This window comes from Sminthopsis crassicaudata, chromosome 3, assembly GCF_048593235.1.
Source record: "Sminthopsis crassicaudata isolate SCR6 chromosome 3, ASM4859323v1, whole genome shotgun sequence".
Taxonomy (NCBI): Eukaryota; Metazoa; Chordata; class Mammalia; order Dasyuromorphia; family Dasyuridae; genus Sminthopsis; species Sminthopsis crassicaudata.
Genome location: NC_133619.1, coordinates 411,117,068 through 411,261,246, shown reverse-complemented (window position 1 = coordinate 411,261,246; position 144,179 = coordinate 411,117,068). Strand labels below are relative to the sequence as shown.

The window sequence follows — 144,179 nt, the reverse complement described above, 5'->3', positions numbered from 1 at the left end:
CTGCTTCACTACTACTTCCAGTTGTTTGTAGAGGAAGCTTGGTAACACCACACTGCCCTAAAAGCATACTGCAGTTGGTATTTTTTCTTTGTTTGCTTGTTTGTCTGTTTATTTTGGTAAAAATGAGTAAAAAGTTAAAGCAGAATCTAACTATAGATAGCTTCTATACAGATAGAGAGCAGATTTCAAACCCTGAGAAGACTAAAAAGAGATTGTCTCTAGATGAAAATGCAAAGGGAGAAATAATCCCAATCACACAAGTCTTGCATAGAAGAAATTAAAAAGGCTCTTACAAGAGAGCTAGAAGAAAAACTGGGAAAAGAAAGGGAAGCTTTTTTTTTAAATTTTATTTATAATTTTTTCTTGACATTATATATGCATGAGTAATTTTTTTACAACATTATCCCTTGTATACATTTTTCCAAATTATCCCCTCCCTCCCTTTACTCCCTCCCCTTGATGACAAGCAATCCCATATATTTTACATGTTTTACAATATAACATAGATACAATGTATGTGTGTAAATACCATTTTCTTGTTGCACATTAAGTATTAAATTCTGAAGGTATAAGTAACCAGGGTAGATAGAGAGTAGTTCTAAAAGTTTACATTCACTTCGAAGTGTTCCTTCTCTGGGTGTAGCTGTTTCTGTCCATCATTGATCAACTGGAAGTGAGTTGGATGTTCTTAATGTTGAAGATATCCACTTCCATCAGAATACATCTTCATACAACATTGAAGTGTACAGTGGTCTTTTGGGTCTATTCATTTCACTTAGCATCAGTTGATGTAAGTCTCTCCAAGCCTCTCTGTATTCCTCCTGCTGGTCATTCCTTAGAGATCAATAATATTCCATAACCTTCATATACCATAATTTACCCAAACATTCTCAAATTGATAGACATCCATTCATCTTGCAGTTTCTGGCCACTACAAAAAGAACCGCCGCAAACATTTTGTCACATACAGGTTCCTTTCCCCTCCTCAGTATTTCTTTGGAATATAAGCCCAATAGCAGCAATGCTGGATCAAAGGGTATGCACAGTTTGATAACTTTTTGGGCATAGTTCCAAATTGCTCTTCAGAATGGTTGGATTCTTTTACAACTCCACCAATAATGTATTAGTGTCCCAGTTTTTCCACAGCCCCTCCCACATTCATGATTATTTGTTCCTGTCATCTTAGCCAATCTGACAGGTGTGTAGTGGTTTCTCAGAGTTGTCGTAATTTGCCTTTCTCTGATCGGTAGTGATTTGGATCACTCTTTCATATGAGTGGATATAATTTCAATATCATCATCTGAGAACTGTCTGTTCATATCCTTTGACTAATTATCAATTGGAGAATAGTTTGGTTTCTTATAAATTAATGTCAGTTCTCTATGTATTTTGGAAATGAGACCTTTATTGGAATCTTTAACTGTAAAAATATTTTCCCAATTTGTTACTTCCCTTCTAATCTTGTTTGCATTAGTATTGTTTGTACAGAAACTTTTTAGTTTGATGTAATCAAAATCTTCTACTTTGTGATCAATAATGATCTCTAGTTCTCTGGTCATAAATTCCTTCTTCCTCCACAGGTCTGAGAGGTAGACTATTCTCTGTTCTTCTAATCTATTTATGATCTCATTCTTTAAGCCTAAATCATGGACCCATTTTGATCTTATCTTGGTATATGGTGCTAAGTGTGGATCCATATCTAATTTCTGTCATACTCATTCCCAGTTTTCCCAATAGTTTTTTTCCAAATAATGAATTTTTATCCCTATTGTTGGTATCTTTTGGTTTGTCAAAGATTAGATTGCTATAAATGTACCCTTTTTGTCCTTTGTATCTAATCTGTTTCACTGATCGACTGGCCTATTTCTTAGCCAATACCAAATGGTTTTGGTGACTGCTGCTGTATAATATAGCTTTAGATCAGGTACACCTAGACCACCTTCATCTGACTTTTTTTTTCATTAGTTCCCTTGCAATTCTTGACCTTTATTCTTCCATAAGAATTTTGATGTTATTTTTTCTAGGTCATTAAAATAGTTTCTTGGGAGTCTGATTGGTACAGCATTAAATAAATAGATTAGTTTGGGGAGTATTGTCATCTTTATTATATTCACTCGGCCTATCCAAGAGCACTGAATGTCTTTCCAATTATTTAAATCTGACTTTATTTTTGTGTCAAGTGTTTCGTATTCTTTCTCATATAATTCCTGACTATTCTTTGGTAAATGGATTCCCAAATATTTTATACTCTCAACAATTGTTTGGAATGGAATTTCTCTTTGTATCTCTTGCTGTTGCATTTTGTTGGTGGTATATAAAGATGCTGAGGATTTATGTGGATTTATTTTGTATCCTGCCACTTTGCTGAAATTTTGAATTATTTCTAGTAGCTTTTTAGCAGAGTCTTTGGGGTTCTCTAAGTATACCATCATGTCATCTGAAAGAGTGATAATTTGATTTCCTCATTTCCTACTCTAATTCCTTGAATCTCTTTTTCGGCTCTTATTGACAAGGCTAGCGTTTCTAGTACTATATTGAATAGTAATGGTGATAGTGGGCAACCTTGTTTCACTCCTGATCTTACTTGGAAACGTTCCAGTTTATCTCCATTAATTATTATGCTTACTGATGGTCATAAATATATTCTCCTGATTATTCTAAGGAATAGTCCATTTATTACTATACTCTCAAGAGTTTTTAGTAGGAATGGATGTTGGATTTTGTCAAATGCTTTTTCTGCATCTATTGAGATGATCATATGGTTTTTATTAATTTGATGATTAATATGGTCAATTATACTAATAGTTTTCCTAATATTTTAAGCCAGCCCTGCATTCCTGGTATAAATCCTACTTGATCATAGTGTATTATCCTGGGGATGATTTTCTGAAGTATTTTTGCTAATATCTTATTTAAGTTTTTAGCATCAATATTCATTAAGGAAATTAGTCTATAATTTTCTTTCTCAGTTTTTGATCGACCTGGTTTAGGGATCAGTACCATGTTTGTGTCATAAAAGGAGTTTGGTAGGACTCCTTCATCCCCTATTTTTTTCAAATAGTTTATATCACTTTGGGGTTAATTGTTCTTTAAATGTTTGGTAGAATTCACATGTAAATCCATCTGGTCCTAGGGATTTTTTCCTGGGGAGTTTAATAATAGCTTGTTCTATTTCTTTTTCTGAAATGGGACTATTTAAGCAATTTATCTCCTCCTCTGTTAATCTAGGAAGCCTATATTTTTGGAGATAATCATCCATTTCACTTAAGTTATCAAATTTATTGTCATAAAGTTGGGCAAAATAACTCCTCATTATTTCTCTAATTTCCTCTTCATTGGTGGAGAGATCCCCCTTTTCATTTGCATGACTAACAATTTGACTTTCCTCTTTCCTTTTTCTGATCAAATTTACCAAAGGTTTATCTATTTTATTGTTTTTTTCATAAAACCAATTCTTGGTTTTATTTATTAATTCAATAGTTTTTTTACTTTCAATATTATTGATTTCTCCTTTTAATTTTTGTATTTCAAGTTACATTATTGGTTGGGGGTTTTTAATTTGGTCTTTTCTAGCTTTTTAAGTTGCAGGCCCAATTCATTAATCTTCTCTTTCTCTATTTTCTTCAAATAAGCCTCTAAAGATATAAAATTTCCCTTTATTACTGCTTTAGCTGCATTTCAAAGATTTTGGTATGATGTCTCATCATTGTCATTATCTTGGGTGAAATTCTTAATTGTTTCTTTAATTTGCGCTTTCACCCAGTCATTCTTTAAGATGACATTATTAAGTTTCAAACTACTTTTTTGTCTATTTACCCCTAAGTTCTTCTTATAGAATGTAGCTTTTATTGCTTTGTGATCTGAGAAGAAGGCATTTATTATTTCTGCCTTCCTACATTTAATTTTGAGATCTTTATGTCCTAATATATGGTCAATTTTTGTATAGGATCCATGAACTGCTGAGAAGAAAGTATATTCGTTTCTATTGCCATTCAATTTTCTCTAAAGGTCTATCATACCTAGTTTTTCTAATGTTCTATTGACTTTTTAAATTTCTTTCTTATTTGTTTTGTGGTTTGACTTGTCTAAATCTGAGAGTGCAAGGTTGAGATCTCCCACTATTATAGTTTTACTGTCTATTTCTTCTTGCAACTCTCTTAACTTTTCCTTTAGAAAGTTAGATGCTATATCACTTGGTGCATATATGTTTAGTATTGATATAGCTTCATTGTTTATGCTACCTTTTAGCAGGATATAGTTTCTTCCTTATCTCTTTTAATTATATCAACTTCTGCTTTTGCTTGATCTGAGATAACGATGGCTACCCCTGCTTTTTTGGCTTTACCTGAAGCATAATAGATATAGCTCCAACCTTTTACCTTTTCTCTGTTTGTATCTACCTGCTTTAAGTGTGTTTCCTGTAAACAACATATTGTAGGGTTATGACTTTTGATCCAGTCTGCTATCCGTCTCCATTTGATGGGAGATTTCAACCCATTCACATTTACAGTTAAAATGACTAATTTTGTATTTCCTGCCATCATTTTATCCGAAGATCTACCTGAAAGCCTTCCCCATTATTTAATTTAAAGACCCCCATTTGTGACTCGTCGCCCTCCCTTTTTTAGTATCCCTCCTCCCTCCCTCCACGTCCCTTCCCTTATTCCCCTTTTCCTTTTCCCTTTTCCTCTCCCTCCTTTTCATTTGGTGAGAGACAATTCTCTGAAAAACAAATATGTCAATTATTTACTCTTTGAGCCTATTCTGATAAGAGTAAGATTCACACAATGTTTCTCCCCCTCTCTAAATTCCCTCAGATATGGTATATTTTCTATGCCTCTTCCTGGGATGTAGTTTCCCTCTTTTTTTATCACTCCTTCCCCTTTTTCTGATACTATCCCCTTCCCTTTTCTACTTCCCCCTTTTTTTATATTATTAAAATCAAATTATACATGTGGACTTTCTATGTATCCACAACAGAGATACAGTTCTCAAGAGTTCTGTTTACCTTTTTCTGTTTCTTTTCAGTCTTGTGGATGTAAATCAAATTTTTTTGTTTAAGTCTGGTTGTTTTCTTAGAAACAAATGGAATTCCTCTGTTTCATTGAATGACCATCTTCTTCCGTGGAAGAAAATGCTTAACTTAGCTGGATAGTTTATTCTTGGTTGCAATATTTAATCTTTTGCCATTTGGATTATGAGGTTCCAGGCCCTTTGATCTTTCAATGTGGAGGCAGCCAGATCTTGAGTGACCCTTATTGTGGCACCTTGGTATTTAATTTTTTTTTTTTCTAGCTGCTTACAAGATTTTCTCCTTTGTGTGTACTTCTGCAGTTTAGCCACAATATTCCGTGGTGTTCCTTCTTTGGGGTCTTTTTCAGAAGGAGTTCAATGAATTCTTTCGAATGCCTATTTTCCCTTTTGTTTCTATTATCTCTGGACATTTCTCTTTAATGATTTCCTATAAAATAGGATCTAGGCTCTATTTTTGGTCATAGTTTTTGGAAAGTCCAATGATCCTCAGATTATCTCTCCTAGATCTATTTTCCAGGTTTATAGATTTTACCAGTAAGTATTTGATGTTATTTTCCAGCTTTTCATTTTTTTTTTTTTTGTTTGTTTGTTTGTTTTGTTTTGTTTGACCGATTCCTGGGTTCTCAATGAATCATTCATTTCTATTTGTTCCATCCTGATTTTTAAGGAGTTATTTTCTTCATTCACAGTTGCTAGTTCTTTTTGTATATGCCCAATTGAGTTTTAAATGAATTATTTTGCTCTATTGAATTTTTTCCATTTCCCTATTTTTTAAGAGAATTATGTATTTTTTCCAATTCAGAAATCCTATTTTTTTGAATTTTTTTTCTTTTCCAATTCAGAAATCCTACTTTCCTTTGATTTTTTAACCTTTTTTAATTCACAAATTTTGTTTCCCTGAATCTCCTGTGAATTCTTTATTTTTTCCAACTCAAATTTCAGAACATTTTTATTCTCTATCATAGCTTCTCTTTCCTTTCCCCATTTTTCTTCAAACTCTCTTAATTTTTTTTTTCAAATTTTTTTTATATTTTATTTTATCACTTTTTTTGACAGTATATATGCATTGGCAATTTTTTACAACATTATCCGTTGCACTTACTTCTGTTCAGCTTTTTTCCCTTTCGCCCCCAACCCCCTCCCCCAGAAGGCAGGCAGTCTTATACATGTTAAATATATTATTATATATTCTAGATACAATATATGTGTGTAGAACCGAATTTCTTGTTGCACAGGAAGAATTGGATTCAGAAGGTAAAAATAACAGTTTACACTCATTTCCCAGTGTTCCTTTTCTGGATGTAGCTGATTCTGTCCATCATTGATCAATTGGAATTGGATTAGCTCTTCTCTTTGTTGAAGATATCCACTTCCATCAGAATACATCCTCATACAGTATCATTGTTGACGTGTATAATGATCTTCTGGTTCTGCTCGTTTCACTTAGCAGCAGTTGATGTCCAAGCCTCTCTGTATTTCTCCTGTTGGTCATTTCTTACAGAACAATAATATTCCATAACATTCATATATCATAATTTACCCAACCATTCTCCAATTGATGGACATCCATTCATCTTCCAGCTTCTAGCCACTATGAAAAGGGCTGCCACAAACATTTTGGCACATACAGGTCCCTTTCCCTTCTTCAGTACTTCCTTGGGATATAAGCCCAGTAATAGTATGGCTGGGTCAAAGGGTATGCACATTTTGATAACTTTTTGGGCATAATTCCAGATTGCTGTCCAGAATGGTTGGATTCTTTCACAACTCCACCAACAATGCATCAGTGTCCCAGTTTTCCCACAGCCCCTCCAACATTCATCGTTATTTGTTCCTGTCATCTTTATTTGCTAATATATTATTTAAGATTTTAGAATCAATATTCATTAAGGAAATTGGTCTATAGTGTTCTTTCTCAGTTTTCGATCTAACTGATTTAGATATCAGTACCATGTCGGTGTCATAGAAGGAATTTGGTAGGACTATCAATCCCTATTTTTTCAAATAGTTTACATAGCATTGGAGTTAGTTGTTCTTCAAATGTTTGGTAGAATTCACATGTAAATCCATCTGGTCCTGGGGACTTTTTCTTAGGAAGTTGGTTAATAGCTTGGTCTATTTCTTTTTCTGAGATGGGACTATTTAGACTACTTACTTCATCCTCTGTTAATCTGGGCAAGCTATATTTTTGAAGGTATTCTTCCATTTCATTTAAGTTATCGAATTTATCGGCATAACGTTGAGCAAAGTAGCTCCTAACTATTGTTCTAATTTCCTCTTCATTAGTGGTGAGTTCACCCTTTTCATTTTCAAGACTAACAATTTGCTTTTTCTTTTTCCTTTTTTTAATGAGGTTTACTAAGGATTTGTCTAATTTGTTGGTTTTTTCATAGAACCAGCTCTTAGTTTTATTAATTAATTCAATAGTTTTTTTACTTTCAATTCTATTAATCTCACCTTTTATTTTTTGAATTTCAATTTTTGTGTTTGTCTGGGGGTTTTTAATTTGTTCCTTTTCTAGCAATTTGAGTTGTAAGCCCAATTCGTTGGCCCTCTCTTTCTCTATTTTAAGCAAGTAGGCCTGTAGAGATATAAAATTTCCCCTTATTACTGCTTTGGCTGTATCCCACACATTTTGGTATGATGTCTCATTATTGTCATTTTCTTGGGTGAAGTTATTAATTATGTCTTTGATTTGCTGTTTTACCCAATCATTCTTTAGTATAAGATTATTTAGTTTCCAATTATTTTTTTGGTCTATTTTCCCCTGGCTTTTTATTAAATGTAATTTTGATTGCATTATGGTCTAAAAAGGATGCATTTACTATTTCTGCCTTACTGCATTTGAATTTGAGCTTTTTATGCCCTAGTATATGATCAATTTTTGTATCGGTTCCATAACTGCTCAAAAGAAAGTATACTCGTTTCTGTCTCCATTTAGCTTTCGCCAAATATCTATCATATCAAACTTTTCTAGTATTCTATTTACCTCTTTGACTTCTTTCTTATTTATTTTGTGGTTTGATTTATCTAATTCTGAGAGTACAAGGTTGAGATCTCCCACTATTATAGCTTTGCTATCTATTTCCTCTTGCAGCTTTCTTAATTTCTCTTTTAAGAATTTAGATGCTGCACCACTTAGTGCATATATGTTTAATATTGATACTGCTTCATTATTGATGCTGCCCTTTAGCAGGATATAATGCCCTTCCTTATCTCTTTTAATTAGATCAATTTTTGTTTTTGCTTGATCTGAGATGAGGATGGCTACTCCTGCTTTTTTGGTTTTGCCTGAAGCATAATAGATTCTGCTCCACCCTTTTACTTTTAGTTTGAATGTCTCACCCTGTTTCAGGTGTGTTTCCTGTAAACAACATATAGTAGGATTCTGACTTTTAATCCAGTCTGCTAACTGCTTCCTCTTTATGAGGCAGTTTGCCCCATTCACATTTATGGTTAGAAGGACTAATTCTATATTGCTTGCCGTCCTATTAACCCCTGCTTATGCTTTTCCCCTTTCCTTCCCTCTTACTCCCCTTCCAGTATTAAACTTTTGAACACCACTTGCTTTTCACAGCCCTCCTTTTTTAGGATCCCTCAACCACCTTAAAGTTCTTCCCCTTATTTTACTTCTTTTCCTCACAATTTCTGTATTCCCTTCCCCTTAGCTTACTCCTTCCCTTTCACTTTTCAATGAAGTGGAAGAAGTTTCGCCATAAATCGAATATGTCTATTGATACACACTACGTTCATCTCCCTCCTTTCTTTGTCTCAGATATAATAGGTTACCTTTGCCTCTTCATGAGATGTAGTACCACCACTTTATACTTTTTTATGATATAATTTCCTTTCCACCTCTAATTTCTAGGACAAATTATACATATGTTCTTTACATATTTTTAAAGCCTTTTTGCAGAAATGGCAGAGATTGTACCCCTCCCCCTTAGGTTTGAGCTGTGTGAGCTGCCTATCTCTCTCTGGTTTGCCTGCCCTCAGTTTGCGCCCAGTCTGATTGACCCTCCCCCCGAGCAAACACAGACCTTTTCTGGCGAATTACAAGGATGTCTTCTCTTGGTGATTATTTGTGGATTTCTTTCTGGGTCAAGCATTAAGTCTGAGGCTTGTCATGAAAGTTCTGAGAGAAAATGCGGAGCTCAAGCAGCTGTCTGCCTCCACACCACCATCTTGCTAGAAGTCCCCTCACTTAATTTTTTAATAGTCTCTTCTAGGAGAGAATTATGTAATGGGGGCTGGTATCATTCCCCTTTAGGCTGTTATCTGCTGACTCTCTGCTATTAACTTCCTCAGGGTTGGATACCCGCTCTTTCTTTGTGTAGAAAGAATCAATAGTTCTTCTTGGCTTTTTACTCATGATTAAAAATCTTTTGGGGTCTGTCCCTGGGGTAAGAAGTTTATTTATTTATTTATTTACCAGCTTCCTCCCAGACTGGATTGATGCAGCGGCTCCTGCGCCTGAGCTAAGAGAGAGCTCTGGGAGAGAGTTCCTCTCCCCCTCCCTGGAAGTTCCTTAGAGGTGATTAGTAAGGCTGAGCTTTGAGGGCGCTGTGTATCCTAGCGACTTCCCTGAGGATTAAGAATGAACAGTAAAGGCGAAACAAAGCCCAGCCTATGCGTCCCGTGGGGCATGGATGTTAGCAGCTGATGTGAAAAGCCCCTGTGCTCAAAACGAAAGTCTCTGCCCAGAAACCGCCATCCCCATTTCAAAGGTTCTGCTTCTCTGGGACTTCTGTGGCTGAGTTCCACAGCCTCCTGCCAAGCCTGGTACTGTTTGAATTCAATGTTGTCTTGGGCCGTGTCCCAGCTTTTCAAGCTCTTAACTACCCCCAGGTGAAGCCCCAGGCAGCAGAAGTTGGCCACCCCACCCTACTGAGATCTGTTGAGTCACTTCCGGATTGAGTGGTTCTAGGATCTGATTTTATATCTTAAAGTGACTTGATTTCTCTTCTGATCTGCTGTTTTATAAACAGAGAAGAGCTAACATCCTGTGCTAGATTCCTCTATCTCAGTGGCTTCTCTGATCCCAGAGCTCTCCCCAGCCTGATAGGCGCAGCATGCTAGCACCTCACCCTGTCTGTGCTGGCCTTTTTTTTTTTTTTTTCCCTCCCCTGGGAACCGACCTTTTCTGTTGAAACTCCAGATTCTCTTCAGCTGGTAAGTCATGCTTCCAGACCTTGTGGTTTCTATCAGTCCAGCGTTATTTTTGAGGCTGATTTATCTAATTGGTAATGAGGGAAGAAGGGAGCTCACAAAATCACATGTATCTGCTCTGCAATCTTGGCTCCACCCTCAGGAAAGGGAAGCTTTGCAAGAGGGTCTGGATAATCATACTGATTAAAATATAGAGTATATAAAGAAATAAACTTCCTAAGAACAGAATTAGTGAACTGGAAAAATAAAATATCTCTCTAAAAATAAATTAGCAAAATGGAAAAAAAAATCCCGTAGAACAAAAAAAAAAAAAAAAAAAAAAAAAAACAACTCAGTTGAAAGATGGACAAGTACAAAAAAGAAATAAAAAAAAGTAAATTAAGAAAATACATTAGCAAACAGAACTGAAAAAAATGAAATGAATGACTCGAGGAGAGACCAAGAATCAAGCAAAATCAAAAAAAAAAAAAAAAAAAAAGAAAAAAAATGTTAAATAACTACTTTGGTAAACAATGGACATGGCAAATAGATCTAGGAGAGATAATCTGAGGATTATTTACTTTGTGAAAATCACAGTGAAAGAAAGAGCCTAGACACTATTTTTTTCTGGAAATCATCAAAGAAAAATTCCCAGATGTTATAGAAACAGAAGTAATATAGACATTGAAAGAATTCACCAATCACCTACTGAAAGAGATCCCAAAATCAAAACCCCAAGAAATATTGTGGGTAGATTCCAGAACTATGAGACAAAGGAAAAAATACTACAAGCAACTAGGAAAAAATTCAAATACAGAGAATCCATAATAAAAATTACTCAGTATCTAGCAACATCCACATTAAAGGATTGAAGGCCCTAGAATATGATATTCCAAATGACTAAGAAACCAGCCAAGAATAACTTACCCAGGCAAAATGAAACATTTTTTCTCCCAGGGAAGAAGATGAATATTTAAAGACATAGGTGAATTTCATCTATTTCCTTCTTTATTTTTTTTCCATTTTTAAATTTTTTTAAAAAAAATTTTATGCATAGGTAATTTTCCAGCATTGACAATTTTTGCAAAACTTTTTGTTTCAACTTTTCCCCTCCTTCCCTCTACCCCTTACCCAAGACCGCAGGTTGACCAATACATGTTAAATAATTTAAAGTATAAGTTAAATACAATATATGTATACATGTCCAAACAGTTATTTTGCTGTACACAAAGAATCGAACTTTGAAACAGTGTACAATTAGCCTGTGAAGGAAATCAAAATGTAGGCAGTTAAAAACATAGGGATTGGGAATTCTATGTAGTTTCATAGTCAACTCTCAGAGTTCTTTTGCTAGATATAGCAGTTCATTACTACTCTATTGGAGGTGATTTGTTTCATCTCATTGTTGAAGAGGGCCTCGTCCATCAGAACTGATCATCATATAGTATTGTTGTGGAAGTATATAATGATATCCTGGTCCTGCTCATTTCACTCAGCATTAGTTCATGTAAATATCTCCAGCTTTTCTGAAGTTATCCTGTTCGTCATTTCTTACAGAATAGTACTATTCCATAATATTCATATACCACAATTTATTCAGCCATTCTCCAATTGATGGGCATCCACTCAGTTTCCAGTTTCTAGTTACTACAAAGAGGGCTGACACAAACATTCTTGCATATACAGGTCCCTTTCCCTTCTTTAAAATATTTTTGGGATATAAGCCTGGTAGTAAAGCTGCTGGATCAAAGTGTATGCACAGTTTGATAACTCTTTTAACATAATTCCAAATTGCTCTCCAGAATGGTTGGATGTATTCACAATTCCACCAACAATGTATCAGTGTCCCAATTTTCCCACATGCCCTCCAACATTCTGCAATATTTTTCCCTTTCATTCTAGCCAAATTGACACGTATGTAGTGGTATCTCAGAGTTGTCTTAAAATGCATTTCTCTGATTAATAATGACTTGGAGCATCTTTTCATATGGCTAGAAATAATTACAGTTTCTTCATCTGAGAATTGTCTGTTCATATCCTTTTACCATTTATCAATTGGAGAATGGCTTGATTTCTTATAGAGCCAATTCTCTATATATTTTGTAAATGAGGCCTTTATCAGAACCTTTGACTGTATAAATGTAAAGAAGGGAAAGGGACCCGTAGCCAAAATGTTTGTGGCAGCCCTTTTTGTAGTGGCTAGAAAGTGAAAATTGAATGGATGTCCATCAATTGGAGAATGCCTGAATAAGTTGTGCTATATGAATGTTATGGAATATTATTTTTCTGTAAGCAATAGCCAACATGAAGAATAGAGAGAGGCTTGGAGAGACTTACATGAACCGATGCTAAGTGAAATGAGCAGAACCAGGGAAACATAATGCACTTTAACTACAGGAATATATGAGGGTTAATTCTGATGCAAGTGGTTATCTTTCACAATAAGAAAATCAAATTCAGTTCCAATTGATCAGTGATGAACAGAACCAGCTACACTCAGAGAAAGAATAATGGGAAATGAATGTGGACTGCTTGCATTTTTGTTTTTCTTCCCAGGTTATTTTTACCGTTCAAAGTCCGATTTTTTTTGTGCATCAAGAGAACTGTATAAATATGTATGTGACTGCCTGCCCTATAGGGGAGGTGGTGGAGTGAATGAAGGGAAAAGTTGGAACAGAAGTGATTTCAAGGGTCAATGTTAAAAAATTACCCATGCATATATTCTATCAATTAAAAAGCTATAATAAAAAAAAATGAAATAGTCACTCAAAATAGAAAAATGTTATATTCTGTGAAAATAGTTGTCATTGAAAAGAAATGACAAGAATTCCTAAGAAGAATTATCAAGATTCAGACATCCAATGGATTGCCATATCCATTCAAACTGGATGGTTTTAATTCTTTTTATTTAGCATTTACATATTTAAAGATAATAATTTCTTTGAAATATAAGAAATTATGTAGCTTTAAAAATCAGAGATGTGATAAAATTTTATTAAGTACATTCAATTTTGAGCACAGAAAACATATACAGCAACATTAAATGCTTCTATACCAAAGTGCATTATAGATATTTAGAATATATCAACATCGCACTATTCCAGAAAGGCCATATGACAGCTGTATTTGACATTTGATTTAAATCTTAAGTAGAAATCCAGTATTACCTGTCTGAGCTTATAAGTTGATAACTTTGTTTTTCATTTCATTTTTGACTATTTTAAACAGTTAAAAGCTTTTTAGCAATCACAAATCATTTTAATCTTAGTAAAGCTGTCAAAAGAGAAGAGATCTACCAACCAAAAATATTTATTTAGTGTTAAAAAAAAAAAAGATAAAAATAATTGTTAGGCAGTTGAATAGAAGTATTTGTATCTGTATTCATGATTATTCTCAAAATCTATTTGTACATTGTCCCCTTTACCACTTTAAAAACTAATGTTCAGAGCATAAATAATTGTCTATGTATTCAAGAAGAAAGATATTTTTGATTGTGTTCAGTGATAACTTTTGAAGATATCTGAAACAGAGAAGTTTGCCAGAGATGTGAAGAAAATCATAAGGTTTATTATTACTAACAGTAACAACTGAGAAAATAAATTATATCTGAAATATCCCATTTAGTTATAGATAATAAAATTACACACTTATATGCAAAACCACATTCATATTCAGAAAATATTATCAACTATGAATGTGTATTTTACATTCATTTTGCATAGTAAAGTGGAAATGCATACATTCCTGCAGTATTGGAACTGAAAAAAATACTATCCCCCCCCAAAAAAAAATATATAAACCTTTCCTTATCTACTTAAACTGTATCATTTTATACAGGCTGAGAAAGAATATGAAAAAGAAAAAAACAAGAACCCACAATCACTTGATAGTAGTGATCAGGTTAAAGACCTAGAATAAGCAATTTTGTTTTGTTTCCCCCCCCACATTCACATTCAAATCTCCTGACCATATTATACTTAAAATACTATCTCACACCACTATATATTTCAGAAAATTTTAGATCTTCTGATAGTTATCATAATTGTTATAGTTGGATGGGTGGTTGTTCATTTTGTTTCGTTTCCTTGTTTGTTCCTTCTTTACTTTGACTTTAAGTAGTTTTGTATTCATCTAATATGCATGACGCAGAAAAGACCTTAAAATCATTTGCCCCAGTCTCTTTATTTTACAGGTGAAAACGTTAAGATTTAGAGAAGTCAAGTGATTTGTCCAAGATTACTTGTCTTACAAGTGCAATAATTAGAACAGAATTTAGTTTTCTTAACTATGAGCTCATAGTTCTTACTTATATATTTGTGTGTGCACAAGCAGTGTGCATGTATAAATTTATATTAAGGTACAGGTGTCTCAGATTAATGGAAAGGGGAAAACACTAAATAATGAGTTTTGTTTATTTGTATGATATTCAAGCCCTGAAAAGATCAATTTAATTTTCTTATCTTAGCAAATATAGCTTAACTTGAATAAACTATAGTTCATTTAATGTTTCTATAAATTATTTTATTTGTTAGTTAAAATCTTTTTTATGCTATTGAATGTATAAATTTCTTGAGGAAAAAACATCAGAATTAATAATTACAACTAAAGAGCTATATGGATAATTAAATCAGTAGGTTCAATCATATAAACATGATTTAAGTGTGATTTTATTGAGAAATGGACTTTCAAATAAAAAAGGGGTGAAGAATGCTTCCAGGTTTACTCTACAAGGGATAAAATTAATTTTGAGATAATTAGCAATCAATTCTCATGATATCTAAAAGAATAGCAAATACTTGTTTAAAGAAATCATTAGCCTTATTATTACCAAAGTAGATTTCTGAGAATATATTTATAACCACAGATATGTGTGTATATATATATATATATATATATATATGTATATATATATATATATATATATAGAGAGAGAGAGAGAGAGATAGAGATAGAGATAGATAGATAGATAGATAGAGATATAGATATAGAAATATACAGATATATACATATCTATAAATGTATATATGCCAATATTTCCAACTTCAAAACATAAAAACCTTATATATGCATATATTGTGTGCAGTATAAATCTTAAATCTTCTTGATGAAAGAATGATAAAGGGCCAAACATATTTTACCAAATTAAACACAAGAATTTATCTTTATACTCATATAATCAACTGGAAGATACAATTAATATAAGATTTACTTGTAATTATTGTTTAATTACTGTGAAATTTCATTTGCCTTAGTAGAGCAAAAATCTCTCTTTAATGGTGATCCCTGAGCAAGATATTATTATATATTTATATTTACCAAAGTCTTGCAAAGTCCTTAAAAGATATAGTTACAACAACAAAGATTTTGTTCAATGGACTTGGATTTTTAATATCAATTCAAACATGTAACAGATAGATTTACAATGAAAGTATAGAGAATATTCATTCAGAATCCAAATTTAAGAAAATATCCCTTCAGAGTAAAGTGAAGTTTTGCTTGATTGTATATATTTCTATATAACAGTATACAATTTGGTAAATGTGAATCCTAAATACTTAAAAGTCTACATATGAAAGGCCATTATCTAGATTATGATAGGCATTTCTACACACTGTTTATGGAAGTGGTTCATTTATGGATTGATGAGAAATAGTCACTATCAGTAGAAAACTAATTGAACTACAATTTAATTGAAGTAAAAAAAAAACAAAATTGTAAAAGGAGGCACTATCCTTCCTAACCCAGGATTAGAAATGTTTACACCATTACTTCTAATTTAAAAAAAAAGAAAAAAAAATAAATAAACTAAGATTAGTATGACAAAAGAAAAGAGCAAGGTTTATCTTCAGAGGAGGACATTGAAATAAAAAAAAAAGTCTACTTTACTCAAAAGACTAGCATTGAATAGTTAGCTGCCCAGAAAGAATTTATGGAAGAACTCAAACAAGGCTGTTGTTAAAATCAAGTGACAGAAATTGAAGAAAAAACTTTTTAAAAAGAGAACCATCAAAGAAAAATAAGATTATGGGGGAAATGTAATCAACTAACAAGAGAGATACAATTTCTTAAAGAATATTTTTTTTGAAAAGTAGAATTGGGCAAAGGGAAGCCATTGAAGTTATAAGAGACCAAGAAATAACAAAATAAAATATAAAGAAAAAATAGGATAAAATGTGAAATATCTTATTAGAAAAGCAAGATCTGGAGAATAGATAAAGAAGAGAAAATAAATGGACAACCTGAAAGCTGTGACCAAATAAGAAACCCCAAATCAAACAAATAAACCTTTGACACAATAATGCAAGAAATAATCCAAGAGAATTCTCTTAGAGTGATAAGGGAAAAAATAGAAATAGAAGTTGAAATAGAACACCATCTTAAAGTGTTGCTTTTTAAAAACACATAGGAATATTATTTTTAAATTTCAAAGAAAACAGTTCAAAGATTTTTTTTCAAAAAACAAGAAAATATGTTCAAATATATGTGCCTTTGTGCTGGAGCCCCTGCCCCACACCCCAAATACCAAGAACTGATAAGCAATACAGTGAAGCATGAGAACATCCTGCCTTGAAGGTCATTAAGCCCAGGTGTTAGCAATAAAGCATTCTTTCTTAGCCTGAGAGCATCCTGCCATAAAATATCACAAGGTCACACATATCTAACACCAGATGTTCCTTAATCATCAAACGTTCCCCTAGTCACATAGTCACAGAACTGTTTTTTCAAACCTATACTCTGGAAACATATATAAGCCTTGTACTTTCCTTCAATAAATGAGCTATTCTGCTTTGCACAGAGTTGTCTCCGCCTCTTGCTTTCTTCACCCATTCCCAGGTTGTCGCCTTACTAGCTTTGCTTACAGGTTGGCACGCGGCTTCAGACCCCCCTAGTTCGAGACCCGCAGGTCGGGTCACCTTTGGGAAATTTAAAAGTGTTTTTAATGATGCTCAGAGGTCCTCTCCAGACAAAAGACCATATTTTTTCATGTAAATATTATTTCATCTTTGTTGTTTTTCTCTAAAAATTAAAAAAATATATTATTTGAAGACTGTATATGAGGTCATCATAGTGAGTTTAAATATGCTATATCATATTGTTAACATAGTCTTGAAATAGCATAAACAATATCTTAAAATACAAATGACCACACAAAAAAGAAAGGTTTTATGTAATGATAGCAAAGGTTAACCAATGGTAAGCCTCATCAATGCTGCCAAATTAAAAAAGAAATATTTGCCTGCTGCTTCATATCGATTTATGTAATAACTAAACATTGTTTTTTTTTTATTTTTTAAAGATTTAAAAATATAAACAATCTAAAGTTTAATCAAGAGTTTTGCAGAATGCAATATTGTAAGATATAGAGGAACACCCTCTATCACTTTCCATGGACCTTCTGTGAAGGATTTCTGAGATATGGACTAGAATTACAAAGGATGAAGGGGTATATATGGGTTTCAGTTTATACAACAGGAGTCACTTCACTGATCACAGCTCAAATATATTAATGTTTATTTAACTTGCAGGTCTGTACCTTTAAGAGAACCTATGGGCTATCTAGTCTAAATTTGTGTCTTTTTACATATGAAGAAACTGAGATACAAAGAAAATAATAGGATTGATTAAAATTACTGATAAGGTGGCATATGAAAAAAATATTTGAACTCAAATCTTCTAATTCCTAAGTCAGAATTTATTTGGGGTACACTATGTCCCAGGGAGAATATTTATACCAATTCATTTCAACTATTTAACAAGTCCTCATTGTGAAAGCATTACATTAGATATTGGGGAGATAACAAGTTACATCATGTTCCTTTTTCTATGGAGTTTACAATCTAATAAAACACATACTATAAAGCAAAATTAATTTAAAATTACTTATTTTAAAGAGATGATAAGTTTTTTGAGAAAATAATATTAAAATGAGAATTATGAAGTTTCATGAGTAATGAATGAAGGTAACTTATGAGTAAACTTTAAAAGATGAGTAGGTGGTTCACTAAAGAAAAAGTAGGATGTAGGAGAACATTTTAGGAACAGATAATGGTGTTTTAAAAAGTTGAACATGCCCAAAGATTCTATTTCAAACAATATGGTGGTGCCCAAGTTGACTGGACCAAAGTGTATTTGTTTTGTTTTGTTTTGTTTTTTGTTTTTTTGTATACTTTTCATTTTTTATTTTCCTTTTTTAAATTACCTTTTTAAAATTAATTTTATAATTATAATTTTTGACAGTACATATGCATGAGTAATTATTTCTTTTTTTTACAACATTATCCCTTGTATTCATTTTTCAAAATTTTCCCCTCTGTCACTCTACTCCCTCCCCTAGATGATAGACAATTCCATACATATTAAATGTGTTACAGTATAACCTAGATACAATATATGTGTGTAAAACCAATTTTCTTGTTGCACGTTAAGTATTCGATTCCGAAGGTATAAGTAACCTGGGTAAATAGACAGTAGTGCAAACAGTTTACATTCAATTCCCAGTGTTCCTTCTCTGGGTGTAGCTGTTTCTGTCCATCATTGATCAACTGGAAGTGAATTAGATCTTCTTTATGTTGAAGATATCCACCTCAATCAGAATATATCTTCATTTAGTATCGTTGTTGAAGTGTATAGTGATCTCCTGGTTCTGCTCATTTCACTCAGCATCAGTTCATGTAAGTCTCTCTAAACATCTCTTTATTCATCCTGCTGGTCATTTCTTACAGAGCAATAATATTCCATAACATTCATATACCATAATTTATGGACATCCATTCATTTTCCAGTTTCTAGTCACTACAAAAAGAGCTACCACAAATATATTGGCACATACAGGACCAAAGAATATTTGAAGGAGAATAATAAGTACTAAAATTGAAAAAGAAAAGAATGCTTTTGAATGTGAAACAGAAGAGTTTTAATTTTACTCAATAGGCAAAACAAGAATTACTTAATTTTTTTTAAAGAAGGGAATGGATTTTTTTTTAAATAACAGCAGAATGAACAATGTATTGGAGACTAAAAGAAGAGATAAGATCTGTTAACTATTGTTGGAAAAGTTTTGGGATCTCTATTAGGGTAGTAGCAGTTTAGGAGAGAATCAAAATATGACAACAATCACCAAGATCTGATCATTTCAATATGATGCAAAAGTGAGGAAATATGTTTGTTTTCAGAAATGAAGGCTTAAGTAAAGGTGGGATGATGAAAGAATCTCAATTTTTGGACATGTTTAAATTGAAACAATGTGACTCATCTTTTCTTGAGGCAGATGGAAATCTGGGTGTGCAGAGAAAAGAAAAAAATTCATGTTGGAGTGTGAAGACCGAGTTAGCACCCTGGATACCTTAGAATCAGTCAGAGTCAGGATAAGCAAAAGTCCTTGATCTTTATTCTTGGTCTTTTGGGGTAGCAGTCAGGGTAATGGACACAGGAATCTCCACACCTCCTTTATCTTCACTGCCCCAAAACAACTCTCCCTTGTCTTACTCCACCCTTTAATCCCCTCTTACAATTCTCTGTATGCACCAAGAGATCAAGCCAGCACAGAATAGTGGGCCAGGCCATTCTCCAAACATATGCTAATACATTATTGTCCAATTGGTAATTAGCCTTAAGTGTTCTGTTATCCTAGGGCATCTGCTCAAAGTTTCAGCCCTTTACACTGGAAATGAGATAGTGCAACTTCTTCAAAAAATGTAGCAATAATCTTAAGTGCCCCCCCCCAGCCTTGGAAATGATGGAGTTTGAAATGATATAATTCTTCCATGAAGAGAAAGGGACCTGTATGTGCCAAAATGTTTGTGGCAGCCCTTTTTGTAGTGGCTAGAAACTGGAAAATGAATAGATGCCCATCAATTGGAGAATGGTTGGGTAAATTATGGTATATGAATGTTATGGAATATTATTGTTCTGTAAGAAATGACCAACAGGATGATTTCAGAGAGGCTTGGAGAGACTTACATCAACTGATGCTGAGTGAAATGAGCAGAACTAGGAGATCATTATACACTTCAACAGCAATGCTATATGAGGATGTATTTTGATGGAAGTGGATATCTTCAACATAGATAAGAGCTAATCCAATTCCAATTGACCAATGATGGACAGAATCATCTACAACCAGAGATGGAATACTGGGAAATGAGTGTAAACTGTTAGCATATTTTTGTTTTTCTCCCCAGGTTATTTTTACCTTCCAAATCCAATTCTTCCTTTGCAACAAGAACAACAACACAATTCGGTTCTGCCCATATATATTGAACCTAGGATATACTGTAACATTTAATATGTATGGGGATGCCTGCCATCTAAGGGAGGGGGTGGAGGCAAGGAGGGGAAAAATTTGGAACAGAAGGGAGTACAAGGGATAATGTTGTAAAAAATTACCTATGCATATGTACTGTCAAAAAGTTATAATTATAAAATTAATAAAAAAAAAGGGAAAAAAAAGATATAATTCTTCTATTAGGCTATCCCACTCCAGTATACTTTGCATGACCAGCATACTATGGTTAAAATGATGATTATTGTCAGTTAACAGACTGTTGTCAGAGTTTCTGAGAGTAATGAGTAAGAATAATGAGATGCTTAAAATTGCTGCAAATGTCAAAAAAAACTTGGGTGTCCACCACTTAATCTAGTAATGTTTGAAGCCTAAAACATACCTCAAAAAAATCCTCCTCAAGCTCCGCCCAAAGAATTAGGAGTATTTCAACTGTACACAGTCAAAACCAGCTCACTTCTTAATTCTACCTCTAAGCCACAAAATTAGCATACAATTATATGAAGCATCTAGTTTTTTTGTTGTTGTTGTTGTTGTTGTTGTTGTTTGTTTGTTGTTTAACTCTTTCCTTTAAATGTATGTTCTTGCCTCTGGTTCTTTGCTTCCTTTTTTTGGAACTCAGCCAGTTTTAATTGAATATATAATTATAATATGCTATGTGCCTTGACTTGGAGACTGCAAATTCTTTTGAGACACCTCAGGAAGTTTTTATAACCTTAAATATTGGGGGTTGTCTTGAATTCCAACAAAAGGATCCAATCCAGAATGATTAATTATATGTTGGAGGTAGATAATTTATAAAGAGCAAAGATTAAGAAGAAAAGAATGCTCAGAATTATTCTACCAAAGAGTTTAAGAATATAATGTCTAACTAAAAAGAGTTGAGAAAAAGTTTTCAGAAAGTCAGCCTTTCAATCATTATCCTTTAAGAAATAGGACTATGCTAATTTACAAAAAAAAAATTAAAAACATTCACTTCCTTCATGTAACTTAAAATATTACTGAAGGAAATAATACATAAATAACAGAGTATATATATATATATATATATATATATATATATATATATATATATATATATATACTCTGTTATTTATGTATTATTATGTATTATATATATATATATATATATATATATATATATATATATATATATATATACAGGGGATAAGAAAGGTGATTTTTAATTTGAATACATCAGCAGCTAATGAAAAAAAGCTATTCTGATGTCTTGGAGATAAGAAAACATGCAAAAAGATGGTGTTGTTAAGACTGTCCAAAAATTCAGAGAAGTTAAAAAATGATAGAATGTAGTAATAGGGAGCAGAGCCAAGATGGTGGAGAAGATACACGCAAATTTGTAAGCTCCCTCCTTCCCTCATTACCAATTAGATAAATCAGCCTCAAAAATAACGCTGGACTGATAGAAACCACAAGGATTGGAAGCACAAATTACCAGCTGAAGAGAATCTGGAGTTTCAACAGAAAGGGTCAGTTCCAAGGGAAGGAAGAAAGAAGACCAGGGCAGACGGTTAGTTGCTAGCACACTGTGCTGATCAGGCTGGGGAGAACTCTGGGATCAGAGAAACCACTGAGATAGAGGAATCTGACACAGGCTGTTAGCTCTTCTCTGCTTATAAAACAGTAGTCCAGAAGAGAAATCAAGCCACTTTAAAATATAAAGCCAGATCCTAGAACCACCTCAATCCAGAAGTGACCTAACAGATCTCGGCTTGGCTGTGAAGCTGCCTTCTGATGTCCAGGGCTTTACCTTTAGTTAAGAGCCTGAATAGCAGGGACACAGCCTGAGGCAACATGTAATCCACATAATGCCAGGCTTAGCCTGAGGCTATGGAACTCTAGTAGCCCCAGAATTCCCAGAGAAGAATAACCTTTGAAATAAGGACTGTGGTTTCCGGGCAGACACTTCTACTTTGGGCTTTTCACTTCAGTTGCTGATATCCATGCCACACGGGACTCATTGGCTGGGCTTTGTGTCACTTTTACTGTTCAGTCTTAAACCTCAGGTCAGTCGCTAAGACAAACAGAGGGGTCCTTCACTGGGCAACCCTCACAATGCAGATATACTAATCACCTCTGATGCACTTTCAGGGAGGGGGAGGGAAACTCTCTCCAAGAGCTCTCTCTTAGCTCAGGCACAGGGGCCACTGAATCCATTAAGTCTGGGAGGAAGCTGGTAAAGAAATAAATAAATAAACATCTTGCCCCAAGGACAGACCCCAACAGATTTTTACCAATGAGTAAAAAGCTGAAGAGAATGATTGATTCCTTCTACATAGAGAAAGAGTGGGTATCCAACCCAAAGGAAGCTAACAGCAGAGAGTATCCAGATAACAGCCTAAAGGGAAATGATACCTGCCTCCAATCACATAACTCTCTCCAGAAGAGACTATTAAAAAGTTAAGAGAGTTTGAAGAAAAATGGGGAAAGGAAAGAGAAACTATGATAGAGAGTAACAACATTCTGAAATTTGAGTTGGAAAAAATAAAGAATTCAGAGGAGATGCAGGGAAACAAAATTTGTGAATTAGAAAAGGTTACAAAATCACAGGAAAGTAGGATTTCTGAATTGGAAAAGATAAAAAATTCTCAAGAAAGTAGGATTTCTGGGAAAAAGAAAATAACTCTTTAAAAAATTAGGGAAATGGAAAAAAATTCAATAGAGCAAAATAATTAATCTGAGAACTCAATTGGGCATATACAAAAAATAACTAAAAATATGAATGAAGAAAATTACTTATTCAAAATCAAGACGGAACAAATAGAAATGAATGATCAGTCAAACCAAACAAAACAAAACAAAACAAATAAAAGTTATACAATAATGTCAAATACTTATTGGGAAAATCTATAGACCTGAAAAATAGATCTAGGAGAGATAATCTGAGGATCATTGGTCTTCCCAAAAACTGTGATCAAAAAAAGAGCCTAGGTTCTATTTTACATGAAATCATCAAAGAGAACTGTCCAGAGATGAGAGAAACAGAAGAGAAAATAGGCATTGAAAGAATTCATCGAACACCTTCTGAAAAAGACCCTAAAAAAAAAACTCTACAGAACATTGTGGCCAAGCTGCAGAACAACCAAAGAAAGTAAAAAAAATATTGCAAGCAGCTAGAGAAAAACAATTCAAATATCAAGGTGCCAGAATAAGGGTCACTCAAGATCTGTCTGCCTCCACATTAAAAGATCAAAAGGCCTGGAACCTGATATTCTGATAGGCAAAAGATCAAGGATTGCAAACAAGAATAAATTACCCAGCTAAGTTTAGCATTTTCTTCCATGGAAGAAGATGGTCATTTAATGAAACAGAGGAATTCCATTTGTTTCTAAGAAAAAAACCAGACTTAAACAAAAATTTAATCTACATCCACAAGACTGAAGAGAAACAGAAAAAGGTAAAAAGAACTCTTCAGAACTGTATGTCTGTTGTGGATATATAGAAAGTCCGCATGGATAATTTGATTTTACTGATATAAAAAGGGGGAGTAGTAAAGGGAAGGGGGTAGTATTAGAAAAAGGGGAAGGAGTGATAAAAAGAGGGAAAATACATCCCAGGAAGAGTTATAGAAAAATATACCATATCTGAGGGAATTTAGAGAGGGGGAGAAACATTGTTTGAATCTTACTCTCATCAGAGTAGGCTCAAAAGAGTAAATAATTGACTTATTTGTTTTTCAGAGAATTTTCTCTCACCTCATTAAATGGGGGGAGAGGAAAAGGGAAAAGGTAAAGGGGAATAAGGTAAGGATACAAGAGAAGGGAAAGGGAGTTAAAAGGAGGGGAGAGGGATACTAAAAAAGGAGGTCTGTGCATCACAAATGGGGTCTATAAATTAAATATTGGGGAAGGAGTTCGGGAGGGTCAAGGGAAAAAAGCGTAATCTGGGTATAATATGATGGGAGTAAATAAAGAATTAGTAATTTTAACTGTACAATAAACAATAAAGCTATATCAATAATAAACAAAAATGCACCAAGTGGTATAGCATCTAACTTTCTAAAGGAAAACTTAAGAAAGTTGAAAGAAGAAATAGACAGTAAAACTATAATAGTGTGAGATCTCAACCTTGCACACTCAGATTTAGACATATCTAACCACAAAACAAATAAGAAAGAAATTAAAGTGGTAAATAGAACATTAGAAAAACTAGGTATGATACACCTTTGGAGAAAACTGAACATACTTTCTTCTCAACAGTTCATGGAACCTATAAAAAATTGACCATATATTAGGACATAAAAATCTCAAAATTAAATGCAGGAAGGCAAAAATAATAAGTTCCTTCTTCTCAGATCACACTGCAATAAAAGCTACATTCAATAAGAAGTTAGGGGTAAATAGACCAAAAAGTAATTGGAAACTGAATAATATCATCTTAAAGAATGACTGGGTGAAACAACAAATTATAGAAACAATTAATAATTTTACCCAAGATAATGACAATGATGAGACATCATACCAAAATCTGTGGGATGCAGCTAAAGCGGTAATAAGGGGAAATTTTACATCTTTAGAGGCTTATTTCAACAAAATAGAGAAAGAGAAGATTAATGAATAGGGCCTGCAACTTAAAAAGCTAGAAAAAGACCAAATTATATACCCCCAACCAAAAATTAAACTTGAAATACAAAAATTAAAAGGAGTAATAAATAATATTGAAAGTAAAAAAAAAAAAAAAAAAAAAAAAACTATTGAAGTAATAAATAAAACCAAGAATTGGTTTTATGAAAAAGCCAATAAAATAGATAAACCTTTGGTAAATCTGATCAGAAAAAGGAAAGAGGAAAATCAAATTGTTAGTCTTACAAATGAAAAGGAGGATCTTTCTTTTTTTTTTTATCTTTTTTTTTTTTAATTTTTTATTTTATTTTATAATTATAACATTTTTTGACAGTACATATGCATGGGTAATTTTTTACAACATTATCCCTTGCACTTACTTCTATTCAGATTTTTTCCCTTCCTCCCCCAACCCCCTCCCCCAGATGGCAAGCAGTCTTATAAATGTTAAATATATTACAGTATAATTTAGATACAATATATGTGTGTAGAACCGAATTTTTTGTTGCACAGGAAGAATTGGATTCAGAAGGTAAAAATAACAGTTTACATTCATTTCCCAGTGTTCCTTTTCTGGATGTAGCTGGTTCTGTCCATCATTAATCAATTGGAATTGAATTAGCTCTTCTCTATGTTGAAGAAATCCACTTCCATCAGCATACATCCTCGTACAGTATCATTGTTGAAGTGTATAATGATCTTCTGGTTCTGCTCGTTTCACTCAGCATCAGTTGATGTAAGTCTCTCCAAGCCTCTCTGTATTTCTCCTGTTGGTCATTTCTTATAGAACAATAATATTCCATAACATTCATATACCATAGTTTTCCCAACCATTCTCCAATTGATGGACATCCATTCATCTTCCAGCTTCTAGCCACTATGAAAAGGGCTGCCACAAACATTTTGGCACATACAGGACCCTTTCCCTTCTCTAGTAGTTCCTTGGGGTATAAGCCCAGTAGTAGTATGGCTGGTTCAAAGGGTATGCACATTTTGATAACTTTTTGGGCATAATTCCAGATTGCTCTCCAGAATGGTTGGATTCTTTCACAACTCCACCAACAATGCATCAGTGTCCCAGTTTTCCCACAGCCCCTCCAACATTCATCGTTATTTGTTCCTGTCATCTTAGCCAATCTGACAGGTGTGTAATGATACCTCAGACTTGTCTTAATTTGCATTTCTCTGATCAATAGTGATTTGGAACACTCTTTCATATGAGTGGAAATAGTTTTAATTTCATCATCTGAAAATTGTCTGTTCATATCCTTTGACCATTTATCAATTGGAGAATGGCTTGATTTCTTATAAATTAAAGTCAATTCTCTGTATATTTTGGAGATGAGGCCTTTATCAGAACCTTTAAGTGTAAAAATTTTTTCCCAATTTGTTACTTCCCTTCTAATCTTGTTTGCATTAGTTTTGTTTGTGCAGAAACTTTTTAATTTGGTGTAATCAAAATGTTCTATTTTGTGATCAATAATGGTCTCTAGTTCTCCCTTGGACACAAACTCCTTCCTCCTCCACAAGTCTGAGAGGTAAACCATCCCATGTTCCTCCAATTTATTTATGATTTCGTTCTCTATGCCTAAATCTTGGACCCATTTTGATCTAATCTTAGTATGTGGTGTTAAATGTGGGTCCATGCCTAGTTTCTGCCATACTAATTTCCAGTTTTCCCAGCAGTTTTTGTCAAATAATGAATTCTTATCCCAAAATTTGGGATCTTTGGGTTTGTCAAAGATTAGATTGCTATTTTTATTCACTATCTTGCCCTGTGAACCTAACCTATGCCACTGATCAACTAGTCTATTTCTTAGCCAATACCAAATGGTTTTGGTGATTGTTGCTTTATAATATAGCTTTAAATCAGGTACACTTAGACCACCTTCCTCTGACTTTTTTTTCATTAGTTCCCTTGCAATTCTCGACCTTTTTTTCTTCCATATGAATTTTGTTGTTATTTTTTCTAGGTCATTAAAATAGTTTCTTGGGAGTCTGATTGGTATAGCACTAAATAAATAGATTAGTTTGGGGAGTATTGTCATCTTTATTATATTCGCTCAGCCTATCCAAGAACACTGAATGTCTTTCCAATTATTTAAATCTGACTTTATTTTTGTGGCAAGTGTTTTGTAATTTTGCTCATATAATTCCTGACTCTCCTTTGGTAGATATATTCCCAAATATTTGATACTATCGACTGTTATATTGAATGGAATTTCTCTTTGTATCTCTTGCTGTTGGATTGTGTTGGTAATGTATAAAAATCCTGAGGATTTATGTGGATTTATTTTGTATCCTGCGACTTTGCTAAAATTCTGAATTATTTCTAATAGCTTTTTAGCAGAGTCTTTGGGGTGCTCTAAGTATACCATCATGTCATCTGCGAAAAGTGATAATTTGATTTCTTCATTTCCTACTCTAATTCCTTGGATCTCTTTCTCGGCTCTTATTGCCAAGGCTAGAGGTTCTAGTACTATATTGAATAGTAATGGTGATAGTGGGCAACCTTGTTTCACTCCTGATCTTACAGGGAAAGGTTCTAGTTTATCACCATTACATATGATGTTTACTGAAGGTTTTAAATATATGCTCCTTATTATTTTAAGGAATAGTCCATTTATTCCTATACTCTCAAGCGTTTTTAGTAGGAATGGATGTTGGATTTTATCAAATGCCTTTTCTGCATCTATTGAGATGATCATATGGTTTTTATTAATTTGATTATTAATATGGTCAATTATACTAATAGTTTTCCTAATATTAAACCAGCCCTGCATTCCTGGTATAAATCCCACTTGGTCATAGTGTATTATCCTGGGCATGATTTTCTGAAATCTATTTGCTAATATCTTATTTAAGATTTTAGCATCAATATTCATTAAGGAAATTGGTCTATAGTTTTCTTTCTCAGTTTTCGATCTACCTGGTTTAGGTATCAGTACCATGTCTGTGTCATAGAAGGGATTTGGTAGGACTCCTTCAATCCCTATTTTTTCAAATAGTTTACATAGCATTGGAGTTAGTTGTTCTTTAAATGTTTGGTAGAATTCACCTGTAAATCCATCTGGTCCTGGGGACTTTTTCTTAGGAAGTTGGTTAATAGCTTGGTCTATTTCTTTTTCTGAGATGGGACTATTTAGACCACTTACTTCTTCCTCTGTTAATCTGGGCAAGCTATATTTTTGAAGGTATTCTTCCATTTCATTTAAGTTATCGAATTTATCGGCATAAAGTTAAGCAAAGTAGCTCCTAACTATTGTTCTAATTTCCTCTTCATTAGTGGTGAGTTCACCCTTTTCATTTTCAAGACTATCAATTTGCTTTTTCTCTTTCCTTTTTTTAATCAGGTTTACTAAGGGTTTGTCTATTTTGTTGGTTTTTTCATAAAACCAACTCTTAGTTTTATTAATTAATTCAATAGTTTTTTTACTTTCAATTTTATTAATCTCACCTTTTATTTTTTGAATTTCAAGTTTTGTGTTTGTCTGGGGGTTTTTACTTTGTTCCTTTTCTAGCAATTTTAGTGGTAACCCCAATTCATTCGCCCTCTCTTTCTCTATTTTATGCAAGTAGGCCTGTAGAGATATAAAACTTCCCCTAATTACTGCTTTGGCTGTATCCCACACATTTTGGTATGATGTCTCATTATTGTCATTTTCTTGGGTGAAGTTATTAATTATGTCTATGATTTGCTGTTTTACCCAATCATTCTTTAGTATAAGATTATTTAGTTTCCAATTATTTTTTGGTCTATTTTCCCCTGGCTTTTTATTAAATGTTATTTTGATTGCATTATGGTCTGAAAAGGATGCATTTACTATTTCTGCCTTACTGCATTTGATTTTGAGGTTTTTATGCCCTAGTGTATGATCAATTTTTGTATAGGTTCCATGAACTGCTGAGAAGAAAGTATATTCCTTTCTGTCTCCATTTAGCTTTCGCCAAAGATCTATCATATCAAACTTTTCTAGTATTCTATTTAACTCTTTGACTTCTTTCTTATTTATTTTGTGGTTGGATTTATCTAATTCTGATAGTGCAAGGTTGAGATCTCCCGCTATTATAGTTTTGCTATCTATTTCCTCTTGCAGCTGTCTTAATTTCTCTTTTAAGAATTTAGATGCTGCACCACTTGGTGCATACATGTTTAATATTGATACTGCTTCACTATTGATGCTTCCCTTTAGCAGGATATAATGCCCTTCCTTATCTCTTTTAATTAGATCAATTTTTGTTTTTGCTTGATCTGAGATGAGGATGGCTACTCCTGCTTTTTTGGTTTTGCCTGAAGCATAATAGATTCTGCTCCACCCTTTTACTTTTAGTTTGAATGTCTCATCCTGTTTCAGGTGTGTTTCCTGTAAACAACATATAGTAGGATTCTGACTTTTAATCCAGTCTGCTAACTGCTTCCTCTTTATGAGGCAGTTTGCCCCATTCACATTTATGGTTAGAAGGACTAATTCTATATTGCTTGCCATCCTATTAACCCCTGCTTATGCTTTTCCCCTTTCCTTCCCTTTTACCCTCCTATCCAGTATTCTACTGGTAAACACCACTTGCTTTTCACAGCCCTCCCTTTTTAGGATCCCTCCCCCACCTTAAAGATCCTCCCCTTTTTTTACCCCTTTTCCTCGAAATTACTGTATTCCCTACCCCTTAGCTTACTCCTTCCCTTTCACTTTTCAATGAAGTGGAAGAAGTTTCACCATAAATCGAATATGTCTATTGATACACGCTATGTTCATCTCCCTCCTTTCTTTCTCTCAGATATAATAGGTTACCTTTGCCTCTTCATGAGATGTAGTACCACCACTTTATACTTTTTTATGATATAATCTCCTTTCCACCTCTAGTTTCTAAGACAAATTGTACATATGTTCTTTACATATTTTTTTGACAGAAGTATAGTTCTCAAGATTTCTTTTTACCTTTTTTAGAAGTCTCTTGAGTTCTGTATTTGAAGATCAAACCTTTTATGTAGGTCTGGTTTTTTCATCAAAAATAGATGGAATTCATTTATTTCGTTAAATGTCCATCTTCTTCCCTGGAAAACGATGCTCATTCTTGCTGGGTAAGTTATTCTTGGCTGCATACCAAGTTCCTTAGCCTTTCGGAATATCATGTTCTAGGCCCTGCGTTCTTTTAATGTGGACGCTGCTAGATCCTGTGTTATCCTTATTGTGGATCCTCTATATCTGAATTGTTTTTTTCTAGCAGCTTCCAATATCTTTTCCTTTGTCTGATGGTTCTTGAACTTGGCCACTATATTTCTTGGCGTTTTGATTTTAGGGTCCCTTTCAGTAGGTGATCGATGAATTTTTTCAATGTCTATTTTACCCTCTGTTTCCAAAACGTCTGGGCAGTTCTCTTTGATAATTTCCTCGAAAATGGTGTCCAAGCTCTTTTTTTCCTCCCATTTTTCAGGGAGTCCGATTATTCTCAAATTGTCTCTCCTGGATCTGTTTTCCAGGTCTGTTGTCTTTCTGGTAAGGTACTTGACAGTCTTTTCAATTGTTTCATTTCTCTGGTTTTGCTTGACTCCCTCTTGGTTTCTCCTTGAGTCATTCATTTCTACTTGTTCCAGTCTAATTTTCAATGATGTATTTTCTTCACTCACTTTTTTTATATCTCTTTGTAATTGTCCAATTGAGTTTTTATCTTCTATGGAATTTTTTTCCATTTTATCCATTTTATTTTTTAGAGAGCTGATTTCTTTTTCCAGCTCTCTAATCCTGTTTTCCTTGGAGTTGTTTACCTTTTCCAGCTCACTAATCCTGTTTTCCTTGGAGTTGTTTACCTTTTCCAGCTCACTAATCTTGTTTCTCAATGATTTGATTTATATATCCACTCTGTCTTTGAATGCATGGGATGACTTCTCCAGGCTCTCTTGCCAAGCTTCCCTTTCCTTTTCCCATTTCTCTTCCAGCTCTCTTGTGAGAGCCTTTTTGATTTCCTCTATGAGGTTCTTCTGTATTGAGGAGCAGCTTATATCCCTCCCAGGGGATACATCTGGGGACAGTCTGTTTCTATTCTCCTCAGCATTTGAAGTCTGCTCCCTCTCCACACAGAAGCTGTCAATGGTTAGAGCCCTTTTGAATTTTTTGTTCATTTTGTCAGAGTAGGAATCAAAGAAAACAAACTGACAAGAGAAACAATTGGTCTGTTTTGCGGGAATAGGGCTGGATGGTATTAATGGGTTTCCTCTACAGACGGGGGGTAGGGCAGCAGAGAGCCACTAACAGAACAGCAATGACTGTACTGAGTCTGTGCTCTGAGGCTCTGAGAACGCACCAAGTCAGTCCAGGTGGGGGTTGGGGGTGGCCGGGCTCTGAGAGACACTGGCTTTCTGGGGTTTTAATCTTCACCTCCGGTGTTTACACCCTCTCCACCGCTCCTGGCTTGCTGCCAAGATGGAGCATCCACACTGGGGCAAAAGCCCTTTCACAGAAACGGCAGAGATCACACCCCTCCCCCTCTGGTCTGAGCTGTGTGAGCTGCCTGTCTTGCTCTGGCTGTCTGCCCTCAGTCTGCACCCAGTCTGATTGACCCTCCCCCGAGCAAACACAGACCTTTTCTGGCGACTTTCAAGGATGTCTTCTCTTGGTGATAATTTGTGGATTTCTTTCTGGGTCAAGCATTAAGTCAGAGGCTTGTCATGAAGTAAGTTCTGAGAGAAAACGAGGAGCTCAAGCAGCTGTCTGCCTCCCCGCCGCCATCTTCAACAAATAGTCAAGGAGGATCTTTCCACCAATGAAGAGGAAATTAGAGAAATAATAAGGAGTTACTTTGCCCAATTTTATGCCAATAACTTTGATAACTTAAGTGAAATGTATGACTTCCTCCAAAAATATAGGCTTCCTAGATTAACAGAAGAGGAGATAAATTTTTTAAATAGTCCTGTTTCAGAAAAAGAAATAGAACAAGGTATTAATCAACTCCCCAGGAAAAAAACTCCAAGACCAGGTGGATTTACATGTGAATTCTACCAAACATTTAAAGAACAATTAGCCCCAATGCTATATAAACTATTTGAAAAAATAGGGGATGAAGGAGTCCCGACAAACTCCTTTTATTACACAGACATGGAACTGATACCAAAACCAGGTAGATTGAAAACTGAGAAAGAAAACTAAAGACCAATTTCCTTAATGAATGTTGATGCTAAAATCTTAAATAAGATATTAGCAAAAAGACTTTAGAAAATCATCCCCAGAATAATACACTATGATCAAGTAGGATTTATACCAGGAATTTAGGGCTGGTTTAATATTAGGAAAACTATTACAATAATTACCCATATTAATAATCAAATAAATAAACAACATATGATCATCTCAATAGATGCAGAAAAAGCTTTTGACAAAATCCAACATCCATTCTTACTAAAAATACTTGAGAATATAGGAATAAATGGACTATTCCTTCGAATAGTCAGGAACATATATTTAGAACCATCAGTAAGCATTATATGCAATGGAGATAAACTGGAACCTTTCACAGTAAGAGCAGGAGTGAAACAAGGTTGCCGATTATCACCATTACTATTCAATATTGTATTAGAAATGTTAGCCTCGGCAATAAGAGTCGAGAAAGAGATTATAGAATAAGAGTAGGTAATGAGGAAATCAAACTGTCACTCTTTGCAGATGATATGATGGTATACTTAGAAAACCCCAGAGATTTTAATAAAAAAGTTTTTAGAAATAATTCACAACTTTAGCAAAGTTGCTGGATACAAAATAAATCCACATAAATCTTCAGCATTTTTACATATCACCAACAAAATGCAACAGCAAGAGATACAAAGAGAAATTCCATTCCAAACAAATGTTGAGAATATAAAGTATTTGGGAATCCATTTACCAAAGAAAAGTCAAGAATTATATAAGCAAAATTACAAAACACTTGCCACAAAAATAAAGTCATATTTAAATAATTGGAAAGACATTCAGTGCTCTTGGATAGGCCAAGTGAATATAATAAAGATGACAATATTCCCCAAACTAATCTATTTATTTAATGCTATACCAATCAGACTCCCAAGAAACTATTTTAATGACCTAGAAAAAATAACAACAAAATTCATGTGGAAGAATAAAAGGTTGAGAATTTAAGGGGAACTAATGAAAAAAAAATCAGATGAAGTGGTCTAGGTATATCTGATCTAGAGCTATATTATATAGCAGCAGTCACCAAAACCATTTTGTACTGGCTAAGAAATAGACTAGTCGATCAGTGGAACAGATTAGGTACAAAGGACAAAAAAGGGCACATCTATAGCAATCTAATCTTTGACAAACCTAAGATACCAACATTTGAGATAAAAATTCATTATTTGAGAAAAACTGTTGGGAAAACTGGAAATTAGTATGGCAGAAATTAGATATGGATCCACACTTAACACCATATATCAAGATTAGATCAAAATGGGTCCATGATTTAGGCATAAAGAATGAGATCATAAATAGATTAGAGGAACAGAAAATAGTCTACCTCTCAGACCAGTGGAGAAGGAAGGAATTTATGACCAGAGGAGAACTAGAGATCATTATTGATCACAAAATAGAAGATTTTGATTACATCAAACTAAAATGTTTCTTTACAAACAATACTAATGTAAACAACATTAGAAGGGAAGTAACAAATTGGGAAAATATTTTTACAATTAAAGGCTCTGATAAAGGTCTCATTTCTAAAATATATGGAGAACAGGCCCTAATTTATAAGAAACCATACCATTCTCCAATTGATAAATGGTCAAAGGATATGAATAGTTAATTCTCAGATGATGAAATTGAAATTATATCCACTCATATGAATGAGTGTTCCAAATCACTACTGATCAGAGAAATGCAAATTAAGTAACTCTGAGATACCACTACACATCTGTCATATTGGCTAAGATGACAGGAACAAATAATGATGAATGTTGGAGATCATGTGGGAAAGCTGGGACGCTAATACATTATTGGTGGAGCTGTGAAAGAATCCGGCCATTCTGGAGAGCAATTTGGACTTATGCCCCAAAAGTTATCAAACTGTGCATTCCCTTTGATCCAGCAGTGCTGCTATTGGGCTTATATCCCAAAGAAATATTGTTGAGGGGAAAGGGACCTGTATGTGCCAAAATGTTTGTGGCAGCTCTTTTCATAGTGGCTAAAAACTGGAAGGTGAATGGATGTCCATCAGTTGGAGAATGGTTGGGTAAATTATAGTATATGAAGGTTATGAAATATTATTGCTGTGTAAGAAATGACCAGCAGGATGAATAGAGAGAGGTTTGGAGATACTTACATGAACTGATGCTGAGTGAAATGAATAGAACCAGAAAATCATTGTACACTTCAACAACAATGCTGTATGGAAGTGGATTTCTTCAACATGAAGAAGATCCAACTCACTTCCAGTTGATCAATGATGGACAGAGGTAGCTACACCCAGAGAAGGAACACTGGGAAGTGAATGTAAATTGTTAGCACTAATGTCTGTCTGCCCAGGTTACATGTACCTTCGGAATTATTTATTATGCAACATGAAAATGGTATTTACACACATGTATTGTATCTAGGTTATACTGTAACACATGTAAAATGTATGGGATTGACTGTCATCGGGTGGAGGGAGTAGAGGGAGGGAGGGGAAAATTTGGAAAAAATGAATACAAGGGATAATGTTATAAAAAATTACTCATGCAAAAAAAAAATAAGAATGTGAGTGTAGATCAAAAAAAATGTAGTAATAGAAGTTAGATCTGCTGATGCACCTTCTGTGAAAGAAATTTTATTAATTAAGATACTTTATTAAGCTTCCAAGATTATGTTTTATATTTATTTGTTAATGCTTCTATTTCAAACGTTATATTCTATCATGTCTTCTGGAAATACTTGCTAAATTTTTATTTTTTCACTCAAATGATTCTAAAATGTTTTAGATTATCATTTAAGCATAACATAGTCAAATTTATGGGAATTTTGTCACATATTAATATGTTTGATTCTGCATGAACACATCTACATAGTAACATGTAAATGTTCATATATGTTTATATTTTAAATGACAAAATAATTTGTAATGATGAAATTTCAGATTCCTAATGTAGCTTTGTATTTTATTTTTATTTACAAATTACTACATGTGCATTTCAATATAATAGCAATTAAATATAGACTCAAAATCTGAAAAATCTTTTTGAAACACAACTCTGGGATAATGTCCAAATCACAAGAACACAAGTCACTCATGTATAAACATTATTATTACTCAGGGCATGTTCAGCATGTAATTAATTTTTCCCAAATGGAAGCAGGTGAAAGGGCTTAACATTTTAGTAAGACATTTCAGGGAAGTGATTTAAATAATCTAGAGAACTAAATCTGGCATAAAGATATATCCACATGAATGCATGAATAATTCCAATAAAACCTTCACTTGTCCACATGATAGTGACCTCATAGAAGAGCTACAGCAATATAGATAGGTAGTTAGGTATATAGATAGATATCCATTAAATTATAATGTGTTTAAAATCAATGCAAATTTAAATTATACTATCATTCATAGAATCATTATGTAGATTGGAATCTGAATAACCAAATATTCCTCTATTGCTTGTCTTCAATCCCTCCATTTTTTGGATTCTTTGCTCTCATCCCAGGCAAGTTAACTAAAATAATATTTGTCATTCAGAATCAATAATTAGGTTCTGTCAAATGCATAGAAACCTAGTTTCATCTTACAAGCTCCATCACAGGGGTATCATACTTTAGTCTACTTAAACAATACATCCTGGTACATCAATGTGTTAGCTGTCATGAGTTTTTATCTAAGTTATTTTCCTGCTAAGAATGCAGCTTCCTCCACTTGTGCTGTTCAATGTTTATCTAATTAATTGACCATCATTTTTCTTCTTAGTACTCCTAATGTCTGAAGATTCTTAATAGAGTACACACTTTGGTCAAATAATCGTATATACATATATGTATATATGTACATATGTATACATATACATATATGTATATATGTGTGTATGTGTGTATTCATGCTTTCTTTAAACATAATATTTCTAAATATTTATTTAATTTTGAAGTTGTTCTTGTTCCTCTCAAATTTTAGTCTCAAGCTATTTTAAATTCATCTTTGTTTACCTGAGCATCAGTGCTTTTTCTGCCAATTTCTGTTCCTAAGGATGATGACACAAAACACAATTAGCATATATGACATGTAAAGAAATCATCATCATCATTGAAACAATGTTGTGCTTTAAAGTCTGTAATATCTCTACAAATAATACCTCATTTTGATTTACCATTTCTGGGAAGTAGATTTAATAATTATCTCTATTTTATAAAGAAAAGGAAACTACTGCATTTGTAATTTGCTCAAAAGTGGAAAATGCCCATCTGAAACTGGAAGTGAATTCAGATCTTCCTGACTCTTCTATCTACTGCATCAACTAGAAAAATTTCTAAGTTAACAACATGGGGTTAGATCTTAGTGACACTGCTGATTACATTCTGAGGATGAAGGAAGAAGCAAGACAGGACAAAACTGAGGAAAATGCTCATCTGGAGTAAAATTGTTGGGTGCAGATAGCAACTAGAAAGAAGGATTATTAGTTTCTAACAAGTTAATATTATAACCTGTAGTAAATTTAATACTTCAGAACACAGGGATAAAGTATCAGTGTATCCTTCAAGTTAATCTGTGCTGATTCTTTCATAAGAAAATAAGTAAATATCTAAAACTTCACTAAACCACTATTATCACCCAATCCTAATTTCCATTAAGTCTTTGCTTTCCCCTTGAGTCTTGTACATTTTCCCCAATAAAACACTTAAAAATAAATTTACCTTTATTTCCAATAATTTTAATGATAATTGGTATCAATAAATGGAGCATATGTAGATAACAAATAACTAATTCCCTAACTTTTAGTTTTAAGACAATATTCTATGTAAATACTGCATTTTACTTTTGTGATAAAAAAAATGTTCTTTATCAGATGGTACTGTGGTTGCATTTTTATATCTGTATTGTCCTTCCTTCTATAAATGCCAATATTTTTTGTTATCGACCTCTAGAATTCTCATGGAAAAGGACAATTGGGCCCAAGTGCCTATTCTTTAATGCAATATATAAAGCAAATATGTTTGTATAACTTTTCTTAATCCTTTCACAGATCAGTTAGAAAGGGGAAGAAGAAGGAGAGTAAGATAATGAGTGAGGGGAGAGAGAGAGAGAGAGAGAGAGAGAGAGAGAGAGAGAGAGAGAGAGAGAGAGAGAGAGAGAGAGAGAGAGAGAGAAGGGGGAAGAAGGGAGAAGAAAGAAAATGAAAAGAGATGGGAGTAGAAATAAGGCAAGGGAAATAAAATTATTTAGTCAGCATTTAATTTAAAGAAAAACTTTCAAAACTCTGTTGGACACTGGTGAGAGAAATGCAAAATAAAAGCAGTATTATGATTTTAAGGACTTTATATTCTAATAAAGAAATACTAGAATTCAAGAAATTATGATAATTGAGGGATGTTTTGCATAGTAAGTGCAGGCATTACACAATTAGATTGACCCATTCCTTACTGAAACAAGAGAAGAATTGACTATAGCAGAGCTAATGGCTTCACAATGAGAGAATAAGTATAGGAAATGTAATGATGCATACACAGAGGTTTCCTGAAATATTGTTCCAGGAAAGAGTCACCAATCAAGATAACATCCTATGAGTGCAGAAAGTAAAAATTCCTAAAGGACAAGATCTTTAGTGAAAGTAAGGAAGGGTGAGGAAGTTGTGAAGAAGGTGGGTATGGGGAAAAGGGAAAGCATGTCTCTATTTGGAAGATTATTATACATCAGACATTGTGATGCTTTCTGGGTATGCAGAAATGAAAACAAAATACAATACATTCAATAAGAGAAAAATATATTTGTGGACAACTCAACTAAATACTATGTAAATATAAACATTTTCAGGGACATCTGCAATTGCAAGAGTTGTCATAATTTGCATTAGTGATGATTAGAAGTCATCAACTTCTTTTTCAATTTTACTGATTTTCTTATTTTAAATATATAAGCATTTTTTCCTTTTTATCTCACTCATGTTGAGTCTCCCTTCAAAAAAATAGAAAGAAAGAAAGAAAAAAAAAGAAAGGAAAAGAGAAAAGATAAGAAAAACAAGTACAGAAAAGAAGAAAACAGGTGTTTTTTTTGTTTATGTCAGTATATTTATTTATTATTACTTTTTTAATGAACACAGTACTAATTTTATTTTATTAATTTTTATTAAAGCATTTTTATTTTCAAAAATGAATGCATGGATAATTTGACAACATTTACCCTTGCATAACCTTGTGTTTCAGATTTTCTTCTCCTTCTCCCTGTCCCCTCCACAAGACAGCAAGCAATTCAATTTATGTTAAATATGTTAAAAGATATGTCAGGATTTCAGACCTATTCTTCCGTCTTTCCATAAAAGCAGTCTATGGTAAGATTTCTTTTTGGTTTTTTTAATTCATTTTTTAAGGCTTGTTTTTTTTTTCTCCAATGCAAAGGAATAACAGTTGTTTTACTTTACCCTGAGGCAGTTCTGCTAATTGATTTCCAGTGCTGGATAATTGTGGCTAAGTCCAGTGTTTTTCCAGAGCTCAGTGGTTTACAATTTGCCTTCTGTAGCAAATCTGCCAAACCACTTGCTTGCAACCAGGACAGAGTAACCTAAGAGTCTCACAGAAGATTCCCAGGTGCATGGAATCTGCAACACTCTGACTCCCAGCCCCAGCTCCTTGCCTCATGTCCCTGTGCTGTGGTCTGGGCTTGGCAAATTGTCCCCCTGGCCATTCTTTTCTGAAATTCTTTTAAGGTATCTTCTTATGGGAATGTGTTGTACTCTATTTGTGAATTCTATGGCTCTAAAACCAGTTTAGAGACAATCTGCTGTTGGTTTGAGAAAAGATCAGAGGAGGTCACAGAAAGTGGTATCTGCTCTCCACTATCTTGTCTCCATCCCCCACAGTACCCTAATGTCAGTGTAATTATAATGACCTCTTATAGGCCAGAACTCTGAACTTGAAACAAGGATTCTTACAAGGTGCTAATTCAGGGGACTTGATGAGACAATGATTATCTAGTTTAGCATGGTGATTAGTAATTCTCTAAATTCAGTATGATTGAATTACTTTTATAACAAATAAGTGAAATGGAGGAATTCCAGATTAACAGAAGAGGAAATAAACTGCTTAAATAATTCCATTAAAAAAAAAAAGAAATATAAGAAGCAATTAATCAACTCCCTAAGAAAAAATTTCCAGTGTCAGATGGATTTACATGTGAATTCTACTAAACATTTAATGAATGATTAACTGTAATATATAAACTATTTGAAAAAATAAGGAATGGATTTCTACCAAATTCTTTTTATGACACAGACATGATACTTATACCTAAACTGGGTAGGATGAAGACAAAGAAAGAAAATTATAAATCAATTTCCCAAATGAATATTGATATGAAAATCTTAAATAACATACTATTGAAGAGATTACAGAAAGTTATCCCTAGGATAATACACCATGACCAAGTAGGATTTATATGAGGAATGCAGGGATAGATTCAATATTAGGAAAACTATTGGCATAATTGACTATATCAATAACCAAACTAAAAAAAATCATATGACCATTTCAATAGATGCAGAAAACACATTTGATAAAATCCAACATCCATTCCTATTAAAAGACTAGAGAGTAGACAAATAAATGGAGTGCATCTATTTAAAAATCATCAGCAAGCATCAAATGTATTGAGGATAAACTAGAACTAATTTCACTAAAGTCTGTTGTCAAACAAGATTGCTCACTATAATTATTATTATTTAATATTGTATTAATCTACTTATTTAGTGTCATAAGAGCTAAACTTCCAAGAAAGAATATTTCAACCTAGAAAAAATATAAAAAAAATTTATTTGAAAGAACAAAAGGTCAAGAATTTCAAGGAAAAAAGTGCAAAACAAAGTACAAATGAATGTGGTCTAACTGTGCTATATCTAAAACTTCATTATAAAGCAGCAGTCATCAAAACCAATTGGTACTGCCTAAGAAATTGAGTAGTTGATTAGTGCAATAGATTAGAGTCCAAAAAAATAATAATCAATGACTACAGTAATCTACTGCTAGACAAATACAAAGACTCCAGCTTTTGGGATAAGAACTCAGTATTTGACAAAAAATTTCTGGGATAATTGGAAACTAATATAACAGAAACCAGGTATTGACCTATACCTAACAATTTATACCAAGATAAGTTCAAAATGGGTTCGAGACCTAGACATAATAATATTTTAAGCAAATTAAAAAGACATAGGATAGTTTATCTCTCAGATCTGTGGGGAGAAAGGAATTTGTAATGAAAAAAGAAATAGAAATGGTTATTGATCACAAAATGGATAATTTTGATTATATTAAGTTAAATAATTTTTGTACAAGCAAAACTAATGCAGACACATTTAGAAGGGAAGCAATAAATTGGAAAAACATTTTTACATGTAACAGTTTTCATCTAAGCCTCATTTCTAACATATATAGAGAATTGACTCAAATTAATAAGAATTTAAGCCATTCTCCAATTGATAAATAGTATATGAACAGACTATTTCAAATGAAGGAATTAAAACTATCTCTAGTCATATCAAAAGATGCTCTAAATCACTATATATCAGAAAAATGTAAATGACAGCTCTCAACTACTACTACAAACCTCTCAGATTGGCTAAGGTTACAGGAAAAATAATGATGATGTTGGTGAAATTGTGAATACATTCAGCCATTATGAAGAATGATTTGGAACTATGCTCAAAAAGTTATCAAATTGTGCATACCCTTTGAGCCAGTGGTATTACTACTGGACTTATATCCCAAAGAGATTTTAAAGAAGGGAAAGGGACCTGTATGTGCAAGAATGTTTGCGAAAGCCCTCATTGTGTGGCCAGAAACTGGAAATTAAGTGGGTGCTCATCAATTGGAGAATGACTGAATAAACTGTGGTATATGTGTATTATGAAATATTATTGTTCTGCAAAAAAATGGCCAACAGGACAATTTCAGAAAGACCTGGAGAGACTTACATGAACTGATGCTGAGTGTAATGAGCAGGACAAGGAGATCATTATATACTTCAACAACAATAATGTACGATGATCAATTCTGATCGATGTAGCCCTTTTCAACAATGAGATGAATCAAATCAGTTCCAATAGAGCAATAATGAACTGAACCAGCTACCCCCAGCAAAAGAACTCTGGGAGATGACTATGAACCACTACATAGAATTCCCAACCCCTTCATTTTTGTCTGCCTGCATTTTTTATTTCCTTCACAGGCTAATTGTGCACTGTTTCAAAGTCCGATTATTTTTGTACAGCAAAATAACTATTTTAACATGTATACATATATTGTATTTAACTTACATTTTAACATATTTAACATGTATTGGTCAACCTGCCATCTGGGGAAAGGGGTTGAGGGAAGGAGGGGAAAAGTTGTTACAAAAAGTTTCGCAATTGTTAATGTTGAAAAATTACCTATGCATATACCTTGTAAATAAAAAGCTATAATAAAAAGATAATGATGTATATTGGAAGAGATGTGGTAAAACTGAAACATAATGCATTGTTGGTCGAATTGTGAATTGATCCAACCATTCTGGAGAGCAATTTGCAACTATGCCCAAAGATTTGTCACACTTTTCATATCCTTTGACCCAGCACTGTTTCTACTTGGCTTATATCCCAAAGATAACTTAAAGGAGGGAATGGGATTCAAATGTGAAAAAATGTTTGTGACAGCCCTTTTTGTAGTGGTAAGAAACTGGAAACTCTCAGTTGGAGAATGGTTGAATAAGCTATATGAATATTTGGAAATATTATTGTTCTGTAAGAAATGACCAATAGGATGATTTCTGAGAGACCTGGAAAGACTTAAATTAACTATTTCTAATTGAAAGGAGCAAAGCCAGGAGATCATTATACATGTCACCAACAAGATTTTATGATGAACTATTCTGAAGCACATGGCTCTATTTGCCCAGGAGATGATTCAGACCAGTTCCAGTTATCTTTTTTTTTCTTTTTTTTAAATTAATTTTTATAATTATAACATTTTCTTTGACAGTACATATGCATAGGTAATTTTTTTTACAACATTATCCCTTGTACTCCCTTCTGTTCTGAATTTTTCCCCTCCTTCCCTCCACACCCTCCCTTAGATGGCAGACATTCCCATACATATTAAATATCTTATAGTATATCCTAGGTACAATATATATATGCAGAACCAAATTTTGTTGTTGTTGTTGTTGCAAAGGAAGAATTGCATTCAGAAGGTAAAAATAATCTGGAAAGAAAAACAAAACAAAACAAAACAAAACAAAACAAAACAAAACAAAAACAAACAAACAAAAAAAACAATGCTCACATTTTACACTCATTTCCCAGTGTTCCTTTTCTGGATGTAGCTGATTCTATACATCATTGACAAATTGGAGTTGGATTAATTCTTCTCTATGTTGAAGATATATATACTTCCATCAGAATACATCCTCATACAGTATCATTGTTGAAGTGTAGAATGATCCCCCAGTTCTGCTCATTTCACTCAGCATCAGTTGATGTAAGTCTCTCTCCAAGCCCCTCTGTATTCCTCCTGTTGGTCATTTCTTACAAAACAATAATATTCCATAATGTTCATATACCATAATTTATCCAACCATTCTCCAATTGATGGACATCCATTCATCTTCCAGCTTCTAGCCACTATGAAAAGGGCTGCCACAAACATTTTGGCACATACAGGTCCCTTTCCCTTTTTTAGTATTTCCTTGGGATATAAGCCCAGTAGTAGCACTTCTGGGTCAAAGGATATGCACATTTTGATAACTTTTTGGGTATAACTCCAGATTGCTCTCCAGAATGGTTAGAATCTTTCACAACTCCACCAACAATACATCAATGTCCCATTTTTCCCATAGCCCCTCCAACATTCATCATTATTTGTTCCTGTCATCTTAGCCAATCTGACAGGTGTGTAATGATATCTCTTAATTTGCATTTCTCTTATCAATAGTGATTTGGAACACTTTTTCATATGAGTGGAAATAGTTTTAACTTCATCATCTGAAAGTTGTTGATATCCTTTGACCATTTATCAATTGGAGAATGGCTTGATTTCTTATAAATTAAAGTCAATTCTCTGTATATTTTGGAGATGAGGCCTTTATCAGAACTTTTAACTGTAAAAATGTTTTCCCAATTTGTTACTTCCCTTCTAATCTTGTTTGCATTAGTTTTATTTGGGCAGAAACTTTTTTAATTTGGTGTAATCAAAATTTTCTATTTTGTGATCAATAATGGTCTCTAGTTCTCCCTTGGACAAAAAAATCCTTCCTTCTCCACAAGTCCGAGAGGTAAACCATCCTATGTTCGTCCAATTTATTTAGGATTTTGATCTTTATGCCTAAATTTTGGACCCATTTTGATCTAATCTTAGTATGTGGTGTTAAATGTGGGTCCATGCCTAGTTTCTGCCATACTAATATCCAGTTTTCCCAGCAGTTTTTGTCAAATAATGAATGCTTATCCAAAAAGTTGGGATCTTTGGGTTTGTCACGCACTAGATTGCTATTTTCATTCACTATCTTGCCCTGTGAAACTAACCTATTCCACTGATCAACTAGTCTATTTCTTAGCCAATACCAAATGGTTTTGGTGACTGTTGCTTTACTATATAATTCTAGGTCAGGTGCAGCTAGACCACCATCATTTTTTTTTTTCATAATTTCCCTTGAAATTCTCTACCTTTTGTTGTTCCATATGAATTCTGTTGTTATTTTTTGTAGGTCATTAAAATAGTTTCTTGGGAGTATGATTGGTATAGCAATAAATAAATAGATAAGTTTAAGGAGTATTGTCATTTTAATTATATTCCCTCAGCCTATCCAAGAGCATTGAATGTCTTTCTAATTATTTAAATCTGACTTTATTTTTTTGGCAAGTGTTTTGTAATTTTTCTCATATAATTCCTGACTCTTTTTTGGTAGATATATTCCCAAATATTTTATACTATCGACCGTTATTTTGAATGGAATTTCTCCTTGTATCTCTTGCTGTTGGATTGTGTTGGTAATGTATAAAAATGCTGAGGATTTATGTGGATTTATTTTGTATCCTGCAACTTTGCTAAAATTCTGAATTATTTCTAATAGCTTTTAAGCAGAGTCTTTGGGGTTCTCTAAGTATACCATCATGTCATCTGCAAAGAGTGATAGTTTGATTTCTTCATTTCCTACTCTAATTCCTTGAATCTCTTCTTGGCTCTTATTGCCGAGGCTAGCGTTTCTAGTACTGTATTGAATAGTAATGGTGATAGGTGGCAAACTTGTTTCACTCCTGATCTTACAGGGAAAGATTTTACTTTTTCACCATTACATATGATGTTTACTGACAGTTTTAAATATATGCTCCTTATTATTTTAAGGAATAGTCCATTTATTCCTATACTCTCAAGCGTTTTTAGTAGGAATAGATGTTGGATTTTATCAAATGCTTTTTCTGCATCTATTGAGATGATCATTTGGATTTTATTAATTTGATTATTAATATGGTCAATTATACTAATAGTTTTCCTAATATTGAATCAGCCCTGCATTTCTGGTATAAATCCTATTTGATCATATTGTATTATCCTGGGGATGATTTTCTGAAGTCGTTTTGCTAATATCTTTTTTAAGATTTTAGTATCAATATTCATTAAGGAGATTGGTCTATAGTTTTCTTTCTCAGTTTTCAATCTACCTTTTTTAGGTATCAGTGCCATGTCTGTATCATAAAAGGAATTCGGTAGGACTGCTTCAATCCCTATTTTTTCAAATAGTTTATATAGCATTGGAGTTAGTTGTTCTTTAAATGTTTGGTAGAATTCACATGTAAATCCATCTGATTCTGGGGATTTTTTCTTAGGGAGTTGGTTAATAGCTTGTTCTATTTCTTTTTCTGAGATGGTACTATTTAGACTACTTACTTCTTCCTCTGTTGATCTGTGCAAGCTATATTTTTGAAGGTATTCTTCCATTTCATTTAAGTTATTGAATTTCTTGACATACAGTTGAGCAAAGTAGCTCCTAACTATTGTTCTAATTTCCTCTTCATTAGTTGTGAGTTCTCCCTTTCATCATAAATCAAATATGTTTCATCATAAATCAAATGTTTCATCATAAATCCAAATATGTTTCATCATAAATCAAATATGTCTATTGATACACACTATGTTATGTTTCATCATAAATCCAAATATGTTTCATCATAAATCAAATATATCTATTGATACACACTATGTTCATTAGTTGTGAGTTCTCCCTTTCATCATAAATCAAATATGTTTCATCATAAATCCAAATATGTTTCATCATAAATCAAATATGTCTATTGATACACACTATGTTCATCTCCCTCCTTTCTTTGTCTCAGATATAATAGGTTACCTTTGCCTCTTCAGGAGATGTAGTACCACCACTTTACACTTTTTTATGATATAATTTTCTTTCCACCTCTAATTTCTAGGACAAATTATACATATGTTCTTTACATATTTTTAAAGCAGAAATATAGTTCTCAACATTTCTTTTTACCTTTTTAGAAATCTCTTGAGTTCTGTATTTGAAGGTCAAACATTTTATATAGGTCTGGTTTTTTCATCAAGAATAGATGGAATTCATTTATTTTTTAAATGTCCATCTTCTTCCCAGGGAAACAATGATCATTTTTGCTGGGTAAGTTATTCTTGGCTGCATACCAAGTTCCTTAGCATTTCAGAATATCATGTTCCAGACCCTTCGTTCTTTTAATGTGGATGCTTGGTTATCCTTATTCTGGCTCTTCCATACCTGAATTGCTTTTTTCTAGCAGCTTCCAGTATTTTTTCCTTTGTCTGATGGTTCTTGAACTTAGTCACTATATTTCTTGGCATTTTGATTTTAGGGTCCCTTTCAGTAGATGATCGATGAATTTTTTCAATGTCTATTTTACCCTCTGCTTCCAAAACATCTGGGCAGTTCTCTTTGATAATTTCCTGGAAAATAGTGTCCAAGCTCTTTTTTTCCTCGCATTTTTCAGGGAGTCCGATTATTCTCTTATTGCCTCTCCTGGATCTTTTTTCCAGGTCTGTTGTCTTTCCAAGAAGGTACTTGACATTCTTTTCAATTGTTTCATTTCTATGGTTTTGCTTGACTACTTCTTGGTTTCTCCTTGAGTCATTCATTTCTACTTGTTCGAGTCTAATTTTCAATGATGTACTTTCTTCACTCACTTTTTATATCTTTTTGTAATTGTCCAATTGTGTTTTTAAGTGAGTTTTTTTCTTCTATGGAATTTTTTCCATTTATCCATTTTATTTTTTAGAAAGCTGTTTTCTTTTTCAGCTCACTAATCCTGTTTTCCTTTGAGTTGTTTACCTTTTCCAATTCACTAATCCTGTTTTCCTTGGAGTTGTTTACCTTTTCTAATTCACTAATTTTGTTTCTCAATGATTTGTTTTCTTTATCCACTCTGTCTTTAAATGTGTGGAATGACTTCTCCAGGCTCTCTTGCCAAGCTTCCCTTTTCTTTTCCCATTTCTCTTCTAGCTCTCTAGTGAGAGCCTTTTTTATTTCCTCTATGAGATTCTTTTGTATTGAGGAGCAGATCATATCCCCCTTAGGGGATTCCTCTGGTGACAATCTGTTTTTAGTCTCCTCAGTATTTGAAGTCTGCTCTCTCTCCTTACAAAAGCTATCAATTTCTAGAGCCCTTTTGAATTTTTTGTTCATTTTGTCAGAGTGGGAATCAAAGAAAACAAATCGACAAGAGAAACAATTGGGATGTTTTTTGGGGAGATAGGGCTGGATGGTGTTAATGGGCTTCCTCTACAAACTGGGGGAGGGAGGGCAGCAGTGAGGCACTAACAGGACAGTGATGGCTGTGCTGCATCTGCTCTCTGAGGCTCTGAGAACTCGGAGTCACTCCAGGTTGGGGTTGGGGGTGGCCGGGTTCTGAGAGACGCTAGCTTTCCGGGTCTTTTTTCTTCACCTCCGGTGTTTACACCCTCTCTGCTGCTCCTGGCTTGCTGCCAAGATGGAATATTCACACTTGGGTAAAAGTCTTTTCGCTGAAATGGCAGAGATCATACCCCTACCCCCTCTGGTCTGAGCTGTGTGAGCTGTCTGTCTCACTCTGGCTGCCTGCCCTCAGTCTGCACCCAGTCTGTTTGTCCCCTCCCCAAATCAAACACAGACATTCTCTGGTGAATTTCAAGGATGTCTTCTGTTGGTGATTATTTGTGTGTTTCTTTTCTGGTCAGGCTTTAACTCCAAGGCTTGTCATGAAGTAAGTCCTGAGAGAAAACACGGAGCTTAAGCAGCTGTCTGCCTCCATGCTGCCATCTTGGCTGGAAGTCCCTCCAGTTATCTTTTGATGAAGAGACCCATCTACACCCAGAGAGAGGATTGTTGGCACTGAGTGTGGACCACAATATAGCATTTTCACTTTTTGTTGCTCTTTGCTTGCATTTTATTTTATTTCATTTTTTTTTTTCTTTTTGATTTTATTTTTCTTGTTCAACAACATAATTTTATCAAGATATATGACTATGTTGGATTTAACATATAGTTCTACCATGTTTAACATATATTGGACTACTTGCCATTTGGAGAGGGAGTAGGGGAAGAGGAAGAATTGGAACACATGGTTTTGCAAAGGCTAATGTTGAAAAATTATCTATGCATATGTCTTGAAAATAAAAAAAAGCTTTATTAAAAATAGAAAATGATGGACAAACTACTATAAATTACTGATTTCTAGATATCTCAATTTGGAAGCCCCAAAGGAATTTCAAATTCATTTCCAAAATAGAAAATGATCCCTTGCCCTTAACACACCACTCCAACACACTTCCTCTTCTAATTTTTCTAAATTTATTGAAGGTTTTTTAAGTATAGATCTGAGTATGTTCATCCCTTATATAATTAATGAATTTCTCCCTATTAGGGTCAAATATAAAATCCTCTAATTTATATTATAAATCTTTTTGAACTCTCACCAAATTGATGTTTCTTCTTATGTTACATATTATTCTTTTTCCAATGTAATACAGTCTATATAAATTAAGTCTCTTGTGGTTCTTCAAACATGAATTTATATTTCCATCTCATACCTATTGCATAAAATATAATACTTTTAATACATTTTCCTCTTTGCTACATTTTATTTGAAGTTTAGCTCAAAAATCACCTTCTACATAACACCTGCTCTGAAATCTCTTAGTACTCTTCTGAAAGTATTTTTTGTACATATGTTAAATTTGGTTTAATGGAGTAATATGTCTAATTATGTTTTATAATCTATATACCATTTACTTTACGACTTTTTGCCTCTTTAGTTGGGAACTGTAGTTCATAGTTGTTATTGACTAAATTACATCTAAGAATATCCAGTAAAGAAATTGATACTATCATCAACCATATGAATTGTTCACCTTTAGGAATAATCAGAGAAAAGCAAATATAACATCAGATTACTCTTTCAGAATTGGTAAACACTAACTGCCATAATTCATAGCATGAATATTATAAAGTTACAGGGGAAAAGAACCACTAGGAAAGTGATTCTTTCCTAAATTTCTCTTTCTGAACTCTCTGTCCGAGCTGGTCCACGGAACACATCTGCATAGTTTGAGTGCTCATAAGATTTAAATAAGATGGAAGCTACTGACATTATTCATTTCACATAAATGGAAGAAAATTACAGATTACCATCTGTCTCACTGTATCCTATAGTCCTTTTGACCTTATACTTTGCCCTACTTCAATGCATATAAACATCAAGAACTGTCATCTTCACAGTCAACTTAATTACTATTTTTTTTTCTGTGCTCATTTTCAAGTTTCCTATTGAAATTGTTTAAAATTGTTATGGTATTTTCCCATATTGTTTAAACTATTAAAGAAGAAATTTTCTCCTCCCACAATTATTATTTGCCTTATTTAAGATTCCCCATCTCTGTCATTTCTTTATGTGTTTTTTTTTTTTGTTCCATTTCTATTTTGTATGCCTACAAAGCAGTTCTCCCATTACAGAATGAGTAATTTATGTTGATAAATAACAATTTAGTGTAATTTGCATAGAAGATGTTCTGCTTAATGGTAACATAATCTAAGTTTAACTTTATTATTAAAAGGAAGGAGAATCAAATGCTTCACAACCTTCCTTTCTATGTAGAACAAGGCTTCATTGCCTCTATTGCTCCATTAAAATTATAGCAAAAGCAAACTCTGAAAAAATAGCTTTTTTCTCTTTTCTTCCACTAACCTTTAAACCTACTGTCTTTTTAAGTAAATTAAGCTTAATTCGTATTTTGGATGTTTCCCTGAAGCCAATTACTAGTGTTTTCATACATTTTGTTATTTATGAAAACTTGAGTTCAAATTCAAGGGAACAAATTTAGATAAGTAGAATTTAGAACTCCCAGCTATTTGGGATATAACTATTTAAGTCAATAGATGATTAAACTGCATACTGAAAAAAATCCTTTCCAATTTTACTTTTCAGAAACACAAATTGTCAAGATTAATTAGTAGATAATAGGTTATCAATTCACAATCAATCCTAGTACACTAATAGGCATATATACACCTGGACAAATGATTTTCTATACTATTTTTCCTTTTTTTTGGAAAACGTGTAAATTAATGATTCTTTTTAATCTGTTTCTTACAAGGGAATAGACTAAATTAATGTTTTATTACTTTACTCAAGTAGTCAATTAAGGTCTAAGTTACTCATTGATACATTTCAAACACATTTTCCCATCTAGAGAATACATTATTTTCCTTCTTCTTCCCTTTGATTCTTTGGAAGTATATGTTATAAATAAAGAGTTTCTAAAAATTCAAATGAAAATTCTTTTTCAAATTTTGTTGTTACTTATATTATATTATAAAATTAGGAGAATTTTAAATATTGTTTTGTATTTCAAATTGGCACCTACAATTTTAAATTTCTCAAGATATGTGTCTCAAGGATTATAGGCATCTAGCTAAGAAATAGGAAAAAATAAAAAATGAGCCAACATTAAGAAGAAAGAATAGTATGATAGAAGACCCACTGAATTTTTATGACAAAAACATATCTACTCCTAAATATATTAATCCCCTGTGTAACTTTGGACTTATGGCTTGATTTAGTCATGTTTCAGTTATCTTGTGTAATTAAGATGTTGGATTAGATTTCAAGTGTCATTAAAGCATAGGAAAAAAATGGAAAGTTTATCAAAAGCAGTCTAATCCAATTCCATCATTTTATAGATTAGGAAATTGAAGTCCAGTGAAGCTTAATCTCATATCCACCATTAAAGAGATAATTTTCAAAACTAGATATTAATGTTTGATAAGTGGCCTAATGATAGTTACTCTTGACCATCTGTATCACACTTTGTTATCCTTATCATAATTATCATAATTACACTTAAGTTCTTTCTCCTATTTTATATACAAATTAATGTTTGATCCCCACATAACTAATTAATTGCATGTTTGGTAAAAACAATCTTCTTTCATGTCCTTGAGATTTGTCTTCCTTTGATAGAAGTCACAAAGAAAAAATCCTTATTTCTGTGAAATTCTTTGAAGTAATCAGTGCATAATTTAATCATTGATATATTTTAAAATACCTTTTCTCTACAGAAAGGAACTGAAGTAGTCTTTTACCTACATCAGTTTCTATGCACATTTCTAAACAAACTAGGTCTAGAATAATAGTCCATGGAAATAAAAAAAAAATAATGTTTTTTGTAATTCTTTTTTTATTTGGCAATGGAAAAAGGACTGTTAGACAAAATATTAAAGTGAGCAAAATTTTACAAAACACTTATGTGTTTTGAACTCTCCATGAGAAAATAGCAGATGTACAAAGCTGAGGTAAGGAAAGTCAAGAGAATCTAGGAGCTAGATAAAACAAATGGCATTATCTGTTTTATGTGTGTGCATACATAAGCATATATATATAAGAAGTATAAATAAATATGTATGTCTATGTATGTGTAAATGTATATGTTTGTGTCTGTGTGTATTTTCCTGCATTATATATATTTTGGGAGGTTCAAAATAAACCATTATTGAAATGAAGGGAACAATATTTGAAATAGATTTTAAAATTCAGGTAGAAATTTAAGAGGTTAAGAACATGAGCACCTTTCAAATATAAGGAATAACATTAATAATGTCACAATGCCATAAAAGTTTGAGATGGGTTTAGGGAAAAAAGAAAATTTCATTTTGATTGCTTAAAACCTTCTTAGAAAGGACTACATAAAAAACCCAAGATGATGAAATAAACATAGAGACTTGCTGGAACTCTCTCCTAAACCCTTCCAAATTTGTTTAAATACATTTTAGAGCAGCAGAACCCACAGAAAGATGGATTGCAACAATTTTTCACTCATGAAAGATCAGCAGGAAAGATCTGTTACATCAGAGTGGGAATATTCACAATGCTAATGCAGGCCACACCAATATGGCCACAGCTTTGCCTGGTGCCAGCAATGTAGAAACAGGTGTTAGGGCCACTGAATCAGAGGAAAAAACTGAAGTTTCCAGGTCTCTCAGCCCAGAAAAACAAAATATAATTTGGAAGGACAACAAGAAATGTTTGTTTCACTAATGTGAGAGGGTCATGGAAAATCAGCAAACCAGGAGCAGACAGAAAAGGTGGCGGCAACTTCTGAAGGTATCATCCCAAAGAAGTTCCCTTTACTAGAACTGAGGAAGGACTAAGTTGCTATTGTACACTGGAATATACAATCACAGTGGATTGGGGATCCTCAAAGTTCCAAGGCCAAAAAGTGAGGTCCCTAGAAATATCTCTGAAAATAGCTGCACAAAACTTCTGAAGCTTGGAAAAGTGCACCCTGGAAACAATATTATTTAACAAAAATTTAAAAGATAGGCTTGCAAAATAAGCAAACAGCACAAAAAAATTCTGACCATAAAAATACTATGATGACAAGGAAGATCAAAACACACATTCAGAAGATACCAAAGTCAAAGCTTCTATATCCAAAGCCTTCAAGAAAAACAAGAATTGGTCTTTGTATATGGAAAAACTCCAAAATTGGGGGCGGAGCCAAGATGGTGGAGAAGACACATGCTACTGTGTAAACTCCTTTCTTCCCTCACAACAAACTAGATATAATCAGCCTCAGATATAGCACTGGACTGATAGAATCCACAAGGACTGGAAGCACTACTTACCAGCTGAAGAGAATCTGGAGTTTCAACAGGAAAGGTCAGCTTCCAGGGGAGGAAGAAGAAAGGCCAGCGCAGACGGTGGGGTGGTGGTACACTGTGCCAATCGTGCTGGGGAGGGCTCTGGGATCAGAGAAGCCACTGAGATAGAGGAATCTGGCACAGGCTGTTAGCTCTTCTCTGCTTATAATACAGCAGTTCAGAAGAGAAATCAAGCCAACTTAAAATTTAAAACCAGATTGGATCTTCACAGATCCTGGGGGTGACTCAGCAGATCTTGGCACTGTGGGTGTGGCCGCCATAGGCAATCCAGGCTTTCACAGGTGGGAAGTTAAGATATTTAAAAGTGGGCGGAGCGGTAAGTCATAGTCCATGGCTCCTCTGGAGGCTGTGGAACTCAGCCTTGGGAGGTCCCAGAGAAGCATAACCTTTGAACTAGGGACCGCGGTTTCTGGCAGACACTTCCACTTTGAGCGCAGGGGCTTTTCACGTCACCTGCTGTTGACATCCGTGCCCCCCTCCAGGACATATAGGCTAGGCTTTGAGTCGTCTTAACTGTTCAGTTTCAAACCTCAGGGGAGCCGATAGAACACAGTGCCCTCAAAGCACAGCAGTGCTGATCACCTGTGAGGCACTTCCAGGGAGGGGGTGGAACTCTTTCCCTGAGCTCTCTCTTAGCTCAAGCACAGGGGCCACTGCATCCATCCAGTCTGGGAGGAAGCTGTTAAAGAAATAAATAAATAATTTCCTAACCCAGGGACAGAGCCCAAAAGATTTTTAAGTATGAGTAAAAAGCCAAGAAAAACTATAGATTCCTTCTACACAGAGAAAGAGCAGGTATCCAACCCCGAGGAAGTTAACAGCAGAGAGTCAGGAGATAAAAACCTAAAGGGGAACGATTCCTGCCCCCCCATCACATAACTCTCTCCTTGAAGAGACTATTAAAAAGTTGAGAGTTTGAAGAAAAATGGGGAAAGGAAAGAGAAGCTATGAAATTGGAGTTGGAAAAAATAAAGAATTCACAGGAGATGCATGGAAACAAAATTAGTGAATTAGAAAAGGTAAAAAAAATCACAGGAAAGTAGGATTTCTGAATTGGAGAAGATAAAAAGCTCTCAAGAAAATAGGATTTCTGAATTGGAAAAAGAAAATAATTCTCAAAAAAAATTAGGGAAATGGAAAAAAATTCAATAGAGCAAAATAACTCATTTAAAAACGAAATTGGGCATTTACAAAAAGAACTAAAAACTGTGAATGAAGAAAATAACTCCTTAAAATTCAGGATGGAACAAATAGAAATGAATGATTCATTGAGAACCCAAGAATCAGTCAAACAAAACAAAAAAAAAAAAAAAAATGAAAAGTTGGAGAATAATGTCAAATACTTACTGGGAAAATCTATAGACCTGGAAAATAGATCTAGGAGAGATAATCTGCAGATCATTGGACTTCCCGAAAACTATGACCAAAAAAAGAGCCTAGATTCTATTTTACAGGAAATTATCAAAGAGAACTGTCCAGAGATAATAGAAACAGAGGGGAAAGTAGATGTTGAAAGAATTCATCGAACTCCTTCTGAAATAGACCCTAAAAAAAGAACACCACGGAATATTGTGGCTAAGCTGCAGAATTGCCACACAAAGGAGAAAATCCTGCAAGCAGCTAGAAAAAAAAAAACAATTTAAATACCAAGGTGCCACAATAAGGGTCAAACAAGATCTGGCTGCCTCCACATTAACAGATAGAAGGGCCTGGAACCTGATATTCCAAAAGGCAAAAGATCAAGGATTGCAACCAAGAATAAACTACCCAGCTAAGTTTAGCATCTTTTTCCATAGAAGAAGATGGTCATTCAATGAAATAGAGGAATTCCATATGTTTCTAAGAAAAAAACCAGACTTAAACAAAAAATTTGATCTACATCCACAAGACTGAAGAGAAACAGAAAAAGGTACACAGAACCCTTGAGAACTATAACTCTGTTGTGGGTATATAGAAAGTACGCATGGATAATTTGATTTTACTGATATAAAAGGAAAAAAAAAGGAGGGGCTGTAGTAAAGGGAAGGGGGTAGTATCAGAAAAAGTGGAGGGAGTGATAAAAAGAGGGAAACTACATCCCAGGAAGAAGCATAGAAAATACACCATATCTGGGGGAATTTAGACAGGGGGAGAATCATTGTGTAAATCTTACTCTCATCAGAAGAGGCTCAAAGAGTAAATAATTGTCATATTTGTTTTTCAGAGAATTCTCTCTCACCTCATTAAAAGGGGGGAGAGGAAAAGGGAAAAGGAAAAGGAGAATAAGGGAAGGGACGTGGAGGGAGGGGGTTGGGATACTAAAAAAAAAGGGAGGGCTGCATGTCAGAAGGGGGGTCTATAAATTAAATATTGGGGAAGGGGTTCAGGGGGGTCAAGGGAAACAGCATAATCTGGGGATTATATGATGGAAAGAAATACAGAATTAGTAATTTTATCTGTAAATGTGAATGGGATGAATGCTCCCATCATATGGAGATGAATAGCAGGCTGGATCAATAATCAGAACCCTACAATATGTTGTTTACAGGAAACACACTTAAAGCAGGAAGATACAGGTAGAGTAAAGGTAAAAGGTTGGAGCAGAATCTATTATGCTTCAGGTAAAGCCAAAAAAAAGCAGGGGTAGCTATACTTATTTCAGATCAAGCAAAAGCAGAAGTTGATCTAGTTAAAAGAGATAAGGAAGGAAACTATATCCTGTTGAAAGGTAGCATAAATAATGAAGCCATATCAATACTAAACATATATGCACCAAGTTGTATAGCATCTAACTTTCTAAAGGAAAAGTTAAGAGAGTTGCAAGAAGAAATAGACAGTAAAACTATAATAGTGGGAGATCTCAACCTTGCACTCTCAGATTTAGACAAATCAAACCACAAAACAAACAAGAAAGAAATTAAAAAAGTAAATAGAACATTAGAAAAACTAGGTATGATACACCTTTGGAGAAAACTGAATGGCAATAGAAAGGAATATACTTTCTTCTCAGCAGTTCATGGATCCTATACAAAAATAGACCATATATTAGGACATAAAGATCTCAAAATTAAATGTAGGAAGGCAGAAATAATAAAGGCCTTCTTCTCAGACCACACTGCAATAAAAGCTACATTCAGTAAAAAGTTAGGGGTAAATAGACCAAATAGTAATTGGAAACTGAATAATCTCATCTTAAAGAATGACTGGGTGAAACAGCAAATTATAGAAACAATTAATACTTTCACCCGAGATAATGACAATGATGAGACATCATACCAAAATCGGTGGGATACAGCTAAAGCAGTAATAAGGGGAAATTTTATATCTTTAGAGGATTACTTGAAGAAAATAGAGAAAGAGAAGATTAATGAATTGGGCTTGCAACTTAAAAGGCTAGAAAAAGACCAAATTAAAAACCCCCAACCAAAAATTAAACTGGAAATACAAAAATTAAAAGGAGAAATCAATAATATTGAAAGTAAAAATACTATTGAATTAATAAATAAAACCAAGAGCTGGTTTTATGAAAAAGCCAATAAAACAGATAAACCTTTGGTAACTCTGATCAGAAAAAAAGAAAGGAAAATCAAATTGTTAGTCTTACAAATGAAAAGGGGGATCTTTCCACCAATGAAGAGGAAATTAGAGAAATAATAAGGAGTTACTTTGCCCAATTTTATGCCAATAACTTTGATAACTTAAGTGAAATGTATGACTTCCTCCAAAAATATAGGCTTCCTAGATTAACAGAGGAGGAAATAAATTGCTTAAATAGTCCCATTTCAGAAAAAGAAATAGAACAAGCTATTAACCAACTCCTCAGGAAAAAAACTCCAAGACCAGGTGGATTTACATGTGAATTCTACCAAACATTAGCCCCAATGTTATATAAAGTATTTGAAAAAATAGGGGATGAAGGAGTCTTACCAAACTCCTTTTATGACACAGACACTGATACCTAAACCAGGTCGATTGAAAACTGAGAAAGAAAATTATAGACCAATTTCCTTAATGAATATTGATGCTAAAATCTTAAATAAGATATTAGCAAAAAGACTTCAGAAAATCATCCCCAGGATAATACACTATAATCAAGTAGGGTTCATACCAGGAATGCAGGGCTGGTTTAATATTAGGAAAACTATTAGTATAATTGACCATATTAATAATCAAATTAATAAAAACCATATGATCATCTCAATAGATGCAGAAAAAGCATTTGACAAAATCCAACATCCATTCCTACTAAAAACTCTTGAGAGTATAGGAATAAATGGATTATTCCTTAGAATAATCAGGGGAATATATTTATGACCATCAGTAAGCATAATATGCAATAGAAATAAACTGCAACCTTTCCCAGTAAGATCAGGAGTGAAACAAGGTTGCCCACTATCACCATTACTATTCAATATAGTACTAGAAATGCTAGCCTCGGCAATAAGAGCTGAGAAAGAGATTCAAAGAATTAGAGTAGGAAATGAGGAAATCAAACTATCACTCTTTGCAGATGACATGATGGTATACTGAGAGAACCCCCAAAGACTCTGCTAAAAAGCTATTAGAAATAATTCAGAATTTTAGCAAAGTGGCAGGATACAAAATAAATCCACATAAATCCTCAGCATTCTTATATATCACCAACAAAACGCAACAGCAAGAGATACAAACATAAATTCCATTCCAAACAAATGTTGAGAGTATAAAGTATTTGGGAATCCATTTACCAAAGAATAGTCAGGAATTATATGAGAAAAATTACAAAACACTTGCCAAAAAAATAAAGTCAGATTTAAATAATTGGATAGACATTCAGTGCTCTTGGATAGGCCGAGCAAATATAATAAAGATGACAATACTCCCCAAACTAATCTATTTATTTAGTGCTATACCAATCAGACTCCCAAGAAACTATTTTAATAACCTAGAAAAAATAACAACAAAATTCATATGGAAGAATAAAAGGTCGAGAATTGCAAGGGAACTAATGAAAAAAAAGTCAGAGGAAGGTGGTCTAAGTGTACCTGATCTAAAGCTATATTATATAGCAGCAGTCATCAAAACCATTTGATATTGGCTAAGAAATAGAACAGTAGATCAGTGGAACAGATTAGATACAAAGGACAAAAAAGGATACATCTATAGCAATCTAATCTTTGACAAACCCAAAGATACCAACATTAGGGACAAAAATTCATTATTTGGAAAAAACTGTTGGGAAAACTGGAAATTAGTATGGCAGAAATTAGATATGGATCCACACTTAACACCATATACCAAGATAAGATCAAAATGGGTCCATGATTTAGGCATAAAGAATGAGATAATAAATATATCAGAGGAACAGAGAATAGTCTACCTCTCAGCCCTGTGGAGGAGCAAGGAATTTATGACCAGAGGAGAACTAGAGATCATTATTGATCACAAAATAGAAGATTTTGATTACATCAAACTAAAAAGTTTCTGTACAAACAATACTAATGCAAACAAGATTAGAAGGGAAGTAACAAATTGGGAAAATATTTTTAAAGTAAAGGTTCTGACAAAGGTCTCATTTCCAAAATATATAGAGAACTGACCCTGATTTATAGGAAACCAAACCATTCTCCAATTGATAAAAGGTCAAGGGATATGAACAGACACTTCTCAGATGATGAAATTGAAACTATTTCCACTCATATGAAGGAGTGTTCCAAATCACTACTGATCAGAGAAATGCAAATTAAGACATCTCTGAGATACCACTACACACCTGTCAGATTGGCTAAGATGACAGGAACAAATAATGATGAATGTTGGAGGGGATGTGGGAAAACTGGGACACTGATACATTGTTGATGTAGTTGTGAAAGAATCCAGCCATTCTGTACAGCAAATTGGAACTATGCCCAAAAAGTTATCAAACTGTGCATACCCTTTGACTCAGCATTGCTGTTATTAGGATTATATCCCAAAGAAATACTAAAGAGCAGAAAGGGACCTGTATGTGCCAAAATGTTTGTGGCAGCTCTTTTTGTTGTAGCTAGAAACTGGAAGTTGAATGGATGTCCATCAATTGGAGAATGGTTGGGTAAATTATTGTATATGAAGGTTATGGAATATTATTGCTCTGTAAGAAATTACCAGCAGGAGGAATACAGAGAGGCTTGGAGAGACTTACATCAACTGTTGCTGAGTGAAATGAGCAGAACCAGAAGATCACTATACACTTCAACAACAATACTGTATGAGGATGTATTCTGATGGAAGTGGAAATCTTCAACCTAAAGAAGATCCAACTCACTGCCAGTTGATCAATGATGGACAGAAATAACTACACCCAGAGAAGGAACACTGGGAAGTGAATGTAAATTGTTAGCACTACTGTCTATCTACCCAGGTTACTTGTGACTTCGGAAGCTAATAATTAATGTGCAACAAGAAAATGGTATTTACACACATATATTGTATCTAGGTTATATTGTAACACATGTAAAATGTATGGGATTACCTGTCATCGGGGGGAGGGAGTGGAGGGAGAGAGGGGATAATTTGGAAAATGAATAAAAAAAAAAAGAAAAACTCCAATATTATTTTGAAAATCAAGAGTGGTATAGAGAAATTTGGAAAGAGAACTGAGAGAGAAAGAAAAGGAAATACAAAAGGCTAATGAGAAGAACATCTTAAAAAGTAAAATTGGCCAAATGGAAAAGCAGACTCAAAAGGTCACAGAAGAAAATAATTTCTTAAAAATTAGAATTGACCAAATAAAAACTAATGACTTCATAAGAAATCTAGAAACAAATCAAACAAAACCAAAAGAACAAAACAATAAAAAACAATGTGGAATATCTTATTGGAAAAACAACTCACTTGGAAAACAGATCTACTAGAGAGAATTTATAATATTTTTATCTATCTAAAACCAAGATTTAAAAAGGCTCGACATCTTCTTTCAAAAAATTATCAAAGAAAATTGTTTTAGAATCAAAGGGTAAAATAGAAATAAAAAACCCTGAAACTCTCAGGTTAAAAAAAAAACAAAAAAAACAAACATGTCTGCATCAAGAAGTAAACAGTTTAAGTATAGTGGAGCTACCTACAGACAGGATAACATAAAATTTAACAGCTTCTACATTAAAGGACTGGAGGAATTAGAATATGACATTCCAGAGAGCAGTGCAGCTAAGATTATAACCAAGATCTATCCAACAAAACTCAACATAATTCTTCAGGGGTAAACATGGGCATTCAATGAAACAGAGGAATTCTATACATTTGTGATAGAAAAACAGATTTTCAAATACAGAACTCAAGAGAAGCATAAGGAGAGAATTAAAGGAAAAAATCATAAGGTACTTAATAAGATTTATCTATTTACATTCCTACATGGAAGGATCATACTTGTATCTCATAAGAAGTTTTTCACTATTATGGAAGTTTGAAGGAAGAGAGAGAGAGAGAGAGAGAGAGAGAGAGAGAGAGAGAGAGAGAGAGAGAGAGAGAGAGAGAGAGAAACAGAAATGAGTTGAATATAAAGTGAAATTAAACTGTGAGAAAGGATTGTACTGGGATAAAAGGAAAAAGAGAGTTGTAATGGCATAAAAGAGGCAATAGAAAGCTTTTACAGTGGAGGAGAAGAGGGGGAACGAAGATGGAATAAGTGAAAACTACTCTCATCAGAATTGGCTCAAAGAAGAAATAACATTCACACTCAATATGAGTATAGAAATCTATCTTACCTTACAAGAAAGTATAAGAGGAATAGGATATGAGGATAGGAAGGTGATAAAAGGGAGGACATATTGGGGAAGGGGGTGGCCAGACACAAAACACTTTGAAGAGGGATAGGGCAAAGAATTAGAATTGAGGGAATGCCCATCAATTAAGGAATGGTTGAATAAATGGTTGCATTGTTTATGATGGAATCCTATTGTTCTATAAGAAATTATGAAAAGAATGCTCTCAGAAAAATCCAAAAAAGGCTTTATAAACTCATGTAAAAATGAAATGTACTACATATAAAATAATAGATATGTTATGAAATAATCGGCTGTAAATGACTTTGCTTTTCTCAACAAATCCAAGATTAATTTGAAAGACATGATGAAAAATTCTATCCATATCCAGAGGGGAAAAAATGACTGTGGGTGATTACAGATTGAAGCATATTTTTTAAACTTAATTTTGATTAAGTTTCCCCCCCCCAACATGACTTTTATAGAAATGTTTTACATAACTTCACAAGTGCCTTCTCAATGGTTGTGGGGAGGGGACAGAAGAAGGGAAAGAATATGAAACAGAGTTTTAAAAACAAATGCAAAAATGTTTTACATATGACTGGAGAATTTATATATAAATATGTATACATGTATGTATATTCACATATATAGGTTGGATAGTTAGAGTGGAATGTATTAAATGATTACTAAATTGTCTTTCTGCATAACTGGAAAAACACAATACAATCAATTTATGGAAGAAAAATTTGTTTAACTCCAAGTTATAAGTTTTACTCATATTAACTTGGTCTACTAGAAATTAGAGGTTGTCTTATATTTCTTTTTTGTTGATAATAGCTTTTTATTTTCAAAATATGCCTAAAGATAATTTTCAACATTCGCTCTTGCAAAGCCTTGTGTTCTAATTTTTTTCTATTTACTTTCCATCCCCCCCTCCTTTAGACAGCAACTAATCCAATATAGATTAAACATGTACAATTCTTCTAATTATATTTCTACATTTAACATGCTGTTCAAGGAAAACCAGATCAAATAGGGAAAAAATGAAGAAAAAAATAACCAAACAAAAAGTGAAAGTGTTGTGATCCACATTTAGGCCCATAGTCTCTTTCTGGATGCAGATGGCTCTCTCCATCACAAGTCTATTGGAATTGGCATAGATCACTGCAATGCAGAAAAGAGCCAAATTCATCACAGTTGATCAACACATAATCGTGGCATTGTGTACAATGTTCTTTTGGTTCTCCTTATTTCACTTACTATCATTTCATGTAAATCTCTCTAGGTCTTCATGAAATCATCCTTTTGATATATTCTAATGGAACAATAATATTCCATAATATTCATATATCTAACTTATTCAGCTATTCTTCATGTAGTGTGCATCCACTCACTTTCCAGTTCTTTGCCATTAAAAAAGGGCAGCTACAAATATTTTGCCTAGGGGCTCCTTTTCACTTATTTATTATCTCTTTAGGACATAGACCTAGTAGTGATTCTGATGGATCAAAGGGTATGCATAATGTGATAGCATTCTGCACATATTTCTAAATTGTTCTCCAGAATATTTGCATCAATTCACAAATCCAATACCAATGTATTAATATTCTAGTTTACCACATACCTTGCAACATTTATAATTACCTTTTTACTGTCATCTTAGCCATTCTAAGAAGTGTTTAGTGGTACCTCAGAGTTGTCTTAATTTGCATTTCTCAAATCAATAAGGATTTAGATAATTTTTTTACTAGAAATTACTTTAATTTTTCATCTGAAAATTGACTGTTCATATCTTTGACAATTTATCAATTAGAAAATGACTTGTATTCTTAGAAATCTGAATCAATTCTCTATATAGTTGAGAAATGAGTTATTTATCAGAAAATTTGAATGTAATTTCCCAACTAGCCTTCTGCTTCCCTTCTAATCTAGTCTGGATTGGTTTTGCTTGTACCAAAAAAAAAAAATTAAATTTGATATAATCAAATTTATTCATTTTGCATTTCAGAATATTCTCTAGTACTTTTTGAATTATAAATTCCTTCTTTCTCCACAGATTGAGAAGTAGGTTAGCATTTGCTCTTCTAATTTATTTATAGTATTATACTTTATGTCTATATCATGAACCCATTTCAACCTTATATTTGTATAGTGTTAGGTGTTGGTCAATGTCTAGTTATTGCTGTACTATTTTTCAATTTTTCCAGTTATTTTTCTCAAATACTAAGTTTTTTATTGCAAAATTCGGGGTCTTTGGATTTATTAAACACAGATTACTATAGTCATTGACTATTGTATCTTGTGAATCTAATCTATTCTACTAATCAACTACTCTATTTCTTAACAGTATCAAATGGTTCTGATGACTACTGCTTTATAACATAGTTTTAGATCTCATACACTAGGTCATCTTCATTTGCTCTTTGTTTCATTAATTTCCTTGAAATTCTTGACCTTTTGTTCTTCCAAATGATCTTTATTATTAATTTTTTAGCTCTATATAGTCCTTAACAGGTTAATTGGCATGGCACTCAATAATTAGATTAATTTAGGTAGAATTGTCATTTTTATTGTAATAGCTTGGCTTTTCCTTGAGCACTTGACATTTTTCCAATTATTTAAATCTAAATTTATTTGTGTGGGAAGTGTTTTGTAATTATGAACATATAGTTCCTGCCTTTGTCTTCACAAGTAGACCTCCAAATATTTTGTATATAATTATTTTGAATAGATTTTCTCTTTCAGTCTCTTGCTTCTGGACTTTGTAGGTTTCAATTTTATTTTCTTCCCTTATTGTGAAAACTAGCATTTCTAATATAATATTAAATACTAGTGATGATAGTGGAAATTCCTGTTTCATCCCTTATCTTAATAGTTTATCCTTATTACATATTGTGCCTTCTGATAGATTTAGATGTTACTTATTGTTTTAAGGAAAACTCAATTAATTAATCAATTAATTCCTATGCTCTCTAGTGTTTTTAATAGGAATTGGCATTGTATTTTATCAAATGCCGTTTCTGCATCTATTGAGATGGTCATATAATTTCTGTTCATTTGGGTATTTATATAGTCAATTGTGCTTATAGTTTTTCTAATATCGTTCTTTTCTACATTTGATTTTGAAGGTTATATGCCCAAATACATGGTCAATAGTTGTATAGGTTTCATGGAGTTCATAGAAAAAAATATATTCTTTTCTGTCCCCATTCACTTTTCTAAAAAAGTCTACATATACATACCTAACTCTTCTAAAATTCTACTTACTTCCTTAACTTCTTATTTATTTTTTAGTTTGAATTATTTAATTCTCCTAAAGGGAATTTGAGATTCTTCACCAGTATGCTTTTGATGTATATTTCTATTTGCAATTCTCTTAACTTTTCCTCTAAGGATTTGGAAGCTATATCACTTAATGAATATATGTTTAGTATTGATATTATTTAATTATGGCTGCCTTTAGCAAGATATAGTTTCCTTTCCTATTTCTTTTAATTAGTTTAATTTTGTTTGTTTGTTTGTTTCTTTTGATTTGATCTAAGAGCAGGATCAATACTCCTGCTTTTTTTTTTTTTTTTTTTACTTCAGTGAAGCATAATAAGTTCTGCTCCAGCCTTTTACCTTTACGTTGTGTGTATCCTTCTGCTTCAAATATGTCTTGCAAGCAACATATTGTAATCCATTCTGCTTTCCACTTTCTTTTAATGGGAAAGTTCATCCCATTCCCATTTACATTTAAAATAATTAACTCATTATTTCTCACCATCCTATTTTTACAACTTATATATATTTTTTTTCCTTTTTCTTTCCTTCCTTACAAATGTTTTGTTTCTGAAGAGGCCTCCTTCTTTTCTCATAATTTACCCCTTCAACTTCTGTTATCCCTTTTACTAGTCTCCATCTTTGCAATCCCCTTTTCCCTCCTACTTCCCTATAGGGTGAGACAATTTTATATGTTACATTAAATATTTCTCATCTTCTCATTTGAGCCAAATCTCATGAGATTAAGGATCAACCAATGATCATCCCTTGTCCTTCTTTTCTTCAAGTATAATAGATACTATTTAGTCAGTTTATGTGAAGCAATTTACCCTATTTTATCTCCCCTTTCTTTTTTTTTAAATACAATTCCCTTTCACTCCATTTAAAAATATTGTCACATTAAAGTTAACTTATACTTATGCCTTCTAAGTATATCCATAATAAAGATACAGGTCGCATGAGTTGCATATATTGACTTTTCACCAGGAAATGTAAACATTTTTTTTCTTTCCCTTTTTACCTTCTTATGCTTATCTTGAGTTCTTTATTAAGATGAAATCTGCTGTTCACCTCTGGTATTTTCATCAAAAATATTAGAAAATTCCTTTTTTCATTGAATGTACAACATTCCACTGAAAGATAATGCTTAGTTTTGCTATGTAATTTATTCATGAGTGCAGTCCAAGTTCTTTTGCCCTATCAGGATATCACATTCCAGCCCTAAAGTACTAAGTTCTCAGTAGTTCTGGTTATGTCTCCTTGATATTTTAATTGTTTCTTTCTGGCTGTTCCCAGAATTTTCTCCTTGATTTGATAATTCTGAAATTTGGCTACAATATTTCTTGGATGTTTTATTTTGGGCTCTCTTTTAGGAGGTGATCAGTGGTTTCTTTTTTACTTTTTGGACATTATCTTTTATTTCTAAGATATCAGATTTCCTTGACAATTTCTTGGGGGAAAAAAAGTTGTCTTGGATATTTTTAAAATTGTTTTCCGATAGTTCAATAATTCCTAGTTTGTCTTTTCTGGATCTATTTTCCAGGTCAGTTGTTTTTGCAATGAGGTATTTTATTTTTTCTGCTATTAGGTGTTATTTGATTCTTTTGCTTTTGCTTGACTGATTCTTGATATCTCGTTGAGTTATTCACTTCCATTTGTCCAGTTCTAATTTTCAGGAAATTATTTTCTTCTGTTAGTTTTTTTTTTTTTTTTTTAACAACCTTATACATTTGGCCCATTGAACTTTTAAAGAGTTCCTTTGTTCCTTTGATTTTTTTTCCTTTTCATCAATTCTATTTAAAGAGGTATTCTTTTTATTCATTTAATTTCACCAATTCTATTTCTTTCTTTTTAATTTTTATTATTATAGCTTTTTATTTACAAGATATATGCATAGGTAATTTTTCAGCATTGATAATTGCAAAACCTTTTGTTCCAACTTTTCCCCTCCTTCCCTCAACCTCTTCCCCCAGATGGCAGGTTGACCAATACATGTTAATTATGTTAAAGTATAAGTTAAATAAAATATATGTATACATGTACAAACAGTTATTTTGCTGTACAAAAATAATTGCACTTTGAAATAATGTACAATTAGCCTGTGAAGGAAATCAAAAATGCAGGTGGACAAAAATAAAGGGGTTGGGAATTCTATGTAGTGGTTCATAGTCATCTCCCAGAGTTCTTTTGCTGGGTGTAGCAGGTTCAGTTCATTTCTGCTCTATTGGAATTGATTTTGTCCATCGCATTGTTAAAGAGGGCCACATCCATCAGAATTGATCATTATAGAGCATTATTATTGAAGTATATAGTGAAGTATATACTGCTCATCATCAGTGCATGTAAGTCTCTACAGGCTTTCTGAAATCATCCTGTTGGTCATTTCTTACAGAACAATAATTTTCCATAATAAATTGAGGGACATCCACTCAGTTTCCAGTTTATGGCCACATACAGACAGGAATGCACAGTTGCCTCAAGCCTAGGCCCACACTGTGAAGATTAGAGGCTGCCCCAGGCTGTGTTCCCCCTGTCTTGCAGGTTCTTAACTGCCCCAAGGAAAATCCCACATTCAAACGAATGGGGCTGAATGGTGCTGTGATCTGTTCAGAGTCACTTCTGGTTTTTGGTAGCTATAGGCAGAATGTAATTTCTGGCATTTTTTTTTTTTTAAGTGGCTTATATTTCTCTGCTGATCTGCTGTTTTGCAAGCAGAGTAAAACAATCAACCTCTGCCAGAGTTGTCTGTCTCTGTAGCTTTTCTAACCCCAAGGGCCTCCCCAGTCCGATTTGCACAATATGCTAGCCTAATTCTATCACTGTCTGAACTGGTCTGTTCCTGCCCCTTAGGACAGACCTTTTCTGATGAAATTGCAGATTATCTTTGGCTGGTAAGTTGTTGTACTTCTAATCTTCATGCGTTTTACCAGTCTAGTGCTATTTTTGAGGCTGCATTAAATACTTGGTAGTAAGGGTAAGAGAGAGCTCAGAAAGTCACATGTGGCTTCTCCACCATCTTGGCTCCATCCCCCCATGTCATTTATTATTAACATTTCACAATTCAATATTCTTAAAGTATCCTAGAAAATATTTTTAATATTGAATCATTTATGATAAATGTATTACATAAATGTGGTAGATGTGAAAAGATCAGGGACTGCCTAACTTTGATACAACTTTTCTTTTCACAATACTGAATACCCAACTTTTTATACTATATTCAAATTTATTACATTATATTCAGATTATGTCATATCATGTATATTTATTTCCATTAACTTTTTCTTAATGCAGATTATTTCTTTCAGGTCTGATTTTTAAAAAATTGTCTTGATTTTCAATGAGATTTATTGATGCATTTTGTTTTTAGATTACATTTACAGATCATAACTCTATCATGAAAGTATTTTTAACAAAATGGAATAAATAGTTAAAACTAATAGCAATATAGTGACCTCATCAAAAAGCGCTTGTAGCATCTCATATATATGTTATATCTATGGATTCAGTTTTTTTAAACTAACAAAAATCTATTTTCTTACCTTCCTAACTCTAAGTAATTGTAAAGGAAAAGGTGAAAAAGGCAATTTTTTGTTAAAAAAAAGTGCAGAAAAACAAAACAAAATTTTGACTCAAAAACTATGTATACAAATAAACAAAAAATTATACATTAGTCTGTGTGCTTAATATCTAACAGGGATGGCATATTTTATTAACATTGTTCTAGAATCATGACATTTCATTTTATTGATCATTATATTTATAATCTTCAAAGTTGTTTGTTTTTTTAACAATGCTATTGTTTTTTTTTTTAATAAATGGTTGTTCTGCTTATTTTATTGTTTGTTACTTTATAAAAGTTCCCAAAATTATTCATTTTCATAATATTAAGGTCATATTATACACTATTCTGTTTTGACTCACTTCAATGTGCACCAATTCATATTTTGAAATAATTATTTCCTAATTTCTCAAATACAATAGTATTCCATTACATCCATAAAGTTATTGCATTTTAATAATATTTTTCAATAAATATTTATTGTGTAGCAAGAAACTTTTCAGTTTATTTTTAAAAGTCTGTTCTTCATAACAAATTGGGAAAAAATTTTTACAGTTAAAGGTTCTGATAAAGGCCTCATCTCCAAAATATACAGAGAATTGACTTTAATTTATAAGAAATCAAGCCATTCTCCAATTGATAAATGGTCAAAGGATATGAACAGACAATTTTCAGATGATGAAATTAAAACTATTTCCACTCATATGAAAGAGTGTTCCAAATCACTATTGATCAGAGAAATGCAAATTAAGACAACTCTGAGGTATCATTACACACCTGTCAGATTGGCTAAAATGACAGGAACAAATAACGATGAATGTTGGAGGGGCTGGGGGAAAACTGGGACACTGATGCATTGTTGGTGGAGTTGTGAAATAATCCAACCATTCTGGAGAGCAATTTGGAATTATGCCCCAAAAGTTATCAAAATGTGCATACCCTTTGACCCAGCCATACTACTACTGGGCTTATACCCCAAGGAACTACTAGAGAAGGGAAAGGGTCCTGTATGTGCCAAAATGTTTGTGGCAGCCCTTTTCATAGTGGCTAGAAGCTGGAAGATGAATGGATGTCCATCAATTGGAGAATGGTTGGGTAAAGTATGGTATATGAATGTTATGGAATATTATTGTTCTATAAGAAATGACCAACAGGAGAAATACAGAGAGGCTTGGAGAGACTTACATCAACTGATGCTGAGTGAAACGAGCAGAACCAGAAGATCATTATACACTTCAACAATGATACTGTACGAGGATGTATGCTGATGGAAGTGGATTTCTTCAACATAGAGAAGAACTAATCCAATTCCAATTGATTAATGATGGACAGAACCAGCTACATCCAGAAAAGGAACACTGGGAAATGAATGTAAACTGTTATTTTTACCTTCTGAATCCAATTCTTCCTGTGCAACAAAAAATTCGGTTCTCCACACATATATTGTATCTAAATTATACTGTAATATATTTAACATATATAAGACTGCTTGCCATCTGGGGGAGGGGGTTGGGGGAGGAAGGGAAAAAATCTGAATAGAAGTAAGTGCAAGGGATAATGTTGTAAAAAATTACCCATGCATATGTACTGTCAAAAAATGTTATAATTATAAAATAAAATAAAAAATTAAAAAAAAAAAGTCTGTTCTTCAGTCAAACTGGGAGGACTTTGATTATTTCTCATATAAGTGGCTGATGGACTGATATTGAATGAAGTTCCTGTTTATCATTAAGCTTAGACTAGAACTCATCCAATATGTTTTTCAAAGCTTTTCACATCTTTTCAAATATACTATAATGATTTACTTCGTATTGCTTGTTACTGACACATTATACATTAATAGTTGGTACTGACATATTCCACTCAGTCATTTATTCAGAAAGCTAAGTTAATCTCTGTAAGTATTCATTAATCTTTTCCTTCAATTTTAATAGGCCTTTTTAAAATTGGTTACATATTTTCCACCCTTCATTTTTTCATTTACTAAATATTAATTTACTCCTGTATAAAGAACACTACACTAGAGAAAACAAAGAGTAGATAAAATGCAGTGCTTTTTTCATGACAGATATTATATTGATAAATGCCTCCCAGGCAATGTTTTGTGCAGCTGAACAACAGTTTTAAAGAGTTTTAGAAGTCTTTAAACACAGTTCAGTAAAGAGCAACCTAAATAGAAGTCCACATTTTAAAACCTGGCAATTTTTTCCTAAATCTTTTCTTATTTATTTATTTTTTTAATAATAAAGATAACTGGAACATGATCTCCTCCATCCTAATATCAAAATGACATAGTTCTTTAAGAAAAGTGGCGGGGGGGAAGGAACAGAATTGTAGAATATATATCCAATTTAAAAAAGTTTTTAAAAACTGTGTGATGTGATGCATCTCTTAAACAGATTTTCACCTTTTTCTTGTTTCTCTCATTTGGATTTTACACCTGTGTTGGTGATGTACAGCTTTTTTTTTTTTTTTTTATTGAGAAGGATACCATGTGGGGAAAAAAGTGTAAAAATTTTTTTTCTCCCTTAGCCTGATTCAGATTTATATGCTTTTCCCAAGGAAAAGGTGGTGTATTGTTAATAAATAGTCTTAGGATCATATTTTTTGCAGTAAGTTATATGGGGGATAAGAAGTAGAATGAGGAGCAGAAAAAGGGACATTTCATGCCATTTTCCTTCCCATCCTCTATTGCTTTACTAAAATATGTAGAAATACATGCAAACTCAACACATGCCTGAAGGGTTTGGTCTGAATTGAAGATAAACAGTTTTAATGAATATTTTGATCAATCATGCCAAATTGATTTAGAGTGCCAGTACAGTCTGGAAATTTTTCTCATTAGACCCGAACTTCATGAGAGAGAACCATGGATGGGTGAGCTCATTAGTATCCATCTTTCTATGTCTGAAGGCGTACATGGTGACTGGATAACACAGGTGCTGAGAGATAGAAAGCTCATTGTGGCACGTTAAAAATATCCCTCCAGCCCTGTTCTAAAATATTAATTTTACTAACATATTTCTTGCAATCAGTTATGTTGAATTAACAAGAGAATGAAGGTTTTTTTTTGTTTTGTTTTGTTTTGTTTTTTAATGTTTTTCCCTGAAAGAAATGTTCTTGGTTCTTTAGCCCGGTGCTGAATAGAGGAGTCATTTTGAATATAGTGACATTTGCCTTGTTTGAATAATCCCGCTTTCCTTTGATAACAAGAACTCTCTGAGCTTTGAAAAAAATAATTCTCAGATTATGTTAACTGCATGTCAGAACCTGTATACTGCATATGAAAGTCACAGTTATGCATACCAGATTATCCTTTCAATCACAAATCCATTTTTATCAATTATAAAATAACAAAGACCAAATTGTTCATTTTTTTTTCATTTTCCAAAATTATAACTTCATGGGAGATATTGTAAAAAGTGAGTTGTGACCAAAGGAAATGAGGTGCAAGAAATCTAGTGGCTTATGTGGCTTTGAGGGCTTGTTCAAAAAGCACCATTCTTTAAGTTGCTAACAAGATCTCAAAATAGGAATGGAATATATTAATATGGTAATCTAGTTCTCCTTAAAATTATGCTGGATGCATCCATTTAATGACAAAGGAATTTCATGGAAATTTGTCTCTTATTTTTTTTAATCATTGATCTAGAAGAACTATAAGAAATAAATCAATTGCTAAAAAAAAAAAAAAATGATAATAGATTTTATTTTCATAGAAATGTCCTCATTAGTATTAACTTCAGAAAATTATAAAGGCAGTAGAATATGGACCAAGTCTCAAAGCACTGTCCTCCCTATTGACTTATAAAAGCTATTCCTTTTCATATTTAAAAACAAAATTATTTTACTTGATCATATACAGTGTGACATTCTTAAGCCATCTGTTTTCATTTAAAATATTAGTGCTCTCTATTTTTTTTCTGTAACCCAAAAGCTGAAAATAATTAGTCCATTTATATTTACAAATTCAACAGACATCAAGTACCTGATATATGCAAAGTAAAGATAATCAACTAGGTTTAATTTTATAAAATATACAAATGAATTCATTATATTTATAGTGGAATTTTTGCTTTGTCTTGATTTTAATGGACAAGTACAAACATATGTTAGTCACACTGTATAAAAAGCTATCTTTAAATTCTTCTCTCAGTAACACTATGTGATCTTGAATAATTTACTTAATTCTTTAGTGTCCCAGGCCTCTCTTTAGAAATATAAATTAAAAAGCATGTGGTAATTTACATAGAGAAAAAAAAAAGTTGTTCATTAGGTGAATAAAAATAACAAATAAATCTACAATAAAATAAGAAGATACATTGTGTATAGTATAGTTTCAGTGAAGAAAACATTTTTCTTCCTATATATTCCTTATACAGACACCTCAATATGTTGGGGAGGGAAGGCAACAAAACAACAATATTATACACATGACCAGAATTATCAAATGTACTTATTCTTAAGGGGAAAAATTTAGAAAGTCTAATATTTTACAATATTACAATAGGATTCGCTATTTATGAATGCATGCATTTAGCAGCATCTGGGAACAAGCACTTGTTCTTCAAAATAAATGGCAATGATTATCTGTCACATAGATAAAAACAAGAGTGAAAGTCTGGAAGACATAAATAGGGAAATTATTAGGTACAACCAAAAAGAATGAGGATAGCTGTCTATTAAGAAGAAGGGGAATGACTTTTTGAAATGTGATTAGTAAATTTCTGCCTTAATATTAGGAGCCTGGGTGTGCCCAATTAAGGAAGACACTTCTGCTACCCTAAGTGTTGGTAGTACTTCTAACTTCCACCACTGTAGAACACAGATGGAACAGAACTTCAAGAATGTAGAAGTAAATAATAATTGTGTACAGCCAAAATAGATGCCAAAGTCTATTAATGAACTTTATAGGTCTGGCTCCTCATATGAGAGCATATTCCTCCTTTTCACTCAGAACCTATTTATTTTCATAAAAAATTCTAACAACCTTGGTTATCTATTTTCCCAGCCAACAATACATAGAAAACAAATTTGATGGCAGGCAAGTTTGCTGGAGTTGAGCACATTGAAAACTATGAGAAGTAACAAGTAGTAAGACCATGGGGAAGGAAACAATAGAATAATAAAAGCCAAACAAAAGAACTAAAGGTTAATGTGGTGGAAATAACATTAAAATGAACATGTGAAGTTCTGAACTAAGTCCTTGGCTCACTGTTATTTATTAGCTATATGACCTTGGGCAAATCATTAAATCTTCCTGAGTTTCATTTACTTCATCTATTAAATAGGCATTGTAATAATCACAGAGTTTCTGGAAGATTCCAATATGTTAATTGGTAAAGTATTTTATAAGCATAAAATGTCATATCACTGTTATGCTAATATAAAGAACACCTATAACCTTACCTCAATGAACCAAAAGAGGCATCATAGTATAATAGTGCAGTACTGTATTAGATAAAATTGAAGGTTCCTAATAATAATCCTGAGTCATCAATAAAAAGTAAAATTATATTTATCATACTCTAAGTAGGCACTTATGTTTTTTATGATTCACTAAAGCAATTTTCATCAATATTATGGATTTTTTTGTTTTTAATAATTTCTTAACATGCCATTCAAAAGTACATTACAAGACTAATAAAAGTTATGTGAACTTTGGAAACTTTATATATACATATATATATACATATATATATATATATGTTTTTTATTAGCAAAGTGATAACCAAAACACCATTTGTCCATATTCAAAGAGGAATGGAGATAATAGAAGAGGCAGTGTTACATGTATATATGAAGTGTAAAAAAAAAAAAAAAAAAAAAAAAAAAAAAGGAAATAAGCATTTATTAAGTGCATATTATTTGTCAGATAGGGTGCTAAGCATGTTAATGTGTTTTATCTTTTTTATTTTAATTACAAGTGTTATACATAATCAGGAGATACAGTTGTTAAAACACAAGGAGTTTGTGGTATCAAAGACATGGAGATCAATTGGGTTATAGATAGATGTGCTTTGGCATTCAATTGTGAAGAAAGTATTAAAAAATTCTCTGAAGATGTTGAGTACATAAGAAAATTTCTGACTTTCCCACATAAACAAAATATCACTTCAATATGAACCTAGGGAAGTAAAAATAAACAAATAACAGTGATCCTTTCAGAACAGTCAGAGAAGATGCAAAGAAAAAGATTCCACAATGGAAATGAGGCCCTTGTGCATTGTAAACACCACCGAGGCTAGCTCTATTGAAACAGTGAGCAGTGAATCCTGGGGCTAGCTGGATTGGGAAGTAGCATTGACCATAGCCACAAAAATTTCCACCTCCCACATAATGTGGGGAGTCCTGCATCTGAGCAAAAGAAGACTGAGGTAGCCTATGCTGATAATCACCAGGCCCAGCTACACTGTTGAGGTATGACCCTGGATGAGAAGGAACCAACACATGCCTAGTGAGTGAAGAAGCAGTAGATCAGCGACATATGCATGAGTAATTTTTCAACATTGTCCCTTGCAATCACTTCTGTTCCAACTCTTCTCTTCCTTCCCTTCCCCCCTAGATGGCAGGCAGTCTCATACATGTTGAACATGTTAAGATATATCTTAAATACAATGTATGTGTACATTTTTATATAGTTTTCTTTATGTAGAAGAAAAATCAGATTTGAAAGATAAAAATAACCTGGGAAGAAAAACAAAAATGCAAGCAGTCCACCTTTATTTCCCAGTGTCTTTCTCTGGATGTAGCTAAGGTCTAGAATCTTAAAGAAGAAAATGAATCTTTGAAAATGAGAATTGGTATATATCACTAACAAAATCCAACAGTTAGAGTTACAAAGAGAAATTTCATTTAAAGTACCTACTGATAGTTTAAAATATTTAGGAATCTATCTGCCAAGGGAAAATCAGAAACCATATGAGCAAAACTACAAAATACTTCCCACACATATGAAGTCAGATCTAACCAATTAGAAAAACTGTTTTAATGACCTAGGAAAAAAATAACATTTTTACAGTCAAAGGTTCTAATAAAGGCTTCATTTCCAAAATATGGAGATAAATGACTCTAGTTTATAAGAAATCAACCCATTCTCCAATTGATAAATGGACAAAGGATATGAACAGACGAAAAAATTGAAACTATTTCTAGCCATATGAAAATATGCTCCAAGTCATTATTGATCAGAGAAATGCAAATTAAGGCAACTCTGAGATACCCCTACACACCTGTCAGATTAGCTAGAAAGACAAGGAAAGATAATGCGGAATGTTGGAGGGGATGTTAAAAAACTGGGACACTGATACATTGTTGCTGGAATTGTGACTATATCCAGCCATTCTGGAAAGCAATTTGGAACTATGCTCAAAAAGTTATCAAATTGTGCATACCCTTTGACCAAAGCAATGTTACTACTGGGTTTATATCCCAAAGAGATTTTAAAGAAGGAAAAAAAAAAAAAAGAAGAAGGAATGCCTGTATGTGCAAGAATGTTTGTGACAGCCCTCTTTGTAGAGGCCAGAAACTAGAAACTGAGTTGGATGCCCAGCAATTGGAAAATGGCTGAATAAATTGTGGTATATGAATATTATGGAATATTATTGTTCTGTAAGAAATGACCAGCAGGATGATTTCAAAAAGGCCTGAAGAGACTTACATGAACTGATGCTGAGTGAAATGAGCAGGACCAGAAGATCATTATATAGTTCAACAACAATAATATATAATTAACAAGTTTTTGTACAAACAAAACTAATGCAGACAAGATTAGAAGGGAAGCAATAAAGTAGGAAAACATTTTTTACAGTCAAAGGTTCTGATAAAGGCCTCATTTCCAAAATATAGAGTTATTTCTTACAGAACAATAATATTCCATAATATTTGTATACCACAATTTATTCAGCCATTCTCAAATTGATGGTCATCCACTCAGTTTCCAGTTTCTGGACACTACAAAGTGGGCTGCCACAAACATTCTTGCACATACAGGTCCCTTTCCCTTCTTTAAACTCTCTTTAGGATATAAGCCCAGTGGTAACATTGCTGGATCAAAAGGTATGCACAGTTTGATAACTTTTTGAGCATAGTTTCAAATTGCTCTCCAGAATGGGTGGATGTATTCACAATTCCACCAACAATGTATCAGTGTCCCAGTTTTCCCACATCCCCTCCCAATATTCTGCATTATCTTTCCCTGTCATTCTAGCCAATCTGACATGTGTGTAGGGATATCTCAGAATTGTCTTAATTTGCATTTTTGTTGTTGTAATGCTCATCACCTGCCCTTCTTTTCTTCAACTGTAATAGATACTTTTTAGTCAATGTATGTGAAGCAATTTACCCTATTTTATTTCCCCTTTCTTCTTTTTTTCTAGTACAATCCCCTTCCGCTCCATTTAAAAATATTATCACATTAAAGTTAACTTATACTTATGCCCTTTAAGTATATCCATAATAAAGAAACAGGTCACATGAGTTGCATATATTGACTTTTCACCAGGAAATGTAAACATTTCAAAGTTGAAAAAAAACAATGCTTTTTTTTTTTTTTTTTCTTTCCCTTTTTACCTTCTTATTCTTATCTTGAGTTCTTTATTAAGATGAAATCTGCTGTTCACCTCTGGCCTTTTCATCAAAAATATTAGAAAATTCCTTTTTTCATTGAATGTACAACATTCCACTGAAAAATAATGCTTAGTTTTGCTACGTAATGTATTCATGAGTGCAGTCCAAGTTCCTTTGCCCTATAAGGATATCACATTCCAGCCCTAGAATGCTAAGTCCTCAGTAGTTCTGGTTATGTCTCCTTGATATTTTAATTGTTTCTTTTTGGCTGTTCCCAGAATTTTCTCCTTGATTTGATAATTCTGAAATTTGGCTACAATATTTCTTGGATGTTTTATTTTGGGTTCTCTTTTAGGAGGTGATCAGTGGTTTCTTTTTTACTTTTTGGGCATTTTATCTTCTATTCCTAAGATATCAGATTTCCTTGACAATTTCTTGGGGGAAAAAAAAAAAGTTGTCTTGGATATTTTTTAAATTGTTTTCCGGTAGTTCAATAATTCCTAGTTTGTCTCTTCTGGATCTATTTTTCAGGTCAGTTGTTTGTTAGGGGCCAGGACTGTTCACAGGAAACCTCAACAGTGACTGCCTCTTCCAGCTTCCCCAACCTGATGGGGTTTCGGACTTCTCCAGCCCTCCTCGTGGAGAAGGGAGGAGGGAATCACCAGACAGAGAGCAGAGGTGGATAGAACACAGTGATGTTTATTTTATGTTACAAGTCAGCAGTGTCTCTCCCAGCCCTTCTGTGTTAGCTCTTTTATAGCCCATTTGTATTTTTTGCTTATTTCCCCTTTAGAGTTTGGACTCCTCCCTGATTCCTCCCCGAAGGTGGAGCCAGTCCTTACTGTGCCTCCCCTGCACCCACCCAGATCCTACCAAGTCAGTTGCCACTGTGACAGATCTGGGTTCGGGTGGGTCCTGACACAAAGGCTTCTCAACTCTCCCCCAGGAGGTTCAGGTCCAGAGCCTCTTACAGTTGTTTTTGAAATAAGATATTTTACTTTTTCTGCTATTAGGTGCTCTTTGATTCTTTTGTTTTTGCTTAACTGATTCTTGATATCTCATTGAGTCATTCATTTCCATTTGTCCAGTTCTAATTTTCAGAAAATTATTTTCTTCTGTTAGCTTTTTTTTTTTTTTTTTTTTATTTGGCCCATTGAACTTTTAAAGAGTTCCTTTGTTCCTTTGATTTTTTTTTCCTTTTCATCAATTCTATTTAAAGAGGTATTCTCTTTACCCATTTCACTAATTCAATTTCTTTCTTTTTATTTTTTTAACTAAAGTTTTTATGTTTTTATTAATATAGTTTTCTATTTACAAGATATATGCATAGGTAATTTTTCAGCATTGATAATTGCAAACCTTTTGTTCCAACTTTTCCCCTCCTTCCCTCAACCTCTTCCCCCAGATGGCAGTTTGACCAATAAATCAATAAACAGATGAATAAAGAAATAAAAACAAATAATTTAATTTTAACCTAAAATAAGTATTGGTTAAGCAATAGAGTGTTGGAATTCTAAGTAGTCATTCATAGTCATCTCCCAGAGTTCTTTTGCTGGATGTATGAGTTTCAGTTCATTACTGCTCTATTAGAACTGATTTTGTTCATCGCATTGTTGAAGAGGGCTACGTCCATCAGAATTGATCATTATAGAGTATTATTATTGAAGTATATAGTGAAGAATATACTGCTCAGCATCAGTGCATGTAAGTCTAAATCCCGACTGGTAATAAAATAAAATTGACATGGAAATGGAAAGAATACATCAATCACCTACTGAAAAAATTCCAAAATGAAATTTCTCAGAAATATCACAGGCAAATGTCAGAACTGTCAGGTCAAGGAGAAAATATTGTAAGCAGAAAGGTAGAAATGATTCACTTTTATAGTGAAAAGGAAGGGGGAGGGGAGGAGGATATAATGAACTTTATTTTCATCAGAATTGGCTCTAAAAGGAAATGATATATGTATCCAATTGGATACAGATAACTATCTTACACTATAGTACAGTAGGGAAAGGGGGAAAAAGAAAGGAATGGGATTGATGGAAGGGAAGGCAGATTGAGGGAAACAATAGTTAGTAGCCAAAAAAATTGAGGAGGGACAGGATGAAAGGAGATTGTTATTGGAGTAAACATGGTGAAATATGATTAGCAAGAATGTGAAAAAAATTGAAGCACATTTCCTAAATAACACTGTTAATTCTCAAACATATAAAGAATTAATGAAATTTATAAAAATAAAAGCCATACCTTAATTGACAAATAATCACAAAATATGAACTTTTCAGATGAAGTAATCATAACTATCTGTAGCAATATGAAAAGAAAAAAAATCATAAATAACTTTTTGTGGAAAATGTAAATTAAAACAATTCTGAAATCCTACCACACGCCTATTAGATAGGCTAATAGAATAAGGAAAAGGATAAATGTTGAAGAAGATTTGGGAAAGTCTTGGACATGAATGCATTATTGGTGGAGTTGTGAGCCGATTCAAGCACTTATGTAGAGAATTTTGGAAGTTACCAAAACATATATAAAACCTTGCATACCCTTGTTAGCAATATCTCTAATAGATTTACATCTGAAAAGGGATTTATTTTTTTTAAAGAAACCAATATTTTCAAAAATATTTATTGAAGAACTGATTTCTGGGGACAGAAAATTGGAAATTGAGGGGTTGCCAAACAATTTGGGGAATAATGGAACATTTTGTAGTATGTGATTATGATGGAATATTATTGTGCTAAAAGAAATGATGATGGTGAGACAAAGACAAGATGGAGGAGTTGAAGGCAGGTCTTTGTCTTAGCTCTTTTGGAGCTTCTCAGATAAACATCAGATCAAGCCTTTCAACTGATGTTGGAGTGAGAGAACTCACAAATATTTTGAGTATAATCAGTATAATCAGTTTCCAACAGAAGATATTTTGTAAGAACTTCAGGAAAGGTTTCTTTCAATAGGGTGGGAGAGGAAAAGTGAGCTGGGTAGAAAGGGTAAGGGAGAGGAAGGGCGCAGGGTAAGCACAACCCAGGAGAACTGCAGGGACCCAGGGCAGAGTGGCCTCCACACATAGGGTGAAATCTATTAGAAGACTCTTACACAAAATACAACAGCACTAAATACCAGGTCGTGTTCAGAACACAGTGGATCAAGAGTATAACTTTGAGACCTCCAATGCTACGACAGAAGGCAAACAGTGAGCCCATGAACCCCAGTATAACCAGATTTGGCTATGCTCACTCAGTATGGGAAGGATGACAGCAGGAACAGCCACACACACCAGGAAATCTCTGTTGCCTCTAGAGGAAATTTGGGCCAATATCTTCTTTGCCTTAAAAAGAGACTCAACCTTTAAAAATGAGCCAAAAAAACAAACAAACAAAAAACAAAAAAGATCTTTGACCAAAGATAGTTGTTTGTTTGTTTGTTTGTTTGTTTGTTTATGGGGACAGAGAAAAACAGACTACAAACCCTGAGGACATTAAAGGAACATAGAAATTATCTGAAGAAACTCCTTAAAATAGATTTAGTAAAAAGCATATAACTCCTTATAAAATAGAATTAATGAAATGGGAAAAAAACAACTCCTTGAAAATCAGAATTTGTGAAATGAAAAAAAAAAAATCAAGTCAACAAAACAACTCATTTAAAACTTCAATTAGTCAGTGCAAAAGGAGATTTTATAAAAGCTCACTGAAGAATACAATTCACTTAAAGTTGCAATTGGACAAATGGACCTGAATGACACATCGACACATCAAGAATCAGTCAAAACCAAATAAAAATAAAAAAAGAAAGATAAGAAAAGAAAATATGAAATACCTCATTTAAAAAACAAAAACAAACAAAAACAAAAACAAAACAAAACAAAACAAAACAAAAAACAAAAAAAAAAAAAAAAAAAACAAAAACAAAAACAAAAACAAAAACGAAACTGGAAATGAGATCCAGGAGAGACAATCTAAAAATTATTGAACTATATAAAAATCATGATAATAAAAAGAGCCTAGACGATATCTTTCAAGTAATAACCAAGATGGCAAAATACCCCCCAAAATAATTCACCAATCACCTCCTGAAAGCAACCCCTAAAATGAAAATTCCAAGGAATATCATAGCTAAATTTTAGAATTATCAGATCAAGAAGAAAATGCTACAAACAACCATAAAGAAACAATTCAAATATCAAGTTTACCCCATACTTAGCTGCTTCTACTTTAAAGGATAAAACAGGCTGGAATATGATATTCTGGAGGGCAAAAGTGCTTTGATTACAACCAAGAATCAATTACACAGTAAAATTAAGCATTGTCTTTCGGAGGGAAAAATGGACATTCAATTAAATAGGAGAATTGAATTTATTTTTGATGAAAAGCCCAGAGCTGACCAGAAAAGTTAATCATCAAAAATAGCACTCAAGAGAAGTATAAAAAATAAAAAGTTAAGGGAAAAAAGTCATTTTTAAAAGTTAAAATGTTTACAATCCTTAAATGGGAAGATGATATGTTTAATTCTTGAGTACTATTAGGGGTATACTTAGAGAGTGTAGATATAATTTGACTTTATTGTGATGATATAAAATAAGTGTGGAAAGGGGAAATAGAATGGAGTAAATTTCACCTCAGGAAGAGGCAAAAAAGATCTATTACAATTGAGGTAAAGAAGGGAAGGGGATGAGCATTGTGTGATCTTAATCTCATCAAAAACAGCATATCAGACATATTTAATTTAACAAAGAAACTTTTTTCAGGCTATAGGGGACTAGGAGGGGAAAGGGTAAAAGAAAGTTGTAGACTAATAGAAGAGAAAATGGAAATAAATGGAGAAAAGGATAAGATTCTTGTTCTTTTGGGGTTGCTCTCAGGAGATTAGTTATAGGAATCTCTACACCTCCTTCCTCTTTCTCTACAGCCAAAGAATGAATCTCCTCCTTCTACTTCACCCACTGATTTCACTTTTCCTTCTTTGTCCACACCCACTGATCCAGTCAGCACAGAATAGTTAAGTAGGGTCATCCTCCAAACATGTTAATAGTGAATTGTCCAATTGGTAATCAGCCTCAAGTGCTAGGTTACCTTGCATCTGCTCAGTTGTAGCCTTTTACATCGAGGCTGTAAAATGGGAGAGCTGTTTGAAGGGGAGGTGGTGGTCAGAAGTAAAATATTGGGGAGGAGGAAAAGTGGGAATAGGAAGAAAAAAGTGTAACTTCAGGAAAATAAAACGGCAGTACATACAATTTAGAGATTTTAATTGTGAATGTGAATGGGATAAATTTTCCCATAAAATGAAAGCAGATAAAACACTGGATTAAAAGCCACAATCCTACAATATGTTGCTTACAGGAATCGCATTTAATGCAGAGTGATGCACACAGAGTAAAGTCAAAAGGTGGGAGCAGAAGCTATTAGGCTTCATCTGAAGTTAAAAAAGCAGGGGTAGCTATCCTCATCTCAGATAAAAAAATAGATCTTAAAATAAATAAGGAAGGAAACTACATCTTGCTAAAAGGTATCATAGACAAGTAATATCAATACTAAATATATATGCACTTAGTGGTATATCACTTAAATTCCTAGACCAAAAAGTTATCAAAAGATACAAGAAGAAATAAATAGCAAAACAATACTACTTGGGGATCTCAGACTTGCTCTATCAGAGCTAGATAAATCAAACCACAAAATGAATAAGAAATAAGGAAAGGTATTTTAGAAAAGTTTGGTATGATAGACCTTTGAGATAATTGAATGGAAAAAGAAAGGGATATACTTTTTTCTTAGTGGAAAATGGAATCTACACAATAACTTACTATGTATAATATTATAAAAACTGAAAAATAAAATGCAGAAAGACAGAAATAGCAAATTCATTTTTTTTCAGAACTTGGTACAATAAAAATCACATTGTAATAAAAGGCCAAGGAAAAATAGTCCAAAATGTATATGAAATTAAATAATCTCATAGTAAAAAATTAGTGCATGAAACAACAAATCATAGACATAATCCATAAGTTCATCCAAGAGAATGATGATAATGAGACAACTACCAAAATTCATAGAATGCAACCAAAACTGTTCTTAGAGAAAATTTTGTATCTCTATATGCTTACTTACATAAAAAAAAAAAAAAAAAAAAAAAAAAAAAAAATCAGTGAATTGGGCGTGCAATTTACAAAGCTGGAAAAACAACAAATGAAAAACCCACAATTAAATACCTAATCTGAAATTCTGAAAATAAAGGGAGAGATTAATAAAATTGAAACTAAGAATACTATTGAAATAATAAACAAAACAAAGAGTTGTTTTTATGAAAAAACATCTAAATGCATAACCTTTAAGTTGATAAGAAAAAGGAATAAAGAAAATTAAATTGTTATTACAGAAATGAAAAGGGTGAGTTTTCCAACCACAAAGTGGAAATTAGAGGAATACTTAATAGATATTTTACCCAATTGCATGCCAATAAATCTGATAATCTAAATAAAATGGATGTATATTTACAAAAGCAAAGATGGTCCAGATTAATAGAGGAGGAAATAAATTTTCTAAATACTCCCATTATAGAAAAATAATTTTGAAAAACTACTAATAAACACCCTAAGAAAAAAGTCTTTAGGACCAGATGAATTTTCATGTGAAATCTACCAAATATTAAAAAAAAAACACATAATTCCAATGCTATGAAAATTTATTGGAAAAATAGGGAAAGAAGGAATCTAATCACATTCTTTTTATAACACAGATAGGTGCTGATACCTAAACCAGGAAAGGTTAAAAAAGAGAAAGAAAATTATTGAATTAAATTAAAATTAAAAATTAAAATTAAATTAAATTAAAGAAAAATATCCTAATGAATACTGATGAAAAAATTTTAAATAAAATGTTAGCAAAGAGATAATATCAAGTTATCATGAGAATAATATACCGTGACCAAGTAAGGTTTATTCCAGGAATTCTGGGCTGGTTGAATATTAAAAAATATATTCACATAATTGATAATATCAACAACCAAACTAACAAAAATCACATGATAATTTAATTAGATGCAGAAAAAGTATTTGACAAAATCTAACACCAATTCCTATTAAAAACACTAGAAAGTATAGAAATAAATAGAATTTTCTTTAAAATGATGAGTAGCATCTATGTAAAACCATCAGTAAGTATATATAATGGAGCTTAGAAGCATTCTAAATAAGATCAGGATGAAACAATTTTGTCCATTATCACTATTATTATTGAATACAATATTAGAAATGGTGGTTTTGTCAATAATTTTTGGGTTTTTTTTTGTTGTTGTTTTGTTTTTGTTATTGTTTTTTTTTTAAAGCTTTCTATTTACAAAGCACATGCATGGGTAATTTTTCCAACATTGACTCTTGAATAACCTTTTGTTTTAAATTTTCCCCTCCTTCCTCCCACTCCCTTTCCTAGCTGGCAGGTAGTCCAATACATGTTAAATATGTTGAAATACATGTTAGATCTAATATAGATATTTAAACAGTTATCTTGTGGCCCAATAAAAATCAGATCAAGAAGCCAGAAAAAGGAAATCTGGAAAAACAACAAAATGCAAGCAAATAACAACAGAGAAAGTGAGAATGTTATATGTGTTCCACACTCTGTTCCTATGGTTCTCTCTCTGAGTGTAGATGGCTCTCTTCATCACTGCATAAGTAGAACAGATTTGAATCATCTCAATGTTGAAGAGAACCACATGCATCAGAATTGATCATCATAAAGTGATGAGTGGATGTAAAGTGGTAAAATAATTGTCGTAGGAGGCAGACTACTAGGAAGAGTGATCCAATAATGTAATCCATGGAAACCTGTTGCTACAAAGAATGTGGAGCCGTAGATTCCTTCTGAGATAGTGAAGGGTGCTTCGTAATATTCTATTGCTTGCAGGATGGTGAAGTATAGGCCGAGGGCAATAGTAATTGAGAGGGCTTGAATTATTTGTTTTCTGTTGCCTTCTATAAGGATATGAGGGGCTCATGTAATAGAAACCCCAGAAGCCAAGAGAATGGCTGTATTAAGCAGAGGAACTTCTAGGGGATTTAGTGGTTTAATTCCTATGGGAGGCCAGCAGCCTTCTAGGTCCAAGGCAGGAGATAGACTGGAATGATAAAAGGCTCAGAAGAAGCCTACGAAGAAGAATACTTCTGATGTAATGAAAAGGATTATACCATATCGTAGGCCTTTTTGGACAACAGGGGTATGATGGCCTTGAAAGATTCCTTCTCTTACAATGTCTCATCACCATTGGAATATTGTTATAAGTATTGATGTGATTCTGATTAGGAGAAGAAGGATTGAGTGGAAGTGAAATCATATAGTAAGTCTGGATGTTAGAAGGAGAGCAGAAAGGGCTCCTGTGAGTGGTCATGGGCTTGGTTTTACTATGTGGTAGGCATGAGTTTGGTGGGTCATTAAAATAGCATCTTGATAGGAATGATGCTAGAGTAAGACAACTAAGTGTTGTTGTGTAGGTATAAGCTTACTAGAAGAGTAAAGATGTAGGCTTGGATTAAAGCTACAGTAAACTCTAGGATTGTAAGAAGAAAGAGGATAATAAATGTGACAGATGATAATGCAAGGCTAATGGACATAAGCGCTAATGTGGCTGAGCCAATTAGGTGGATTAGGATGTGGACAGCCGTGATATTAGATGTTAATCATACTGCTAGAGTGAGTGGTTGAATAGGTAAACTAATTGTTTAGATAATAATTAGCATAGGAATTAGAGGGGTGGGCGTACCTTGTGGTAAGAAGTGGGCTAAAGAGACTTTAGATTTATTATGAAAGCCTATTACTACCGTTCCTATTCAAAGAGGGATGGCTGTCCCTAGGTTTATTGAAAGTTGGGTAGTAGGGATAAATGAGTAGGGAAGCAGGCCTAGAAGGTTTGTTGTTGCAATAAATAGAATTAAGGACATAAGCATTAGGGTTCATGACTGGCCAAGCTTATTGTGTATTAATATTATATGTTTGGTGATTGTTGCTATGTATAATGATCTTCTGGTTCTGCTCATTTCACTTAGCATCAGTTCATGTAGGTCTCTCCAAGCCTCTCAATCATACTGCTAGTCATTACTTAAAGAACTATATTATTCCATATCATTCATATAACACAATTTTTTTCAGTCATTCTCTAATTAATGACCATCCATTCATTCAGTTTCCAGTTTCTTGCCACTACAAAGAGGGTTGCCACAAACATTTTTGCACATGTTGGTCCGTTTCCCTCCTTTAAAATCTCTTTGTAATATAAGCCTAATAGTAATACTGCTGGATGAAAGGGTATGCACAGTTTTATATATTTTTGAACACAGTTTTAAACTGCTCTGCAGAATGTTTGGATCGTTTACAATGCCAGGAACAATGTTTCAGTGTCCCAATTTCCCCACATCCCCTCCAAGGATCGTCATTATCTTTTCCTGTCATCTTAGCCAATCTGACAGGCATGTACTGGTATCTCAGAGTTGTCTTAATTTTTGTGGCTACAAATAGTATGATTTTTTTCATCTGAAAATTGTTTGCCAATTTATCTACAGTTAGCTGTTTTATCTCCTTTTGCATTTTGCCAATTGAACTTTTATATGAAGTGTTTTGTTCATTGCATTTCTTTTCCATTCCATAGATTTTGTTTTTCAGTGAATTGGTTTCTTTTTCATATCTATTTTGTAACAATTTTTATATTTTTTTCTATTTCATCAAGTCTATTTTTAAAGGAGTTTTCTTCAGATAATTTCTGGTTTTCCTTTTCCATATCCTCTTGCAAAAATCCTATTTCCTTTCCCATTTTTTCTTCTAATTCTCTTTCAAGATCCTTTTTAAATTCTTCCAAGAGAGCTTTCTAAAAAGGGGATCAACTCATCATCCTTCGGGGCTTCATCTATTGATGATGCTTTTAGGATCCTCAGGGTTTGAAGTCTGTTCTCCTCTTTCTCCATAAAAGCTGTCTATGGTCAGAGTTTTTCTGTTTTGTTTTGTTTTGTTTTATTTTTTGCTCCTTTTTTAAAGCTTGAGGTCTGCTCTTAAGGGAAAAGGGTGATAGCTGCTTTAGTTTGTTCTGGGGCAGTGCTACTGCATGATTTTCAGGGCTGGGTAAGCAGGGCCAGGTCCTACATTCTTCCTGTCATCAGAGGCTAATAATTTGCCTTTTGTATTGGCTTCTAAGCATGTGAAAACTGTAGAACCATTACATCACCATACCAGACTAAGTATATGACAACTAGAATGATAACATCATTACATCACAGTAAGAATATGTGAATTAGCAATCCATTATCTCATCAATTACACTGAGTAAACATCCTGCTGTAAGTATGCTTGTTTCAAGTATATCTTTCCCAGAGTTCCCCATTATCTGCTTTCCTCTACAACTCCCTAAGTGTTTTTTGGAGAAAATAATATCTCACCTTAAATTTTTACTGGCTCTGTCACTCCAGAATTCAATTCAGATCATAATTTCTAAACTATATGAAAGATAATGTTGGGGGAGCCCAGTTATAACTCTTTCTTCACTCAATTGTTTTTACTCTGCCAAAAATAAAGGTTAAAGAAATGGCACAATCAACGTCTTTGTAAGCAGTTCTGTGTGAATCTGCTGTATCATTTAATGTAAGATAATGTATTGAAGTTCTGAATGGACAATCAAGTTAGAGCTTCTAGAATCACATGTCAAACTTACCAGGGATATAGAAATAATTGAAAAAAAATTTTTTTAAACCATGCTAAATTTTTACTCTTCCTTCTTTAACTTCAAACTTTTTCTAATATATTCCTTTGAAAGATATCCTCAGAGAATCATAATTCTCCAGCTACATATTAAAAACAAAACAACTGTTTATATATACATATACATATATATATGTGTATATATATTCTTTACCTGAAACAAACTTATTCTTTTGACAATTTAGGAGAAAAATATTTCTAATAACTTAAGAAATGTGTTTTTTATATATGAACAGATATCATAACAATGATTAAGACCAGGAAAATTAATATTTTAATCAAAGCTGTCTCTAATGACTAGTTTTATTACTTCTAGAGAAAAGAAAACTTGTATATTCCATTGCTGCTAAATATAGTTTCTGACTACTAAATTGACTACTAAAATAGTGTCCCTATTTTAGGGATGCCAGTATGATCATGTCTATAATCAGTGGGTCAATCCATTTACATTTTCCATTAACTTTGGAGACATTATTTTTTTCCTTTGTTTTCAAGGCCATTGTATTGCAATTGTGTTATATAAATGTTTAATTTACTTGTGTGCTAGACATCATCATTACCTTTAAATGTGGCTATATTTAATTTGCTAAAATGCAGTTTAAGACATCAAGAATAATTTCTATACTTAACATTCTAAATTTAAATGCATGAATTTCTATTTTCCCTTAATAAAATAAGCTTGTTGATTCATGGTAGTTGAAAATTCTTCTCCTTTTGATACAAATAACTTCCAAGGCTTATGGAGTCAGATTAGAAAACATCTATTGGATTTATTTTTCTTTTTAATTTTAAGTTAACAATTAAGTCAAAGTTTTATTTTTTCCCCAGAAATATATATATACACATATGCCAGATTTTGGTGGACATAAATTTAGTATTGCAATTTTTAAAAAGGTGTATTTAATATCATTTCTTTTTTGTATTCATATAGTCTTCATGCCAAAAAAATTAAGAAAACTTTCATTTTTATGACCCTATTTTCTTTCTGACATTTTTCATGGTTAATAATATGGAAGCAATGTGTTATTAGCAAATCAATCTGGCCTATCATTATGTATATTGAACACATTAGAGAATGTTATAGAAACTGAGTTTACTTCTTTTGTAAACTCAAGGGTATATATTTCCATATGCATTGACTCTTGGTTTAAAAATAAAGATGCTTACTTGTTAATATGATTAGTATTCAAGCATAATACTGTATATTATCATTTAAAAAGAATGTTGAGTGATCAAAAATGTCTAGATTTATTTTGGGAAAACAATGCTGCAGATTATTACCATCTATTTAAGAAAGGTACTCTAATGTTCATGCTTCCAGGCATTTTCATAAATATAAGACAGACAACACATTTATAATGTTTTCAAGAACAGCAAGCAGGAAAATCATTCCTCTTTTTCAGGCTAATTTATCTGTGTTTCACCATGACAGCAATTGGCATTAACTTTCAAATGAACTTTCTTATGAACTAAAAATTGATAGTATGATATAGCCACAAAGATTCTTTTGCATGTTGAATTAGCATTTTATTTTTCTTAGTAGTACATTAAGATTAACAAATGTGAGATGATATGTCTAATACTCTATTGATAAATGTGAACTAGGAACTCTTTCAGGGAAGAAAAACAAAATTACAAGCAGAATAAGGACTGTATTTTTATGCCGATTAATTTTTAGTATAACTATAATTTTGCACAGTTACTTTTTAATAAATCATCAATTTTGTTTTCTATTTAGTAATGAACTGTTTATATTTTAATTATAATTCTGATTAACTCTGAGCATAGATTCAAAAGATTATCAATCATACACCTTTGGCAAACATACAGAATGATATTTTCAATTAAATATAAAACATAATAGGTTTTAGCACAGAGGAGCTATTCTGAATTATTTAAAGCACCACCCTTTTTTTCAAAATTAATCTTCTTTAATTTTTTTTTTTTTTGAGATTGGGGTTAAGTGACTTGCCCAGGGGTTACACAGCTAGGAAGTGTTAAGTGTTTGAGACCAGATTTGAACTGGGGAACTCCTGAATTGAAGGCTGGTGCTCTACCCACTGCGCCTAATCTTCCTGAATAATAATGAAGATGATTGATTGACAGTGATGATGGTAGTGGTGGTGGTGAAAATAATTTTAAATACTAATATTTAGGGGCAGCCGATAGAGCACCAGCACTGAAGTCAGGAGGACCGGAGTTCAAATCTGGTCTCAGACACTTAACACTTCCAGGCTGTGTGACCCTGGGCAAGTCACTTAACCCCAACTGCCTGAAAAATAAATAAATAATAACATTTGAATAGAATTTAAAGTTTTGAAATGTGTTTTTATATATTTATCAACTTATTTGTTTGTTAAATCTATTTATTCCTATGCAATTTCAGGTCTAACCTATTATCTTTCTGAAAATTTTATTTCTGAAACATGCCATAATTTAAATTTGTGGCCAGACATACTACTATAAAATCTCATTTTGGACTGCAGGCATTTAACATCTATCCAGTCCTTCATTTATTGACAGCTACATTGATCTCTCCCAACCTATTAACGATTTCTTTAAAGAAACCTTTAAATAATCTCTGACATAATGCAAACTTCATAACAGGATTTAAAAAGAGAAACATCTAGAAATTGATCATTCACATGGCATTATTATTGCACCTGGTGCCTTTGAAAGAAAATTTCTATGATATCTGTAAACATACTTAGTGAACGTACCTCCACCCGTACCATGACTATTCCAATTATAGTAATTAGTGAGCAACTGAACAATTTATATCTTGAATTTTATTAATCAAATAATCCTTTGCAATTTCTCTCTCTCTCTCTCTCTCTCTCTCTCTCTCTCTCTCTCTCTCTCTCTCTCTCTTTCTCTCTCTGTCTCTGTCTCTCCAATACATATATCCTAAATCAAATAAGTTATATAATCAATAAATATTTCATGAACTTGTTATTTTTGGCACTCAAATCACCCACATCAAGTCATTGGTACGATTTTAAAGAAGTTTTTGAGAAAGTAATCTTCTTTGAAAGCTTGTCTAGTCATTTTTTGCAATTTTATCCAAATTTTTCATGTATTTATTTCATTTTCAAAACAAGTTTTATGATAAAAAGTAGGTATATGGGACAGGTAGCTGGGTAACTCCCCATTCTTTGATTTTTTTTTTTTTTTCGGATAGTAAAATTATCCATTTTCCATTTTTCCCTGTAGCATTCTCCTATCCAGTATATATTGTATAAAACAACCCATTAGTGGTTTAAAAGTGTTATTTTTAGCACTGGCTCCTTAGTTTATATACCATCTAATCAAGGCAAACTTTCTACCTTTATTTTCCTCCCCATGTGCAATATCAGTTCTATGCTTTGGTCATAGGCTCTTGAGGTCCAAATGCCATCTTTCCATTGCTACAATGAAAACTCATTTTACTTTGAATTGATGAAACACCCTACCTCCCAAATGTTCTCACTAGGAATGTTCTTAGGTTAACTCATCTGAGTTCCCTGTAAACATGCTTTAAATTTATTATAGAATCTTCTGAATTTTGATATTTTGTGCAATAGGAGATGATGTGTGATATAGCGCATGGCTTTGAGTCCAGAAGATCTGAATTCAAATCCCATCTCTGATCCTTTATATATTTAGGATCACAATAAGTTTCTTAAATAGTATATTCCTGAGATAACTTGTTAAGCACTATAGTTTATTTTCCTTAAAATGAGGTTCCATTAAAAAAAAAAGTGTTGAATAAGATAACATCTGAGACTTATTTTCATTCTAACTCAATGATACTGATTGTATAACAGAACCAGAGAAATATTGTGATCTGCATTATTAAAAGGAGTTTCTACCATGAATGATAATATGTATGTAAGACCATATTACTTTTGATAATTTGCCCTTTTCCTCTATAATGTTTTAAGATTGAAGTTTTATTCCAATCCAACATTTTTTGACTGCTATTTCCCTTTTCTTGAACCAAAGATCAATCTTTGAGGCTTAAGTAGTTAATAGAGTATCTGTGCTCTGTTGGGGGATATGATTCCTTTGAATTTTTAAATTTTATATAAAGACCAATGTGAAGTTTAAGTGATACAGGCTATTGTTTCTAATTACTAAAATCAACCTAGAAAAAGTCAGTACCAAATTTGTGGTGAGTTCTCATGTAAAATAATTTCTATTAATCATTTTATTACTGACATTGTGCTTCTGTCATCTTCACTGAATACCTTTAATATTTTAATAACATGATTTTGTGATTCCATTATATTGTATGATTTTAGCACAATATAATTGGCATATTACAGTAGTAGAAGCTTAATTCCAGTTTACCAATGCCAAATCTTTGCTAGAATTGCTGCATCACCAGTCACGGAGATTGAGGTTAGGAGTGAAACAAAGAAGAGGGAATGGTAACCTACAATTTATTTTCCATACTACTGCTGCTTTAGTATTCCTTTTAAAACCCATGTGTGAATTGCTTAGCTCAAAGTTATAAATACAGATTTGTGTTCTGTTATTAAATCAAAACTATGCACTCACGGCAGGTGGCTATGCCTTAAATCTCTTGCCAGTGTCTGCTCAGCTTTTATGGATCAATCCAATTATTCACAACTCTGCATTCTCCCAACACCTAAGGTTTGCAATTCTCATTGACTGCTGAGTGCATATTAACAAAGAAAGGAGTTAGTTAACTTAAAGCTGAAAGCACTTATCCTATAATAACAGAAAGAGAAAAAGAAATATTGTAACATAACAAAGCTATATAGAGTGCTTAGAGGTAAAGAACTATGCCATTCTACTAAAGAATCCAAATTTAGTATTAGAACTTAGGGATGTAGAGGTAGAAGTCACATTTTATCACATACTGCAAACCCTTCATTTTAGAGATGAGCAAGTTTACTTCTACAAAGCTGAAAGAACATCTTCAAGGTTAGATGAGCAGCAAAGAACAGAAACATGATATATCTGACCTCGATTCCATTACTATTTTAATGATATTGAAATACCATGTTGCATATCTAGCATTTTTCATCACAATTATACAGTTTAATGGGATTCTATAACTTGTTTTCCATCTCTTTAATATAGAAGAAAAGAATAAATATACTATTTTGGTCTCTATTGAGTAGAACAGTTTAAGTTATCTCAATGTTTTAGTAAATAATTGTTCTACCCATCAATGAAAAGACTAACACTATTAAATAGTGGACAGATTTGGAGATAAGTTCAAACATTTAACTCAACATTGTGACCTTTATAAGAATGTCTGCCTTTCAATGTAGCATTTGATAAATAGTAATATGCAGAACCAGGAATAAAATTATGTCATTAATTGTAAGGTGATCTTTATGTTGTTTTCTAATAAACTATTTAAAAACCAGTTGTTTCCAACTTGTCTTTTTTGGAGTCAGATATTTTCAAGTTATTATCATATATAAGGAAGTTCCTTTAGTTACATATATATGTGTATATATATATATATAATTTAGTCTAAATCATTTACCAATTTGTTGTAAAATACTTTTCATTTTCCCACACAGATGGCATTTTCCAAATTTATACAAACTCAACCCTTTAGCTCAAGTGGTAGTTATATTTTGAATTTGAACCTGTGCAAGAATAGAAAACTGAAAATCATTTTTTATTTCATTCAATGACTATATTTCATTTTCACTCAAATATCTGAATGTACTCATTTATGTAACTTGTTCAGTTAGAAATGCTTTGTTTTTGTTTTTGTTTTGTTTTGTATTTTTTTTTTTTACTTTTAAAATGCAGTGTATTAAAAATAACTCAGTTGTTATGGGCATTAAATTTTTGAAAGCACATTTCTTAATACAAAACCAATGTGCTAGGGTAGGTAAGAGAAGTCTTGTTTTCCTCCATTTTTGAAAGAGGAATGCTAAAAATAAGAGTGAAGATATAACTTTTCCATTGTGAGACAAGAAATGTATTTATTTTGGATGTGAACCCAGGTTTTCTGATTTCTAGTATAATGCTCTTCTCAGGATTGTGCTGCTAAAATTGCAGTTAACTAGATATTAAAAAATTTAACAACACAATTTTAAATTTAATCTGCATTTCTAAAATATTCCAACAGTTTTTTAATCTAAGCAGTCAACAAAACAATAATGCAAACCCTAATTTGTAATGTTTGTCACTTTCTGAGGTATAAATGCTCATACTGAAAATTTAACTATCAGTTATTATTCCTGGTTGGTTTCATGAGAACTCTGGTTCTCTTCAACATTCTACTCTGCAACATATTCAACTATGGAGAAACTGAATAAAGAAAGCTAAATATAGAGTTTGAACACCTGTGTCTGAATTCTGGTTTGTCTATTAATTGCTTATTTGATCTTAGACATATCATTTAACCTTTCTTGGTCTGTTTTCTCAGCTACAAGATGTGATATTTATTTTATTTTATGATCTTTTCAATTTCTTCCAGCTTTACATTTTGTTTAGGACCCAGAGGTGATAGACATAAATAGAGGATGAGTGGAAAATAAGATTAAAATGAGCATCATCAGTGCAGTCAAGTTTAGGACAACCTTGTTAGTCACTCCATGTGAAGTTTAGATTCCATGTGGTAAATAATAAAGCGTCAATAAAGAGTGGTGATCTTCTATGTTATAGGTGACTAAGCTATCTGATAGTAGGCAAATCACTTTGCCTCTATAGGCCACATTTCTCTTTTCTAAGGATGAAATAATTTTTCTAGCTGATATCTAAGATCTTTTCAAAAACTAAAAATATGATTCAGACACAGCAAAGTGTCACTCTCTTACTGTCCCCCCATTCTCAAAGTTTTAGGTAAATCACTGATCTCTCTCTGACTCTCTGTAATGATGGCATAACACTATTTTTTTTTCTGAGTCACAATTAAATTAACAATTTAAATACCTTGAGAAGCCACAATATGTGTGTATTATAACAGTTACTATTGTTGTCATTATTATCACCATTATCATTTTTTCCCATATAAGTTTTGCCCTAATGTAACAGCTTGATATGATAGCTACATCAATGGACCCCATATACAATAAGGGCCTACTACATCAAAAATAATTTTATTATAGGCCCCCAAATTGACTTTTCTTTAAACTCCATCCTAATTAGTGGAGAAATTCATAAACATTGATCATTAGGTAATATTTTTGTTTGTTTGTTTACCTCATAGACTCCATAAAATAGGCTCCATTCTTCTAGCTATTAATCAATTAAGCAAAAATCATTTATAAGATATTTATGTACTACTAACAGAAAGGCCAAAAAAATATAAGATAGGACTTTTTCTCAAGGTGGAGTTGGGCTTCAAACATGTTCACAGATGAATAATTTCAGGTTATGTATGAAATATCTAAACAGTGATAAATATGTGGAATAAAACTAAGTAATTTCAAATTGGAATGACTAGTAAAGATAGGTAAAATGCAAAATATTTGCATAGTTTACCATAGCAATTTTAGATTCATGTGCATCACGTACAACGTTTTTATTGTAAGATTTTATCCATGATCAGCATTATTATTTAGCATATCATTTGGTCATATTTAGTCACTTCATGAACTATAAGTACAACTTAGTAGTTTTGAAATTTATTATTTTTTTCTAATAAAAAATGAAGCCATTAGCCTTTTGTTTAAGAAATTGTAGTTGTAATTCTACCAAGAACATGTCACTTGAAGTTTACAGTTTTGGAACAAAGAATCAGAATCAATGGTGTTAAAAGTAAATTGTAAGGGTCGTACAATACAGTACAAACAGGAATTAAACAGGTATTCTTGCCTGAGACCCCCCCAGTGGTTTTCTGTGAACTAGCAAGGACTGCCTCATGGGCAGGAATTCTGGTTTCATTGAGACTGCATCATTAACAGGAGGAATCTCCTTCTCTATTTGGCTGTGCATGTGACCTCATAGATTCTATTTAAGCTGTGGGGACGAGGAAGTACCTCTCTTTGACCAGTAGTTCATTAAGCATTTACTAGGAGTCAGCAGGAGGTCAGGTAGGGACAGGATGTGAACATGTGAATAATAGACCTTGAGCTTGCACATGGCTGTTCTCGAGCACTTAAATCATCATTCTATGAAATGATGGCCAGAGATCTCTAAAGACCTCAAACAGAGGTAAGCTTGGTAAAATTGGTTCACTGCAAAAGACAGTGACCAGAGATCTCTCTGATTTCACTGGCCTAGGAATTAGGAGAGACTGGTAATAGTGAATGCACAGTCAGCATTAACAAGGTCATTCATAAAAGTAGTGAATGCCTTGTGGGCATTCACAAGTGGCAGCCCAATGTGAGGGCAGCATTGTAAATTGCCAGACCTGGTTAATCGGTAGCATGGTTCCCAAACCCGGAGGGAAGACAGAGAACCAATAAGAATCTAGGTATATCTACAATCAAGCTCAAGGACACAGCTGTGCATGCAGCTCAATTAAATAGGTTAAAGAGCCCCATATGGATAATCTTTTAACAAAGATCATCTTTGAAGAACAGCAAGGAGCTTGCTTTTGTGTGGTATGGAAATGGTGAGGGGTCACCATTTAATAAAAATGGTAGACACAAATGTAGATCATATAGCTAGTAGAGGTGCCAGTTGGTCTAGTAATTGGCTAAAGATTACAACAAACACCTATATGTCTGGCATAAAAGGATCTATAGTAGCTAAAATTAGTGCTACTTCTTTCATATGGGAATTTAAAGATAAGACAGAAGTTTGTATTTATTTTATAGTTGAAAGGTTCCCCATCAATCAGTAGGGAAGAGAAATCTTGCAAAATGAAAAAAAAGCAGACTTCATTAGATATAGGACAGGAGCAACTTAACCAAGGATATTTATAAGCTTCTTTAAGTCCTTGGGATTCCCCTGAATTTGGGGAATAGAGTATGTTGATTGATTCTAGAAAAGTAAATGGACAGATGGAGACAATAGAGGTTCTTCACTTTGGGCTTCCATCTCCTCAATTGCCTAGGAAATGGCTATTTTTGATTAAGAATTATTTCTATTCTATTCCTCTACATAAGGAGGATATGAAGGGATTTATTTTTTCAGTGCCCAGCATTAATTTAGCTGAGCCTTATAAAGGATTTAAATGGACAATTTTGAACAGGGAATGAAGAATAGGCCTACTATTGCTACTATTACTACTACTGCTTTACAAAAGAAAGGGATTGTAAGGGTTGTAGGAGGAGTCATATATAATGCAAACAGGAAGTAAACAGGCATTCTTGCCTGAGATCCCCAGAAGTGGTTTTCTGTGAACAAGCAAGGACAGGGTCATAGGGAGGAGTTCTGGTCCCACTGAGATCACATCATTAACAGGAAGTGCCTCCTTCTCTGACTGGCTGTGCATGTGACCTCATGGACCCTATTTAAGCTGTGGAGACTAGGAAGTACCCCTCTTGGACTGGAAATTCATCAGGCATTCACTAGGAGTCAGCAGGAGGTCAGGTAGGGGCAGGATGTGGACCATGAATAAAAGGTCTTAAGCTTGCACATTGCTGTTCTGGAGAGCTCTCTTGTGCATTTAAACTATCATTCTATGAAATGATGGCCAGAGACCTCTGAAGACCTCAGACAGAGGTAAGTTTGTAAAATTGGTTTAAGCGCTGCAAAAGACACTGACCAGAGATTTCTCTGAGGTCCTGGGATTTAGGAGAGACTGGCAATAGTGAATGCCTTGTGGGCATTCACAGCAAACCACTGAACCATTGTAGATAGATGAGTGTAAAATAATATACTTTGTATAACATTTAGAAACTAATTAAATCATATAGCTTTATACTGACAAAAAGGATATTCACATCGTTTCAATGAGCTCTTCAGGGAATATTTCTGCATAGTACTTTCAAAAATCAAACTCCAATTCTTAGCTGACTTGAATAAGCTCAGATACTGCCACCTGACTATGTTTATGAATTTTCTTCTTTTTAAGAGTATTATTGGAAACAGAAGAAAGATTCCATGCAATCAAAAAGATAATAGTCTATGAAGAAGCTATCATATAAGCTATCTGTTTTAATTCATGCTATTTCCATGGAAACTTTGAAATAAAATAAAGGTAAATAAATGGTTTAGCAGATAGGCCTGGAGATAAAAACACCTATCGAACAAAGTTTAAATCTGGGCTCAGTCACTTACTAAATGTGTGATGCTGAGCAAGTCACTTAATCTGTTTTGCCTCAGTTTCTTGATCTGTATAATGATCTATAAAAGGGCCATTCTGGCATCTTTGTCAAGGAAATACCAAACGTAGTCAAAATTCCAAATGGAGTCATGAAGAGTTGGATACAACTGTAAAACAACTGAGAAGAATTGAAATAAATTGTCACTATGATTTATACCTTGTAATCATTTATCTACAATTTAAATTCTGTGCTTTAAATTTCTATCTTAATTATGTTCACATAATTTATATTTTTACTCTATTTTTCTCTATTGAATAATGAAGTAAACTCAGAGATGTAATAGTTCAGTAATCATTAGCTCTAGACATTTTCTGCCTTTCTTTATTAGAAAAAACAACCTCCATTTTCAGACCTTTATGGCACTTTGTTCATGAACTTTCTATCCATTTGTGATGTAATATTACATTTTAAATCTCCATTTGTTCAGGTATGATTCATTAAGTATATTGTAAGCATTCTGAAAGCAGGGAGCACATCTCTCAATTTTATATCTCTCCTAATATCTAACATATTGTCTCTAACTGCAAAAATAATTAGCTGAACTTACATTTTTATTTTATTGCATCCTTTTCAAAGAATTATGGTATATTATATAGGGATAAAGATCAGAACCAAGAAGAAATAAGTCAAGTCCCACCTTGGGAACATGTCGACTTGTGATTAGATTGCTTGTTTAACTTCTCAGTGTTTTATGTACTGCTCTTACAATATAAATTTCAGAGAACAGGCCAACCTGCATTCATAAAGGGAGTGACCTTATCAACTAGGTTATCATGTCCCTGCATTTTCATTTTTTACTCTGACAACACTTGCATAGTTTCAAACAATTTAGGTAATTTTTATTCAGTTTATCAATAATAATAATTAATATTTACAAAATAATTCCATATTTTTATATATTTCATAAAATTATATTCACAACAACCATGAGAGAATGAATATAGGTATTTTAATCTCATTTTAGAGTCAAGGAAGCCAGTAATATAACAAGCACATATTGTAATTGGGATTTGAGCTTATGCTTGTCTTTACTCCAAGTCTATGATTATCTCTATTAAAATATATAGATTCACATCAGAATTGCCCTTATTCTGGAGTGGAGAAGGTCATGGTAGATGAATTTTAAAGTAATATCAAATTCTAACTGTGTGATTTGATCGTCTTGCCATCTCCCAACTCAAGGTCAAGTGAAAGTGACTACCAAAATATTATTCTCTAAGAGAACTACTGAGGTCATTGTTGTCCTTATTCTAATGGATAAAATATGAGGTCAAATGGAGTGGTGTTCTTGGGAATGCTCTTGGTTCACCAGTCCTGATTCATAGGGAAAAATTCATGTTATATTGTCATGCATTTAGCATTTGAAATATGATTTGACTCCAATATGACAAATAATAATAATATAAATTTTATAGCACTTTCACATTTACAAAGCATTTTCCAAACACGATGAAAGTTAAGTATGAATATTATTATTCAAGTTTCATATATGAGAAAAGGGAAATACTAAGAGGTGAAATGACATGTTTTTAGTGACATAACTAGATAGCATCAATGTGAAGATTTGAAGCCATATCTCCTGACTGAAATTCAATAATCTTCCATACTATACTGTATTTCCTCTGGACCAAATCTATACAAATCAGCATATTTTATACTTGTAATATTACTTAGAGTACAGCCCAATCAAGGTCTTTTTTCAAGAATGGTATGATATCTTTTTTTCTATCAAACTTAAATTATGCCACAATCATTGGAGATGCATTTTTTTATTCTTCAAGTCTTTGAAGAGGGAAGGTACTTTGACTTTTTATACTTTATCCTTTACAAGTTTTCTGCAGGAGAGACAATTATTCCCTAATTAGTTTACAGACCAAGAATGGGGACAAATAGAAGGGACATCTCCTTCCTACTCAATGTCATTCACTTATCTCATGTTTCATAATTAACAACAGATTTTAACAACAGATTTACGAGGGTATTTATAAATAAGTAATAATGACAATAACATAATATCTATGTTTAAAAATAGAAAGAATATGATGACTCCAAAAATAAACAGAATTAATTTCAGATTCAGAGATGAAAAGACAGTGATTCATCTGTGATGAAACACTGAATTGAATACATAGAAAGGACAGATAGAAACTGGAGAAAATTTGTTAATTTGACTAAGTATTGCAAAGTAGACTGAAATAATAGTAGGTTGAAGTCAGATTGGCAAGCACCTTGTAAGAGTTTGCATATTATAAAGAATCTATAGATAGTTATTTTAAGGATTTTAATGGAGGATGACATTTAGTGATAAAACATATGAGTTAGAAATACTATTTTGGCAGCTATATGAAAGAACAAATTCAAGGAGAGATTATGACTAGAAAAATAATTTAAAAAGTCATAATAAACTATCTGGCAAACTTTAATTATTCCCATTTTTCCCTAACCCTAGTTTTAGAAATGGCCCCTCTTTCTTACATATTTTCATTCTTTTCTGAACTAATTGATCTATCCCACAGGTGTTTTAGATATGCTCACTTCTTGACGTTATGATTTTTTTTGCTTGAAGCTTCTATCTTGTTCAATTATTTTCTCATCTCATGTTCATCATTGTCCTCCTATTTTGAAATCCATCTTAAATTCAATGTGCCCCTAAACAAATTTGTGATTTTTCCTGAATTTTGTATTTATTCTTTGTTTAAAATATATTTCCATGGCACCAGGATTCATTTGACCTTTGATGTTAATAATCTTAGGTTTGTCCATTATAGCCTTTCTTACACCCTTATAGTACATACTTATAGTAGCTCATACCAGTTGATGATATAGCAGCTTAGGTGGGTCTGTGTGAATTATTGTGAGAACAAAGCACCACATAAAAGGGGAAAAATGATGTCTAGGCTTGAATACAATGATCTAGATATTATTGTTGCAATAAAAACAAGATTTGATTAGCACCAAGGATAAGAAAAATTACTTGTAGAAATTGTAAAATTAATTTGCTACAAAATGAATTTGTTCAAAGTTGAAAAAATGTTCACATTTGAAGTGGTATGATTGTACAGAGCAGAACAAACTACCCACTGATTTATTTTTTTTTTTTAATTTTTATTTTATTTTATAATTATAACATTTTTGACAGTACATATGCATGGGTAATTTTTTACAACATTATCCCTTGCACTTACTTCTATTCAGATTTTTTCCCTTCCTCCCCCAACCCCCTCCCCCAGATGGCAAGCAGTCTTATATATGTTAAATGTATTACAGTATATTCTAGATACAATATATGTGTGTAGAACCGAATTTTTTGTTACATATGAAGAATTGGATTCAGAAGGTAAAAGTAACAGTTTACATTCATTTCCCAGTGTTCCTTTTCTGGATGTAGCTGGTTCTGTCCATCATTAATCAATTGGAATTGGATTAGCTCTTCTCTATGTTGAAGAAATCCACTTCCATCAGCATACATCCTTGTACAGTATCATTGTTGAAGTGTATAATGATCTTCTGGTTCTGCTCGTTTCACTCAGCATCAGTTGATGTAAGTCTCTCCAAGCCTCTCTGTATTTCTCCTGTTGGTCATTTAATATAGAACAATAATATTCCATAACATTCATATACCATACTTTACCCAACCATTCTCCAATTGATGGACATCCATTCATCTTCCAGCTTCTAGGCACTATGAAAAGGACTGCCACAAACATTTTGGCACATACAGGTCCCTTTCCCTTCTTTAGTAGTTCCTTGGGGTATAAGCCCAGTAGTAGTATGGCTGGGTCAAAGGGTATGCACATTTTGATAACTTTTGGGGCATAATTCCAGATTGCTCTCCAGAATGGTTGGATTCTTTCACAACTCCACCAACAATGCATCAGTGTCCCAGTTTTCCCACAGCCCCTCCAACATTCATCGTTATTTGTTCCTGTCATTTTAGCCAATCTGACAGGTGTGTAATGATACCTCAGAGTTGTCTTAATTTGCATTTCTCTGATCAATAGTGATGTGGAACACTCTTTCATATGAGTGGAAATAGTTTTAATTTCATCATCTGAAAATTGTCTGTTCATATCCTTTGACCATTTATCAATTGGAGAATGGCTTGATTTCTTATAAATTAAAGTCAATTCTCTGTATATTTTGGAGATGAGGCCTTTATCAGAACCTTTACTTTTAAAAATATTTTCCCAATTTTTTACTTTCCTTCTAATATTGTTTGCATTAGTGTTGTTTGTGCAGAAACTTTTTAATTTGGTGTAATCAAAATGATCTATTTTGTGATCAATAATGGTCTCTAGTTCTCCCTTGGACACAAACTCCTTCCTCCTCCACAAGTCTGAGAGGTAAACCATCCCATGTTCCTCCGATTTATTTATGATTTCATTCTTTCTGCCTAAATCTTGGACCCATTTTGATCTAATCTTAGTATGTGGTGTTAAATGTGGGTCTATGCCTAGTTTCTGCCATACTAATTTCCAGTTTTCCCAGCAGTTTTTGTCAAATAATGAATTCTTATCCCAAAATTTGGGATCTTTGGGTTTGTCAAAGATAGATTGCTATTTTTATTCAATATCTTGCCCTGTGAACCTAACCTATGCCAGTGATCAACTAGTCTATTTCTTAGCCAATACCAAATGGTTTTGGTGACTGTTGCTTTATAATATAGCTTTAAATCAGGTACACTTAGACCACCTTCCTCTGACTTTTTTTTCATTAGTTCCCTTGCAATTCTCGACCTTTTATTCTTCCATATGAATTTTGTTGTTATTTTTTCTAGGTCATTAAAATAGTTTCTTGGCAGTCTGATTGGTATAGCACTAAATAAATAGATTAGTTTGGGGAGTATTGTCATCTTTATGATATTCACTCGGCCTATCCAAGAACACTGAATGTCTTTCCAATTATTTAAATCTCACTTTATTTTTGTGGCAAGTGTTTTGTAATTTTGCTCATATAATTCCTGACTCTCCTTTGGTAGGTATATTCCCAAATATTTTATACTATCGACTGTTATTTTGAATAGAATTTCTCTTTGTATCTCTTGCTGTTGGATTGCGTTGGTAATGTATAAAAATCCTGAGGATTTATGTGGATTTATTTTGTATCCTGCGACTTTGCTAAAATTCAGAATTATTTCTAATAGCTTTTTATCAGAGTCTTTGGGGTTCACTAAGTATACCATCATGTCATCTGCAAAGAGTGATAGTTTGATTTCCTCATTTCCTACTCTAATTCCATGTATCTCTTTCACGGCTCTTATTGCTGAGGCTAACATTTCTAATACAATATTGAATAGTAATGGTGATAGTGGGCAACTTTGTTTCACTCCTGATCTTACAGGGAAAGGTTCTAGTTTATCACCATTACATATGATGTTTACTGAAAGTTTTAAATATATGCTCCTTATTATTTTAAGGAATAGTCCATTTATTCCTATATTCTCAAGCGTTTTTAGTAGGAATGGATGTTGGATTTTATCAAATGCTTTTTCTGCATCTATTGAGATGATCATATGGTTTTTATTAATTTGATTATTAATATGGTCAATTATACTAATAGTTTTCCTAATATTAAACCAGCCCTGCATTCCTGGTATAAATCCCACTTGGTCATAGTGTATTATCCTGGGGATGATTTTCTGAAATCTATTTGCTAATATCTTATTTAAGATTTTAGCCTCAATATTCATTAAGGAAATTGGTCTATAGTTTTCTTTCCCAGTTTTCTATCTACCTGGTTTAGGTATCAGTACCATGTCTGTGTCATAGAAGGAATTTGGTAGGACTCCTTCAATCCCTATTTTTTCAAATAGTTTACATAGCATTGGAGTTAGTTGTTCTTTAAATGTTTGGTAGAATTCACCTGTAAATCCATCTGGTCCTGGGGACTTTTTCTTAGGAAGTTGGTTAATAGCTTGGTCTATTTCTTTTTCTGAGATGGGACTATTTAGACTACTTACTTCTTCCTCTGTTAATCTGGGCAAGCTATATTTTTGAAGGTATTCTTCCATTTCATTTAAGTTATCGAATTTATTGGCATAAAGTTGAGCAAAGTAGCTCCTAACTATTGTTCTAATTTCCTCTTCATTAGTGGTGAGTTCACCCTTTTCATTTTCAAGACTATCAATTTGCTTTTTCTCTTTCCTTTTTTTAATCAGGTTTACTAAGGGTTTGTCTATTTTGTTGGTTTTTTCATAGAACCAACTCTTAGTTTTATTAATTAATTCAATAGTTTTTTTACTTTCAATTTTATTAATCTCACCTTTTATTTTTTGAATTTCAAGTTTTATGTTTTTCTGGGGGTTTTTAATTTGCTCCTTTTCTAGCAGTTTTAGTTGTAAGCCCAATTTGTTGGCCCTCTCTTTCTCTATTTTATGCAAGTAGGCCTGTAGAGATATAAAACTTCCCCTTATTACTACTTTGGCTGTATCCCACACATTTTGGTATGATGTCTCATTATTGTCATTTTCTTGGGTGAAGTTATTAATTATGTCTATGATTTGCTGTTTTCCCCAATCATTCTTTAGTATAAGATTATTTAGTTTCCAATTATTTTTTGGTCTATCTTTCCCTGGCTTTTTGTTAAATGTAATTTTGATTGCATTATGGTCTGAAAAGGATGCATTTACTATTTCTGCCTTACTGCATTTTATTTTGAGGTTTTTATGCCCTAGTATATGATCAATTTTTGTATAGGTTCCATGAACTGCTGAGAAGAAAGTATATTCCTTTCTGTCTCCATTTCGCTTTCGCCAAAGATCTATCATATCAAACTTTTCTAGTATTCTATTTACCTCTTTGACTTCTTTCTTATTTATTTTGTGGTTTGATTTATCTAATTCTGAGAGTGCAAGGTTGAGATCTCCCGCTATTATAGTTTTGCTATCTATTTCCTCTTGCAGCTCTCTTAATTTCTCTTTTAAGAATTTAGATGCTGCACCACTTGGTGCATATATGTTTAATATTGATACTGCTTCATTATTGATGCGGCCCTTTAGCAGGATATAATGCCCTTCCTTATCTCTTTTAGTTAGATCAATTTTTGTTTTTGCTTGATCTGAGATGAGGATGGCTACTCCTGCTTTTTTGGTTTTGCCTGAAGCATAATAGATTCTGCTACACCCTTTTACTTTTAGTTTGAATGTCTCACCCTGTTTCAGGTGTGTTTCCTGTAAACAACATATAGTAGGATTCTGACTTTTAATCCAGTCTGCTAACTGCTTCCTCTATATGAGGCAGTTTGCCCCATTCACATTTATGGTTAGAAGGACTAATTCTATATTGCTTGCCATCCTATTAACCCCTGCTTATGCTTTTCCCCTTTCCTTCCCTTTTACCCTCCTATCCAGTATTAAACTGGTGAACACCACTTGCTTTTCACAGCCCTCCCTTTTTAGGATCCCTCCCCCACCTTAAAGATCCTCCCCTTATTTTACCCCTTTTCCTCGAAATGACTGTATTCCCTTCCCCTTAGCTTACTCCTTCCCTTTCACTTTTCAATGAAGTGGAAGAAGTTTCCCCATAAACTGAATATGTCTATTGATACACACTATGTTCATCTCCCTCCTTTCTTTCTCTCAGATATAATAGGTTACCTTTGCCTCTTCATGAGATGTAGTACCACCACTTTACACTTTTTTATGATATAATTTCCTTTCCACCTCTAGTTTCTAAGACAAATTGTACATACGTTCTTTACATATTTTTTGGCAGAAGTATAGTTCTCAAGATTTCTTTTCACCTTTTTAGAAATCTCTTGAGTTCTGTATTTGAAAATCAAACATTTTATGTAGGTCTGGTTTTTTCATCAAAAATAGATGGAATTAATTTATTTTGTTGAATGTTCATCTTCTTCCCCAGAAAACGATGCTCATTCTTGCTGGGTAAGTTATTCTTGGCTGCATACCAAGTTCCTTAGCCTTGCGGATATCATGTTCCAGGCCCTTCATTCTTTTAATGTGGACGCTGCTAGATCCTGGGTTATCCTTATTGTGGATCCTCTATATCTGAATTGCTTTTTTCTAGCAGCTTCCAATATCTTTTCCTTTGTCTGATGGTTCTTGAACTTGGCCACTATATTTCTTGGCGTTTTGATTTTAGGGTCCCTTTCAGTAGGTGATTGATGAATTTTTTCAATGTCTATTTTACCCTCTGTTTCCACAATGTCTGGGCAGTTCTCTTTGATAATTTCCTCGAAAATGGTGTCCAAGCTCTTTTTTTCCTCCCATTTTTCCGGGAGTCCGATTATTCTCAAATTGTCTCTCCTGGATCTGTTTTCCAGGTCTGTTGTCTTTCTGGTAAGGTACTTGACATTCTTTTCAATTGTTTCATTTCTCTGGTTTTGCTTGACTACCTCTTGGTTTCTCCTTGAGTCATTCATTTCTACTTGTTCCAGTCTAATTTTCAATGATGTATTTTCTTCACTCACTTTTTTATATCTCTTTGTAATTGTCCAATTGAGTTTTTATCTTCTATGGAATTTTTTTTCCATTTTATCCATTTTATTTTTTAGAGAGCTGATTTCTTTTTCCAGCTCACTAATCCTGTTTTCCTTGGAGTTGTTTACCTTTTCCAGCTCACTAATCTTGTTTCTCAATGATTTGATTTCTTTATCCACTCTGTCTTTGAATGCATGGGATCACTTCTCCAAGCTCTCTTGCCAAGCTTCCCTTTCCTTTTCCCATTTCTCTTCCAGCTCTCTTGTGAGAGCCTTTTTGATTTCCTCTATGAGGTTCTTTTGTATTGAGGAGCAGCTTATATCCCTCCCAGGGGATACATCTGGGGACAGTCTGTTCCTAGTATCCTCAGCATTTGAAGTCTGCTCCCTCTCCACACAGAAGCTGTCAATGATTAGAGCCCTTTTGAATTTTTTGTTCATTTTGTCAGAGTAGGAATCAAAGAAAACAAACTGACAAGAGAAACAATTGGTCTGTTTTGCGGGGGATGGGGCTGGATGGTATTAATGGGCTTCCTCTACAGACTGGGTGTAGGGCAGCAGAGAGCCACTAACAGAACAGCAATGACTGTACTGAGTCTGTGCTCTGAGGCTCTGAGAACGCACTGAGTCAGTCCAGGTGGGGGTTGGCGGTGGCGGGACTCTGAGAGATGCTGGCTTTCTGGGGTTTTAATCTTCACCTCCAGTGTTTACACCCTCTCCACTGCTCCTGGCTTGCTGCCAAGACGGAGCATCCACACTGGGGCAAAAGCCCTTTCAAAGAAAGGGCAGACCCCTCCCCCTCCTGTCTGAGCTGTGTGAGCTGCCTGTCTTGCTCTGGCTGCCTGCCCTCAGTCTGTGCCCAGTCTGATTGACCCTCCCCCGAGCAAACACAGACCTTTTCTGGAGACTTTCAAGGATGTCTTCTCTTGGTGATTATTTGTGGATTTCTTTCTGGATCAAGCATTAAGTCAGAGGCTTGTCATGAATTAAATTCTGAGAGAAAACGAGGAGCTCAAGCAGCTGTCTGCCTCCACGCTGCCATCTTGGCTGGAAGTCTTACCCACTGATTTCTTTACATTCTGATGAAACTTAACATGTACCAACATATTTTGACAATTGATTTATTTTTCTGAATATTTTTTGTTAGCACATGCTTATTAATGTCTTGTTATTTGAATTTCCTTTTATTTGTAGAAGAAGTAGAAGTACTACAAATACATTTCTACAAATTTCTTCCTCTATATTGAGAGTGCTACTATCCAATTACTAATTCTAATTTTGACTAGTATTTTAATAATCCTTTTTAGATATTCCAACTATATTTCTTCAATCATTCATATTTCTTACTCCCTCTTAGAATAATCTCATTTTTTAATGTGATGATCTGGATATATAAATTTTCTACATATTTAGGGAATCCTGATACTAATTTCAAATTCATTTGCTAAGACTCTAAGTCCTAGATTACTTGATGCCTCACTGTGCTTTAAATCTTAACATATTATTCCCATGCAAAGATTCAAGGTTTAGTTAAGGTGAACAGCACTCTGTCTCTATTACTCCTTTAGGTATTTTTCTCTATATCTGTGATTTCCTCACTGTTGAAGTTATACCTCTTCTTTAAATAGAGACTCAAATGGCATATCTTCCAGGAAACCCTCTTTGTTTTATCTTTTTAAAAATTTTATTAAGTAATGATCTACTCCTCAGATTTCACAGATTTCTTTTTTTTTTTTTTTCAGTTAGTCAATAAACATGTATTAACATAAGTTCCTACACTATACCAAGCTTTGTACTGAGTACTGGGGAGTCAAGGAACAGCAAACTGCAGTACTCTCTTTCTAGGATGTCACAACCCAAACAATTTTATGCAAGCAACCTATCTATGTATAGAATAATCTGGAGATAATAAACAATGGAAAGGCACTAGAAGTTAAGGGAAATCAAGAAAGGTTTCTTGTACACAGAAGGTATTTTCTGTCCAAAGTCTATTTGGATTGCTTTGAATTACTGAACCACTGAGAAGAACCAGGTCTTAATAATTGATCATCACACATACTTTCATTATTATGTACAATGTATTCCTGGTTCTTCTTGTTTCACTCAGCAGCAGTTTGTGTAACTCTTCCCAGGTCTTTCTAAAATCAACTTATTTATAATTTTTTTATACAATAATAATATTCCATTGCCTTCATATACCATCACTTCTTCAGCCATTCCCAAATTCTCATTTTCCAATTCTTTGCTACCCCAAAGAGACCTGCTACATTTTTTGCATATATGGGTTCTTTTTCCTCCTTTAGAATTTCTTTGGGATATAGAACCAGTAATGACTCTAATAAGTCAAAATTTATAGTTTTGGGGATATAGTTCCAGCTTGCTCTCTGAATGGTTAGACCAACAGTGCATTAGTGTCTCAGTTTTCCCATATTGCTTCCAACATTTATCATTATTTTTTCCTATTATCTTAGCAAATCTGAGAGGTATGAGGTCATACCTCAGAATTGTTTTAATTTGCATTTCTCATAGAGATTTAGAGCATTTTTCATATGACTATAAACGGCTTTATCTTCCTCATATTAAAATTGTCTATTCATATTCTTTGATCATTTATCAATTGGGGTATCGTGTATTAACACCATAAGGTAACAGGAAAAGATAATGAGGAATGTTGGAGGGGAAGTGAGAGAACTGGGACACTGTACTCAAAAAGTTATCAATCTGTGTATAACCGTTGATCCAGCAGTGTTTCTACTGGGATTATATCCCAAAGAGATCTTAAAGAGGGAAAGAGACCCATATGTGCAAATATGGCAGCTCTTTTTGTAGAAACTATAAAGTGAATGGATGCTCATCAACTGGAAAATGGCTGAATAAATTTTGGTATATGAATATTGTGAGTACTATTGTTCTGTAAGAAACAATCAGCAGAATGATTTCAGAGAGGCTTGGAGAGACCTATATGTATTCATGGTAAGTGAAATGAACAGAACCAGAAAATCATTATACACAGCATCAACAAGATTATATGATGATTATATGATGATCAATTCTGATGGATGTGGCTCTCTTCAACAATGAGATGATTCAAACGAGTTCCACTTGTTCAGTGATGAAGAGAGCCATCTATACTCAGAAAGAGAACCATGGGAATAGAGTGTGGAACACAACATAGCGTTCACTCTTTTCTCTTATTTGCTTGCATTTTGTTTTCTTTCTCAGTTTTTTTTTCTTCCTTCTTGATCTGATTTTTCTTGTGCAGTAAGATAACTTCATAAATATGTATACGTATTTTGGATTTAACATATATTTGAACATATTTAACATGTATTGGACTACCTTCCAGCTAAGGGAAGGTGTGGGCGGAAGAAGGGGAAAACATGGAACAAAAGGTTTTGCAAGGGTTAATGCTGAAAAAATTACCCATATATATATATATATATTTTGTAAATAAAAAGCTTTAATAAAAAAGTATTCTATTTACCTCCTTAACTTAGTTCTTATTCATTTTGTGGTTTGATTTATCTAGTTCTGAGAGAGTAAGCTTGAGATCCCTCACTTTTGTAATTTTGCTCTTATAATTCTCTTAGTTTCTCCTATACACCTTGATGCATATAAATTTAGTATTAATGTCACTTCATTATCTATGGTGTCCTTTAGCAAGATATAGTGCCCTTTTATCTCTTTTAATTGGATCAATTTTTGTTTGATCTAAAATCAGGATGGCTATCCCTTTTTTTTTTTTTTTTTAATTAATTAATTAATTTTTTTTAAATTTCACCTGAAGAGCATAAGTGATTCTGCTCCTTCTGTTTATCTTTTCTCTGTATGTATAACTGCTTTAAATGTGTTCCTTAAAAGCAACGTGTTGTAGGATTCTGACTTTTAATCCAGTCTGCTGTTTGCTTCCATTTTATAGGATAGTTCACCCTATTCACTTTCACAATTAAAACAACGAATTCTTTATTTCCTGCCATCTTATTTTCCCCAAATTATGCTTTTCTCTTTCTTTTCACTTTTTTTCCTCCTCCCTAGTATTTTGCTTCTGATGACCACTTGCTTCAGGCTACGTTCCCCTTTTGGACTCCTACCTCTTTGTTATGCCTCTGTGCAGAATAAGTTGTAAGACTGAGAGAAGAGAGGCAGAAAGAGTAAGAAGTTGCTTCATTCTAGGGAGCAATAGCAGGATCCATTGAGTGTATTCTAAAGGTACAATGAAACATCAAGCATTGCAATTGTATAGATAACTAAATAAATAATGCATTTTTATACAGTGAAGCAAAGTATTTGGGAAGAAAGCCTCCCTGTGTAGAAAAAAAAAAAAAAGTAAGGCTTTCAGTGGTGATGATTTCATTAATCTGTGTTTCAATTAAATTCTAATTATAAATTTTTAAATCATATCTTGAGTTTTTAAAAACATATTAGCATTTTGGATACATATCATATTGTATATTAAAGTCCTCATAAAATCAAAATTCATTTTATACATAAAATGTTCAAAATAATTGAATTGATCCCAAAATGGATCATACTATCATATTATTTATTAATGTAATATTTCATGCTACAATATGACAATATTTTGCATATGTTATTTATGTGAAATGTATCATTATATCAGAACATATATATATATATATATATATATATATATCAGAAAAGAGGTATCACATAGGTGTTACAGTAGATAGAAGTTTAAGCCTGGAGTCAGCAAAGCCATGAATTCAAATTCTAATACAGGTAACATAACTTCTGTTTGCCTCTCTTTATTCAGTTACAAAATAGGGATAAAATAACAATAATCTCACAGAGTTGTTATGAGGATCAAATGAGAAAATATCTTTAAAGCACTTAGCATTGTACTTGGCACATAATGATCATTTAATCAATGATTGTTAACTCTATGTCATAAAATTAAAATTAGATTTAATTTGAGAGAAAAGAGAAATTACAGATATACCCTATTTGCAATTTCCAGGGCTATATTCCTTGTATGGCCTACAACAAAGGGACAGGCTATTTTCCATTAAATTTAGTGCTAAAAATTCAAGGTAGACAGCTATCAAGAGTTGTGTAAGTTGTTTAAGTTAGAAAATATTATAATAAAAATCCTAAAATTTATTCTATATTCAGAATATTCACAGGTCTTGTTTTCTTAATAAGTTCTATTATATAAATGTCTGGCAAGGTCAAGGGACTATGTACTGAAAAACATATTAAATTTTTATAGGATCATTTATTTTTCTAAGATTTCAGTTTTTTTGTATTCCATAGAAAACACAGTAATTCAAAATTTGCATAAAAGATAATTTATATATTTGTTGAGTTTATGTGTTTATCAGATCTCCTAAAATTTTACATAAGCAATTTCCTTGTTTGTAGATCTAAACATTTTGTTCATCTACTTAATCAGCTCCAGAGTCTGCTTCCTATTATCTCTGGTTTTAAAAGTAAACTTCTTTATCTTTTAAAACCCCACAGAACCTGACCATATTCTACCTTTCCAGATTCATTGGTTATTACTTCCCATTCTACACACTGATACAGCTAATCTGATTCTTTTGCATTCCTCATATACACTATTCTGTGTCTTTAAACTCACTGTATCTCTTGCATAAAATGCCCTTTCTTCTTAACACCACTTCAGAAAATGCTATAACAATAATTATATTATTATGATTCTGAAGGAGCCATATCAAAATTAGATTTTTTCCCTTTTGTATCACTCTCATTTTTGTTCCCAATTTTTCCTCCACTTCTCTTACTTGATTTCAAATCAATTTTAAGCTCTCCTAGCCTGAGAGTGAATTTTTCTTGGGATTTTGATGTAGGAAGTTTGATTTTGTTATCATCTTTTGAGTGTGTATTTTGGTCTTCCTTGTTACTGTCATAGCTTTCTACAGTCAGAATCTTTTTCTATAGTTTGCTCATTATCCCAGTCTCCTGCTCAGCTATTAACACTTTTGTTAAAATTAAACACTGTTTCCAGAATGGAGGATGCACTGTCCTTTAGGCTTCAGGAGGGGTTGTGCAGCTATTTTCACAGATGCTTTTAGATACTATACAGTGAACCAGAACTACTACCCAGATCTGAGTATGAGCAAAGCAACAGATTCCTGTCACCATGCCAGCAAAGAGGTGCTTGCAATCTCTCTCAGATCAGCTGTTTCACTTCCTTCCTTAGCCTGTGTGCAGATACTTCCAACACCTGCTGCTAAAAGCTGTAGTCACTGCCATGGTTGCTGCTGCTATTGCAGAGTTAGTGCCACTACTGTATATGGGATGAAATCTCTGGGAACTGCTGTCACACTAGTGAAACAAATCTTTCCTGCCAACCTTCCAAGTAGTCTTTAGTGTCTCTATATTGAAAGGACTGAAAACTTTCATTACTACTACTAATTCAGAGACAATAAGACTTTGCTCCTGGACTGGACTGAGGCTGTGCTGGTGTGGCCTGTGTGGGACTATGCTGGTTTCCCATTCTGATGCAACAGACCTTTTCTGCTAACCTTCTAGGTTGTTGTTATTCCACTGTCTTTTTTTGTGGATTCTGATGCTCAAAAATGTGTTTAGAATCAGTATTTAAGGACTTTAGAAGGGCCTGAGGGAGTATTGAGCAAGTCCCTGCTTTCAACTCCATTAGCTGTCTTTGAAGGCAATAAATACTTTATATAACGTTACTGATTAAAGCCAAAGTATCACTACATATTTATAATTACAAAGAAAAAGCTGTTAAACATCTAATTTTAAGGAAAATGGCTTGCTTACTTCTGTTACCATGTATTGACCATTCCTAAATTCTGGAATGTCATCTTTCAACAAAAGTTCTGGAGAAAAGTGGTTGAAGGTAATAAGGAGAAAGAAACTATGTGTTGACCCTTCTTGAGAATTCTTAATAGTTATGTGACCATGAGAACATCATTTAACTTCTCTGTACTTATCTTCTCTAATATGTAAAATGAGGATAAAAAAGAACATCTAACATTAGGGTTTGTTGTGAGGATAAAATGAAATAATATTTTAAATGATTTTTTAAAGTATAAAGTGTTATATAAATGCTAGTTATTATTATTTACTACTTGTTTATTAAAAGGAAATATTCTTTATTGGAATGTACCAAATACAAAGTATCATCAGAGTGTTTTAATTTGTTTATGTTTTATTTGAGTATATTTTTAAACTTCATTAAGAGCTCTTCTTCTGGGTAATAATAAGATATATGCAGAATATTCAAGTAAGCATATTTACCAAGATGTATAGTTAATTGTCAAATATTCTCCTGTAAATTGTTTGGTATTACACTCAAAATTTTTATTTTTAACCTGGATCTCCCTACACTTTATATAGTTCTTAAGATAATTTAATGTCAAAACTGAAAGAAACAGACAAAAAATATCTAGGCTAACATATCTGAAAATGAAATTTTTAAAATTTCCCTGAAAATTATTCATCCATTTAAATTTTATTATGGTATTTTACTCAGTCCTGATTTGCAGAGAATTCTCACAAACTTCCTTCTACTCCTGGATGTTTCGAGGTATCTAAAATTTTGCATGTCTAAATGCATTTACCCAAACAAAGCAAACATTTTATTCTGCTTATAACTGACCCCTTCTTGCTTCCTTGCTACCCCTTTCTCTTATCATAGATTATTATCCTAAAGAGTCTAGGAAGGGGAATTTTTGTTAAGGACAATTAAGAAATGTTGAGCTTTATAGAGAACAAGTTGATGTGCTCTATATGTCTGATTTTGGTCAGTTGGGTATTCTTGAGAGGTAGAATTCTCAATGACAATATACGGAAATATAAATTTATCTAAAGAAACAAAAATCATCAAGCTAAATCTCAAATTTACTGTAAACAAAACATAACTAGAAAAATTCATTTTCCAATAAATTTAATGACCTATATTATAAATAAAAATTAATGATAATTTGATAAATAATATTTGCGATATATTCCAGGGCCATTGATATCAATCTTGTAATGAATCATTGAGCCTTTGAATTACAAGTTAACATGTTTTGATTAATATTATTTGGTAAAAAGAGAAAGAAAAGTATAGTGATTCAAAAGGGATCCTTTGAGTCAGGAAGACCTAGATTCAAATGCACCTCTGACACAACATAATTGTGTGATTAGGGGGAAGTCATTTAACATCTCACTTCCCCAGAATAACTCTAAAAAGTGATAGTATTTTTTTTTCAGGGAAAGTGTCCATTTTTATGAATAGAGGGTAACAGAAACTACAAAATGGAATAAAATATTTTTTCAGCTGTAGGCATCTTGGAACATTGGCAGGACAGATCTGTTGCATTAAGGTAGAACTTGAGCCCAATTGTGGCACACAGTCTGGACCTCAGGACACCAGAAACAGTCCTTGTGCCTCTAAATTGGAATCAGTGAAAGTGATCTCCAAACTTCTCATCTCACAGAAGGCAAGAACAATTCAGCAGGAAAAGTTTGGCCTATTATGGCATGAAATGAGCCCCTTTGCAGGATCAAGTTTGGAAGGCACTGAATCAACAGTGGTGATAGCAACTCTGTTGTATCAGCAGTGATCAACCATGGCAATGACAAATGATCCAGGCAGTGACAATGGGGGTAACAGGAGCAGAAACATATAGGGGGGCACATCACTTATTCAGAGAAATACAGTAGAGGCCTCTTTGTAGGCACTGTGACAGGAGTCTGTTACTTTGCCAATACTTGGATCTGGATAGCAGTGCTGGCTCACAGTACAAATCCCTAGAAGGATTTGTGAAAACAGCTGCACAAAACCCCTGAAGCTTGGTGCCGCACCCTCTAGCTCTACTGTCATAGAGTTAAACAGCAAGTAATAGACTGGAAAAATGAGCAAAAAAAATTCTGATGAAAGAAAGGTACTACAGAAACAAGGAAGATCAAAATACACACTCGGAAGATGATAACAAACTCAAAGTTCATACATGAAAAGCCCCTCAGAAAAATAAAAATGGGCCTCACTTCCTGAAAGAACTCAAAAGATTTTTTGAAAATCTAAAGGGAAAACTTCACTGTCACCATGTCCGTTAAGGGAAACATGTATACTGTGGAAGTATATTCACTCAAACTCTTATACATGGTGTCACAAAGTGGAAAGATCAGAATGATGAACTTTTTGACAAATTGACAAATGTAGGTTATTAGGCAAAAGCAGTAAAACAACAAAAGCCAAGTGATAGAGAAGCTTAGTTGTTTCTGTCTCATGTCTCAGCACTAGTTTTGTTCTTCTCCCTAATTTCCCTTTTAAAAATGACATTCAAGCATATAACCTAGATTATGTATTGCTATCAATTAATTATTCTTTATTTGGCATTTGTACAGCACTAAAGAATATGATAAAGGGTTTTTAATAAAGAATTAAGTTTTTAGGAATTGTGTTTTTATCTTGTTTGAGATATCTTTAGTGACAGAACAAAATCCTAATTAATTTCAAATGGGAAGGAGTAAGGAAGGGATTGAAGATCCAGCATGAATTATGAATGAATTTACTACACATAATTTTTTGGGGGGGATAAACTGAATAGTACTATGGAGTCAATTGATATAAACCCCCAAACTAAAAGTTAGAACTACAAAAATGTTATGCCTTTCCAGTGTCAGAAGGATAAACCCCCAACATTTCCTTCATATTCAACTCACACCCATGCCCTCTATCTATATATAATCCATAACAAGGAGAACATTCTGATAAGTTACAAGTATCACCCTTCCATGTGGGAAGGTAAACAGACAAACTTTATTAAGTGCCTTATATCAATTTCCTGATTATCTCCTTATACTTATCCAGAGTCTTGTATTTGAAATATTTTCTCCTTGACCCATGAGTACCAAACTTTGCCTATAACATTCCTGGGAGTTTTATTTGGGGATCTCTTTCAGAGATGATCAGGAATTCTTAATTTTTAGCTTACCGTCTGGTTCTAGAATATTAGGATTGTTTCCCTTATAATTTCTTTGTAAAGGGCTAGAACTGAGCAAATGCCCTTGGATAATGGAGCACGTGAGACTAATTGCCAATTGAACGGTTCTCTATTAACTTGTTTGAAGGTTGACCCTCCCCAACTGTTCTGTGCTGACTCTGATTGGTGGGACAAAGAGGAGGAACTGACGTATATGGGGAGAGTGGGAGGAGGAAATTGAGGCTTCCTCTCATGGCAGTTGAGAGAGGAAGGTGGTGTGGAAATTGGTAGATTTAATCCCCTGACCTTGACCACAAAAGACCAAGAATAAAGACTTTTGGTGATCCTGACTCCAGCTGATTTCTGGGAAGACAGAGTTCCAGCATTTAGCATCCAACATTGGGCTAGCTACCCTACCTTCACTGAAGTCCTCCTGTGACCAGGAGATTAGGTGAGTATTCTAATAGACAAATAAGGAAATTACTTTGTTAAGGGCTAAACCAGCAATTTTTTATAGTTTAAATGGGGTAGATGTTAGCTATAAACATTCCCGCGACCTCAGCCTACCCAGCCCCAGCCCCTGCTCCCCCCTCACCCAGGAGTGGTGCTATAGAGAGTATAATTAAGATAATTGAGGAGAAGAGTTTACTTGTAACCTGGCTATAGATTGATAAAAACATATCTCAACTTAAAAAAAATGAATAAAAAAGCAAAAAGAATTTTGACCATAGGTACTTTTTATGGTGAAAGAGAAGAACAGATTTCAAACCCTGAGGAAACCAAAAGCAGGCTGTTTCCAAGTGAAGCACCAGAGGATGATATACATTGGTCCCCATCACACAAGGCTCTCCTAGAAGAAATTATAAAAGATCTTAAAAGAGAGCTAGAAGAAAAATGGCGAAAGAAAATGTAAACTTTAACAGAGGTTTTGGAAAACAAAATACAGAAATTATCTGAAAAAACATTCATGACAAAATAGTGAAATGGGCAAAAAACATATTTCTTTAAAAAATAATTTGACAAAATGGAAAAAAAAAAACTCAGAGAAAACAGAATTTGGGAAAAGGAAAAATATTCCATAGGGGAAAAACAACAACAACAACAAAACCCAAATATTTTAAAAAGTCAATTGGACAATTAAAAAAAAGAGGTTAAAAAAACAGTAAATGAAGAAAATAATTCATTAAAAATCAGAACTGAACAAATGAAAATGAAATACTCAATGAGACAGCAAGAATCAGTCAAGCAAAACCAAAACAAAGAAAAAATAGAAACAAATAAATAAAATACCTACTTGGGAAAATAACCAACCTGGAAAATAAATCTAGGAGAGACAATCTAAGGATTATTAGACTTCCAAAAACCCATGTTGAAAAAAAAAGAGGTTAGGTTTCCAGGAAATCATCAAAGAGAAGTCAGATATCATAGAATCAGAAGATAAAATAGCCAGTGAAAGAATTCACTGAACACCTCCTGAAAGAGACCTCAAAATTAAAACTCCAAGGAATATCATAGCTGAATTTCAGAACTATCATCAAATAAATCAAATAAAGCGGCCAAGGGAAAAAAAATTCCAAATACTGATGAGCTACAATAAAAATTACTCAAGACCTAAAAGTTTCTACCTTAAAGGATCAAAGGGGCTGGAATCTGATATTCCAAAAGGAGCTCCCACAAGCCTATTCTCTGGGAGGATATAAGGAGCCAAAATTCAGTGGGGTAAGTCTGGAGTGAGTCAAGGGGAGGCCTTCCCAGGAGAACTTCAGGGAAGCTTCAGGAGATTCAGAGCCAGGATTCAGCAGATTCACAAGTCTAAAGGAAAAGCCTGCTCATGGACTTCCGTGAGATTCACAACTAGGATTGGCTTCTGGGAAACCCACAATCCCACACTCTTGGAGGCAGAGTAAGATTATATTACCACATCTACCTTTGTGCTGGCTGGAGACATTGGGTAAGACAAGAGGCTTGAGACATTGGGAACCTTCATGCTGGCTGGAGATATTGGGAACCAAAGAGAGAGGAAGGCTTCCAGAAAGCTAGCCAAGTCCCTAAGTGAAGGAGACAAGACTTGAAGGAGAAAATAAAGGCTCTGGAAATAAGATTTGGAAAGAGACAGTAAAGGACTTTAACTCCTGGCTGCATTTGGGGATTATTGAACAGAACTGAAAGGTAGGCTGTCTCTCCAGAAGTTCCCCAAGAAATCCTTCCCCCAAGAGAATAATTTATAATTTAGAGAAACAGAACATTATAGAAGAAGATGGACATTCAATGGAAAAGGTACGTTCCATTCATTTCTGATGAAAAGACCAGAGCTAAACAAAAATTTTGAGTTCCAAATATAGTACTCAAGAAAAGCATTAAAAAGGACAAAAAAAGGAAAGAAATCTTGAGAACTGAATTTCTATTATGGATATAAATAGAGAGTACATATATAATGTGATTTTATTGTTATAATATTAAAACAAAAACTACAGCTGGAAAGAAGATTTCCAGGATGTAACATGCCCTCCTGGCAGTTACAATTACTAGTCTGTCCTAGACCCAACAGAGTACCTTTGACCACTGACCTTTGCAGTGTCAACTCTACCCGGCTCGCCTCCTCTGAGGCCTTCAAAGGTCTCTGGCCATGACTTCTTGAATCTATAGTTTAGTACTGTTAGCACACTCAAGAACAGCCACGTGTATCTTAAAAGCCTTTATTATACCTACTCACATAGTGCCCTGACTTACTGCCCTGACTTGTTAACTCCTTAGTTAACTTGTTAACTCCCATACAAGGTCATCTTAACTGCTCCAAATGCAGTTAAACTGGAAGGGTCTCCCAGCTGGACTCTTATTTCCAGGATTAAACATGTTGCTTCTGTTTCAAATAACTCAGTTTATTCCTGTGAACCTGTAGAAGACCTGAAGTTTCTCTTTTGCAAGACGCCCGGAAAGACGCTGGAGAAAGAAGCTTCTCAGGCTAATCTTCTTTCTCCTTATGAGGACTCTACTCTTGATACTTTCTCTCCAGTTTTCTTGGTCCTACTCTGTGCGTCCTGGGAAATGGGGTGACAACTTCCTAGTCAGACTCGGGAATTCTGTGGGTAATGGGGTTGTCCAGGACTGCTGGGTGTGCCATCACCACCCTCAGGGTGGGTTCCAGATTCAGCCTAATGCATTTGCAAAGGCTCCCTTCCCACAGGCCACCAGCTCCTCAGTAGATGCCACCCCTTTTGTACTGACTGGCTGAAGACCCAGGTGTTCACTACCAAACTCCTTACCTCTCTGGCTATCCATCAGCTTGGCTCAGCTATCCCAGGCTAGGGAGCCAGGTTAAAGAGGGTGACTGCTGTCTACAGTGGACTTATAAAGGGCCTGTGAGGTCACACACACAGCCAACCAGTGAGAGAGCCATCATCCATTATGAAGCTATCTCAATATGGCCAGGATCCCACCCACAGGGCAGTTCTATATCCACAGAGATTACTTCTGGGCTACTCAATCTCCTGTTGCGCTGTGGTGCCACCCATTTAAAGGACCTAAACAAGAGAAGGGAATTGTAAGGGTTAGAAGGAAAGAGAAAAGTATAATTTGTGGTTAATAAGTTAGCAGGAAATACAAAATTAATCATTTAAACATAAATGCGAATGGGGTGAACTCTCCCATACAGCAAAAGATGATAGCAGTCAAATTCCTACAATATGTTGTTCATAAGAAACACATTAAAGCAGAAAAATACATACAGAATAAAGATAAAAGGCTAGAGCAGAAACTATTATGTTTTAGGTGAAGTCAAAAAAGCAGAAGTATCCAACCTGATCTCTGATAAGTAATCTAACAAGCCACAAACAAAAATTGATCTCATTAAAAGAGATAAGGAAGAAAAGTATATTTTGCTATAGGATACTATAGATAATGAAGTAATATAAATGCTAAACATATATTTACCAAGTGATATAGAATGGAAATTCCTAAAGAAGAAGTTAAGAGAGCTATAAGAAGAACAGACAGCAAAACAATAGTAGTGGGAGATCTCAACATTGGTCTCACAGAACTAAATAAATCAAATCACAAAATAAAAAAGAAAAAAGTCAAAGAGGTAAATAGAATACTAGAAAAGTTAGGTATGATAGATGTTTTGAGAAAATTGAATGGAGACAGAAAGGACTACACTTTCTTCTCAGAATTTCATTGAACCTATACAAAAACTGGCTATATATTAGGATCTAAAGACTTCAAAATCAAATGCAGAAAGGCAAAAATAGTAAATCCTTTTTTTTTTTCAGATCACGATGCAAAAAGAGTTATATTCAATAAAAAGCCAGGGAAAAATAAACCAAAAAGTATTTAGAACCTATATAATCTCATCCTAAAGAATAAAACAGCAAATCATAAACACAATTAATAATTTCATCCAAGAGATAAACTATGATGAGACAACATGCCAAAATTTGTGGGATGTAGCCAAAATAGTAAGAAGGGGAAATGTTATGTCTTTAGCGGCTTAGTTGCATAAAAGAGAGAAAGAAAAGATCAATGAATTAGGCTTGCAACTGAAAAACTAGAAAAAAAGGGAATGAAATCCTTCAATCCAATACCAAAATTGAATTTCTGAAAATAAAAGGATAGATTACTAAAAATGAAAGTAAAAAAACTGTTAATAAATATAACTAAGTTTTGGTTTTATGAAAAAAAATAGACAAATCTTTATTTAATTTGATTAGAAAAAGGAAAAAGGAAAATCAAATTGCTAGTCTCAAAAAAAAAAGTGGAGACCTCCCAACAATGAAGAGGAAATTAAAGCAATAATTAGGAGTTACTTTGCTAGTCTCAAAAAAAAAAAGTGGAGACCTCCCAACAATGAAGAGGAAATTAAAGCAATAATTAGGAGTTACTTTGCCCAACTTTATGACAAAAAAAATGATAACCTAAGTGAAGTGAAGTAATATCTACCAAAAAAAAATAGATTGCCCAGGTTAACCAGAAGAAATAAATTACTTAAATATTCCCATTTTAGAAAGAATAAATAGAACAAGTTACTAATCAAAATCCTATAAAGGAAAACCTCAGGAAAAGTTGGATTTACATGTGAATTCTATCAAACATCTAAAGAGCAATTAATCACAGTACTATATAAACTATTTGAAAAAAATAGAAAATGAAGCCATCCTACCAAATTCCTTTTATGACACAGACATGGTACTGATACCTAAACCAGGTAGGTTGAAAATAGAGAAAGAAAATTATAGACCAATCTCCCTAAAAAATATTGATGCTAAAATCTTAAATAAAATATTAGCAAAAAGATTACCGAAAATTATCCCCAGGATATTATACCATGACCAAGTAGGATTTATGCCAGAAATTCAGGGATAGTTCAATATTAGGGAAATTATTAGCATAATTGACTATATCAATAACCAAATTACCAAAAAACATATTATCTCAATAGATGCAGAAAAAGCACTTGATAATGTCGAATACTCATTCTTATTAAAAACAAAAAACAAAACAAAAAAAAAAAACTAGAAGATATAGGAATAGACTTTTCTTTAAAATAGTGAGTAGCATTTATTTAAAACTATCAGGAAGCATCATATAAGAATTGAATCTAATTTATAAGGAATCAAGCCACTCTCCAATTGATAAATGATGAAAGGATATGAACAGACAATTCTCAGATGAAGAAATTGAAACTATTTCTAGTCATATGAAAAGATGTTCTAAGTCATTACTGATCAGAGAAATGCAAATTAAGACAACTCTGAGATACCACTACACACCTGTCAGATTGACTAGAATGACAGAGAAAGATAATATGAAATGTTGGAGGGGATTGGGAAAACAGGGACACTGATACATTGTTGGTGGAATTGTGAATACATCCAGCCATTCTGGAGAGCAATTTGGAACTATGCTCAAAAAGTTATCCAACTGTGCATACCCTTTGACCCAGCAGTATTACTACTGGGCTTATATCCCAAAGAGATTTTAAAGAAAGGAAAGGGACTCGTATGTGCAGAATGTTTGTGGCAGCCCTCTTTTTAGTGGCCAGAAACTGGAAACTATGTGGATGCCCATGAATTGGAAATTGATGAATAAAGTGTGGTATATGAATATTATGGAATATTATTGTTCTGTAAGAAATGACCAACAGGATGATTTCAAAAAGGTTTGGAGAGAGTTACTTGAACTGATGATGAGTGAAATCAGCAGGACCAGGAGATCATTATATACTTCAACAACAATACTATATGATGATCAGTTCTGATGGATGAGGCCACCTTCAACAATGAGATGAACCAAATCAGTTCCAATGGAGAAGTAATGAACTGAACCAGCTACATCCATCTGGGAGATGACTATGAACCACTACATGGAATTTCCAGTCCCTCTGTTTTTGTCCACCTGCATTTTCTATTTCCTTCACAGGCTAATTGTACACTATTTCAAAGTCTGATTCTTTTTGTACAGCAAAACAACTATTTGAACATGTATACATATATTGTATTTAATTTATAGTTTAACATATTTAACATGTATTGTTCAACCTGCCGTCTTGGAGGTGGGGGACGAGGCAAAAATTAGAACAAATTTGTCAATATTGTAAAATTACCCATGCATATATCTGGTAAATAAAAACTATTAAAAATAATAATAATGAAAAAAGACAACTCTGAGATACCACTACACACCTCACAGATTACATGACAGGGAAAGGTAATGACAAATGTTGGAGGGGATGCAGGAAACCTGGAGCACTGGTGTGTTGTTGGTGGAGTTGTGACTAGTCCAGCCATTCTGGAAAACAATTTGGAACCATGCTCAAAAAGTTATCAAATTGTGCATACTGTTTGATCCAGCAGTGTTACTACTGGGCTTGTATCACAAAGAGATATTAAAGAAGGGAAAGTGACTGTATGTGCCAAAATATTTGTGGAAACCCTTTTTGTATTGGCTAGAAACTGGAAATTGAATCGATACCCATCAATTGGAGAATGTCTGAATAAGTTGTGCTATATGAATGTTATGGAATATTATTGTTCTATAAGAAATGACCAGCAGGATGAATACAGAGAGGCTTGGAGAGACTTACATAAACTGATGCTACGTGAAATGAGCAGAACTAGGAGATCACTATACACTTCCACAACAATACTATATAAGTATATATTCTGATGGAAATGGATATCTTCAACATTGAGAAGATCCAATTGATCAATGATGGGCAGAACCAGCTACACCCATAGGAAAAAAAACATCTGGAAATAAATGTGGACTACTTGTATTTTTGTTTTTCTTCTGAGATTATTTTTACCTTTCAGAGTCTGATTTTTCTTGTACAACAAGAAGACTGTATGGATATGTACACGTATATTGTATATAATATATACTTTAACATGTTTAACATGTATGAGACTGCCTGCCATCTAGGGGAAGGGGTGGAGGGAGGGAAGGGAAAATTTAAAACAGAAGTGATTGCAAGGGACAATGTTGAAAAATTACCCATGCATTTATTGTCAATAAAAAAAGTATAATAACAAATAAACAAACAAACAGATAGATGAATAGATACATACCATTCTGACTACTTGTTTGACATCTTTGGCAATTCTGGGGTGAGAGTGGGCAGAAAGCTCTCAAATGTACCACATGCTCTTTTATAATTACCTCTGAGGCCTGCTGCTGATGTTGTAGCTCTATATGCTATGCCATAGAACTGCCCCTGGTTTCAGAGACCTCTCCTGAAGTATAAAAAAGACACAAGTAATTTTTTTTGAAAAATGTTATTTTGAGGGAAAAGCCACTATTAGTTTGATAATAATAATAATAGATTACCTTAGTCTATTTTATATTTTGTCATTTATTTAATTTTATAATCATATTGATTTTTGCTAATAAGCATAATCACTTAATGTATATTTCTTTATAAATTAGTTACTTAAAAATTATATCAACTCTTCCTTTTCATTTTAAAAAAGTGAAGATCTCTGGTTTTGATTACATAATATTCCAGGATTAAATAATAATGTCAATAGTTTATATTTATTTAGTACCTTATTGTTTCAAAAGAATTTTCTTAACTTCTGTGTGTAAATAATATTGTTTTAATTCTCTATTCATAGGCTAAAAAATAATGTTTTTGTCCAAATTGTCTCAACAGTTTTTTTTTTAAAGAATTTAGAATTATGAAAGTTTTGAACATAAGGAGATCATAATCCTGTTATCTGGTATACTCTTCTTCATTTTTCATTTACATTTTAGATTAATACATTAAATGATTTGTCTCATTTAATAAAATGCAATCAATAAGCACTTATTAAAAAGCTTGTAATTTATTAATGGATATAAAAGGAAAGATAAACAAAAAAGACTCTGCCCTCAATGAGCTTACTACTTATTGTAAACAAGGATTACAAATCAGCTTCCCAGCATACAGTTCCAAGACATCTTTCTACTACATTGTACTATATCCCTATTTAACATAAAAAGAAAGGAGAGCAAACTCAGCTTAATTTGTTGTATATTTATTTCATCTTTATTCAAAGATATAATTAATATGTTTTGCTTCAAGATAAGAATGAGTGCAAACAGATTACATGTAGCAAATTTCATGAGAAAAAAAAAGATTCAGAAAGATAAATTAAACATTGTAATCTTATTATAGCTTTACAGAAATTCAGATTCATGAAACTGCATTCATTTATAAAAATCCTCCTGTCATGAATGAAATTACTATAGAATTTTTGCTACAGACGCGTGTTTCCTAATTTTAAAAAGCATAATTTTATCTTAATCTACTGAATCTCAGAAATTCATTATTTTTCTTTTTGTATATATCGTTTGAATATATTATTGAATATAAGGCCTTTGCTAAACCTTCTACAGTCACATAACCCAAATCATGAAGGTATTTATTTTTTATTCTGTTTTTTTTTTTTCTCCATTAGGCAAGATGCCATTTTCAAACCCAACAACTACAAGTAGTTGCTTTGTTTGGCACATTGAAAGTCAGTGCCTATAGGGCCTTAGGGTTTGTTTTGTTTTAAACACCATGTCTCTGCTGAATAGCTATAGTGTCTGAAGCCAAATAAAAATAAAATTAGTTCTTTTGTTGAGATTTCTCAATCTTCTTTATCCAAGTCCCTCTCCTGCCTCTGCTATGTGTGGATTTGCATCACTTGAGTGCCTGGAGCCAAATAAAAAAGAAATAAAAATTTAATTGCCTTATTGTATCCTTTTCTGCCTCAGTTACTTGCATCTCAACTGCCTGTTGTGAATTGTGTGGAAATTTTATGATTTTCCTTCCACATTTTTTTTCCACCACAAGATTCCCTGGGAGTATGGACAGTGGAATAAATGTCAATGAAAAGGAACAGTTGCTGTGACATTGGGACTCAGAGAGAATACTGCTTTCTTTAAGAGAATTGATAATATATAGTAGAGAGAAAAAAACAGAAATAGTGAAGTAGACGTGGAGTATTCAGCAAAAGAGGTTAAGATAATAGAACAAAAGAGTATGGAAAAAGAGGGGGTTTAAGCTGATGGAAGGGAAAGATGATATTGAAATATTGAGAGAAAAACTGGATCTAATTAAACAATCTGTTACTCAGAAAAAGATATCTGAAAGATCAAAATAAGAAATGTATTTTTTTCTGTAGGTTTAGTTCGGAAACTTCCCTGACTATTAATAATTGAATTTAAACTTTTCCAGGGAAGAGATTATCTCACTTTTGTATTCATAGCCCTAGTGTCTAGCATAATAGATAGCATATTAGATTCTTGCATGCTTATTGACTGTAAACTCTTTGGCAAAGTGGATAAAGCATTAGACCTAGAATCAGGAAGATTCTTCTTTATAAGTTCAAATCTGGTCTCAGTTGCTAACTAGTTGTATAATCCTGGGAAATACATTTTTTCTTCAGTTTCCCCAACTATAAAATAAGGTGAAAAAATAAATGGCAAAACACTCCAGTATTTTTGCAAGAAATCCCTAAATGGGTCACAAAATTTCAGAAGTGACTTAAATGACTCAATAATAATGACAACAAAAAGCCAAATATTCAAAATTGAATTAATTCATTTTCTTGTATTTTACTTATAATTTTCAAACATTCTTAATATAATAAGGACTAGAATTAAAAGTCATTCAGAAACTCTTCAGCTAGCAAAGATTGCTCATATCCAAATATTGATCATCCTAGAAAATGTAAGTCCCTAGTACATGTTGAAATTATAGACTATTAGAATGCTTACTGGAAAGAGAAAACATTCTCTGTATAAGGAAGGAGATTTAAGGGAGTGAATAAATGCTATTTTCAACAGAATTATGCAAAAGAGGGAATAACACACACAGAAACACACACACACACACACACACACACACACACACAAAACAAAACAAAACAAAAACACACACTTTTTTTTTTTGGTGAAACTTACATGAACTAATGCTGAGTGAAATGAGCAGAACCAGAACATCACTATACACTTCAGCAATAATACTGTGTGAAGATATATTCTGATGGAAGTGGATATCTTCAACATAAAGAAGATCCAACTCACTTCCAGTTGATCAATGATGGACAGAAACAACTACACCCAAAGAAGGAACACTGGGAATTGAATGTAAACTGTTAGCACTACTGTCTTTCTACCCAGGTTACTTATTTATACCTTTGGAATCCAATTCTTAACATGCAATAAAAAAATTGGATTTATACACATATATTGTATCTAGGTTATACTGTAACACATTTAATATGTATGGAATTGCCTGTCATCTAGGGGAGGGAGGGGAAAATTTGGAAAAATGAATAGAAAGTATAATGTTATAAAAAAATTACTCATGCATATGTAATGTCAAAAAAAATTATAATTATAAAATCGATTAAAAAAAAAAAGAAAAAGGTTGCTCAAATAACTCAGTGGCTGCCAAATTGCACTGCTATTTTAGACCACTGAGTAGATAAAAATGCATTAATGCATGAATACATGTCTATATACTCAATCAAAACCAATTGGTACATAAAATTATTTCAGAAAATGAAGTGTTCCTTCCTCATTTTAAGTTCATCACTATATCATGTATTAAGCAACCTAATTAACTTTATTTTTTTGTATAGCTTATTTATTTGTGTGTGTGTGTGTGTGTGTGTGTGTGTGTGTGTGATGAAACCAGTTGGCAGGCTAATACATTTTATTATTTCTTTCCATAACAATGTTTTTAAAGGTGTAAAATCAAATGTATCAAAAGGAAAGCGATTGTATATAAAATTAGTTACCAAAAAAGTCCATAATCTTGAGACTAAAAACCCTTTATCTACTGTGTGTGTGTGTGTGTGTGTGTGTGCTCAATTATGGGTACAATATAATAAAATAATAAAGAAAGAATTTTATTATGGCCACTAGGTAAGTCTCTACTAATTGAGGGATAGGGTGTTCAGGAATACTAGTAACTCTGGTATGAGGGTTGCTGAGACATTTTCAGGTCTTTTTTCTACCTTTGGTGTTTCTCCAATTCAGTAAACTGGCTCCAAGAAGGTGTAGCATGCTCAGCAGCCACCCCTCAGTAAACTTTTTCAGCAGACAGGCTACACCAAGTTGAGGGGTCTCAATCATATCAGTGATTTAGGGAAATATTTGCCACAGACATATAAAGACTTCCCCCAGGAGAAAGTCTAGTTAAGAACAATTTGATCCAATTGCCATGAACACAGCTGAAACAGGCTTGGTAGTCCTTAAAATTAGTTATATATGAAAGTCACCAAGGTCAGCCACTGTTTCCTCTGACATTTCCTGTGATTTTCACTGGATTTTGATGACTCTGGATGAAAGGGTAAGGTTGACAAAGAGAAGATCTAATTCAGTTTCAATTGATCTATGATGGACAGAATCAACTATAACCAGAGAAGGAACACTGGGAATGAGTCTGTTTGCATTTTTATTTTTCTTCCAAGTTATTTTTACCTTATGAATCCAATTCTATACAGTTTGGCACACATATATTGTATCTAGGATATACTCTAACATATATGCCTGCCATCTAGGGGAGGGGATGGAGGGAGAGAAGGGAAAAGTTGGAACAGAAGTGAGTGCAAGAGATAATGTAAAAAATTACCCATGCATAAGTTGTCAATAAAAATATATAATTATAAAAATCGATTTATCCATGAATCAGAAAGAAAAAAACAAACAACATTTTCCCATTTTTATCTATCTCAGAGTTCTGTGGTGACAGGCAAGAGTTGAAGCACCAGTTACAGATACACTTAGAATTTTAGTCATAACGCTGCATATAATCTAAATCATCAGTGAAGTCTGGCAGGCCCCGTGCTATCTTAGCAATCTTTTAAAAATGGACTTATGTTAATACACATTGTTTTATGGATCATATTTGGAGAAGAAAATTATAGAAAAGGGAAAAACTATGGGAGAGAAAATTTTAAAAAAGGAAAAAAAAGTGAACATAGCATGTGTTGATTTATATTCAATCTCCATAGTTCTTTTTCTGGATGCAGATGGCATTTTTTTCTCCAAAGTCTATTGGAATTGGTTTTAGTCACTGAACCACTGAGAAGAACCAAGTCTTTCATAGTTTATCATCACATATACTTGCTGTTATTGTGTATTCCTGGTTCTGCTTACTTCACTCAGCATCAGCTCATATAAATCTTTCCAAGCCTTTCTAAACTCTGTTTCTTCATTTTTTACAGAACAATAATATTCCATTACTTTCACAAAAATACCTTATTCAGCTATTCCCCAACTGATTGATGTTTTTTTTATTTTTCACAAAAAGAGTTGCTACAAACAGTTTGGTACATAGTGGGTCCTTTTACTTCTTTTATGATTTTTTAAAATTAATTTTATAATTATAAAATTTTTCACAGTTAATATGCATGAGTACTATTTATAATATTATAATAATATATAATTTGGATAATTTGGGATAAATTGGGATAATTTTGAAAAATGAATACAAGGGATAATATTATAAAAAAATATATAATTAAAAAAATAAATAAATAAAAAAGAATTTAATGACTGCACCACTTGGTATGTATATGTTTAATATTGATACTGCTTCTTTATCTATGCTACCGTTTAGCAGGATATAATGCCCTTCCTTATCTCTTTTAATTAGATCAGTTTTTGTTTTTCCTTGATCTGAGATGAGGATGGCTACCCCTGCTTTTTTGGCTTCACCTGAAGCATAGTAGATTCTGCTCTACCCTTTTACTTTTAGTTTGAATGTATCACACTGTTTCAGGTGTGTTTCCTGTAAACAACATATAGTAGGATTCTGGCTTTTAATGTAGTCTGCTAACTGCTTCCTCTTTTTTGAGGGAATTTACACCATCCACATTTATGGTTAGAATGACTAATTCTATATTGCTTGCCATCCTGCTAAACCCTGCTTATGCTTTTCTCCTTTCCTTCCCTCTTACCCCCTACCCAGTATTACACTTGTGAACACCACTTGCTTTTCACAGCCCTCCCTTTTTAGTATCCCTCCCACACCTTACAGTTCCTCTACCTATTTTACCCCTTTTTCTCACAATTTCTGTATTCCCTTCCCTTTAGCTTACTCCTTTCCTCTCACTTTTCAATGAAGTGGAAAAAGTTTCACCATAAATTGAATATGTCTATTGATACACACTATGTTCATCCCCTTCCTTTCTTTCTCTCAGATATAGTAGGTTGCCTTTGCCTCTTCATGAGATGTAGTACCACTACTTTAACCTTTTTATGATATAATTTCCTTTCCACCTGTAGTTTCTTGGACAAATCATACATATGTTCTTTACATATCTTTATAGCAGAAATATAGTTGTCAAGATTGATTTTTACCTTTTTAGAAATCTCCTGACTTAGGTATGTGAAAGTCAAATATTTTGTGTAGATCTGGTTTTTTCATCAAGAATAGATGGAATGCATTTATTTTTTTAAATGTCCATCTTCTTCCTTGGAAAATGATGCTCATTTTTGCTGGGTAAGTTATTCTTGGTTGAATACCAAGTTCCTTAGACTTTCAGAATGTCATATTCCAGGCCCTTTGTTCTTTTAATATGGACGCTGCTAGATCCTGGGTTATCCTTATTGTGGCTCCTCCATATCTGAATTGCTTTTTTCTAGCAGTTTTCAATATTTTTTTTACCTTTGTCTGATGGTTCTTGAACTTGGCCACTATATTTCTTGGCATTTTAATTTTTACAATCCCTTTCAGTAGGTGAGCGATGAATTTTTTTAATGTCTATTTTACCCTCTGTTTCCAAAACGTCTGGGCAATTCTCTTTGATAATTTCCTGGAAAATAGTGTCCAGTGTCTTTTTTTGATTACATTTTTCAGGGAGTCCGATTATTCTCAAATTGTCTCTCCTGGACCTGTTTTCTAGGTCTGTTGTCTTTCCAAGAAGGTACTTGATATTATTTTCAATTATTTAATTTTTCTGGTTTTGCTTGACTATTTCTTAGTTTCTCCTTGAGTCATTCATTTCTACTTGTTCAAGTCTAATTTTCAATGATGTATTTTCTTCACTCATTTTTTTTATCTCTTTGTAATTGTCCAATTGAGTTTTTTTTCTTCTATGGAATTTTTTTCCATTTTATCCATTTTATTTTTTAGAGAACTGTTTTCTTTTTCCAGCTCACTAATCCTGTTTTCCTTGGAGTTGTTTACCTTTTCCAACTCACTAATCTTGTTTCTCAATGATTTGATTTCTTTATCTACTCTGTCTTTAAATGCATGGGATGACTTCCCCAGACTCTCTTGCCAAGCTTCCCTTTCCTTTTCCCATTTCTATTCTAGCTCTCTTGTGAGAGCCTTTTTGATTTCCTCCATAAGAGTCTTATGTTTGAGGAGCAGATCATAACCCCCTTAGGGGATTCGTCTGCAGACAATCTGCTTTTAGTCTCCTCAGTGTTTGAAGTGTGCTCTCTCTCCATATGGAAGCTGTCAATGCCTATAGCCCTTTTAAATTTTTTGTTCATTTTGTCAGAGTCAAAGAAAACAAATTGACAAGAAAAACAATTGATCTGTTTTTTCTGGGGGGATGGGGCTGGATGGTGTTCCCGGGCTTCCTCTACAGGCTTTGGGAGACAGCAGTGAGGCACTAACAGGACAGTGATGGCTGTGCTGTGTCTATGCTCTGAGGCTTTAAGAATGCACTGAGTCACTCCGGGTGGGGTGAGAGTGGCCGGTCCTGAGAGTTGCTAGCTTTCTGGGGTTTTATTCTTCACCCCTGGTGTTTACACCCTCTCTGCTGATCTTGGCTTGCTGCCATGATGGAACATCCACACTGGGGTAAAAGTCTTTTTGCAGAAATGGAAGAGATCACCCCCCACCCCCCCCCCTTTGTTATGAGCTGTGTGAGCTGCCTGTCTTGGTCTTGCTGCCTGCACTCAGTCTGTGCCCAGTCTGTTTGTCCCCTCCCCCAAGCCAACACAGACTTTCTCTGGAGAATTTCAACAATGTCTTCTGTTGGTGATTATTTATGGGTTTCTTTTCCAGTCAAGCATTAATTCCAAGGCTTGTCATGAAGTAAGTCCTAAGAGGAAATGCAGAGCTCATGCAGCTATCTGCCTCCATGCCACCATCTTGGCCAGATGTCTGAGATGTGCGCATTTAAAACGTTCTCTATTTCAAATGTTTATATGACCTATTTATGCCTAACTTGTGGTAAAAAGTTCTGAGCTCTTATTGGTCTGATCATCCACAATTAGGCACACAGGCCCCAGCATATTGATATTATTCTATTTCTTTTCTACAATGAAGCACAACAAGCAACCAACCAGATACTAATTAAGAAAATATTAGTTTTTAATTTCTCTTTGCTATATTTTGACTTCTGTGATCCTGGGTCAAGACTTTTCTTATTATCAGTTCTTGACTTTAAAATAAAGAACTTAAAAATCTGATCTTTATGAAAATATTTAGCAATAAATTCTCTCTTTTTATAATTCTATAAAAGTACATAGAATTGTGAGGAAACTAAAAAGAAGATCAGATGAAAGTCTATCAAAAGACCAGAGGATAATTATTATTATTTTTTTTTAGTGGTCCATTTTTTGATTTATTTTTTTCTTTTTTTTTATTTAATTTTTATTTTGTTTTATAATTATAACTTTTTTTTTTGACAGTACATATGCATGGGTAATTTTTTACAACAATACTTCTATTCAGATTTTTTCCCTTCCTCCCCCAACCCCCTCCCCCAGATGGCAGGCAGTCTTATACATGTTAAATATATTATAATATATTGTAGATATAATATATGTGTGTAGAACCGAATTTCTTGTTGCACAGGAAGAATTGGATTCAGAAGGTAAAAATAACAGTATACAGTTATTTCCCAGTTTTCCTTTTCTGGATGTAGCTGATTCTGTCCATCATTAATCAATTGGAATTGGATTAGCTCTTCTCTATGTTGAAGAAATCCACTTCCATCAGCATACATCCTCGTACAGTATCATTGTTGAAGTGTATAATGATCTTCTGGTTCTGCTCGTTTCACTCAGCATCAGTTGATGTAAGTCTCTCCAAGCCTCTCTGTATTTCTCCTGTTGGTCATTTCTTATAGAACAATAATATTCCATAACATTCATATACCATAGTTTACCCAACCATTCTCCAATTGATGGACATCCATTCATCTTCCAGCTTCTAGCCACTATGAAAAGGGCTGCCACAAACATTTTGGCACATACAGGTCCCTTTCCCTTCTTTAGTATTTCCTTGTGATATAAGCCCGGTAGTAGTATGGCTGGGTCAAAGGGTATGCACATTTTGATAACTTTTTGGGCATAATTCCAGATTGCTCTCCATAATGGTTGGATTCTTTCACAACTCCACCAACAATGCATCAGTGTCCCAGTTTTCCTACAGCCCCTCCAACATTCATTGTTATTTGTTCCTGTCATCTTAGCCAATCTGACAGGTGTGTAATGATACCTCAGAGTTGTCTTAATTTGCATTTCTCTGATCAATAGTGATGTGGAACACTCTTTCATATGAGTGGAAATAGTTTTAATTTCATCATCTGAAAATTGTCTGTTCATATCCTTTGATCATTTATCAATTGGAGAATGGCTAGATTTCTTATAAATTAAAGTCAATTCTCTGTATATTTTGGAGATGAGGCCTTTATCAGAACCTTTAATTGTAAAAATGTTTTCCCATTTTGTAACTTCCCTTCTAATCTTGTTTGCATTAGTGTTGTTTGTGCAGAAACTTTTTAATTTGGTGTAATCAAAATGTTCTATTTTGTGATCAATAATGCTCTCTAGTTCTCCCTTGGAAACAAACTCCTTCCTCCTCCACAAGTCTGAGAGGCAAACCATACCATGTTCCTCCAATTTATTTATGATTTCGTTCTTTCTGCCTAAATCTTGGACCCATTTTGATCTAATCTTAGTATGTGGTGTTAAATGTGGGTCCATGCCTAGTTACTGCCATACTAATTTCCAGTTTTACCAGCAGTTTAGCTTTCACCAAAGATCTATCATATCAAACTTTTCTAGTATTCTATTTACCTCTTTGACTTCTTTCTTATTTATTTTGTGGTTTGATTTATCTAATTCTGAGAGTGCAAGGTTGAGATCTCCCACTATTATAGTTTTGCTATCTATTTCCTCTTGCAGCTCTCTTAATTTCTCTTTTAAGAATTTAGATGCTGTACCACTTGGTGCATATCTGTTTAATATTGATACTGCTTCATTACTGATGCTGCCCTTTAGCAGGATATAATGCCCTTCCTTATCTCTTTTAATTAGATCAATTTTTGTTTTTGCTTGATCTGAGATGAGGATGGCTACTCCTGCTTTTTTGGTTTTGCCTGAAGCATAATAGATTCTGCTCCACCCTTTTCCTTTTAGTTTGAATGTCTCACCCTGTTTCAGGTGTGTTTCCTGTAAACAACATATAGTAGGATTCTGACTTTTAATCCAGTCTGCTAACTGCTTCCTCTTTATGAGGCAATTTGCCCCATTCACATTTATGGTTAGAATGACTAATTCTATATTGCTTGCCATCCTATTAACCTCTGCTTATGCTTTTCCCCTTTCCTTCCCTTTTACCCTCCTATCCAGTATTAAACTGGTGAACACCACTTGCTTTTCACAGCCCTCCCTTTTTAGGATCCCTCCCCCACCTTAAAGATCCTCCCCTTATTTTACCCCTTTTCCTCGAAATGACTGTATTCCCTTCCCCTTAGCTTACTCCTTCCCTTTCACTTTTCAATGAAGTGGAAGAAGTTTCCCCATAAACTGAATATGTCTATTGATACACACTATGTTCATCTCCCTCCTTTCTTTCTCTCAGATATAATAGGTTACCTTTGCCTCTTCATGAGATGTAGTACCACCACTTTACACTTTTTTATGATATAATTTCCTTTCCACCTCTAGTTTCTAAGACAAATTGTACATACGTTCTTTACATATTTTTTTGGCAGAAATATAGTTCTCAAGATTTCTTTTTACCTTTTTAGAAATCTCTTGAGTTCTGTATTTGAAAATCAAACATTTTATGTAGGTCTGGTTTTTTCATCAAAAATAGATGGAATTAATTTATTTTGTTGAATGTCCATCTTCTTCCCCAGAAAACGATGCTCATTCTTGCTGGGTAAGTTATTCTTGGCTGCATACCAAGTTCCTTAGCCTTGCGGATATCATGTTCCAGGCCCTTCATTCTTTTAATGTGGACGTTGCTAGATCCTGGGTTATCCTTATTGTGGATCCTCTATATCTGAATTGCTTTTTTCTAGCAGCTTCCAATATCTTTTCCTTTGTCTGATGGTTCTTGAACTTGGCCACTATATTTCTTGGCATTTTGATTTTAGGGTCCCTTTCAGTAGGTGATCGATGAATTTTTTCAATGTCTATTTTACCCTCTGTTTCCAGAATGTCTGGGCAGTTCTCTTTGATAATTTCCTCGAAAATGGTGTCCAAGCTCTTTTTTTTCCTCCCATTTTTCAGGGAGTCCGATTATTCTCAAATTGTCTCTCCTGGATCTGTATTCCAGGTATGTTGTCTTTCTGGTAAGGTACTTGACATTCTTTTCAATTGTTTCATTTCTCTGGTTTTGCTTGACTACCTCTTGGTTTCTCCTTGAGTCATACATTTCTACTTGTTCAAGTCTAATTTTCAATGATGTATTTTCTTCACTCACTTTTTTATATCTCTTTGTAATTGTCCAATTGAGTTTTTATCTTCTATGGAATTTTTTTTCCATTTTATCCATTTTATTTTTTTAGAGAACTGATTTCTTTTTCCAGCTCACTAATCCTGTTTTCCTTGGAGTTGTTTACCTTTTCCAGCTCACTAATCTTGTTTCTCAATGATTTGATTTCTTTATCCACTCTGTCTTTAAATGCATGGGATGACTTCTCCAGACTCTCTTGCCAAGCTTCCCTTTCCTTTTCCCATTTCTCTTCCAGCTTTCTTGTGAGAGCCTTTTTGATTTCCTCTATGAAATTTTTTTTTGTATTGAGGAGCAGCTCATATCCCCCTTAGGGGATTCCTCTGGGGACAGTCTGTTTTTAGTCTCCTTATAGTTTGAAGTCTGCTCTCTCTCCATACAAAAGCTGTCAATGGTTAGAGCCCTTTTGAATTTTTTGTTCATTTTGTCAGAATAGGAATGGAAGAAAACAAATTGATAAGAGAAACAATTGGTCTGTTTCTGGGGGAGATGGGGCTGGATGGTATTAATGGGCTTCCTCTACAGACTGGGGGTAGGGCAGCAGAGAGCCACTAACAGAACAGCAATGACTGTACTGAGTCTGTGCTCTGAGGCTCCGAGAACGCACTGAGTCAGTCCAGGTGGGGGTTGGGGGTGGCCGGACTCTGAGAGATGCTGGCTTTCTGGGGTTTTAATCTTCACCTCCAGTGTTTACACCCTCTCTGCTAATCATAGCTTGCTGCCATGATGGAACATCCACACTGGGGTAAAAGCCTTTTCACAGAAACGGCAGAGATCATACCCTTCCCCATCAGGTCTGAGCTCTGTGAGCTGCCTTTCTCTCTCTGGCTTGCCTGCCCTCAGTCTGTGCCCAGTCTGATTGACACTCCCCTGAGCAAATACAGTCCTTTTCTGGCGACTTTCAAGGATGTCTTCTCTTGGTGATTATTTGTGGATTTCTTTCTGGGTCAAGCATTAAGTCTGAGGCTTGTCATGAAGTAATTTCTGAGAGAAAAAGTGGCGCTCAAGCAGCTGTCTGCCTCCATGCTGCCATCTTGGCCAGAAGTCTGATGATTTATTCTTTATGGAAGAGAGGGAAAGGTGAAAGACATTCTGGAACTATACTTTTACCCACTGTATTATAACAGTACTTTAGCATATAACCTGAACTTTAAATAGTATACTACTTGAGGATCACAGGATTCTTTGTCCTAAATGAAAACAGCCTTTGGGGTGTGGGTGTGTGTGTGTGTGTGTGTGTGTGTGTGTGTGTGTGTGTGTGTAAGGGTATATGGGCTAAGGTAGGATATGATACATTTCTTTTTTTAATTATTATAGCTTTTTATTTACAAGATACATGGATAATTTTATAACATTGACAATTGCCAAGCCTTTTGTTCCAATCTTCCCCCTCCTTCTCCCCACACCCTCCCCCAGATGGCAGGTTGACCAATATATGTTACATATGTTAAAGTAAAAACTAAATACAATATATGTATACATATCCAAACAGTTATTTTGCTGTACAAAAAGAATTGGACTTTAAAATAGTGTGCAATTAGCCTGTGAAGGACAATATGATACATTCCTTTAAGCCTAACCAAGTTCAGAATTATTTATATTATTTTCTAAAAAAAAAATTAAGTGACACTAAGAAAAATAAAGTATGCAATTTGGGGGAATAAAAAGCTACTAACTTCTAAACCAGACTCTTCTTGCAATCAGTGTAATAAAATGTAGTTTACCAATGTAATATGATGTTAAATCAAGATAAGAAAAATGCATTCTCCTCCCCTGCCACCACACAAAAAAAATTTCACTAAGATAATTTCTTTTATGTCTCTTCTACTAAAAAAAAATTCTGGTAGAAATATTAATCTTTAAAACATAATAAATAATTAAATCATTTCTATTATAATACTACTACTAAATCTATTTAGGAGGCATTGAATATAATAATTATTTCAACAATATTGTAAGGGTGGGACATTATTATGCTCCCTTTTACATATGAGGGTACCAGAGGAGCAGATGGGATTAATTAGTTTGTTACCATAAGGTAATCTAGCCAATGAATTAGAAATAAAATTTTAAAGGGAATTACTTTTTAAAAACTAACATACAGTTTACTTTTTATTGAGTTAATATTTCAAAGCTGAAAATTATTTTTAAAATATTTAATTTTTTTTCTTTCTTTGCTTCTTTTTTCTCACTTTTTTTGGTTGTATGAAGCATTTGATAATTTATTGTATCCTACAGCTGTATTAGGAAAGAGGGGTAGCTAAGAGAGCATAGTGGATAGAGTGAGGAAGGAGGAGGACTTGAGTCAAGAAAATCCAACTTCTTGAGTTCAAATGTGGCTTCTGAAATGGACTACAGGTGTGACTCTAGACAAGTCACTCAGCTATTTGCTTCAATTTTCTCATTTGTAAAACAAACTGGAGAAGGAAATGTCAAATCACTTCAGTATATTTGTCAAGAACATTCCAAATGGGAGACACAAAGATTTGGACATGATCAAAAAATTACAAACAACAATATTAGTGAATAAAATCCACTCATTTACTTACCAATATTTTTTGAGTAATGAAAATTAGAAATGAGCATATTTTAATTTATGGAGTTTTGCTTAGATTAATCACAATAGGATATGAATTTTTAGAGCTTTGTCAAATGAACATTGTTACCAAAAATTCTCTAATCCTTCATAAAGATCTTCATTAGAGTAAAATTGAAGAGGAAGGGGGACAGAAAAAAAGATAAATGTAAGGTAAGAAAACTCATCCAGGAATAAAACTTGGAGTAACACAACTTAGTAGTATAGAGGATCTAGGAATGATTGAACTTGATAAACAAAGGTGTGAAAATTAGTATTTTGATTATAAGCTACAGAGCAAGATGAGAAAAATTACAAAGTGTATTTAAATGCTGTTGCCTAAGCAAATGCTGTTGCTGGCTAACAACTTTAAAAAATGGAATTGAGGACTTGATTTTGGCTTTCCTTAGGCTGTAAGTCTGGGATTTTGTCAAAAACACATACAGATGCAAATTTTGAATTTAGGGCCACAGCATCATCTGGTAAAGAATCATTAAGATGTATCATTCAACTATGAATGATATGTCTGTGATTTGCAATACAACCAGAAAATAAAAAAAAATGAGAATAAAGATGAGCATAAATAAATTAGAGGAACATAGGATAGTTTGCCTCTCAGACTTGTGGAGGAGGAAGGAATTTGTGACCAAAGAAGAACTAGAGATCAATTTTGATCACAAAATAGAAAATTTTGATTACATCAAATTAAAAAGCTTTCATACAAACAACACTAATGCAAACAAGATTAGAAGGGAAGTAACAAATTGGGAAAACATTTTTACAGTTAAAGGTTCTGATAAAGGTCTCATCTCCAAAATATACAGAGAATTGATTCTAATTTATAAGAAAGCAAACCATTCTCCAATTGATAAATGGTCAAAGGATATGAACAGACAATTTTCAGATGATGAAATTGAAATTATTTCCACTCATATAAAAGAGTGTTCCGAATCACTATTGATCAGAGAAATGCAAATTAAGACAACTCTGAGATACCACTACATACCTGTCAGATTGGCTAAGATGACAGGAACAAATAATGATGAATGTTGGAGGGGATGTGGGAAAATTGGGACACTGATACATTGTCGGTGGAGTTGTGAAAGAATCCAATCATTCTAGAGAGCAATCTGGAATTATACCCAAAAAGTTATCAAACTGTGCATTCCCTTTGATCCAGCAGTGCTACTGCTGGGCTTATATCCCAAGGAAATACTAAAGAAGGGAAAGGGATCTGTATGAGCCAAAATGTTTGTGGCAGCCCTTTTTGTAGTGGCTAGAAACTGGAAAATGAATGGATGCCCATCAATTGGAGAATGGTTGGATAAATTATAGTATATGAATGTTATGGAATATTACTGTTCTGTAAGAAATGGCCAGCAGGATGAATACAGAGAGGCTTGGAGAGCCTTACTTCAACTGATGCTGAGTGAAAGGCACAGAACTAGGAGATCATTCTACACTTCAACAACAATACTATGTGAGGATGTATTCTGATGGAAGTGGATATCTTCAACATAGAGAAGATCTAATCCAATTCCAATTGATCAATGATGGGCAGAATCAGCTACACCCAGAGAAGGAACACTGGGAAATGAGTGTGAACTGTTAGCGTTTTTTGTTTTTCTCCTGAGGTTATTTTTACCTTCTGAATCCAATTCTTCCTTTGCAACAACAACAACAACAAAATTCTGTTCTGCACATATATAGTACCTAGGATATACATAGCATATTTAATATGTATGGGAATGCCTGCCATCTAGGGGAGGAGGTGGAGGAAAGGAGGAGAAAATTCGGAACAGAGGGGAGTACAAGGGATAATGTTGTTTAAAAAAAATTACCTATTAGTATATGTACCGTCAAAAATGTTTTAATTATAAAATTAATTAAAAAAAGAATAAAGATGAGCAAAATTTATTTGTATACAACCGAGATTTTTATTTGTAGCATAAAATACAATACCGCTGGAACAAGTTAAACAAATACTAATGGAGCTCTTGCTTCTAAGCTCATAGAATCACCTGATTTAGGTAGAATACAATGAAATAAACAATAATATTCAGAATTTTAAAAGCAATAAATAATCAGGAACAAAACAAAATAAAGTAATGAAGGATTGTTTCTTAGATAAGCTAAGGCTCATACTAACTCCAAAGAACAAGAAATACAACAAACTGAATAGTATGAAGAAGGTCAATGATAAAAGAAAAGGAAAAATCCTACACAAAGCAAATTCTATAGCAAATAGACAATAATAACAACAGAAAGTTTTACCATTCCATTCTTCTTAGGCTCTCTATATGCTAGCAGCCCAGTACCTTTTGCAGTATAGCTGTATCTATTGTTAGAAAAGATTTTTTATTCCTCAGTGATTCAGTTTCTCCTACCTTTAAGTGAAGATAAATTTGAAAATACATCCAACTCCAATGATCTGGACAAAATATAACCAATGTCATTGAATACAGGAGATTGATATCAGTGAAGGGCCAGTAAAAATAATATCTGAAACATCAATGAAGGTCCTTTTAAAAAGAAGAACCAGAGATAAATTTTCTATAAGCTGAACATTTCCTGTATCACTCAACTCTTACAACTACAAAAGCAGCAAATAAGAGGAATTAGTAAATGCAAAATTAAATGTAAATGAACAATAGCAAACAGCAAAAATATTTAAAAGATGTAGATAGCTAGATAGCACAGTGGATAGAACATTGGCCCTATGAAATCAGGAGGACCTGAGTTCAAATGTGACCTCAGATACTTAACACTTTCCTGGCTGTGTGACCCTGGATGAAAAAAAATAAAATAAGAGATATGTACAACAAAACTCACAGAAATTCTAGAAAAGGCAGTGGTACTGAGAAAAGTAAATAATTAATAAAAGAAATAATCTAATAAAAAAATTACTATTAAGCAGTAAAGAAAACTAATGCAAAAATCTCTAAAGAAAAAGGAGGGATCTATAGCTACTTTCTCATCCTCCCTCTCATTTGATCTCTTATAAAAATAATAAAAATAATTATAAGAATCTGTGGGATGGCTAAGGAAAAAAAAAACACAATAAAACAAAACCAAATCAATGAAACTAAAGTAACTAAACAACAGAATGAACAAATTAGAATAAATGACAATGAACATTTTTAAGCAGCTGTTATTAAAAAAAAATAAAAAAGAGTGGCAAACTGAAACCTCCAAAATATATCAGTATAAGAAAAATGAGAGGTTTAAATAAAAAACATGAGGTGGAAGTAGATATCTGAAATATGCCAAAGAAAGTAATTCTAAAAATAGAACATATAAAGATATGCAGAAAGTTTTTCCATTAAAATCATCATGAAGTTTTTAAAAGTCTAAAGTCATACTGAACAAGATGAGGTGAGATTTTTCAAGACAGTTGTGAAAAACAAATAAGACTTCATCTACTTCAGTTTGAGTAGGCCTGAAGGACTTTGAAGATTGAGTTAAGGCATACTTAAATCCCCTTCCTGCTATACTTCCATGACATCATTTTCTCCTTATTTCAGTCAAATATGGGCAACTATGTACTTATTGGTCAAGTTCAATTTCTTGGCTAGTTCCCCATTTAGAATATAAGACCCTCAGCCAAGGAGGATGAGGGTCAGTGGTTGGAGGAGGTATTTTTGTTAGGAATTAAAATGTTAATTCTGCCCCAGAAGTTGCTTCCTCTCTTGGATTGCTTGCTCCATGGATGGGGTGCCCTTCTCAAGTGAGAATGTATAATGAACTTTGCTTTCCTTCTAGAGATCTCTTCAGCTTTTTTTTTTAATTAAATGGTGAACCCTCACCATTTTTGAACCACATAATACTTCATGAAATTATTTATGAAAAATAAGTAGAATTGAAATAGAAGAAAAAGTATGAACTCATTTAGTTTTTTAAGTCACCAACAAAAGGAAACAGCATTTAATACAGTAAGAAATACTGTGATTTAGGTTGAAAACTATAACATTAAAACAATTGACACTAAAAACAGACAAAAATAAAATTGTTTCTTCACTTTAATCAAGAAAACCAATATTAAACTACTAAGATTATAATTTAATTGTGATAAAGAAAAGGAATATTCAATATGATCCTTTAAAATTAAAGAGATCAGTTTGAACCTGAAATATAACCATCTCCAATGAAAAATAATGGGCTTTGAATAAAAGGCTAAATTTCAACATTTCTTCAAAAGAAATCAGAATTGATCATATAAGTAAGAGAAGAAATAAAAACAAATATAAAGTAAAAATAATAGATATATAATTGAACACAAAAATAATCACTAATAAGAAAAGAAAAAAACATTTTAAGAAACAGAAGATATTCATAATGATATGTTGAATAATGCTGATGTCAAAAAATAAATTTAAGAAATAAAAATTCTTAACTAGAACTTAAAATAATATAATATTTCCAAACTTATTGATAAATTACAATCTTTAATCTCCTTTTGCCTACTTCTTTTCTTTCGTTCCTTATCTTTCTTTTTTTCTTTTCTTCCCTTCCCTTTGTCTTCTTTATTTATTTGTGTTTTTTTTTTTTTTCATTTCTACATTGAGCTTGACTTGCTTTTTATTTACTTTCTTGAAATCTGACTTGAATATTTTGCTCTTGAACTCTATTCTTGATTTTTTAGAGTGGTTAACCTCTTTAAACTCCTATATTTCACATTCTATTGGACTTCATTTTCTCAGTCTAAATATCAGATTAAAACATTATATAACTTTGTTTCACTGGTGAATGTTTGATCTTCTTGATATGTTAATATTCTGGTAACAATAAGAAGACATTTATTAATTGATTTACCTACACACATGGGTTTGATAATAGTAGGAGGGTTGGCAACATTATGTATTTAACTATATATTTATTCAGAATATTTATGTCAATTTAACAGTTGCTAAAAAAATGAAGAAAACAAAGAAAACTGGGGAATAAAAGATAACTGAGTTTTGAGGTATCTCAGAATGAACAATAGACTTTGAATAAGAATAACTTCAGTTCTTAGCTCTTCTTGTTTATATGACTTTGAACAAGTAACTTTTTCCTTACATTAAAATGAAGAATTTCAATTTCATGCAAAATCATCCTCCATAAGCATTAAAAATATACTCACTGTGTGCAGTGGAATATAAAGTGCTCAAGAGGATCATCACTAAAATCTGAACCTGATATGAACCTTTGGGTTCCTTCCAACTACCCAACTTGTGTAAACTTTTAAAAGGAAACAACCCATTTAAAACTTTTTTTTTTTAATTAAAAAAATATTAGACAATTTTGAACAAAAAGTAGGTAGCTTTTAGTGATAACTTGGTAATAAATAATGCTTTATATAATTTCTGATTTGGATTATTTGCTGAAAAATCCTGCTACATAAAAGTTGGTTGCAAAACATGTGAGAAAGAAACTTTTTAAATCATTCTAGACACAAATTATTTTAAAATGTCATGATCCCCACCTAAAATTCACTTTCAAAGTCAGATATAATTATCAATTTCATTCACTTCCTTAATTCTTAGATCTCTACTATATGAAGGGCATTGATAGGAAAAGTAAATAAGCAAGGAATCCAAGTGGCCCAGAAAAACATGCATAGAACAAGTAAAGTAAGGATTGTAGAACAGGCATTCTCTAATCCAAGTTCATTAGCACTTTAGTACAAATCTTTAAAATCTGTAAGACATAGATATGAATGTTAATTTTATTCTAAAGTTTATGGCCTCCTTCTATCTATAGAATATACCTACATGACTCATTTCTTTCTTAGTTTCCCTCTGGCACGATTCAGCAATGACACATCCAAATGTATTCATTTATTAGGAAGAAATATTTAAATTGCTATGTATAACATGGAAACAGGACATACACTGGGGAATTTTATAGATATGGAAGAGATTTTATTCTTATTATTATTATTCAGATTTGTAGGATATTCATCTTTGTAATTAATCTATTTTATAAGACTAGTGTAAAAAAGGGCTCTGATCATTGCCTTCTCAAGATATCTACCATACCAATGAACTACACTTCACTGATTTTCATTGCACTGGTCAAATGTACTCTTATAATGAATGCACTTAGTCTGCAAGGACAGACCACTCAAGAGTATAAATGATTTATTTTTCACCCCATTTGCCCTGATTTCTAAGTAGGCAATGTCACTCAGGAACTCCTAAGCCAAACTTTGAATGTCAAAATAACTAGGGATCTTATGAATATTTCTGCAAAATAATACATGAAAATAAGGTTTCTGTGGACTAGAGGCATCAAGCATGAATTCTATAAGGAAGCAAGAAATTTAAAATACATTTAAAATATCACATACTTTTTGGAAAATTAAATTTTAGTTTTTTATTGCTATGACTTTTAATGTCTACATTATCCTTCAGAAAAGATGTTAATAAATCAAAAATATGTCACTATGACATTATAAATTCAACATTACTTCAAAGATTTCTGTCTTATCTGTCCTGTCTCTACAAAAGTCATAAACTTTCAATTCTTATTTAGTGACTTCTGTGCAAATTTAAATTCACTTAACATTAAGTTCTAAGGTAGCCAAGCTTTCTAATCAGTGTGAGTAAGGCAGCATTATTACATTGCTTAGCAGTCATCTTAGCATAAAGAATGAGTAAGGTGAACATTAATGAAGCATTAAGCAAAACACAACACAAGCAACAGAATGCAATAATCTACTGTTTATTTTTTTTTACTTTTAAATATCAATTGAGATTATTTCTACTCTCTCTTCACCTCCATTTTAAATTCCTATGTTGAATATATGGATAAAGAATTTATTTAGATTGCTTTTTGAGTTTCTTTTGGTTTTTTAGCAGTTTTATCAAAAAGTTGCTTTTCAAGTAGTTTTCATTTTTTAGTGTACTTAAAAATAGACTGCTATGAGTGGTACTTCATCTTGTTTATCTAATCTGCCTGAAATATTTTTTTTATTTCTAAAACCAGTTTTAAGATAGCTATAGTAATTATTAATCTAAAACACATCTGTAACTTTCCTTCTCTCTCTCTCTCTCTCTCTCTCTCTCTCTCTCTCTCTCTCTCTCTCTCTCTCTCTCTCTCTCTCTCTTTCCTCAGATTCACAAATCTCTTCACTGCCACTATGCTTGCTCTCCAAACCCTTGTGAATCCCAAAATCATCAAGAAGAGGATGACAAAGCTCATCTAGCACCAGTTTGATAGATATGTTAATATCAAGAGAATCTGGCATAAACCAAGAGGTATTGATAACAGAGTGTGAAGAAAATTCAAAGGCCAGATCTTGATACCCAATATTAGTTTAAAAAGCTCTAAGAAGCCAAACACATGTTACCAAGTGTGTTCAGGAAGTTTTTGGTGCACAATGTCAAAAACTTAAAAGTACTCTTGATGAAGTGGCAGGATACAAAATAAATCCACATAAATCCTCGGCATTTTTATATACCACTAACAAAATGCAACAGCAAGAGATACAAAGAGAAATTCCATTCCAAACAAATGTTGAGAGTATAAAATATTTGGGAATCCATCTACCAAAGAAAAGTCAGGAATTATATGAGAAAAATTACAAAACACTTGCCACAAAAATAAAATCAGATTTAAATAATTGGAAAGACA

The 144,179-nt window shown here is 33.3% G+C and overlaps 1 pseudogene; it reads left to right on the top strand.

Annotated features, from left to right (window-relative positions):
• The first annotated feature begins 143,685 nt into the window (after positions 1–143,685).
• The window catches only part of LOC141559617 (large ribosomal subunit protein eL32-like), a 2,423-nt pseudogene continuing 1,929 nt past the window's right edge, over positions 143,686–144,179 (top strand).